The sequence below is a fragment of the Gymnoscopelus microlampas genome (assembly GCF_963454915.1).
Source record: "Gymnoscopelus microlampas genome assembly, chromosome: 18".
In the NCBI taxonomy this organism is placed as follows: Eukaryota; Metazoa; Chordata; class Actinopteri; order Myctophiformes; family Myctophidae; genus Gymnoscopelus; species Gymnoscopelus microlampas.
This window is the reverse complement of record NC_139955.1, coordinates 7485682-7628780: the sequence shown is the minus strand read 5'-3', so window position 1 is coordinate 7628780 and position 143099 is coordinate 7485682. Positions and strand designations below refer to the sequence as shown.

Sequence of the window (143099 nt, the reverse complement as noted above, 5' to 3'; positions counted from 1 at the left end):
CGGCTACACCGCCCAAAAAATAGCAGATCTACAAGCTCGTAGCGCGGCACTCGGTGCTACGAGCTTGTAGATCTGCTATTTTTTAATAGCCCAAATAAATCCAAAAATGACACAGATGCGTTCCCAGTCTTAAAGGGTTAATTATCATCATTAAAAGTCTTAGTGCTTTTTGAGGAACCACCTGCAACTGTCCTCACGGCCCACCAGTGGTCCCCCGACCCACGTGTTTGGAATCGCTTGCTCTAGTTTTCTCTCTCCAACGAGAAGCGGAAAAAGGCTGACATCATTGCAGTGTATACAGAAATCTATTAGATTACATGAAATTTGTTCTTATGCTTCCCCCATAGACAATAAGGTTTTAAAAAGCACATCCAATACAAAATAGACAAATATGATACAGAAGAACAAATCAAATGGCAGAGGCACAAACATAATTGTTTTTATATATTATTAACCCTTTAAGACCGGGAACGCATCTGCGTCATTTTAAGATTTCTTTGGCTATATAAAAATAGCAGATCTGCTATATAAAAACTTGCAGATCTGCTATTTTATTTGAAAAATCGTGAAAATGTGTGCAAATCTTTAGTTTGAATATATTATACTTTTTTAAAGCGAAAGTTTTTAACTCAAATCTTTGCTTCTGGGGATTTTACAAATGTCTTCTAAATCCTAAAGTACTTTTTTCCTAAAGTTTTTTTTAACTTATTTTTACTTATGTTGCTATATTATCAAAGGTTTTCAAACTTTTTTCACGTAAAGGACCCCCAAAATAATATGTATTTGACCGCGGACCCCCTCCCATCTAAAAATATTGTGTTCCATGGACCCCCAGAAGCAAAGATTTGAGTTAAAAATGTATGCACAAATTTTCAGGATTTTTCAAAAAATAGCAGATCTGCAAGCTCATAGCACGGCACTCGGTGCCGCGCTATGAGCTTGTAGATCTGCTATTTTTGAATAGCCAAAGAAATCTTAAATTGACACATGCGTTCCCTTCCCGGCCTTAAAGGGTTAAGAATAATAGTTGCGTATGTTTGCAAATGAGTGGCTTGTCCTTCCAAACTCGTAACGCTGATTTCAGCATCTATATGGAGTATAGAGGAGTTTTTTTTTGTTTTTCCTTTATAAATAATATAATATATTTTTTTCCTGTACAGGATGGACAAAGTAATGTAATGCCAAATTAAGCACATCATTTCAACACATCAGGTTTTTGTTCCATAACCCTCCATCTCCCACCCATTACTGGTATTTAGAAAAACTAAAAACAATCATTATTAACACATTGAGTGCCAGGGGTTTATTAAAATATTATACGTTCAGTGCCTGCATTTCTTCCATCCACTTACGTTGATACGTTTCGTGCTGTAGAAGCCCCGACGCGGAAGTGCGTGTAAACAAAGCGTGCGTGCGAGACGGCGGAGGGTCCCGACTAACGCCTGGAACAATAATATTTCCAACGCGATCCTCTATTGCAGCGTGGGCGCCGATCGAAAACGGCTCACTTCCACCACGTTAAAAAGAAATGGAGATATTAAGCTTTTAGTCAAGGAGATAACGTTGGAAACGCCGACCGGAAGGATTTTTGACATCCACATCCAGCCTCTCCTTCTCAGAAACTCCTTGGGTGATCCCAAAGTTTCGTTTTAGCGCCCCACATGGGCCCCTCGTATAAAAATAGAATTGGGTCAAACACGGTCCGGACCGTTTTCGGCACTCCTCGTTTGGATTCTCAAAAACGGTCCGGACCGTTTCTGGCACTCGATGTGTTAATAACAACGGTTGCACACATACTTCTATACGTAACCTTGTACCAAGTACCTACACATACCTATCCCCATACATCTACATAGACACAAATACACATGCTTACAAACACATACACACATACATACCCATATGTGTGCATACACCCACTCACATAGAGGGGTTGCCAGATCTGCTTATTATAATTTCCCCCGCAAGATTTTATTTGAAAATAGCCGATCTACAAGCTCACAACTCGTCGCATCGCGTGTCACTTTTTGCTTTGAGCTAAAAAGCATTATTTTACATTTTGGCTATTCAAAAATAGCAGATATACAAGCTCGTAGCGCGGCCCGAGTGCCGCGCTACGAGCTTGTAGAACTGCTATTTTTGAAAAATCAAGAACATTTGTGCAAATCATTGAATATGTATATTTTTAAGGCGAATATTTGTAACTCAAATCTTTGCTTTTGGGGGGTCCCTGGAGCAACATATTTTGAGATGGGGGTCCACGGCCAAATACATATTTTGTAGAATCGGAACCTCAGGCCTGAAAGGCACATTTCACTTTCAAAAACACTTTTGGTAATTTTTTGGTTAATCAGACACGCCCCCTTCCTATACAAACGCATTGTAACTTCAAACTCCATTTTAACCATGTTAGATTCATCAAAAACACCCGTCCTTGGTTCTGGTGACTCATACCACCCCCCTAATATGCGAGGGGGGCGTGTTTTTTCAATTACTTTTTTCATTTATTTTTAATATTATTTTTGGAAAATAAAAAAAATACAATACAATACAAAAATAAAATTAAAAAAATGATCGGAAAAACACGGCCCCCTCACGTATTAGGAGGGCAGAGTGAGTCACCAGAACCAAGGACGGGTGTTTTTGATGAATCTAACATGGTTAAAATGGAGTTTGAAGTTACAATGGGTTTGTATAGGAAGGGGGCGTGTCTGTTAAAATTAATATCAAATATGTCTCTCTCTCTCTCTCTCTCTCTCTCTCTCTCTCTCTCTCTCTCTCTCTCTCTCTCTCTCTCTCTCTCTCTCTCCCCCCCCCCCCCCCCCCCCCACATTTGGGAAGAAACTGTGAATTTAACATTGAGGTGCCCTCATGGTTTAGGACCTGTATCCGTTTTGATTTGATAATGTAGATTTCGAGCATAAAAGTTAACTAAAACTGTAACAATTGGCCTTTTACTTTGAAAGGATAACCATTAACTAAAGGAAAAACAACAGGATCAGCAGGTTTTTAACTGAATTACTTTATATAATCACAAAATCAATCATTGACAAATCACATGGTAAATAAATAATACACTCCAGGCTTTAAATAGACTTCTGTCTCTATCTCTTTCCCTAACAAACAAAATAAATAAACAAACAGATCAACAAATCAATATTTCTTTCACAAGCCCCTTCACACCCAAACAATTCCCGCGATGTGAAACTGGAGGACCACGTCTACGAAAACCTCGAGGACGAGGCCATGGAGGAAGGAGACGACTTGATGCTAGCTCCGCCGATGCCGTCAAGAAGGGAGGCCTGTTGTGGGGCCCTTTCTTCCGGACGGGGCCACACCACGACTGAGCGTACCGTCACTCGATGTACGAATTGAGGAGCCGATCGTCGCCTCAGCCCCGATCTATCTCTCCAACCAATATGCCCATATATAGGCATATATGTATGACATCAGGGATCTCCAAATATGGGCATGAAATTCCAGTGTTGCTTCCATGTGGATCTTCATCTGGCTAGTCTATGACGTCAGTCATCTACGACATATCGACGTTGTTGTATATATGGAGATAAACTGACATACCAAGCTCTGACATCATAGACCCCCTCCTGGAGCCCCATATATGGAGCTAACCGAAACATCCAAGCCTGACATCTTAGACCCTATCTTCGGGCATGACTGATATCGGGGGCTCCATATATGGATATGACTGACATCACCCTGATGACACTAGCACCGTACAGACAAGGGTATATAAGAACAACACAATCCATCAGTTCGTTCTAGTCCAACGGCGATACTCGAGACCTCAACCACTTCTTCAGAGAGAAGCAGTATCCAGATCCCAGGTATCCCTTCCACGGATTAGTTCTCCAGTGAATCTCCCTCCCCTATAGACTGCCAAGGAGCATCTGAATCTACTTCCTGCTTGGATCCCATCAGAGCGAGTCTTGAATCAGGTTTGATTACTAAATGTGGTCTTGTGTTTTATGTTTTATTCCATGAAGGTCAAAGGTTTAGTTCTGGCGCTGCTGTGATCAAAGTGTCCTTCTTATTTCAGATCTCTGCCGGCCTCTGTGCCACGATGGCTGACATAAGCCTCCAGTTCAAATGGTGGTGCCGTCCTTACATCATTCTGATCATTGCTCTCTGCAGTAAGACAAATTTCATAATGTTGTTTCTTTTTGCTAATTATTTTTAGGCTAATTCTTTTTTTAGATGCCATGTTTTGTATAGCCTAGCCTATACGTACTGTAGGTCTTATTATTTCTCTGATCCCTGTTCCAGTGTGTGCGGCGATGGCAGGTGTACCCACCCACCAGGAACCTGACTCACTGATTCTTGGAGGAACTCCAGCTAAACTTCCGTCTGCTGTCAGCATTCAACGAGACTCTGAACACATCTGCAGTGCGACTCTCGTGGACTATCAACATGTCTACCTTCCCAAACAATGCCTAAAGTAAGTTCATTCATATTATTACACCAGGGGCGATTCTCCCCTGAGAGATCGGGGGCTTAGGGTCCTCCCTGTGTTTGTGTCGTTAGCCTGTCATTCTGTGCACATGCACGATTTTTTGTGAGCGAGCGGCACAGAGAGAGAGGGGCGGAGAGAGAGAGGGATATAGGGAGAGGGAAGGGAGAGAGAGGGGGGGGGGGGAAACAACAATAAGACCAAGGAATATAGCATGACTAAATGGGATATTTCTCTCCTCCAGAAACATCGACCCAATGACCTTGAGAGTCCAGCTTGGACGGACCAACTTGGATGAGGCAGGAGGTGTGCAGAGAGGCGTTATTGATTTCAGGATCAACCAAAAGTGCTCTCCAGTGTAAGTGACTGACCAAGATCAACGTTGATTATTCTAGTGTTATTAATATGTTATTAATATTATGTTATTAATAACTAATATTGGATTATTCTGATCCTCCTATAGCGGACGGTGGGGTAACGACCAAGCTCTGCTGAAAATGGACTCACCCGTCGACTTCACCGAAGACATCCAACCTGCTTGCCTGGCAGACGACGGCAGTGTGTTTCCCACTGGTACGGACGCCATGGTCTATGGCTGGGGTCACGTCGGAGAAGGTAAGCACGGGACCCCCAAAATGACACCCTGGGGATCGATAACATGCCCAAAAAAGGAACACAGGGTTTAAGTTATTATCTTGCAGTCAGAACCTTATACTCACACTAATAATAATTCTGTTGTTTGTTTGTTTGTTTGTATCTATAGAACCACTACCATTCCCCAGAGCTCTGCAAGGAGTGAGCGTTAAGGTAACTGGCCATGACCGTTGTAACCGGATCTGGGGAGGAAGGGTAGATGACAACATGATCTGTGCAGAAAACGTGACAGGAGGCCAGGACGCATGCGTAGTAAGAATGCCATTCAAATCCCATTCAAATCTTAATGTAGACAGCTCAGGAACCTGCCTGCCAATGACATCATCGATGGGGATTCCAAGCTAACAGAAAATGACTATAGCCTTTGTCTCTTCCTGGAAATAAATTAGATGTAGAAAGATAAAATAAATTGTAAAGACTGTACATTGTAAATATTTGACAGCGTGCTTTAACAGAAACTGAGCGCTGGATAGTGAACAATGCTTACTTGTGTCTTATCAGGGAGACAGAGGAGGTTCCATCATGGTCAAAAAAGGCCGTGATTGGTTGATGGCGGGTTTCATGATTAGGAGTCCTGAAGTGTGTGGCGTTCCAGACACGCCCACCGTCTACTGGACATCCAGCAAGAAGTTCATCATCTCTGCCATTAAAGGTGTGTTCATGTTTTAATGTCCATTGAAGCATGCTGTGTGTGTGTGTGTGTGTGTGTGTGTGTGTGTGTGTGTGTGTGTGTGTGTGTGTGTGTGTGTGTGTGTGTGTGTGTGTGTGTGTGTGTGTGTGTGTGTGTGTGTGTGTGTGTGTGTGTCTCATTAAATGTAAGCTATTTAATTGTATGTATTTAGAGCTGTCCTGGTGTGTTTTATCATGTGTAGAGATGAGTCAGAGCGGGTGTGGGATTCGGCCTGCAGTTCTACCTTTAATCATCAACGGTGAAGAGGCTGTTCCACATTCCTGGCCCTGGATGGTGGCTATCTATGTAAATATACATTATACATATGCATTATAAATATATAATATACATATACATTATGCAACAGGTCAGCAGTGGCTCAGGAGGTACAGCGGTCGTCTTGGATTCAGAAGGTTCCCCGTTTAATACCCGGCCCCTCCTGGCTGAGTTTTGAGGTGTCCTTGAGCACGACACTGAACCCCTAATTGTTAGGGGTTCAGTGTCGTGCTCAAGGACACTAGGAAGTGACACATACTATAGTAACGCATTTGGCTGGGAACCCCCTGGAACCCCTTCAGGGACCCCTGGGGGTCCCCGGACCCCTCTTTGAGAACCACTGAGCTAATAGAACAAGGTCATATCTTGGAGAAGTGCTTCATTCATGCTCCATTGTACGACGGTGTCACACGGCAAAAAGAACTACAAGCTCACAATATGTCTGCCTTTGATTCACACTTTACCTTTTATCTTTCAGGGTGATGATGGGTGGTTGCTTGGTAATGGTGTACTGATTAATCAGTATTTTGTTGCGACCACCGGCTTAATGACATGGTAATACAAACATACATATCCATGACATATATATAAGTAAACACAGTTTATTATCACACTCTGTCTCTTCATCTCTTTCAACATTAAAGTGAAATAATCATTTGTTTCTGTTGTCTTCTCCAGGGATCGCTTTGACCATGTGGAGCTGGGACGTCACTGCATTGCCGACATTGAAAACCCACAGAAGATCTGGGTTGAAAAGGTACAGTATGAACATCAAACATGTGTCAGAACATATTACATAACTAACACTATGTTCACAGTAATCTCTCTAGACAGATTCACAGCTCCTTTGAAAATAGATCTACAATCTGAGCTTTTAAATGTTTTCTTTTATGGAAACAGGGCTTATGTGGTTAATCTAAACATGTGCCTGTCATTTCTCTGATAGGTCTTCAGGCACCCCAAAGCGACTGGATCCTATCCTCAGTATGCCATGGAGTTGGTCAAACTGAGGGAACCTGCGAAGATTAACAAGTATGTTAAACCTGTGTGTGTCCCTGAGGCTGGTGACTTCCCCCCTGTTGGCAAGACGTGCAAGTTCACTGGATGGATGGAGAGCGGTAAGGAAACAACATAAACACACATTCATACAGGTCAACAAGGAATTTGATTGGTCACATTATCAGCATGTACTGATAATGGGGCGGGACTTACGTTGTATGTACTTCCCCTGGAAGCGCTCTTTCATTGACCAATCACAGCACAGTATTCATTTCCTGGGATGTACACAGATCTGCACAGCATTAACGTAACTTCCTTGGGCTTTAGGGCGGGACTTCCTGTACTTCTGCCTAGAGTGTTCACTGGCAATTCATAATCTCAACATTATATTCAGAGTAGAAATAGATGATCTACAAGCTCACATCACAGCATGTTGTGAGCTTGTGGATCACTATTTTCGAAAATGTGTGAACAATAAATAAATATGTATTTTTTCCTATAACGACATGCCAAAAATAGGGGTTAAAAAGTGGTTAAATATGTATTTTGTAATGGATGACAATTTTCCACTGTATTAATAAATGACTGTGTACAAAGTCCTCAACTTTGAATCATGTGTGTTTTTCCCCAGATTACTCAAGGAGATACCTCAAGGAGACTTCTCTCACTATCATCAGCAATGATCAGTGCAGACTGAGCATTGCCGACGGATTTATCACCAGCACTACGTTCTGTACTGGACCCTCATGGGCCTTTCCCTACGTGAGTGACACAGAGATGAAAACATCACATGATATTTACACATAATTTTACACATAATTACACATAATAACACACATTGAAAAACACAACTGCTTCTTGTTTCAGAAGAACTATGGAGCACCCCTGATGTGTGAGAACGACGATGCCTCCTGGACGCTGTATGGTAACAACCTTGATGGTTTTTGGAGAGGTGTTGCTTACTACACCAACGTCAAGGCGATGGTTACCTGGATGGACGAGATCGTCACTGGAGTCTGCTTTAAGAGATTTTATGGTTAATAATTCCGTTTGCAGGACAGGTGCACCTCTGAGAAACATCTCACACCCGCAGATGAATTAACCTCTTCAACCCTGGTGCACCTGTTTTCATTTAATTAACCACTTCAACACATTAAAACCGGGAAAGAATCTGTGTCATTTTAAATTTAAGCGTTGGCTATTGAAAAATAGCAGATCTACAAGATCTACAAAAATCTACAATCTACAAAAAAATCGACAAAAAATCTACAAAAAAGGAGATCTACAGATCTACAAAAAATAGCAGATGTACAAGCTCACAGCGCGCTGCGATTTTGTACATCTGCTATTTCAGAAAAAAAGATGAAAAATCATGAAACACTTTTTTAACACAAACCCTCTCTTCTGGGGGGGTCCCTGGAACAGTTTGAGAACTACTGATTTAGAAGACATTTGTAGAAAACCCTGGTCTACCTGTTTTTATTTAATGAAAGGGGAGGGGGTCCCTGAGCGCTGTATGGGTGATGTCCCTGCACCGCGCCGGCGGGGACCGGGCTTCTGGCGGAGGGAGACCCGTTTTTTTTTTTCTGCCTAGCAACAGGTGCCAATAGTTGTTAGAAAAGGGGAAAAGGAGGACAAAAAGGAAATAAATGCATAAACAACCTCTCAGAAAGCCTTACCATGTCTACGTTTATCTTCATTTATTTTGTTTCTTATTATTCATGTAAAAAGTAGCCAGGGTTTGTTTTTGCTATGTTTTTGTTTCTTTTGTTCTAAAATCTGTCAGTATGTTGTTGTTTTTTTTTTCCAAATGTCATTTTTCAATGTCACTGACTTGAGGGTACTGTGGATATTATTGCCAAACATATCAGTACTATTACCACTCTGTGCCTACAGGTGGACAGACCTTGGGAAGATTAGGGAGGGGAAAAAAGGAAAAAAGCACCAAACAATGTGTAGGAAAAAAAATAACTTTACAGAAGGGAGGAATAAAAAAAAGGGGGGGACATGTATTTCCAAATTCCATTTACAATGTTTTTACTTTACTTTATTATGGATCCCCAAAAGCACTTGCCTAAGCATGGCTATTAATGTTCATGGTCTTTTTTCGATTGTTTTTTGCTTACTTAAAAAAAGTCTGCTCTCTGCTCATGTTGTACACTGTAATGCAAACATGGTGCTTAATAGACACAAGTAAAACCCAAAAAAAGGGAAGGATAACTGGAACACTGGGCCCCTGAGAACACTGGGCACCATTTTATTTTTAATATTTGTTTACAAATGTGGGGGAAAATACATATCATATATTTTTTCAAATACATTTAAGGCCCACTATTTCTACAAATGCTAGAAAACCTGTGATAGCCACTAGCTATGACCATTTTCCAAAGCATGCATTTATTCTTTATTTTATACATTTAAGGGAAAAAACTGCGAATTTAACGTTGTCCAGTGTACCAGTATCTGTCCTGAGTTTGAACTGAATGTCAATAAATCTCTCTCTCTCTCTGTATGTACTTTGTACTTGTGTCTTTTACTGTTAATGTACTTGATGTGGGATGAAGATGTTACCATGACTTAAAAAACTAAGAAAATAAAATGCAACTTTTTAAGTGTAACCTCTTAATTATGGGTTGGTATGCTATCTATGGAAATGATTCCTGTCAGAGAGTCCTTTATAGCAGAGGTTTATTTAGTAAATGAAATGAGTCCAGCATACAGGAGTTTCAGGGGGTGATAATAGGTGTTACTGTATACTGTATATGTGGTCTGAAATAAATAACACAAATAAAAGGTCTTTGACTTTAACATAAATCAAACATCTATGTGGCAGTTTAGCTATATCTGTTGTGTCACATGGGCACAGATCAAAGAACACATTGTCAACATGGAGAATAAACATGTCAAAGCCTTCTGCCCCTCAAAAAAATATCTGCCCCCGAGTCCACAGTGACCCACACTGCCCCAACTGATCCTACCATTTCCCCTTTGCCTCATTCCTGTCAATATGTTTTTAAACCTTTAAGACCTGAAGCCGATTCTACACGTCTCCTAAAATCAACAGTTTTCTGAAAAACGTATGTTTCTATATCGGTGGTTCTCAATCTTTTTCATGTCAAGGACCCCCAAAATTATATGTATTTGGCCGCAGACCCCCATCAAAATATTTTGTTCCAGGGACCCCCCAGAAGTAAAGATTTGAGTTAAAAATGTTCGCTTTAAAAATATATATATTCAAAGATTTGCACACATTTTCACGATTTTTCAAAAATAGCAGATCTACAAGCTCGTAGCGCGGCACTTGGTGCCGCGCTTTGATGGCCTTCCTGCCCTGCATGGCATTAGTCAAAATGACAAAGTTCCGGGGCGTCCGCTGGCCTAGCTGTCCAGGCGCATACCACATAAGCTGGTAATCCAGTTTGACAGCGTGTCGCGGGTTCGACTCCCGTTCCCGACGACCTTTGCTGTATGTCTCCCCCCCATCTCTCTCCCCATTTCCTGTCAGCCTAGTGTCCTGTCCAAATAAAGGCATAAAAGCCCCCAAAAATATCTTAAAAAAAAAAAAATGACAAAGTTCCAGGCCTGATAGGGACTCAGCGATGCATGTACTGAGTTTGAACTCAATCGGTCAGACGGTTCTCGAGATACGTGAAGGACAGATACACATGCACGCATGCATGTTTTGATTTTGTTCCACTTAGTTTAGCCTTGTAAAGCGACTTTGAGTACTAAATAAATCCCAGGTATTATTATTATTATTATTATGCACACACACACACACACACACACACACACACACACACACACACACACACACACACACACACACACACACAATCTGCATAATTTGTTAATAGACTATACTATTGTTGTTGTTATGTTATATAATTGAAAATGCCAATAAATATATTGTTTTAAAAAGAAAAATACTCTACCCGTAACGGTAGTTGCAGACAGATTCAGCTGCGGAGCTCTGAATCTGTCTTGCATACATGGGCAACTGGCGGCCCGGGGGCCACATGCGGCCCTCACCTTCACTTAATGCGGCCCGCAGGTTAATATCAGAACAGTGATATATTATTGACTTCCGCTGTTTACAATTCCTAACATGCAAACATGACCCGCTTTCATTACTTCAGTCTATATTAGTAGCTTAATGACTAGTACTAAAATTCTATTGTCTTTTTTTATGTCCAATATATTTGTATTTAAGTTCATAAACTTAAATGTTACTTTTCAGGATTCCAATTGAAAAATAGCAAACATTAATTCTGGATTCCAATTGTAAAATAGCAAAAATAGCAGATCTACAAGCTCAAAACGCTTTGTGTGACATAGAATGGCAATATGCAATGTGGCCCTCTGGAGTGAGTGTGGAAATATAGTGGCCCTCTCCGTCATCAAAGTTGCCCACCTATGGTCTTGAGAGATTATCAACACGACAACAGAAGTGTACAGACATGACATGATGCCATTATCAGGCCCGCTCTAGTTTACATACTGTATGTCATCTCTGTCGGGTGGAAAGCTCATAATGTCCACAACTGTTAATTTTCAGGATGCAAATTGAAAAATAGCCAAATGTAGCAGATCTACAAACTCACATTTTGTTTTGTGGATCTGCTTCTTTTGATGCCTTTGTGTGACGCTGTAGTATGATCAAGTAGGGCGTTCATTTAACCCATTAAGAAAAATCTGCTATTTTTGAAAAATCGTGAAAATGTGTGCAAATCTTCTGAATATATATATATATTTTTAAAGCGAACATTTTTAACTCAAATCTTTGCTTCTGGGGGTCCCTGGAACAAAATATTTTGATGGGGCTCCGCAGCCAAATACATATACTTTTGGGGGTCCTTGACATGAAAAAGATTGAGCACCACTGATATGGAAACATATGTTTTTCAGAATACTGAGATTTAGGAGACATGTAGAATCGGCTTCAGGTCTCAATGGGTTAAGGAAAAACACAAAACGTTAGAATATGGAGATAAGAGGTTTATGCCCCACAGTGACGATATGTCATAGATGACTGATGTCATAGACTAGCCACATGACGATCCACATGGAAGCAACGCTGTTATCATACCCCGTCTCCCCCCTCCTCCTTTACACCACGGCACAGAAGGGGTCTCAGGTGTCTAGAAGAGGGTGTTGTTGTGAATTTAAACTGTTTGGTGTGTTTGTAAATGTATGGGTTCATGCTATAAGTGTATGAGAACTTTCATTTCACTGCTAATTAACAACTAAATTGTCGGATGAAAGGCCGATCACCCCAAAAATAATGACCAAGCTCACATAATAATAATACAAGCTCAAAAAATAATAATACAAGCTAATATAAAATAATAATACAAGCTTGTAGATCGGCTATTTTCAAATAGCCTAGGTATAAAATAGGGCTAAAGGGGTTAATGTTTGTTTTATAATATAATCATTTATATATACAAAGTAACTAGTAACTAAAGTTTTCAAATAATTGTAGTGGAGTAAAAGTACAATATTTGCCTCTGAGATGTAGTGGAGTAGAAGTAAAAGTACTGAAAACTGGAAATACTCCAGTAAAGTAAAAGTACCTCAAAATGATGCTTACAGTACTTGAGTAAATGTACTTAGTCAGTTCTCACGTGAATTCACGCAGTCCGGATAATCCAACAGCCCTTTAATCAGAGATTACATTATTTTACAACACTGTTTTTTCAGTTTTCCTTTTTGACTATTCTAAGGGGCACGTGTCCACAGAGAACCCCCTTTGAGCCGAGGAGCACTTTGGATATCTCTGCTGTCGGACAGACACCAATACGTCCAAAATGTTAACTTTCTGGGAAATGAGAAAAAAGACAACATGAGTTTAGAACACAACACTGCCTCATCAAAGACGGTACTGTGACTTTATACATGGTCAGATACTTGCATGTGTCTATTATCACCATTATCATCACTTTACCCACATACTGTACAGCTCAAGTGGAGGTTTTTGACCATAAAGACCTGGAACGCATCTGTGTCACTTTTTGATTTGAGCTATAAAAGCATTATTTTCCACTTTGGCTATTCAAAAATAGCATATATACAAGCTCGTAGCGTGGCACCGAGTGCCGCGCTACGAGCTTGTAGATCTGCTATTTTTGAAAAATCGAGAAAATTTGTGCAAATCTTTGAATATATATTGTTTAAAGCTACCGTTTTTTCTTTGCTTGTGGGGGTCCCTGGCACAAAACATTTTCAAATGGGGGTCCGCGGCCAAATACATATCATTTTGGGGGTCCTTGACATGAAAAATGAGCACCACTGACATAGAAACATATGTTTTTTCAAAAAACTGTTAGGACTGTTAAGACATTTTGTAGAATCGGAACCCTAGGTCTTAACACTCTACCCGCCCGGCCCGTAGCCTACGGGACGATAAATCCAACTGTAAAGCGCCGATCCCGTAGTCTACGGGCCGTGGTGCTTTTTCCTTTAAAAAAAAAAAAAAACTTTATTCAATTTTCTACACAGACCATTTCATTGTAACACCACCGGAAAGCCCTTATTTGGGATTCCGGTTTTGCCGATGCCGTCAGCCCTCGTTGTAATGACGAAACTGAAACTTATTTTTCTCCTTGTTGTTTTCTTCTCCTCGGCGATCACTGTTTAACATAAACCGTTATAACTACAACATGGAGGCACCGTTTGACACGCGTTCTTCAGTGGTAGAAGCAGGCAGATGTCTGCGATGTTTACAAACAGTGCACAGCTCAATTTTAACAAGGTCTATGGCGACGTGAACAAAACAAAAAACAACAATAAAACGTTGGCACTGGTGAGTACATTATGAGATTAACCTCTGGCGGTCAATGTGTTAATGGGTTAATGTATGTGGAGATAGTTGTTTTGTCCACCATTGATTAGAATGACCAAGTCAGACAGAAAAATAACCCTGAGTTGGAGTTTAGGTGGTTTGACTGACAGTTTGAGGATCCAATGGAGTTAGGAGGTTTAGTCAGAAGCGCTTTTAAATACTTTTCATTGATTGGTTCAATATTTGTCAAACCCACACACAGATGTAAATGGTGTTCAATAGCACTGATTTATTAAAGAAAATAAAAAAAAATTGAAATACAGAGATAGGTTTGCGCCCGACAGCGACGATATCATCATCTCCATAGCGCTCACACACAGCGTGATGCCCACACTGTTCCAACCTATCAGCCATTGAAGTGCTCACTGCTCAAACATCCTGTCATCTGTGTTATTTAGCACAAATATCTTATCTGAAACAACGTAAATATGGACTTCTCATGTAGTTACTATTAAAGTCAGGTCGTAAATTACCGGGTTGTCAGACACAGCCTGGAGGATCAAAAAGAGAAGCGCTCCTCTCCAAAAGTTGAACGGGCGCTTTAAGCTGGATTGAGGTTTGATTCCAATTAAAAAATAGCAAAGATAGCAGATCTACAAGCTCAAAAGTGCGACGCGTTTTGAGCGGCTATTTTTTGTGTGACAAAGAATGGCGAAGTACGGCATTAAATACAAGTTAAAATACGGACATAAGAGGTGTCTGCCCGACAATGCAGTGTGGAAATATAGTGGCCTTTTAATCCGATCGGTGGCCATTTTCTCATAGAGTTATAATATATCAGAGTGCAGTACACCTCCCAACCGACAGGGTCGCGTAGTTGAAAGCATACGGAGCCATGGAAGCCTGTAACTCTTGAGAGTGTACAAATGGAACCAGTTATGTTGGTCGTTGAAATTAAAAAGTGTGAGAACCACTGGTCTTGTAATTGTATACATAGACGGATTAAAGTGGAAATGGGCCCTGTGCACAAAATCGCAACGGACCCCCCCCCCCCCCCCCCGCGCGCGCAGCGCGCGCGGATTTTTTTTCGGTTATTGCGGTTATATTGGCCGTTTTGGGGCGATTTTTGGTTACTTTATTTCGGTTTTAGGGTTAGGGTTAGGGTATATATATATATATTATATATATTATATATATTTTTTTAAAAGCCTATTAAATCCAAGGCCCCCCATTGGCTCAGGGCCCTGTGCATGTGCACACTTTGCCCAAGCCGTAATCCGTCCCTGATTGTATAGCTAGCCTGAAAGAGCGAGCCCTATCGATGGTCTTGAAGGGCGGATCCAAACCCAGGCGGTTGGATTCCAGCGCCGCTTCCTATTGCTTCACCAATCTATGTCCCCGCCTCCCCTCCCCTCGCCCCTCCCCCCCGGCCTGTGCACGGAACACGCTGACGTCACCAAATTTAGAGCGACGCCCCTCTGCACTCTGATTGGTTAGGAGATAACAAGGTTCACTCCCACTCCGAAACCACCGTTCCTGCAAGGTTCCCCCAGATACCTTTAGGTATAGAGCGGATCCTGCTCTATACCTGACTTTGTCCGTGTTCACCGTCAACGCTCTGATTGGTCACACACGTCAACCAAGTGATTGGTCAAGCTTCACGTGACACGTGGCTATAAACACATTATAAACACATATCGATGACAAAATGTATCAAAGGCGCCGCTACCTTCACACAGGGTGTGATTTTTTTCTTTTTAAACAAAAAAAAAAGGCATGAGTTTCCGAGGCTATTGTATAGCTGACGTGAAGTCCACATAACCAGCTCTGACAGTGTAGATAAAAAAAAAACGTTCCCGGAAACCAAAATGTGATGGAACCGATTCTGGTTCCTCAAATGTTGGTTCCTTCGGTTCCTTCAGGTTTCCGGATCCCAACTCTACTCACAACCCGTCCTTCTGACTTTTCTTCTTCTTCTTCTTCTGCTGGACGTTCAGTCTTTGCGCCCCCTTGTGGCACATGGTGGAGTCCACCAGCGCGGGGGGCTTGGTGGTCTTGTAGGCGGCGGACTTCCTGACGCGCTCCCCCTTCACGTTGACGATGTGGGGGAGTAGAGGTGGGGTCCTCAGGCCCAGGCTGGTCCCCTGGGGATGGTGGGCCCTGAGCAGCATCTGGTCCCCTTCCACCCCGGTCACTGCCACCCAGCCTGCAGGGACCGATCAGAAATCATCTTCATTGACACATCACAGGTTGACAGCAAGGGCCAAGGCTTGGATATTTACGATGAGACCAACACGGAAGCTTATGAATGGCCAGAGTGTGGCACTGTTTTACCCTGCGCCGACCTGCGGTGTCAGAAATAATTTATTTTAATGCAAGTGAATGGGTTTTTTGACAAACTTTAGACTAGATTTTCTTACCGTAGTAAAAATTGTCATAAATTCTATATGATTCCAGTCGCTAGTTTAAAGTCTCCTTTCAATCATCAGGATATGCGTTTTGCTAAACTATGGTCCCATTTATTCTAAAATTGACGATAAAGTATACATTAACAGTTCAGATCGTTTTCTGGGTGAAAGATTGCAGGGCTGCACAACATATCGTATGTTATTTTAAATCCTGGTATTAGTTTCCACAATAAATTCATATTCAATTTGCCAAATATTTGAAAGTTCAATTCATTTCCAGCAGCCTGGTGTGGTTATCAATGCACTTTCAGTGAGGCTAATCACTGCAGTTCTACCATGGGGACAATGTGAATAGAGCAAACTGCTGGTTTATACTAGCCTGGTAAACCCTCCCTCCGGAAATCTCATTTCAATTCGATTTCAGAAAGGAGTCTGGTCTGAAACGCCTTTCTGCAATAATCGCTGTGGGCTGGAGTTGGGCGGGAGTAATACCGTTGACTGACAACCCCTTCAACCAATGATCGTTTTTCCCCTTCAGCCAATGAGCAGTTCAATTTGACGAGCTCCAGACTATGTGACGCAACGGGACTTTTGGGACGGCCATGCCGAAAATAGGTTGCCTTATTGGGATACATGCGTGTCACTCCCCGCCCCTGCCGGTTCTCTAAATTTATATTTTTAAATAGGCTCTGTCATGATTAATTGACCACATATATGAAGTTAAACAACTAAATTCTATCCAAACGATATCTTATAAGTAAATTCCGTGCCTCAAAAAAGAAGTTTGAAAGCGTTATAAAACTGAAAGTAAGAAGTGAAGGCACTCCCCGAGCACTCGCACAAACAACAATGGCTGCCGTTCGTCTTTTTTCGGCGGCTCTCAGGCTGCACTCGGGTTCATTCGGGCTCACTCGAACTCGCCACCTGATTGGCCAACTGTCGCTGTCAATCACAGAACAATGAGCGACGACGCTGATAGGCTCGTCGGCTCGGCGAGCAGAGCGATTATTGGAGAAAGGCGTTTCAGACCAGACTCCTTTCTGAAATCGAATTGAAATGAGATTTCCGGAGGGAGGGTTTACCAGGCTAGGTTTATACCAATAATCTATACCAATAATTGAGTTCACAATCTGCAAATAATACTTTTTCCTAAAATATGCTTGTGGCCCCAAGCAATCCATTCACTCTTATTGTGCAGTCCTGAAAGACTGTTAAATGGAGAGTATGTTTGTGTGTGTTTTTTTTAATGAGCATCCTGCATTGGACTCACAGGTAACCATAATGTTTTATCATGTGCCTGATGTCTTTAGTGAAGTTGTGTAATAGTTTAGGAGGGAGATAAGCACTGAACGTACAGTATTACGTTTATGATATGATGATGATGTCCACATCAAGCCATGAAAATCACCATATAAGCACGGCTCAAAGCTGAACTCATCTCCTTTTTTAAATACTAGTGCCGTTCTCCGCTGCCTATCAACCTGTCTGTCCCATGTTTTGAGTGGCCTTCATGACATTATCCATCTACTGTCTCCTGTGTCAACTCTCCCCTCCTGGTTGTCCCGGACTGTCATCTTCTGTATCCCGACCTTCAAAACCTCACCACGTCTCCCTGATATTTTCAGATGTTCCTGATGAGGAAAGACATGAAGTCGGTCCAGGACAAGCTTTTGAAGGATATGGTGAGTTGATGTCGCGTCAGTGTCACACACCAAAATAGACGATTTACAAGCTCACAAGCTTGTATATCTGATATTGTTGGTGCGCAACACCACTCACAACCAAGTCAAATCAGGCATTAGGCCATCCTCATTTACTGAGAGCTAAAGAAAAGGCCCTACATAGAGTACAGTATTTAATAGAGTGTATGTATGGTCCTACGAGTTTATTGAATGTTCTCTTATGTGCCATTTTAGCATGAAGAGGAGCTCCAAAGTGTTAAAACTGTTCCTGCCTGGTAGAGCCATGTTCTGAGAAGAGCAAAAATAGTACCTTGAAAATCAGTATTTCACTGATGTGTCCATGTTTTCAAGTTCACCTGTTGTGGTCTTGAGAGACAGTGTTGCTTTTCAGTGCATTTGTGGGCTCGAGTTGTAGGGGGGTGGGGGGATTTTACAGGCTCCAGGATTGATTGTATGTTCTCATGTAAAGCCCTATACCAAATACACACTTTGTAAAGCTATTGTGGCTAACCTCAATCAATCCTATTGATGTTCAGGAGAAGATGGCCCTATAACCATATCTAAGCCTATAACTGTACAACAAATAGTATTAACATACATTCGATTTATATATTATTATAATATTTACCCTGAAATGCTCAAAATTCCCAAATTTGATGGAGTAGATTATATATGTTATATACTTGGGGCTATGTTAATTTATTTGTATTTGTTCCATATATTTGGGTGTTGACATCAATAATACCCTTTCCATGTTTTTAATTGTCTTGACTGTCTTTTTTACGTGAATGAATGATTTTTTTCTAGATGGATTTGATGGATTGGATGAAGTTATAAATAATAAAAGACAAGACATTAAGTTGTTTTGTTTTCTTAAGAAAAAAACATGTATTTTGAAGACAAGTAACCCAGCAAGCACAATGACGTCATGATGACGTTAGGGTGACGCCCGGTCATCACCCCGGTGACGTTCAGGACTAGGCCAGATCACAGCCCATATGGGGATGATCTTTACGTCATTTACAGGACGTCATCACCGGGACATCATATGGACATTTGGACAGCAATTTTGGGTGATGAGAATGTGTTTAGATGACGTCCTGGAAGTGACGTTTTTGTGGTCAGGATTAATTTTGGTTGAAATCAGGAGATTTTCTGGGCCAGATCTGACTTGTCTTGGTTTGACTTGATCTAGCCCCAATCGAGACGTCACTGATTGGTCCGGGTCCTGACTGTGCTTGCTGGGAAGTGCTTACAAAGGAATTTTTCTCTTTTCCGTTACACCATTGACTGTCCCATTCAGACTGACTCACTGTATATACAGTTAATATCAAATTCATCCCCAATTCATTGCCCTGTCCCCAGACTGCAATGGTCCCACAGAGTCCAAGTGACACATTATTCATCACATAAGAAAAGGTGAAAAGCTGGTCACATGCACAACTTCCTCCCACTATACAGATTCACGCTGCCTCATCAAAGGAGTCCATGAAATAATAATAATAGTAATAAAAAACAACAATGAATGAATTATGTCGTTTTCCCCCGCTCTCGTCCTGAGAGTCAGAGGTTTCCTCTATGGTATAATCCACAGGTGTGTTCAAGAAAGAGCAGAAAAGCTGCTAGACAGTACCGCCTATTGTCAGGCTGCTGAATATGTGCAATATGAATGTGAGACAAAACATAACGTTGTGTGTGAGTATAGAAGCACTAGGAAAATAATGAATAGGCCACGTATAGGCTTTTGTCATGGGATAATGTTAAATGCACTGTCAAAATGACTTTTCTATGGATTAGTCACCCCATGGAGACTTGAATTCATGGATATTACATCAAATTATTGGCTTAGGAATGTGACAAAAATTAAAAATATATCCATGAATTCAAGTCTCCATGGGGTGACTAATCCATAGGAAAAAAGTCATTTTGGGGGTGAACTATCCCTTTAAACACACAAAGTGAATATTACAGATTAACAGCTGTAGGTATATGATGTACACACTGCATCATATACCTCCGACTGTACAATACATAACATTTACAGTATACCAGTTTATATTGTTCTGTACTGTATATGTCACATTCATACCTACCCTTACAGTTAATTCTATATTATACCACCTTCAAGGTGTTTCAGACGAAGGACCACTTAGCTGAGAGAAATGATCAGAGACCCCCACTATATATTGTCTGAAATTGTGTTTCAGATTCAACCTTTTCACAGATTTCATAGATAGCTTCATAGATATGTTTGACAGCACTATATTGGATCCATGTTAATTTGTATTTTCAGACATTTAACCACTTAAACCGAAAACACAAAGTAAACTTGACCTTTCACTCTCTACTTGCGACGGAACCCAACCCGCCTCAACCCGCCCCGCGAACCCATATATAAATCTATGGCTCAACCCGCCCCGTACCTGCGATTTTTTTTTAATTCTGTAAAATCATGGTTAGAAAATAATCCCCAAGTGTATTCAAGCTGTTTTATTGTTATTATTCTTATTCTTATTAGGAATAAAGACAAAACAAGAGCATGTGATTTCTTTTTTTTTTTTGCGTGTGAGAGCGGCTGACCCGCTCACCCGCAGCCCACGTAATTTCCTCTGAAATTCTGACTCGACCCACCCGCGCCGCGGGTTGACCCGTGGGTCCCGCGGGTTACGGCTCAACCCGCGCATCACTACTATATACTGTATACACTTGACGCCCCCCTAAATATACTTTGGCTATTTGAAAATAGCCGATCTACAAGCCCACAACACGTGATGCAATGCAATAAAATTATTTATTTATTTTAAGCATTTCAATGGAGCCAGTGTACTTATCAGGTTATCAGGCAAGGCCAGGACAAGATCAGGGATTTTAACAGGCTGAATTTCATCAGACCTGGTCTGATCAGGGATGGCTATTTAGTGCTCTCTATTGGCTAAACTGGTGTACTGCTGCTATGGTATAAGATGCAGGCGTGTGTGTGTGCGTGTCAGGTGTCAGTCTACCAAACAGATTGGTGTCTTTGAGGACAATGGACATGGCCTGCTAGAGGAAATGACATCTACAATAGGCTCTATGCACAGCAGCCATATTATCACTTCCTTCACAGGTGTTACCAATGATACTAATGAAGGCTCTGTTCCATTTAGTGTAGCACAGTGGTTTCCACGACCCCCATAACTCTGAGTGTACAAATGGAACCAAATGGACCCGTAAGGGTCCATTTGGTTCCATTTGTACACTCTCAGAGTTACACACCTGTAAGGGGCCATTTGGAAGCCCATGAGGGTCCCCTGGACCCCAACTTTAGACCCACTGTACAGAGTGTTTCCAGTGAGCCAACATGCACACAATATCAGCACCCTGACTCTGTTTGACCAGAATGGAACAGACTCAGAGCCTTCATTAGTATCATTGGCAACACCTGTGAATGTCTTCACAATATGGCTGCTGTGAATAGAGCCTATCACAAGACTTCTGGAGTTGGAATTGGGTTTGTGGAATTTAACTTTAAATCTTTATCCAACTGACATACAGCACCTTGAAATAAATAGTAATGATAACGTTGTATTTTATTTGTGTTTTGCCAAATGTCTGTTATAGTTTTATCTGACTTTGCAATAATGCCATAGGTTTGTTTCCATTGTGGTCCTCAAATTGCATGATGGCAAAAACACATTTAACAGTAGCAACAATTCAACAGCAGTAATTGTACAGTTGTATTCATAACATGTGTCATACAGCTCATAATCGTCCTCTTGTTTCTCTCTTGACAGGACTGGCAGCAACCCTCAAATCAGACGGAACAAGATCTGGGGATGCCAGGAGCCTGGCATTGACATCTTCAGTTCTGGTGAGAAGCAGACTTAACCTTAACAACATGGACACTAGCGGCCCTATTCTGGAGGCCAACATTCAGCGATTTACAAGCTCACAACGCACCGTAATGCAACGTGTTGTGCGCTTGTAAATCCGCTATTTTAGGCTAAGAGATTTGATGTAGAGTGAATGCATGGAGGCTTATAGAGTAGTAAGTATAGAGCCCTGAGGGACCCCAGGTAAACAAAATATAGATGTACACAATTTATTCTCTGGACAAATGGGCCTTCTGTATTAGCTCAGCAGTTTATGACAGGTTTTCATAATGGCATTTCCTCCCCCCTCCCAATGCTAAAACACACGTGTGTGTGTGTGTGTGTGTGTGTGTGTGTGTGTGTGTGTGTGTGTGTGTGTGTGTGTGTGTGTGTGTGTGTGTGTGTGTGTGTGTGTGTGTGTGTGTGTGTGTGTGTGTGTGTGTGTGTGTGTGTGTGTGTGTGTGTGTGTGTGTGTTTCAGGCTTAGGCTTCATAGAGGACAATGAGATCTTGGACAATGCCTTGACAGGAGTTGCGATCCGTAAGGACAGCAATCCCACACTGCTGAGGAACGAGATCCACACCGGGCCAGATGCCACACTGTGGAACCCTTGCACGTTAGCAGATGAGCCAACTCAGTCCAACACATTGCAGACATGCGCTGTGAAGCGTCGGTTTCAACCCACAACCAAGAGGACTGAGGTGTCGTGCATTGACCGCACCTGGAAGAGATTGCGCTTGTAGTTTTCTTACACTACAATGCAAGTCAATCGAACTACATACTGGAAAACAAGCACTCTGCCAGCACTGACAGCACTGACTGTCGATTGCATAGGACATTTATTCAGTGCTTAATCCTGTCATTACAATGTCATGTAAATAGTTCATTCATACATATTCATATTAATTTGTTCATGGAAGTTTTGTATTCATTTATATTTTTTCATGTAAATAAACAAAACAAAAAGTTAAGAAATGTGTTTGGTAGATGATTTCTCTGTTGTAACATTGCTTCTTGGCAATAACTTATATACATTTGGAAAGCCTGTTTATTTCCCTTTTTAAAATGGTGGTAAGGAACATGCATTTGTGGGACTACTATGGAACGATGCAAGTCACTCACTCACAATGCAGATTTCACACATTTATTGTAAGATGAGCAGTTCTGATTAAGTGGGTTGCGCCTAGTGGTGGAAAGTAACTTAAGTACAATTTTGAGGTATATTTTTTACTTTACTGCATTATTTTCAATACGTATACTCCTTTACATCTCTGAGGCATATTTTGTACTTTTAATCCGCTACAATTATTTGAAAACGTGTTTTAGTTACTTTGTAGATATAGGCCTAGATTATTATTACACAACCTACATTCACCACTTTATATATATATAATTTATATATATATATATATATATATATATATATATATACACACATGCCCTAAATATACTTTGGCTATTTGAAAATAGCGATCTACAAGCCCACAACACGTGATGCATTGCGCTGTGAACTTGTAGACCTGCTATTTTCAAAAGATTTTAATACATGAAATGCATTTGAAAACGTGTGTGAAATGGGACATTCTGTATAATTAATACTTTTACTTCAGTATATTTGGACGCCAATAGGCTCTATGCACAGCAGCCATATTGGGAATGAATTGGGCCCCTTCCTTACTTCCTTCACAGGTGTTACCAATGATACTAATTAAGGCTCTGTTCCATTTAGTGTGGCATAGTGGTTGTCTTATTTTCAAGGACCCACATCACTCTGAGAGTGTACAAATGTACAATTGTACACTCTCAGAGTTACACACCCACCATAAGGGGCCATTTGGGAACCAAAATGGAGTGTTTCTAGTCTAGTGAGCCAACATGCACGATATCAGCACCCTGACCAGAATGGAACAGAGCCTTCATTAGTATCATTGGTAACACCTGTGAAGGAAGTAAGTAGAGGCCCAATTTCTTTCCAATATGGCTGCTGTGCATAGAGCCAATTGATTGATTGAATAGTTTATTAGTCCTAAATGTAAACAGCACATGGTACAGTCACTGCGGTGGTCTGGCCTTCTGGTCCCCCATGGCTGCTACCACAAGTGGGGGTGGACTTTGAAATAAGCTGAGAGGAGGAGGGTAGGGGGGAGACCCACCCGGAGGATTTGGTGTGGGAGAGGATGCAGGAGAACTGGGCAGACCACTTACAGGCAGTGGTGGAAAAAGTACTCACATTTTGTACTTAAGTAACAAGTATCAATACTGCAATGTAGAAGTACTGCGTTAAAAATGTACTTGAGTAAAAGTACAAAAGTTTTGGCATCAAAATGTACTTAAAGTACCAAAAGTAAAAGTACTAAAATGTTTGAAAATAGCAGATCTACAAGCTCACAACGCGTCGCATCGCGACGCGTTGTGAGCTTGTAGATCGGCTATTTTCAAATAGCCTAGGTATGAAATAGGGCTAAAGTGGTTAATGTGTGTTTTATGATGTAATAATTTATATCTGCAAAGTAACTAGTAAGTAAAGTTTTCAAATAATTGTAGTGGCGTAAAAGTATAATATTTGCCTCTGAGATGTAATGGAGTAGAAGTAAAAGTATTGGAAATTGGAAATACTCCAGTAAAGTACAAATACGGAGTGGGTTTCTTATGGGTTCCAGCCCATGTCGGCCGGGGTGGAGGGCAACAGGAGGAGATAGCCAGGAGGTGGCACAGTGAATGGGAGAGGGAAAAAGAGGGGACGGTTTTATTATATAACATACAAAATAGTGTTAGGGGAGGGAACGCCACTCACTGACAATGGACTGTGTGAATGTGGGACAGAAGAAACAGTACTGCATGTGATCATGAAGTGTTCCAAATACACAACAGCATCAACATCTCAGAGGCAAATATTGTACTTTTACTCCACTACAATTATTTGAAAACTTTAGTTACTAGTTACTTTTCAGAGATTATTACATTATGAAACATACATTAACCACTTTAGCCTTATCTTATACCTAGGCTATTTGAAAATACCCGATCTACAAGCTCACAACGCGTCGCATCGCGACGCGTTGTGAGCTTGTAGATCTGCTATTTTTCAAATATTTTAGTACTTTTACTTTTGGTACTTTGAGTACATTTTGATGCCAATACTTCTGTACTTTTACTCAAGTACATTTTGACTTTTACTTGTAACAGAGTATTTTTATATTGCAGTATTGGTACTTTTACTTAGGTAAAGAATTTGAGTACTTTTTCCACCACTGGATAATACATTGGTTCTCTGCAGTATTTGGCTTGATGCTGGCCTGTCTTGCATCTCATTGAGGATTGAGGAATTTGCTTAAACCTGAGGCACAGCAAAATGCAGTGGTGAGAGCTGTTGAGGATTTTCTTTTGGACACAGAGAGCAGACCTGCACCATAACAAGGTGTATTAACCCTTTAAGACCTGGAACGCATCTGTGTCACTTTAGATTTCTTTGGCTATTCAAAAATAGCAGATCTACAAGCTCATAGCGCGGCACCCGGTGCCGCGCTATGAGCTTGTAGATCTGCTACTATTACACCCTGCCAAAGACCTCGAACGCATCTGTGTCACTTTAGATTTCTTAGGCTATTCAATAATAGCAGATATACAAGCTCATAGCGCGGCACCGAGTGCCGCGCTATGAGCTTGTAGATCTGCTATTTTTGAAAAAATCTTGAACTTTTTTTTGGGTGCAGTACCTAACTTTAAACAGTGGGAGGCAGCAATACGCCGACGGGCGTCCAGACTGCCGGAACGCTAAAAGAAGAAGAAGAAGCGATGCACTCCTCAACATCCGGTTTAAAGTATTTGAAAGTCCTTAACAAAAGACAGCAGCGGTCTGCAGCTCAGTCAGACACTTTTTATTAATACTACTACTACTAATTCATTCATCTGGATCACACTACTCTGCCTGTGAGGTAAATGTATTGATTGTTTTTTCCATGTGAAAGATATGAAAGATTATACAAAGACACGATGACTGGCACTGAATATACGTTAATAACACTTTATGTATGGTAGCCTCTGCGGTAGCTCCGACGGAACCCCGTAACAGACGACGTCACACTGATAAGAACCAGTATGCGTGCAACCAGTATGCGCGCAATGAAACCCATTCTGTCAGGTCTCGCTAGGACGCGTCTCACTAGCCAACACACAAGAGGGGGTTGGGGTGTGCTGAAACCAGCGCACCCCGAAACAACAGGTTGAGAATTGATTGCGTGAAACAATCACCTGTGCATCCAGTCTCAATGGGCCTCATGCAGCAATAAGTTCCTAATGTTTCCTCTTACATTTCTTCCTACGTGAATTCCTAAGAGAAGTTGAGTCAGATTCATGAAACGTTCTTAAAAGGTAGAATTGTTCGTAACTATGTTCTTGATGATGATGAATCCCTATCCTCGTAACTTGAAGGGGTGTGCCAGTTCATCCTAATTACCATAGGGAGCCGCCCCACCGACCCCCATATAAGGCATGACTGTCTGCATGGCTCTGCCTGCAGTCACACCTGTGTGTGATTGCTGCACACAGAAATCACAGGAAATCACACACAGAAATAAAATTGAGAGAATGAAGTAAAGAATACCTAAACTATAAGTCTACAGATGGTGGAACACCAGACTCCAAACATAAAAATAAATGAATTAATAGTTCTGTGGAGGTATTTCTGAAGTGAACAGCAAATTATTTTATTTAATTAATTAATGTATTTTATTATTTCTCTCACATTAATCAACATATCACCACTAGACAATGTACATTTGCTGAAATTAGCTGTTAAAAATGTTATCCATATTTCATGTTCAGGAGTAGCGTTAGTAGTGGATATAAAACATTTTATTACTGAAAGCTGGTGGGTGGATATGGAGGGTCTTTAAGGTAGCAGCTGCTTGGTATGTAATGGGGTGGAAATAGGGCTGTGGTGGGTGATATGGTGGTGCATGGAGGGGTGTAGGGGGCTATGTGGGGGGTATGGGGATGGGTATGACGGGTGGGTATAAGGGGGCTTTCAGGTAGGAAGGGGACTGGAAAATGGGGGTGTGGCGAATGTCGGGGATATTGGGATGCATTTGGCTGCAGACCCCCACCTGAAAATATTTTCTGCCAGGGAAAATGTTTCAAGATTTATCAAAATGTCTCGAAAATAGCCGATCTACAAGCTCAAAATGGCCGGTAATGGGACGTGTTGTGAGCTTGTAGATCGGCTATTTTCAAACAAAGTATAAAATAGGGTTAAAGTGATTAAACTGTTCTTTGTTTGCTGTGGACCCCCTGAAACTCCTTGAAGGACCCCTGGGGGTCCCCAGACCACACTTTGAGAACCACTGCTCTAAAGATATGATACAAATATTATTGTAATTTAAATCCTATATTATACAACTGTAGAATTGAAGAAACTTCAAGAATTCATTATTTTTGCACAAATATGTCACACTTAAGAACTCAAAGGCCAGCCTAAGAGTGCTCATCAGTGTGTGTAGATTCTGTTCTTACCTGAGAACAGATCACAGCTAAGAAAACATTGGAGTATACCAAAATCTTCTTAAAAACCTCTTAAATGGGTCTAAGAAAAAAAATCCTCTTAAGAAAGTGTGCGTAGATTCTGTTCTTACCTAAGAACAGATCACAGCTAAGAAAACATTGGAGAATACCAAAATCTTCTTCAAAACTTCTTAAGTGAGTTTAAGAAGAAATTTCCTCTTAAGTACCGTTGCTGAATGAGGCCCAATGTTAGTAAACGATGAGGTTCCTCGTTTGTTTCTGCCGTTTGCGGTAGACATTGTCGCACATTTTCCACTTTACATGTTTCTTACCCCTTTCTGCACATCGTATCCAAAAAGTAAAGCATTTCCGCCATTCTCTCAGATGTTTGATCATTGCTGTAGACAGAGTTTGTTCAGTAACAGGGGACGTCTCCAGCACTTTAAACCCAGCATTAGGCCAGTCACCATTATTCCATAATCGCCTAATTATTATATATTATAATTATATTATTTTGCATAATTCATTTTGCATAATCGTTTCCATGTTGAAAAATGGTGGAAATAACAGATCTACAAGCTCACACTGTGTTGCAGAGCTGGTAGATTGGCTATAATATTATAGCCAGCCAATATAATATAATTGGCCATAATACGAGGCATTATTTATTTTTCATACATTGATTATTGGTACTATTGGTCATTGTCAGTCATTTCTTTGTGTATTTATTTATTTTTTTGGTCATATCTGGCCTAAAAGCCACACAAAAAAGTCATAATCGTGACATCCCTACCCAGCATGCATATTCTGGGAGGAACAGTAGCCAAAAAAAAACGCAGATCTACAAGCCAACATATTAGCTGTTTGTTTTGTGTAGACAAAAAAAAAAGCTTTCCAAGTACACTACAGAGCTAGCCTGGCTCCAGCCCCTGGAAGCAAAATTCAGGCTGAGTGTCAGGCTACTACAGAGCCAACTCAAGTCCAGCTTACTAAGTCTAGAGGATTTAAGTGGTTAATAAACAGAAAATACATTTTCAGGTGGGTTGCCAAACTTGCCAATTTAACCGAGAAGCCATTTATCTGCTTCAATTGTATATTTTCCCCGTTCCAATTGTATCTGCTCATTTTTTGTTTGTTTCATCGTCATCATCATCATCACTTGCAATTTCACATGTTTATCCTGTGTCACTATGATGTATAGCAGGGGTCTTCAACGTTTTCAGGCCAAGGACCCCCTAGTCGAAAGAGAGATGAAGCAGGGACCCCCTCAATATTGTATAGAATTGTGTTTCAGATTATACCTTTTTCGTTTTCTTGGTCTGCTCTTTTTTTCCCTCTACACCTATACCTCTTTGCCAAAAATAGCCGATCTACAAGCCCACAACGCCTTGTGAGCTTGTAGATCTGCTATTTTTGTCTAAAGTTCTCCTCAGAAAAGGGATGCTAGGGTTCAAAGTGGTTAAGGTAAAAAAAGAAAAATCCTATCACACAAAGATTTGGCGGCCCCCCTGAAGTAACCCTGAGGACCCCCTAGGGGTCCCGGACCCCCTGTTGAAGACCCCTGCCGCATAGTGATACTATACAGGAACTCAGGATGTAACTCATCCTATCCAGAGTTCATTCTCCTGATTGGATGAAATTGGTATCCCATACATACAGGCCTGAACATGTGTTTTGTGTTTTCTAAAGAGCTGGGGAGACCCCTGTTACTAAACAAACACGCGATACAGCGATGATTACTGTGGGGAATATAGAGCTATTTAAAGGACGACTTCACCACTTTTCAACCTATCTTCATATAATAGGTCCTCACTAATGCTCATGATAAAATGGTACAATTTTTTTCTAATCAGTCTGTGTCTCAGAGGAGGGCTGTAGACAGTTCAGAAACCCGTCTACCAGTGACATCATCGATGGGGAATCCAAGCTAATAGAAACTGCAGGCTTTGTATTCCTGGAAAGTTGCAATGCAATAATAGATCCCATTGTTCTCGCCTTAATAAAAATCTGAATAAAAAATTTGTAATCTTTTTGGGGAAAAAAATCCTGCCTAACGATGATGTCACTGGTAGACGAGTTTCTGGACTGTCCACAGCCCTCCTATGAGACACAGACCAAGTAGAAAAAAATGGTATCATTTCATCATGAGCATTAGTGAGGACCTATTATATGAAGATATGTTGAAAAGTGGTGAAGTCGTCCTTTAACACTTTAGCAAATACATATAATTTAATATCATATATCAACCCTTTAAAGTTGTAGGAAAGCAAAGGGACAAATGTGGAAGCAACGCGTCATGGGGACAGTGGATGCAGTGTCTCCTGTTGAACGTCAGCTGTCTGACAGTGAAGATGATAAGGAGAACCAACCCTCCAGAGAGACTCCATACAGAAGTCATGTCCTGATCGAGTCCAGCGATGAGGACTTTGACCTGTGTAAGTATTAAGTGTGTGGACGGCCTTTGGTCGAGGTCGAAAGTCCCGCTATTCCTGTCGCCCCGTCATTATGATTAATATGCGAACTGAATGTGTCACGTAGTAGTGGCCTGTAGGCCGTGTAGGAGAAGGAAACCTTAAAAATACACACACACACGCATATATACCGGTTTATATACAGTATATATATATATATATATACCGTATACACTCACACATAAATAACATCCTTAAAATGCCTATTCTTTTTATCCCTTTCTGTGAGTGTTCAGGGCTGGGTGAAATCAATGAATATCATGTGATGATAACCTAAAATATTATATCTACAAGCTCACAATACGTGCCGCCATATCATGATTCATGATATTACAATATCCAAAATCCCAGACGATATCTAGTCTCATATCACAATATCAATGTTACATTAATGTATTGCCCAGGCCTACACAGTATTATTATTATATTTTAATGGACAAAATGTGAATGAAGTTTGATTGATCGGTCCTCAGATCTGAAGGAGAAGGCTACACCCAAAGTCAAAGCCAGCTCACAGAAACCCTGCAGTGCTGTGAAGAAAGACCGGTAAGAAAAAGGTTACACGGTAAAACAAATCCCCAGTGTCAACGTGTAGCAGATCTACATGCTCGCAACGCGTCACAATGCGAGGCGTCGTGAGCTTGTAGATTACTATTAATAGTCGATTTGTAACCGAGTAATTGTTGCACCCTTAACTCTTTCACTGCCAGACTTATTTATGGCTGCGTGCATCCACTGCCAGCGATTTCTTTACCTTTTCACAGTATGTATCTCCAGTATGATCGATCCCCTGATGGTTGCTGCTAATCACGGAGGGTTTCACTGTGCTTCCGCAAAAAAAGAAAAAAATGTCATGGCGACCTCCCGTTCGCTTGTTATACGCCTTTGAAAATAGCATAGATTGTGCAGCATTTAACCCATTAAGACCTGGAACTGTGTCATTTTTAGATTTGAGCTAAAAAAGCATTATTTTACACTTTGGGCTATTCAAAAATAGCCCTATTTTTTGGAAAAAACTAGGGTTGTCCGATATTGGCTTTTTTACCGATAACCGATATACCGATATTGTCCAACTCTTAATTACCGATACCGATATCAACCGATACCGATATATGCGGGGATGATTGTGATTAGGGTAAGCTCAAATTTCATATCACACACACCATATACAGTAAGAACTCCTGTAACTTATTTATAAAGCAAAAAAAAAAGAAAAACATTTTTTTTTTTCAAAAACCGATACCGATATTTTCCCGATATCAATTTTTATGCTAATATCGGCCGATAATATCGGGAGGCCGATAATATCGGACATCCCTAGAAAAAACGTGAAAAGGTGTGCACATCTTTGAATATGTATATTTTTTAAGCGAACATTTTTAACTCAAATCTTTGCTTCTGGGGGGTCCCTGGAACTGAATATTTTGATGGTGGTCCGCGGCCAGATACATATAATTTTGGGGGTCCTTGACATGAAAAAGTTTGAGAACCACTGATATAGAAACATACGTTTTTCAGAATACCGTTGAGATTTAGGAGACATGTACAATCGGCTTCAGGTCTTCAAGGGTTAAGACCTGAAGTCGATTCTACAAATGTTTTCTAAATCCCAACAGTATTCTGAAAAAGCGTATGTTTCTATATCAGTGGTGCTCAAACCTTTTCATGTCAAGCACCCCCAAAATGATATTTATTTGGCCGCCGGCCCCCTATCTCAAAATATTTTGTTCCAGGGAATATACAATATATATTCCAAGATTTGCCCACATTTTCACGATTTCTCAAAAATAGCTGATCTACAAGCTCGTAGCTGTGAGCTTGTATATCTGCTATTTTTGAATAGCTAAAGTGTAAAATAATGCTTTTTTAGCTCAAATGAAAAAGTGACACAGATGCGTTCCAGGTCCATGTATAGTGTACAAATGTTACCAAATGAACCCACATCGGTCCATTTGGTTACATGAGGATCTTACAGAGTGAAATGAAAAGGTTGCTGTCCATTTAGTTTCAGATTTGTCACTGCAGTCGATCTTTCAATGTGGTCTAACTGCTAACCTGCTCTGTTCTCTCTGCAGTTCCCATGCAGTGTTCCTGAGCTCAGACAGTGATGGCGGCTTTGAGGCATGTGAGTACCCCAGATTTTGAAGCTTAATTTATACTTCGTCTTGTGACCCCTTTCGAGTGTCACTTGACAGAAATAATGTATTTTCTAGCGCGAACATTCTTCAGTTGAAAATGTGTCATTTTGTCAGGGGAAAGAGGTAGCGTGACAGTAGTATAAATCGGCCTTCAGAGTTTGTATCTTGCGTGTGCACTTCATTGGAAAACACGGATGGAAGTTCTCATCAATGGGTGAAAATGAAATGTGTTTTTTTTCTGTTATTGTCTGTCCTTGCATGTTGAAGTTGTGAACCGAATGAAAACGCCTAAATCCAAGCCAAGGAGAACACCTGAGAGCACCAGTGAAGACAGGTGGGGTTTGAAGTTTTGGTGATTGTATGATTTTTTTTATCATTTATTTTTGATTTTTGAAAAAAAGAATATTAAATGTTTGTGAGCTTGCCGATCAGCTATTTTTAAAATATCCTTTGAACTAGGTTTTCCAGCCATGTTGCCAGTATGTGCTTGAAACTGAACTTTGCACAATGTGTCATCATCATACTATAATTCTAGTAACCGTCTTGAGTAGGGGCGTAGGTGAAGCGTAGGTGAAGCTAGCCGGTTCTCCTCAGTGGCTGGACCAATTGCTCTGATTTTGCACACAGCCATTGACCATTACGAATGTCGCCATGGTTACGGGCTGCCCAGCTATGGGACGAGCTTCCTCCCGGGTTGCCAGATCATGTGCGCATATCCCCCCACGGATGTGTCGACCGGGTATGGTCTAGTGAGAATAATAACTGTAGCAAAAAGATTGACCAGACTTCATTCTCCAAAGTGATCAGATTAGATGTCGGGTGAGACAGCGATTTCACCGTCACATTCCAGTGGTCTATCTTAACTCTCTCAGTGCCAATGAAATAAAAACATGGACAATCTGTGTTGCTTTTGATTGGGTCCCTCAGCGATACAGAACGTCGACTGACTTCTTGGCATTGTGTACAGTGTTGCCAGATTCTGTGAGAGAAACAAGCAACCAGGTCTAGGAAAACCAGCCCAAAAGAAGCGACAATGGGTCACATGAGCACTTTAACATATACATCAGCTATTTGAAAATAGCAGATCTACAATCTACTTGTAGATCGGCTATTTTCAAATAAAATCTTGCGGGGAAATTATAATAAGCAGATCTGGCAACCCTGATTGTGTATTGATCATTAGTCCTACAGATGAAGCTACGGAGATAAGCTTGTAAAACAGCGGAGTCTTCCATAACTGCTCATCTGACACTGTCTGACATTAACATGTTTTGTGAAATACTGAGAAATACTTGGTTTCCCCACAGCCTAAAACACTTCATAGTGGACGACGTATCATCTGATGATGACTTTGTTCAGAAGAAGCCGTCTGCTCCGAGAGGTAACCCTGCATGACTGTATATGACCTGCAAGCCTAAACAGTGCTTTGCCGTATTATTCCATTGAAACGTCACACAGTACTATTCACACTAAAAGTCCTGTTATAGACTTGCTATAGATCTTACAGTGTACTTGTGCACATTTCCATGGACATTGTGGCATTCATAATGTTTTGGCTTATCCGCTTCTATTCTCCTTACGATCACTTTGTATCCCCTTTGTCCTCCCCCGCCCTCCCTGTTTTTTATCCCCCTTCCAATTTAGTATTGCCAATTCCTAATGTTTCACACACACGTGTGGCACTGACAACCCCTAGAATTGTTTGTTAATATGTGAGAGGTTGTTGATGACTTTGTGACTCGTCTGGTACACGTCAAGTCCCAAGCGAGCTTCTTTTCACCTGACAGTGAGGAGTAGTTTCACCGGGAGGATGTAACGCATGCAGAGGAACATGCTAACTGACCTAGTTCCTCAACCCACAGTGAACAGCCTCCAATAGAAATCGCTAGTGCGGTCACTGCGGTGACATAAATCACCCTCCCTGGCCGGCTTACACGGCTAATAGGCTCTATGCACAGCAGCCATATTGGGAATGAATTGGTCCCCTTCCTTACTTCCTTCACAGGTGTTACCAATGATACTAATTAAGGCTCTGTTCCATTTAGTGTGGCATAGTGGTTGTCTTATTGTTGCCAGACCCAGGGGGTCTGGCTTACATGAGGCTTTGTACCTGTTTTCTCCATACATGGGCATGCCCCCTTTGTCCTTAGGCCCCAGCCATAAAAGTCTATCCCCCTTTCGTCCATACATGGGCATAGACACAGGCTGACACGTCATGTGAAGTCTGGGTGTCTGGCATAACCAGGTCTCCTGGTCTTGTTTTCAAGGACCCGTAGGGTCCATTTGGTTCCATTTGTACACTCTCAGAGTTACACACCCACCATAAGGGGCCATTTGGGAACCAAAATGGAGTGTTTCTAGTGAGCCAACATGCACGATATCAGCACCCTGACCAGAATGGAACAGAGCCTTCATTAGTATCATTGGTAACACCTGTGAAGGAAGTAAGAAGAAGCCCAATTTCTTTCCAATAGGGCTGCTGTGCATAGAGCCTATTGTGTTTGTTGGAGCGCCCGCTGCCCGGCCAAACCAGAGGCACCACAGAGGATTCTAATCCCTAGTTTCCATGGGCAGAAAATTCACCCTGCAGGCCCAGCGTCATATCCTTGTTTTTTAACCCATCAAGACCGGAAAAGCCTATACGTTGTTTATACCTTTTAAAACCGGGAAAGCACTTGTGTCATTTTAGATGCAACAGGAATTGTTTTACATGTTTTGAATACAAAATAGATGATTTTCTGAAAGGGCATTTTTTTAATCGGCCTCTGCGGTCTAAATGGGTTAAAGGGTCTACACCATGAATTTAAAAAATAATAATAATATTTAATATCATATTGTTTATGTCCCTCAAACGTTTTTCAAAAGGTTTGAGCCTAAATCAAGCCTCAGATATACTCATTCCAACTAACTTCTCTCTGGCTTATAAAGCACTTTCACCTGCAATACCACATTGTCCTGTTTGGCACGGGGCGCTATTGAGCCAGTTTGTATGCATGTTATCTCCTGGTTTTGTGTGGAAAAAGTTAAAAAAATATAAATGTTTTTTTTTAAGGTTTTTTTGGTTGGAACTGAAAAACGGGAGGAATTGTTCCCTGACGTAGGCAGGGGGAACAAATCTGACGGACTGTTTTCAGACCAATTTACATAAAAACCACAGATAGCCTATGAAAGCCTGCATGCTCGAAGTCGGGTATTTGTTGGAACAGAAGAGGGGTGGGGGAGACCAAAAACACACACAAATGAAGAAAAAGTTAAAATTCATGGTGTAGACCCTTTAATAGGCTATTGTAGGCTAAAAATGTAAGATTTATTTTGTGATTGAGGCCCATTTAGTTTATATTCTGCTGTTTTATAGTGTCTAAGAAGACCACTCCTGCTGCACCCCTGCCTCCAGTGAGACGGCCGTTTTCTCAGTGGGATTCCCCTGTCTTTCTCAGTGATGACGACGACGACGACGAATGTGGTATCGTCATGAAAAGCACCTGGCGTACTCGTCACACCAAGCCCCAAAAACTATCCACCGCGGTCAGCAGTCCAGACTATGACGAAGATGACAGCCAACCCTCACTACCGTCATCTCCCTCCCTCTGCTTTACCTTCCCAACACATCCTTCATCTCACCCTCCTAAGAGCACCCACTCAACGCATACACCCACCAGTCCTTCATCTCACCCTCCCAAGAGCACCCACTCAGCTCCATCCAAGCTGGATGAGGCCAGCAGCTCTGATGAGGAGTTCCTGTCCTTACTGGAACGACTGAAGAGGAAGAATGTAAAGCAGAGCACAGCCTCACCTACGCATCATCACACAGGTAACACAAAAGTCCTACAGCCCTCAAGTTGTCCTCTTTTCTTTTTTTTTCTGCTAGCAACACTCACATTTTGGTAGGTTCCTACCGAAAACGTTTTGCAGCTTTTACAATGGCGAACACAAAACGTTTTGTTCCGTGCAGCATAGTCAAAATCGTCTGAAGCCAAACCATTGCACTGAGTGGAGAAGGCTATGTTATGCCGTTATTTAGTGTAAAAAATGGTTTGATGTAAGCAAGCATGTAGTATTTTTGTTTTGTTTTGCTTTGTTTTGGTTCAAATGACTATAAGCATTATTTTTTACTACTTTACACGTGTGTGTGTGTGTGTGTGCGCACACACAAATATTGATTGAATAATCGCATTATTTAATCGATTATGAAAGTTGCAGCCCTAGTCCCTCCATCATACAAGTGGCCAATATCTTCTGACTTGAATCCAGGATCGATCATGAAGCCTCCATCATCCATTCCACCTGGAAAGGGACAAAGACCCCTAAATGTGAAGACCCCAGGCCCGCCTGTAAAGGGACAGAAAGCTCCGGTTTCTCTGACACTGGGTCAAACACCCCTGAATGTGAAGAAGACCCCAGTCCCTACCGTAAAGGGACAGAGAGATCCGGGGTGTCGGTCGCTGGGGGAAACGCCGCTGAATGTGAAGACCCCAGGCCCGCCGGCCGTCTACAAACCCACAGTCAGCCAGACGGAGCCCAGAGGTGGCCCAGTGAGCAGGTGTGTGGTTTGAGCTACTTTTATGCAGAGAAATCAGCACGTCGTCTGTCAAGGTGTTCTAAAGACTGCCCTTCTACTATCTGCATTGGTGATTTTATAATTGTGTTTGCATTTAAAAGGTCATTCTTCTCCTTGATGGTACTTGGATGCCCAGTAAATGTCTCTCTCGCACTAAAGTGTTTCTTGCGTTAAATTTGTCGTTGACAGAGTGCCAGTCTGTAGAACTCCAGGCTGCTTCCTGCAGTCCCTGTCGGAGCCGGGTTCCAACTACGGACGCAACTTCAAACACAACAAGGAAGAACTGACCAGCAGACTCTACAGGCTGTACAACACCAGTGTGTTCGACAATAAGGTGAACATTAACTACATTAAAGGTAGGGTAAGTGATATTTTTTGGTTAAAACAAAAAGTATTTTGTTAAAAGGTTAAAATACTATATTCTGATAGTAATCATTGCTATAGAGTGTTTTTTCAGTAACAGGAGTTTCCCCGTCTCCAGCTCTTTAATAAACAGAAAATACATTTTTCGGTAGGTGTCAAAATCTCAGCCAATCAGGAGAAAGTACCCATTTTTAAGCTTAATTTGTATAGTGTTCCAGTTCCAATTTTGCCTGCTCATTTCTTAGTGTCATCACTTCCAATTTCACTTGTTTAATCTATATCCTGATTGAGTTCTCTGTACTGGTTGGATAAAATTGGAAATGAAACTGAAACTGAAACGAAAATGCATTTTCTGTTTTATAAAGAGCTGGAGAGACAAGGAGACTCCTTTTACTGAACAAACACTCTATAGCAATGAGTACTATCAGAATATAGAGCTATTTAACACTTATTTTAACCAAAGCAAATCACTTACCCTACCTTTAACTCTGGCATCCCTATTTTGGGAACATTTCAACAACAACAAAAAATCTGATTTTAGATGGCCGGTAACGCTAGATTGTTAGTAGATCGGTTATAGTCACTATTCGTCTGTATATAGGGCTGAAATAGTTGTAGCAGTGCGAGTATTCTATCAGTTGCAAAAACGAAACAAAACAGTCCTCAAGCAGTGAGGACGATTGTGCGGTCGTCTCACACAAAAATACAAAAATAAATATTGAGTCCATCCTGAGCTTGCGTAAAGAGCGAGGAGAGTTTCACCTGCTGATCAAGGAACTGCAGGATTATCCTGATTGTTTCAATGGTTATTTCATTGGCCCAGTTTGATGCATTGCTGCTATAGGCTACCAGAGCCACATTAAAAACCAGACCACCGCCCCCATCTGGCAGAGTCAGGTTAGGCAGTAGGGACACACACACACTTGGAGAGTTTAATTGGCATTCCAAATAGGCTCTATGCACAGCAGCCATATTGGGAATGAATTGGGCCCCTTCCTTACTTCCTTCACAGGTGTTACCAATGATACTAATTAAGGCTCTGTTCCATTTAGTGTGGCATAGTGGTTGTCTTATTTTCAAGGACCCCCATAACTCTGAGAGTGTGCAAATGGAACCAAATGGACCCGTAAGGGTCCATTTGGGAACCAAAATGGAGTGTTTCTAGTGAGCCAACATGCACAATATCAGCACCCTGACCAGAATGGAACAGAGCCTTCATTAGTATCATTGGTAAGTAAGTAAGAAGAGGCCCAATTTCTTTCCAATATGGCTGCTGTGCATAGAGCCTATTGTATCATCGCATCGGGAAAGTGCGTGCTAGGCAATGAGCCTTTCCTGAATCTACAGGCTTCATTCTTCAGGGTAGGCTACAGCCTAATTGTGTGTTCATAAATGAATTGTATTAATTGTTTTTGTTTGCCTGATGTGATGTCATGTTTTTTCTAGCTCCCTTCTGATATGTCAGTCACTTGGAATAAGAAGCTGAGGAAGACTGCAGGTTACTGTGTCAGTGGGCAGCACCGAGGCCCTGGAGGCAGCCGCTACGCCCGCATTGATCTGTCCGAGAAAGTGTGCGACTCTGCAGGTAAGATCTGTCTATCCCAGGACCCCAGGAAGACCAGAGGCTCATTCATGTGTCTCTAATGAGGATCCTTTAATAAACATAAACATATCCCAGTGGTTCTGAAACGTTTTAATTTCAAGGACCCCCAGTTTGTTATTGCATTAAGCCACAGACCCCCATAACTCTCAAGAGTTACAGACCTGTAAGGGTCCTTTTGGTTTCTAATTGTCTCCGCCAGGAGACATTGTTTTCACTTTCCACATGTCAAGCTAACATTGGTCAAGCCTCACGTGACAATACGGTGAAATAGTGTGATCTGATTGGCTAGTGACGTATAGCGGCCTATAAATACATGACACTTGTGTCATGTTACTATGACACAGTAACATGTTCTATTTTTTGTAAGAATTAGAACATAAGAAGTAGAACATTCCCAACATTCCCAACACAAGTCTGCTGGCGGAGACTTGTGCTCCGAGGAGCACTTTTTCATTATTATTATCATTCATTTCGCTGGGGACCCCGTGGAACGCCCTCAAGAACCAGTGGGTGTCCCAGACCCCACTTTGAGAACTAATGGTCTATCCTACTATGAAATGGACAGTTCATTTTTCTCCTCAGTGAGTTGACCATTCGATCTGACAGTGCATTGACCATTGGCATGTGCAGGGAGTTAGGGAGCAGATTTTTCACTTCTCATTCAGTTAAGACTTTGTCTGCCCTCATCCATTCACACACGTTTCTCCTTAGTGGGTTGACCAGTCGATGTGAAACTGCACATGAGCATTGACCATTGGCAATGGCATTATATAGCTACTGACCTTTCCCAAATTTAAGCTGTTTGTCAGCATTTTCGCCATGAGGATTGGTTGTCGCGGTCACAGCACCAAGTCTGCATGACGTAGTTGGGGTGCATGCAACCCCGCTTATGAACTAGTATCTAGTGTGTGTTGTTTCTGTTTTTCATATTAATTAGCTGTCGGTTGTCCTTATTTTGAAATACAATTTTGACAAGAGTTTCCCCATTTAATTCTTACTTCCTCGTAGATCGTCTGAGGGACACACTGGTTCATGAGATGTGCCACGCTGCCACCTGGATGATTCATGGCATACGGGACGGCCACGGCAGCATCTGGAAGATATACGCCAACAAGGCCACGCTGGCACACCCGGAGCTCCCCATGGTCACTCGCTGCCACACTTACGACATCAAGTACAAATTCCAGTACCAGTGTGTCCGCTGCAAGAACACGTACGTGCAAACTGTTGACGTCTCTGGCATCAATGTCATGTCCATGAACATTTCGTTGGTGTCGAGCAGAAACCGCCCATCTTCATATTCTAACCTTTTGTGTTTTTTCGTAAATCAATGCCCTACTTGATCATACTACTATCTGCTTTTGAATTTGAATCCTGAAAAGTAACAGTTTTGGAGGTTTCCACGCGACAGAGACGATTTATAACTAGATCTTCATTTGATCCTGGGGGAAAGTAAAGGTCTATCTGTCGAATGAATACAAATGTGCATGTTATCAGCTTCTTCTGACATTGACGATACTAACTAAAAACAAACTGAAACAAAAGGAAGGGAAAAACCTGGGCAGGAGACAAGAAGAACAGAACAGGTACAGAGTAGAGGGATTTAATAAAGAAAAAGTACATACGTTTAATTTAACACAATGGCTGCCAATGACGTATATATACGTCTTTTAATTATCAGCTGTTGTCCGCCAAAGACGTATATATACGTCATGGATTTTTTTTTGAATTTTTTTATAATTTCAACCCTTGTCGAATTACGAACAGATTAGGAGCTAAAAATGTTCGAAGATTTGCTGCTCCATTCACTTCAATGTTAAAATTCAAACGGACAAACAATTCACTTTGTTTTTTGGTTTAAAACTACTGGTTTTGAGCTATATTGAAACATCAAACAACACATGTCAACGAGGTCAAAATGACCTCGTTGACATTTGTGAAACCACACCTGAATCTCATCTGTGATTAGAAACCATCTGGGGATCAATCATACTGGAGGAAAAAAATCTGTGGCTACGCGAACAGGTACCAAAATCATGGCAAAACCCTGGCAGACAACAGCAAAAAATCTGAAAAAACTCTGGCAGGCAATGTGTTGTTAAGTAACAGCATTAAGTAACATAAGAACATATATAAAGAAAACTTAGAAAACTTGGTGTGCCAAAGACAAATTTCCATTTTATGTCAATTTAATGGACAATAAAGTTTTCAAAAACTTTATTGTCCAAAAAAGGGGCACGGTGGCGCAGTCGGTAGCGCTGTCGCCTCACAGCTAGAAGGTCCTGGGTTCGATTCCCGCCAGGGACGCTGTGGGCGCTGGGGGCGTGTTCTCTCCTCCACGTCATCGGCGCCCATACCCTAGGTGGGGTTGGCGAAAGGGCCTACTCTGTGTGGAGTTTGCACTTTGCATGTTCTCCCCGTGTCTCCTAGGGTAGTTAATACCCTCACAAAAACATGTAGTAATCCTGGTCACTATACTGCCTCCCCCTGGTCAGCCGGGGCGCCTGATGGAGGAGAAGGGAACTGGTTGGAATAACGTGTTCCTTCCACGCGCTACGTCCAACCAGGGAAACTCCCCCCTGTCGGGTGATAAGAAGCGGCGTGCTTGCTCCTCATGCATTGAAGGAGGCATGAGCTTCAGCTTGGGCTCTCCCTAGGCTGGCAGAGGGTAGGTAGTGCCCAGGATTACATAGGCAATTGGCACTGGGTGAAAAAATGTGGGTTACAAAATCGTGGGATAAAAATTATAAAAAAAAAATATATATAAAGTTTTCTTTATCTTTATAAGGTATATCTAATACTAAGGTCTGACCGAGTTATCGTAATAATTACTAATCAATAAACTAGAAGCTATAATATAAGTAGGCTATAATGTAGGTGTAAGTATAATGTACAAACATCCCCCATAATATGAACATACAGTACATCTTTTGTCAATGAATGAATATCGGAGAGTATTGACAGAGGATATGAGGCTGAAATGTATAGTTTGACCACCCTTCACAGAGTTTGTGTATGGATGATATATGTACTGTGTATTATGTATAATATACGTGTAGTCTATTAACACTGCAGTTTCCTTCTCCACAGAATCGGCCGTCACTCCAAGTCACTGGACACGGAGCGGTTCGTGTGTGCACACTGTAAGGGAAAGTTTGTCCTGCTCAACGCCAGTCAGCGGCCTGCCACGCCGTTCGCCGTCTTTGTCAAAGAGAACTTTGCGAGCATACGCCAGGAGCTGACGGGACAGAGCCACGGCGACGTCATGCGCAAACTCAGTGAAGAGTTCGCCGCCAAGGCTAAACTGAGTCAAAGCTGAGGTCTCTGTGATATTGTGTCTTATATGTTCTTCTCAGGTCGCGTAACAATACCTCAGTCATTAACCACATTAAACCTGGAGTCCTCTGTGTAGGGGGTGTCGTTTTAGGCCCGGCAATTCTCAAAAATAACGTAGGTCTATATACTTCATTTATACTTCATGATTATGTTGAAAGTTGGTGTTGCGCAGAGAAAATAGCCGATCCGTTCATGGCGCATGACGGCGTTGGGCTTTAGTGGCTGTTCTCTTCAGGGAATCGGTTGGACCAATCTACACTCATGTTGTAATACCTCAATACTCTCCACATAATTTGTATGTGGCTCCCATCTTCTGGTGAATCTGTTTAACAGCCCAAACCGAGGTGAACCTATGACATACATTTTGTCATTTGTATTTGTGTGGTACTGTGATATTTCATATGTGATGTTTTTAAATATTGGTTTATGAGATGAGGTGTGTGTGGTCTTGCATTTGTTGTCATGAATGAATTATTTGAATTATTTGCTTTTTAAAGGGAATTGTATGAATCATTTAAATAAAAGCTCTGTTTTCGTCCCTGTGGCTACATTTATTTATATTCTTTTGTTATCAAACAATAATTTCCTACAGTTTCCATATCAGATGGGATTGATTTTCTTCATTTATTTTCCAGGAAGGATTACACATTCCTGCTTGGCCAAAACTTGATATTGAATATATTTAGCTGTTTATGCAGAAGAATACATCAAATACTTGTTTTTGTCAAATCCAATGAAAATTGAAAGTTTGGGTGCGTGAAAATTCCACTGCAACACAATATGTATTTGAAAACGTTTGTGTTAATAGTGAGATTGATATTTTTCATATAAGGAAATAAAAGAAAAATGTGCTTTCCAGTTACATATAATCTTTGCACACAAAAGTGCCTGTAATAATCACCCATTATGAACTATCACCTGGAAATACAGGAGCATAAAACGTTCCCCTCTGCTGCCACCTCACAGGTGCTGCCACAAGGGACAGGAATCCAAACATGTGAACCGTCCTACACCTTCATGAAGATAGAGCTTTTGAGGGGTAAGTCATAGCTGCCCTTCATACTGAATTAAAGATATATTTTGGTTAAAACAAAACGTTTTTTTGTTAAAAGGTTAAAGCTCTATATTCTGATAGTAATCGTTGCTACAGCGTGTTTGTTCAGTAACAGTGGTCTCTCCAGCTCTTTAATAAACAGAAAATACATTTTCAGGGCCAATTTCAGCCAATCAGGAGAGAGTACCCATTTATCAGCTTCAATTTGATAGTGTTCCAGTTCTTTTGTCATTATTAAACTTGTTTAATCGGTATCCTGTGTGAGTTCCCTCTCCTTAGTCTCCTAATTGGATGAAATCTGTATATCAACCTGAAAATGCATTTTTTGTTTAATAAAGAGCTGGAGAGACATGGAGACTCCTGTTACTGAACAAACACTAGCAATGGGTACTATCGGAATATATGTACTAGTAGCAACAATCTACACAGTTATTTGCTAAATACAATATAAAACGAAACAAAAAACAAAAGGACAGGGAACCAAACAGACTAGTAGGATGGATTTGGTTTTCCCACGTTGCTCCTTTGCCTAACAAAATTAGGCAAATATTGACACTACACAATACAATACAATAGGCTCTATGCACAGCAGCCATATTATCACTTCCTTCACAGGTGTTACCAATGATGTTATGAGGTGTTATTCCATTTAGTCCAGCACAGTGGTTTCCACAACCCCCATAACTCTGAGAGTGTACAAATGGAACCAAATGGACCCGTAATTTGTACACTCAGAGAGTTACACACCTGTAAGGGGCCATTTGGAAGCCCATGAGGGTCCCTGGACCCCGACTGTAGACCCACTGGTGTAGCAGTGTTTCCAGTGAGCCAACATGCACAATATCAGCACCCTGACTCTGTTTGACCAGAATGGAACAGAGCCTTCATTAGTATCATTGGTAACGCCTGTGAATGTCTTCATAATATGGCTGCTGTGAATAGAGCCTATTCTCCAGAGACAAATGCATCTTGTACCTGACTACTGCTCATACACAAATGCAATCCCTGATAACACCATGCTTGCTGTTGACTCACCACTGACCACAACGATGTGCTTCAAAAGCCACACAGGTCTTCCTGGTTCAGCTTGTGGACACAAAGCTTCAGTAGAAATCGGCTTTCTGGACGAGAGGGATATGAGTTGAATATTTGCCAGGGTATTGGATGATCAAGAAGGCTTCACAACTGTGATACACATCTGATGGTGAGTACTCCACTACTGTTAATCTGGCTGACTTTTGAAATAAGGAAACTATTTGATTTTAAGAAAGCACACCAAGGAGACTTGTTTTGATCATTCTGTAACACTTGCTATGCATCCCATGTCTATAATGCATTGTAAGGTAGTGTAAATGTATTGTAATCTGCTTATAACACTGTATAATTATCGTTATAAGCATTCATAAGTACTCACAATGTAATCATAATACATTAAAAAGCTATTTATAATCACTTACTAGGTAAAGTATACATGTCAATTCATAATTGCTGGACAATCACTTTTTATTTTGTCCAGGATCATAGTGTATTATAATTCTCATCGTTGCAATACATTCTAATATTTATAATAAATCATTATAACCACTGCTATAATTCATTATAGTGTGATTATAAGTCACTTTAAGTGGTTTAAATCAAGAGACCAAACAAAACGTTTATGCCAACCCTTCAGGAATGTCATTACTTTACTTAAAGACCTGGAACGCATCTGTGTCACTTTAGATTTCTTTGGCTATTGAAAAATAGCAGATATACAAGCTCATAGCGCGGCACCGAGTGCCGCGCTATGAGCTTGTAAATCTGCTATTTTTTTAAAATCGTGAAACATTTTTTAAAAATTTTTTTTCAAAAAAATGTTAGGATTTAGAAAGCATTTTTAAGAATCGCCTCAGGTCTTAATGGGTTAAAGCACCCAATGACCACTTATGGTGACTTAGAATCCCACTGTAATGCATGATCATCGTTGTGTTATGAAGTCAGGTGAGGGGAGCAGCTGGATGTGATGGAGAGCCCCTGCAATGTGTCAGACCTCCTGTCCCAGACCCAGATTGATTCCAACGTCTTCTACCTGATCAAAGTGGTCAGCCACTGCGTGAGCTTCAGCCTCAACACCATGCTCAGCATCCCTCTGCTGATGGCCGTCACCCAGTCCCCATCGCTCCTCACACACACACGATTTCTCCTGCTCACGCACCTCCTCTGCTGCGACGACCTCCAGGTAAGTACTCGCCAAGGGGCAAGGCTTGGATATTTACGATGAGGCCAACACGGAAGCTTATGAATGGCCAGAGTGGCGCTGTTTTACCCTGCGCCGACCTGAAGTGTCAGAAAGAATTTATTTTAGCGCAAGTGAATGGGTTTTTGACAAACTTTAGACTAGATTTTCTTACCGTAATAAAAATTGTCATAAATTCTATATGCTTCCAGTCGCTAGTTTAAAGTCTCCTTTCAATCATCATGATATGCGTTTTGCTAAATTATGGTCCCATTTATTCTAAAATTGACAATAAAGCAGGCTATGCTCCAGAAGGGGCGGGATGATTTGATTGACAACCTACACAACCAATAGCATTCATTCCCCGCCCCCGCTCTTGATTGACAAGCTACCCAACCAATAGCATTTTTGGGGGTGTTTTCCGGTTCGCTGGTCACGTGTCTGGTCTCAACCAATAGCGTTTGAGTTCCGGACGTGGCCAACTGTATATATTAACGATGGAGGAATGCATGTTCCTGAACTATCGGCTTCATTTTCGTTCTGTAGAAAGCAGGGGAGTGGCTTTGTCCATTCTTTTTTACAGTCTATGGTACTCGCGCACGCACGCACGCGCACACACACACACACACACACACACACACACACACACACACACACACACACACACACACACACACACACACACACGCGTGCATTCCCGCATCATAACTATTATGGCTGCCACCATATAACACATCACACAATGATTAGAAATCATCATTAGAGTATACAAAATGTCATTAAGATTATGATCTGGAATGATAACACATAGTTTCTTTATATTATTACATTGATTTTTTATTTAGAATTTTCTTTTGATGACACATCTCCCAATACATTTTCTTCAGCTGTGAAAAAACAGAGGAACCGGGCACTCAATAATAAAAGGAGGAAAAGGCCTTTATTGTGTTATTTCATGTTTTATCCCGATTCCCGTTTGATCCAGGAGCACCTCTGATACTTTTAACTAGGCTACTTGTTCCTCTGTGAGCACCTGGTTGTGTTGTTTCTTCTCTGGTTCTTTCAGCTGTTGGTGTGGACAGTGGAGTCTGTGCTTCTGTTGTCCCAGCAGGGTCTTCCTGTAGTCCAGTGTATCGTCTTCTCTGCTGCTTCAGGAACCCTCAACCTGGTTTGTTAAAATGATGCAAAATCCTTTGCAAAATCTTATATAACATGATATCACATGTAATTATAATATGTCTCATTACAATCAATTTTACAGCCCTATCGATGCCAGGTTTGGGTCTGATGCCAATTCATATTTTGGAGAGTAATAGACCACCGATTACCGATGTTTTGACCGATATTTTGTCAAAAAGTGCAATATTTTCTATTCGAACGGAAAAACATTAACGTTTCTATTTCAGAACATCTAACTTAAAAGTGACGTTTAACATTTACTCCAGTTTTAGCATCACTACATTGGCTCCCGGTTGTTTTTAGGACTGATTTTAAAATTCTTCTACTTGTTTATAAAGCTCTCAATGGTCTGGCACCCTCCTACCTCTATGACCTCCTCCCTAAATACGTTCCAAACCGTCCCCTCAGGTCTTCTAGTGCAGGCCTACTTGAAGTGCCTGAAATGTCATAAAAAACACGGTGAAGCAGCATTCTGCTTCTACGGTCCGACGGCTTGGAATAAACTCCCATTACACATAAGACAGGCACCCTCTGTGGACAGTTTTAAAGCACAGCTCAAGACATATTTCTTCACTTCTCTTCTAAATCTCTGTGTTGTTATTCATGTCTTTACCGTTTTGCTCACTGCCTCACTGCCTGTTATGTATTGTTTTTGCCACTGTTTTATTGTGTATTTTATACATTTTATCTTTGTTTTGTTCTGTAAAGCACTTTGCGCTGCATTTATGTCATGAAAGGTGCTATATAAATGAAGTTTATTATTATTATTATTATTATTTAACTTTAATTTTGTTTTAGTTAAGAATGTCCTCATTATGAACACTGATTCATTAGGTCTTTAAAAGCCTGACATTTTCATTTCGTTTCACTCCATCATTCAGTCTGAAAGCCCTCTCAGTGCAGTCGTTTTCTGAGATGGGGGCGTGGCCAAAGTGGGACTCTTTGGCTCTATGCACAGCAGCCATATTATCACTTCCTTCACAGGTGTTACCAATGATACTAATGAAGGCTCTGTTCCATTTAGTGTAGCACAGTGGTTTCCACGACCCCCACAACTCTGAGAGTGTACAAATGGAACCAAATGGACCATTACGGGTCCATTTGGTTCCATTTGTACACTCTCAGAGTTACACACCTGTAAGGGGCCATTTGGAAGCCCATGAGGGTCCCTGGACCCCAACTGTAGACCCACTGGTGTAACTGGAGTGTTTCCAGTGAGCCAACATGCACAATATCAGCACCCCGACTCTGTTTGACCAGAATGGAACAGAACCTTCATTAGTATCATTGGTAACACCTGCGAATGTCTTCATAATATGGCTGCTGTGAATAGAGCCTATTGGTTCATACTGGATCATCCCCATCCCCCATTGGGCCGGTTAGATTTTCAACCGAGAAAACCCCGCCTCTCGACAGCGTCACCAGACCTAGGCCAGGCTAGCATTCATTCAGGGGCTGGAGCCAGGCCTTTAATACAGTGTATATGTATTTCTTGGTCTATAGATAGAGCTCCTGTTGAGCACGCTGCTGGCTGTGGATCGCTGCATGGCCATCAAGTGTCCACTGCGCTACGAGCTCCTCCCGTGCACCCGGTGGAAGGGAGCGGTACTGGCGGTGGTCTGGACCTTGTCCGCTCTGATCGGCAGCCTGGCGCTGTGCTTGGGCCTGAACGCGCTCCACGTCCACACCAACCTTCCTCGCTGCCGCACGCTCATCCTCGCACCCTGCCTGACGCCCGCCTCCCCCCTGCTCCTTTTCTGTCAGGTGGGCAAGTGTGGTGGAAAGTAACTAAGTGCATTTACTACAGTACTGTACTTAAAGCAGCACTATGTAACTTTCCTCTTCTACCCCGGATTTGAACCCGGTTTCCTGCGCAAGTGCAGATTTTTTTTTTTACCATTGAGCTAATAGAGCCGGCCTGCTTGCTCGGGGGATAAATTGAATCTTGACCATCAGGTAAACATTTGTGTCAGATCCTGTGTCTAGGTGAGACATGACCTTTGACACGATGTAAATGTCTCAATAGAAGAGCAGGGAGACAAAATGCAACCACCCCAATTGTATAAGTTAACATACTCTATCTACCATACAGATTGGACAAAATTACATTTTATTCATTAAAAAATAGTGAGGCTTTTAATTGCAATTTTGAGTCACCATTACTTTGCAGATTTAGATTATTGTTAGAAAGCATACGTTAACCACTTAAGCCCTATGTCTTACTTCGGCTGTTCGAAAATAGCGGATCTACAAGCTCACAATGCATCGCATCGTGATGCGTTTATGAGCTTATAGATCAGCAATTCTTTTTAAAGGTTTCTAAAAGTTTGAAAACAATTTGTGCTTTTACTTTTGGTATTGTAAGTATATTCTGATGCCAATATGTACTTTTACCCAAGTAAAATGTATACAATACAGGACTTTTAGTATTTTTATAGTGGTATTCGTCTGTCGGGCGGAATGTCCAAAACTGTAACTTTTCAGGATTCAAATTCAAAAACGACAAAATTAGCAACTTTTGATGCTTTTGTGTGACGCTCTAGTATGATCAAGTAGGGCATCCATTTACGAAAAAACACAAAAAGTTAAAATATGGAGATGAGAAGTTTCTGCCCGACAGCAACGTTATGTAAATAATCTGAGTGTACTTCTTCCACCACTGGCCAGGTGGGAACCGGAGTGTTACTCCCCACCTGTTACCTGACCATCCTGGGCTGTTTCTTCATGGTGTTTTGGGACACCAGGAGCGGCGCCGGCGGAGGCTCGCTCCGGACCAAGCGGGCAGGGGTCACTCTGACTCTCCAGGCCACTCAGATGGTCTTCTACTCGGTCCCTCTGGTCATGGAGAGCTACCTGATCCCCCGCTACATGCACTGCGACGCCCTGGACATCGTGGCCGTCGTCGCCTACAACCTGGGAATATCGCTCATCCCACTGGTGTACGGGTACCGCTCACGAGAGCTGCAGCAGAGGATATTACAGACAGCCAGCTGCATGAAGAGGAACCGTGCCGTACACAACAGGAGCTAGATATAGGCTCTATTCACAGCAGCCATATTATGAAGACATTCACAGGTGTTACCAATGATACTAATGAAGGCTCTGTTCCATTCTGGTCAAACAGAGTCAGGGTGCTGATATTGTGCATGTTGGCTCACTGGAAACACTCTGTTACGCCAGTGGGTCTACAGTTGGGGTCCAGGGACCCTCATGGACTTCCAAATGGCCCCTTACAGGTGTGTAACTCTGAGAGTGTACAAATGGAACCATTTGTACACTCTCAGAGTTATGGGGGTCGTGGAAACCACTGTGCTAGACTAAATGGAACGCCTTCATTAGTATCATTGGTAACACCTGTGAAGGAAGTGATAATATGGCTGCTGTGCATAGAGCCTATCACTACTATTCTATTTCTACCGACCCCACTTTGAGAACCAATGTTGATATACGACGCAGGGATTTGTATTTATGGGGCTGTTATTATATACTGTGCCTTGCCTTCGGAATGCAAAGCCCATGCTTGCATCCCCCCAGACAGCTGGAATACATACCTTTATTGCTTTAAGAATGACAATACTGTCTTTGTGTGTGGGAGCAGTCTGTCTGTCTGTCTGCACATGTTCAATGTTTTTCAAGGTTTATGTAGCTGAGTCAATGTGATGGCACAAAATCAATTTCAGCCACTGAGCAAATAATGTCTGATATCTACTTATATAATCGGCAAGTCACTTCCGCGTGCCGCTGACGCTATAGCCACAGCTCTGTAATCGAGTAAACACAACGCCGACACACCACATCTCGCCAACACAGTAGCCACGGCGGACGCGCTGAATTTACGGGTGGCGTAGGGCACCTCTCATTGCTCACGACACAGTTTCCACGTCGCAACATATTTAATTATACTCACCACATTTCGGACAAAACGGAAGGGGAAACAGCTTCGCACCGTTTACCGTGCGCACCACCGAGGCAAAACAACACGCCGCCGCCATTGGGATGCCAGGTTGGCATGCCAGGTTTTCTAAAAACAAGCGCCAGAAACAAGCAACCACCTTCATGAAAAAAAAAACACCACCGAAGGGGTCCGTCATCTTCCATGGGGGTCCCCGCGCGTCCCGACACTCCACAGGGGGTCCGCGGACCAGCAGGGGGTCCGCGGACCCCCAGGAACATAAAAAATATAATTTCTTCTAATTTTTTTTTATTTATTTTTTTACTTTTGCACATTTTAATCCGACGATTTGGGTACCCCAATATACACGCGCCCGCGCTGGGCCCCGTGCGCGGCTGGGGTCGAGGGGGGCGTAGCCCCCCGAGCCTCTAGTAACTGATAATGTAGCTTCAGGGTTATATGAGATTCTTACATAATAATAAAGATGATCACAATGACACACACAAAACTGCTTATTTGTTTGATTATTTAATTGTACTTTAAATATTCATGTATAATATATGTACTAATACGGTATATCTGCACGTGCAGTTACCACGTTTTGTACAAAACATTGAAGAATAGTGTGGAGAAAACATGCTACTGTAGATACACAAAGAAGGTACAAATATCCAATACAAACAGGTCAGAGACATTTGTCAGCCTCTCTGATTGTGACGCTCAAGGATCAATCCTTGAAGAGAATCAGGCACAAACACAAGAGCAGCACTGAGGTCACACACACACACACACACACACACACACACACACACACACACACACACACACACTTATGAGGATATCTAGCAGGCTAGCAACACCACAATTTAGCTAACAGCAGCAACCTTTTAAATGTCATCCTTTTTAAAAATGATGCAATATCTTGCAGACAAAATGCACAACAGTGGAGCTGTAAACATAAACCCTTTTAACATTACAGATGGAACACCAAAGGATAATTTATACTTCATTGTATGACCCTATCCACAAGAGTTTCTGGACAGAAGAGTCATGCAAAGGTGTATAATTTAGCCTTTACAATATGGCACAGAGATAAGCTCAATTCGACACCAGCATAAAGCAAAACATTGTTATTATTGTAGTGTAAATTGTTACCATATTCAGGCAGGCACTGTCTTAAATAAATGTACAACTTGACAACAAAGGGCACGAGAATACTCACTTTTTCCAAATATGGAATGTATTTTTTCTTTTTTAGATATGCAGCATTACTAAAATACAAGTAAACAGCTACCTTGCATTGCAGTGTGAAGGTGAGACTGCTTCACACTGCTGCGTTTCTGTAATACATTAATACACAAATGAGAAGAATTATTTGGCATTTGACCAGATCCAAGTCGTCCGTCAACTACTTCCTTCCTTTCACTGTGATGATTGACAGCAGTGCTTTGAACTGAGAAACGACTGATAAGGAAAGATAATGATTTAACCCTGGTGCCCCTATTTTGGGCATGTTTGGGTTGGAAAATTCTCCAAAATAGTCTGATATACTTAGTAATATGCTTAATAAAATACACGACGTACGCCAGTGTAGCACAGCGAAAATAGCCGATCTACAATAGATCGGCCATTTTCGCAGGACGTTCGTCCCAGAATGGGGGCATTAGGGCTCATGTGGTTCAGTGGTATAGGACCTGCAGAAGCTGACCCTCACATCACACTGTGTCTCAGTACAAACTGGTCTTCTTCATAATGCGCAGAAACTCCTGCTGACTCACTTCCCCGTCTCCGTCTCTGTCTGCTTCCTCGATCATTTCCTGTGAATGGACAGAATAAACAGGTGTTGTGAGGCAACTGAGAGGAGCAGGCAGCCAGCAAAAATGTGTATTTTGTTTCCGTCTCTCCATATTCTAACCTTTTGTAAGTTACTGCCCTACTTCATCAAACTACAGCATCACAAAAACCATCAAAAGTAGCAAATCCACAAACTCAAAATGCGTCACGAAGCGAGGCGTTTCGATCTTGTAGATCTGCTACTTTTGCAATTTTTGTAATTGAATCCTGAAAAGTAACAGTTTTGGACATATGAGGTTTCCACCCGACAGAGAAGATTTGACAATTTTAGCTTTATTTAGACCAGTGTTTGGGGGTATGTGAGAGAAAGGGTTAAATGGAAGAATTTATTTTACTTTTATGTTTATGATAAAACATTGACAAACTTTGTCTGAATCTGCTGAGCTGTAAAGTATTAAACCAAATTAAATCAAAAACTTGACTAGCACAACTGTTGTTGGATAGAAAGCAATACTTATTTGCACGTTATTTGAACATATTGACCAAAACATATTGATCAAAACAGGACTTAGTGAAATGCTATGGCCACCATTAACATATATCTGCTCAGGAAGCACTATTTGCAACTCTTTCACTCCATTTCTTATTTGCAATGTTTAATTCTTCAAAAGGTGGGTTGTCCTTCATTCATAGCATCATGTGCTAGCTGTGGTTTTCTCTTGTTGTTCTTTAAGTAAAATGTTGTAGTCCGTATTCAGAAATCAGGGAAAGGGGTACTTTTCCTGGGTTTGAGAACCACTGACTTAGAGCAGTGGTTCTCAAGCATTTTCATGTCAAGGACTCCAAATTGATACACGTTGTGTGTTTGTACGCACTTTTCACTTAAATTTATAGAATAGAACCTGTAACCATGTGACTATAATAGCCGAGGAGATAAATTATACCAAGCTAGAAAAGTGTGCTCCTCCGGGCGCAGGTCTCCGCCAGGACGGGTCAACAACACACTCCTAGCCTGTTTACAACCCGGGCAGCAAGCACTGATTTTAAACGTGTGTGCGTTCATTTGTACCTGCAGCTCCTCGTCTGTGAGGTTCTCTCCCAGCTCCTTGGCGACTCTCTTCAGGTTCCTGAAGGAGATCTTCCCAGTCTCGTCGTCGTCGAACAGGCGGAACGCTTTCAGGATCTCCTCTTTGGAGTCCTTCTCAGCCTGAATTGAGAGAGCACACTTTTTACATTCATTCACGTTCAGCAGATTCACATTCACCTGCTGTTAACGTTGCGAAAAATAGCAAGCACTGCCGAAAGGGAATGTGATGACTCCGCAACCACTGTTCAGATTATTAAAGTTATTCTCGTCAGCTCAGACATCAGTGTATGTCTGTGACTGTTATGGTTACAGGTAATGTGACAGCGGTCGCCTAAAGGTTGTGGCCGAAAGGTTCCCGGTACTTCCGTTTAAACACTCAACCAGCTAGGTCTTGCCCAGCGCGAGTGGGATGTAGCAGACTGAGTAGTACTACGGTTGGACTGGGATGTAACATTGTAGTACTGTGGTTATACTGGGATGTACTCTCTCAAGACAGATTCAGAGCTCCGCTGCTGAATCTGTCGGCAACTCCCATTACAACGTGTAGAGTTGTTGTTATTAGGAATGAAAACAAAGGAGCACCACCGGAAGAGGAGGGCTGAAGGAGCCGACATCCGACGGGCCGACATCCGGTCTCTACACAGGGAATATATATATATATATATATATATATATATATATATATATATTTATTTATTTTTTTGCAGATGGGTTCCGAGATTGACTCACTTGAAAAAGAGATAAAAAATCTCAAGGTGATTTACCCTGGTTAAATAAAAGGATAAAGGATTCAAAGAAAGAACAACCATCCATTAATGTACACCTACCATCTTCTGTGTCATGACAGTAAGGAAGTCAGCGAATGAGATCTTTCCTGTCCCGTCCTTATCCACTTCACTGATCATTTTCTTGATCTCTTCTTTCTTTGGTTCGAACCCCAGGGCTCGCATTGCAACCTGTACAGCACCAGACATGTACATTAGACCGACACAGATTGATCTGGTCTGCAGGAATACCTGTAGATCCATCCGGCCTCCATCTAACAGCAGATTGTGACCTAGAGTGTGGGTTTCTTTTACCTTGAGCTCCTTAACGTCGATGTGTCCGGAGCCGTCGGTGTCAAACAGCTCAAAGGCCTCCCTGATCTCCTGCTTCAGCTCCTCTGTCAGCTCTGGTTTGGGGCTGGTCTTCTTCCTAGGAGGCGGTACTGGGCCCTGCAAGGACGGCCTCTTTGCAATGGTCGCCTAGAGAGCACAGAAGAACAAGTGAAATAGCAGTGGTGGATTAAGACCTGAGGCGATTCGTAAAAAAAAATCTAAATCCTAACAGTTTTTTGAAAAACATATAAAAAATATTTTTTCACGATTTTTCAAAAATAGCAGATCTACAAGCTCGTAGCGCGGCACTCGGTGCCGCACTACCGCACTACGCAGTGGTGGTTGATCATTTTTTTTAGATATCTTTTTTTTTCTTCTTTTTTTATCGCTCGATTTTGTAACCCCTTTTTTCACCCGGTGCCAATTTGCTAAGTGATCCTGGGCACTACACTCCCCCCACCAGCCTAGGGAGGCCAGGGCCGAGCTCATGCCTCCTTCAATGCATGAGAGCCAACTGACCTTCTTGTCACCCGACGGGGGAGTTTCCCTGGTTGGACGTAGCGCGTGGAAGGAACACGTTATTCCAACCAGTTCCCTTCCCCTCCATCAGGCGCCCCGGCTGACCAGGGGGAGGCAGTATAGTGACCAGGATTACTACATGTTTTTGTGAGGGTATTAACTACACTAGGAGACACGGGGAGAACATGCAAACTCCACACAGAGTAGGCCCTTTCGCCAACCCCACCAAGGGTATGGGCGCTGATGACGCGGAGGAGAAGACACGCCCCCAGCGCCCACAGCGTCCCCGGCGGGAATCGAACCCAGGACCTGCTAGCTGTGAGGCGACAGCGCTACCGACTGCGCCACGTGCCCCCTTTTTTTAAAATATATATCTTATTGTACTTTTACTTTTGGTGCTGTAATACATTTTGATGCCAATATATCTGTACTTTTACTCAAGTACATTCTAGAATACAAGACTTTTACTTAGTAGTATTTCTACACAGTGGTATTGCTACTTTTACATAAGTAAGCAAGCACTTTACTTGTTAATAGAAGGGATGTGTGCACCACAGCTGCACTGGTGAAAGAGAACAGATGAGATGACATGAGCCACGTGATCTGAGCAGATGGGATGAGTAAGAGAGGCTGCAGCCATGGAATAAGACATTTACCTTGTCTGTACTAGTGTTTCTGTTTACCACAGCCAACTGGTTATTATACAGCGATCTGTCTGTATAGGCGTAATAACATGCTTATATGCACCTGGCCCTAAAGAAAGCAGGCCTATTAAACCTGTCATTCAAGTGATCATAAACAATTTCACTCACCATTATTTACGTAGCTAGATGTAAAGGGAGATGATGATATTGATGAAACGGTTTCTCCCTTTTTCATCGGTTGAACGCGTAAATATACAGATCAACAAAATAATGTCTTTTTCTTTTCTTCCCTGGAACCTCTTAAAACTGGCTCTCCAGCGACGCCTTTACAAATGCCACGAAATTAAACGTTTTGCAGCTCATAGCAAACTGGGACAGGTTCTTCTTATTGATCAAATCCACGCACCCGCCTACCCGCCGCTATGAGCTGTGGTGCTGGAGGTGCGTTCGCTTTGAGAATCCTTGACGCCCGGGCATAGACCTGATACATGATAGTCACGGATGGAACTGCAAACTAGTGTTTGCACACCTTCCCTTTTTGGTCCGTACATCTACATAAAAGTTCAAATTTAAAATATAAAGTGCTTACCCCATGGCCACGGATGTTAAAATGATGTACGGGTTCTCAAAGGTAGCCGTATATTCTGTATTTTCAATAAAGAGCATTTTAATCGGATTGGTGGCCATTTTCTCATAAAGTTATAATGTACTACAGTGCAATACACCTCCCACCCAATAGGGTTGCGAAAGCATTTGTCGAAAATACGAAGAGAAAATGGCCACCAATCGGATTAAAATGCTTTTTATTGAACAATACGGAAGATACGGGTATTTCTGAGGGTCCGTACATAATTTTAACATCCGTGCCCATGGGGTAAGCACTTTATACTTTACATTTGAACGTTAATGTAGATGTACGGGCCAAAAAGGAAGAAAATGCCTTGATAATGATACCATGAACATGAAAAAGGATATATATTTCAGTTTAATTTTCAAATATGCATTTTCAATTCAAATTAGTCACATATGCTTCCACATACAGGTACACGAGGCGGAGCAAATCAAAGCCACAAGAAAACGGGCACAAAAGTGATTGGTGGTGTGAAGTCACGGGATCACAGAGTGTTTTGAAGAACATTCACTCTGTGTGGTTTGGTTTGCAGATCCGGTCCAGAGAGGATACGGAAACGGTCTTGTTTGCGTGCATGTGTTGTCGTGGAAATGACCGGATATAGAAAGCGGGCTTTAAACCGGATATGAGTAGTGAACAGTAAATGTAAACCACAAAACCACCAGGCTTTCCCGATGTACTGGTGATGAGCAGTGTTGCCAGATTATGTGAGAGAAACAAGCAAGCAACCAGGTTTAGGAAAACCAGCCCAAAAGAAGCGACTATGGGCCACCACATGAGCACTTTAACATATACATTAGCTATTTGAAAATAGCAGATCTACAAGCTCACAACGCGTCGCATAGATCGGCTATTTGAAAATACAATATTGCGGGGAAATTATAATAAGCAGATCTGGCAACCCTGGTGACGAGGTTAAAAAAAGAACAGATCTATGAACTATCAACGTGTCGCGATGGGACGCGTTGTCAGTTTATAGATCTTCTTTCTTCTTCTTTTTGGCAAGCACCCCCTCACCTCCATGGTAGCTGTAGTATACAACCCTCGTAGACGTATTTATGATTCTGACGTTTTCAATCTATGAGAGTTGTAGGGTTCACGCCCCATGGACACAGGGACGTTCTGCACTATACCCCGTAGACACTCCAAACATGTAAAAATTGTAAATAAAGGTGCTTAACCTCAAGCCCCAAATGTTAACTGTCTCTACGTGGTAGTAGTTTAATATAATAATCCATATCTTTCAATAAAGAAGTGTTTTAATGCCGTCTGTGGCCGATTCTGTCGGAAGTTCCCAATGGGCGGTAGTGAAGGGGCGCATCCGGTGAAGCCCGGAATTACACTAAATGTAAAGAGGAAGTAAACGAGGGTGAAAAAATGGCGTTTGGCCACAGACGGCATTAAAACACTTCTTTATTGAAAAATATGGATTATTACATTAAACTACTACCGCGTAGAGACATTTAACATTTGGGACTTGGGGGTAAGCACCTTTATTTTCAATTTGTACACGTTTGGAGTGTCTACGGGGTATAGTGCAGGGAGTCCATGTCTCCATGAGGGGTGAACCCTACAGCTCTCGTAGATTGAAAACGTCAGAATCATAAATACGTCTACGATGGTCTACAGCTACCTCCATGGCATTCAAATACTGAGAAGAGCCCATGATTAATTTATAAACTCTAATTTTACGTAGGTAGACAGTTATAAAATATAAATGTATGTATTTAAAAACAAGAATAAGATAGTATAAATAATATTTACATTCATCTCAACGAAAACCATTGTTGCCCTGACAACCAGGCAGCCAATCACAGTGAGTGCGACGGACGCACCGTCCTTCGGGTGTATGGGATTTTCAATCCCGCAACAACACTAGGGGCGTGGTTACAACACAGTAAGGGGGTGGGGGAATGGCGAGCGTGACACCTCCGATTGGTCCGACTGGTGGCGTTCCATGACGTATGCCTCTCACGATTGGCTGCGCCCAAGTGGGCGGGCTGCAGCTCGTCCAATGGTAGAACGTCCTGCACTCAGCTGATACCCTGCTCATTGGACTGTGCGCGGGTTCGGTTTCATTACATGGTGTTGTGGTCTGGCAGCAGGTAAAATATTCATGTTTTACATTTACTATTGGGATTTTAAGCTAAAGTGTGGAATATTATTAATGTGAGCTTTGCACATTGTAATGAATGAGCACCATTTTAGCATTCAGTGCTACGTGTTGTTCAAAAATAAATGCAGTGGTGGGAAAAGTACTCGCATGTTTTACTTAAGTAATATAGTATCAATACTGCGATGCAGAGATACTCCGTTACAACTGTAAAAGTCCCGGAATTCAAAATTCCGGGACCAAAGTATTGGTATCAAAATGTAATTAAAGTACCAAAAGTAGAAAGTACTCATTATGCAGAATGTCACATTTCACAATTTTCAAATGTACAAAAATATTTTGGAAATTGCAGATTTATAAGCTACAGCTTGTAGATATGCTATTTTCAAATGGCTGACATGTATATAGGGCTGAAGTGGTTACTCTATGTTTTGTAACAATAACCACAATCTACAAAGTAACTAGTTACTAAAGTTTTCAAATAATTGTAGAGGAGTAAAAGTACAGTCTGAGATGTAGAGTAAAAGTAAAAATACGTACAGTACTTGAGTACATGTACTTAGTTACTTTACACCACTGCATCTTGTCAACTGACTGCAAGTTTGTCTCTCTCCAGTGCGACCATCAGTTCACGTGTTGACCACCTTTGACGTGTGAATCATCACCATGACCACGCGTGTTCGACCGGTGAGATATACAGCATTATTTATCTACTTGCGTCATCACGGTAATGTGTATGTAACAGTTTAACAAGCTACGGTGTTTAAAACCCTCTCCACATCTCTCTGGCTCGCACTCTGTGTGTGTGTGTGTGTGTGTGTGTGTGTGTGTGTGTGTGTGTGTGTGTCTGTCTGTCTGTCTGTCTGTCTGTCTGTCTGTCTGTCTGTCTGTCTGTCTTTGTGTCTCTGTGTGTGTGTGTGTGTGTGTGTGTGTGTGTGTGTGTGTCTGTCTGTCTGTCTGTCTGTCTGTCTCTCTCTCTTTGTGTCTGTCTGTCTGTCTCTCTCTCTATCTCTGTCTGTGTGTCTGTGTTGAATATTTAATGGACCGCATTTGGCGCGACGTCTACAAAACCTATTCAGTCAACCAATTCATCTCTCTCTCTCTCTCTCATACATAGGGTAGTAAAAGGTGTGCAGTCGTTGGTGGCTCAGGGTTCCTGGGCAGACACCTGGTGGAGAAGGTGTTGGAGCGCGGTTACTCCGTGTCCATCTTTGACATCCGACAAAGCTACGATCTGCCCGGTGTCACCTTCTACCGGGGGGACCTGTGTGACAAACAGGTGGGTCACCTCCCCTTTGTCTCCTGGTGAGCCACAAGGCCACTGGCAGTGAAACTTGAATGTGAACGCGTGTGTGTGTTAGGCCTGTGACAATTGTGACATAATTGCCTAATCGCAATTATTTGAGATAATCACAATCATTTTGCATGATCGTCATAATCGTTTCCACGTTGAAAGATGTTCATACATCCTCAAAGATATTGGAAATAGCAACGTGTCGCATTGTAGAACTGCTATTTCCACTATTAATGTTGTTTTAAAGGAGGAGTTCACCCAAAAAATGACTTATTTTCTATCAATTGCACACCCCATGAAGCCTTCAATTCAGGGATTTATTTTTGTTTTTGTGGCATTCCTAAGCCAATAATTTGATGACTGGGTGTATTTCGGTAGGAGACACAAATAATCTACTTTGTGTCTCCTACCGGATACATTAGCCGGTAGGAGACGGGAATCAAATTATTAGCTTAGGAATGCCACAAAAACAAAAAGAAATCCATGGATTCAAGGCTTCATGGGGTGTGCAATTGATAGACAATAAGTCATTTTTTGGGTGAACTACTCCTTTAAAGTATAAAGTTATTAAGTATGTCAGTAATTTCTTTGTATATTTAGGTCATTTGTCATATCTGCCATGTGTAACTTCAAAGCCTAAACGCCAAAACAGAAATGTAATTTTTACGTTAATCGCAATTATTTGTGTGACAATTAATCGTCATGTAAAATGTCATATACGTGACTGTGTGTGTGTGCGTGTGTGTCTCGCAGGCTCTGCTGCCAGCTCTAAAGGAGGTGTCTCTGGTGTTTCACTGTGCCTCCCCGGCTCCTGCCAGCGACGACCGGGCTCTGTTCCACCGGGTGAACATCCAGGGAACTCGCACTGTGATTGAGGCCTGCAGAGAGGCCGGAGTACAGGTGGGACCACATTGTTGCTGTCGGGCGTTTGTATGTCCAAAACTAGCCTGCTTGGCAGGCTGGGTCACTACAATAACAGATAAATATCGGCTATACTGCCGTCAGTGATTGAATGTCAACTTATTTGCTGATATGCTGATGGCAGTCAGCGAGGCAAATATCGACCGATACAGATATATGGGTGCATCCCTATCCGAAACTGTTACTTTTCAGGAAACGGAAAAAGAGCCTGTGTACCAATGGATCCAATGTACAGTAGTTATTATTCAGTCAACTGCTCTTGTTAACACCTTTCGTTGGTTCAATATTGTACAACCCACAGCCACGCGTAACCATTTTAACTTTCACTTTAACCCAATAAGACCTGAGGCGATTCTTTAAAAAAATCTAAATCTGAAGTTTAAAAAAAACAAAAAAAACAATTTAAAATCACGATTTTTCAAAAATAGCAAATCTACAAGCTCATAGCGCGGCACTCGGTGCCGCGCTATGAGCTTGTATATCTGCTATTTTTGAATAGCCAAAGAAATCTAAAGTGACAGATGCGTTCCAGGTCTTAATGGGTTAAAAACCTTGTATAAAATAGAAAAAAATAGCCGATCTGCAAGCTCACAACGCATCGCATCGCGACGCAATTGTGAGCTTGTAGATATGCCATTTTGGCTGCTTTTGCGTGGCACTCTTGTAGGACAAAGTCCAAAAAATTTAAATAATGCGATATGAGGTTTCTGTCAGGCAGCAAAGATATGCAAATTAGACATTTTTTACTGCTTCAGTCAAATTTCTGACAGTAGAGCCCTTTAGAAGATGATTAGGTCTGACTCTTGCAAACTTTGATTTCACAATCTCATTCCCTAGCTGGCCTGCCAACACCCCATGCTTTTTATCACCCTTTGACACCATTTATTTTCGTAAGCAGAAACAGTCATGTGCAGCAACAGCAGAGCAAGATGTTTCAAAACAGTTTAACAAAATCAGACTTAAAGGGCAGCTTTGGGGTTTTTTTTACAACAAGGGTTATTTTTATTAGTTTGTAATGATAATAATTAAAAGACGATTTTTGCAAAACATTTGTTTTGATTATTATAAGGCAACTGATAGGACTGATGCCTGAGACTTGTTTCAGCAGGTACCCAACAACACTGTTCAAACCCTCCCTAAACCACCGTGACCAAAGCTCCTCACATACACATGCTAGACTCTTCTCCCTCTTGGCTGCCAAGCTGGGGAACAAACTCCACATTACAGTCAGAACTACAGACTCACCTGAAGTCTCACATGTTCACACTCCACCTCACCCCCTAGCACTCAACTCTTCAGACTCCACCTCACCCCCTAGCACTCACCTCTTCAGACTCCACCTCACCCCCTAGCACTCACCTCTTCAGACTCCACCTCACCCCCTAGCACTCACCTCTTCAGACTCCAACTCACCCCCTAGCACTCACCTCTTCAGACTCCACCTCACCCCCTAGCACTCACCTCTTCAGACTCCAACTCACCCCCTAGCACTCACCTCTTCAGACTCCACCTCACCCCTTAGCACTCACCTCTTCAGACTCCACCTCACCCCCTAGCACTCACCTCTTCAGACTCCACCTCACCCCCTAGCACTCACCTCTTCAGACTCCAACTCACCCCCTAGCACTCACCTCTTCAGACTCCAACTCACCCCCTAGCACTCACCTCTTCAGACTCCACCTCACCCCCTAGCACTCACCTCTTCAGACTCCACCTCACCCCCTAGCACTCACCTCTTCAGACTCCACCTCACCCCCTAGCACTCACCTCTTCAGACTCCACCTCACCCCCTAGCACTCACCTCTTCAGACTCCACCTCACCCCCTAGCACTCACCTCTTCAGACTCCACCTCACCCCCTAGCACTCACCTCTTCAGACTCCACCTCACCCCCTAGCACTCACCTCTTCAGACTCCACCTCACCCCCTAGCACTCACCTCTTCAGACTCCACCTCACCCCCTAGCACTCACCTCTTCAGACTCCAACTCACCCCCTAGCACTCACCTCTTCAGACTCCACCTCACCCCCTAGCACTCACCTCTTCAGACTCCACCTCACCCCCTAGCACTCACCTCTTCAGACTCCACCTCACCCCCTAGCACTCACCTCTTCAGACTCTACCTCACCCCCTAGCACTCACCTCTTCAGACTCCACCTCACCCCCTAGCACTCACCTCTTCAGACTCCACCTCACCCCCTAGCACTCACCTCTTCAGACTCCACCTCACCCCCTAGCACTCCTTTCTCCTTTTACCCCTTCTTGTAACCTTTTGACAGATGCTAGTTTATCATGCAAATAGTTATGTGTTCACCTGTTTTTGTTATTTAAATTATTTTCTTGACCAAATTCTGTCTAATGTAATTGTAACATACAGTATATCTTTTTTTGTTGTTGCCAGAAACTGGTATTGACCAGTAGTGCCAGTGTGGTCTTTGAGGGGACAGACATTAAAAACGGGAGAGAGGACCTCCCCTATGCCAAGAAGCCCATCGACTACTACACAGAGACCAAGATTGAACAGGAGAAGGTAAGATTCTCCCGAGACTTGGATTTATGGTGAAATCCCACTTTATTGCACATTAGCTTACTGGCGTTCAACAGTTAATCAAAGCAATCGATTCAATCATTATAAAAAATAATTACGAGGTAACACCCTGTGAGCTTTGTAGATCGGCTAGTTTGGCGCAACACCACTGTACAATGAAATATAAGCTTAAGTGCGTGGTTAATCAGACTAATTAATTTTAAAAAACGATTAACATTACTTTTGCGCCGATTTGTTTCTCGATTATTTGATGAATTGATAAAGTAATCAATTGAATACTCGCTAAGAAAAGAAAGCGATAGTTGGAGCCCAACTTACTGTACTATAGTTCTTTATGCAGTGATAAATGATGTATTTCTGTTCTTGGGCGTTAGTTGGTTCTGGAGGCCTGTGACAAGGACCAGGGTCTCCTTACGGTGGCCATCCGACCTCATGGCATCTTTGGCCCCCGGGACCCCCAGCTGGTGCCTATTTTAGTGGACACGGCTCGCAGGGGCAAGATGAAGTTCATTATCGGGTGAGTCAGCAAGTCCAACATGTAGGAGAGAGATGGAGGTTTAATCAGACGGGACACAAAGTGGAAGATGAAAGGCAAAAGTCCACAATATGAAAAATGGAGAGGGAGGAAAGTCACTGTATAATGCAAAAAGCCCAACAACAATTATTTATCCAAGACTTCAAACGTGTGCCCTTTGCAATGTTTTCCAGGCTTTTATTATAATTCTCACGTATTTTTCCCTTTGTTGCTGTGTGAAGCACTCAGTGCTATACAAATAAAGTGTAGTATTATTTTTTGAAGGGTTTTAATAAATGTTTGCTGCTGATAGATCTAAAAAATATTGTAAACAATAATATTAAGGAACGTGGAACCAAATAGGAGCAACACGCAGACTGAGATTCAATCAAATTGGTTTATTCCAGAGGAAGCTTTCCGACAGTGGCCCAAGGGTCGTACGTATCTAAACCCTTCGAATTTAGGTAAGGCGTTACATCATCATTCTTGGACACGTCGACAAGAATCCAGATGACTGTACTTCATGATGTGACTAATGCTTGTTAGCTGGGAACAGAAAGTGGACAGTCCAAAAGATACAGATAGCAAGTTACAACATGACAAGAGGATGGGATGAGCAGTAACTGGCATACCTATCTGCCATGAGTCATTATTAACCCATTAAGACCTGAGGCGATTCTTAAAAATGTTTTCTAAATCCTAACAGTTTTTTGGAGAAAAAAAAAAAAACATTCTTCAAGATTTTTCAAAAATAGCAGATATACAAGCTCATAGCGCGGCGCCAAAGAAATCTAAAGTGACACAGATGCGTTCCAGGTCTCAATGGGTGAAACAGTATCTCCAGGATTTGAATATGTCAGCACACAAATGTCAGTAAAAGGGCAATTTGATTACAACATAACGGTATACAAAAAGGATAGTTAAAATACATTTTCATCCAGCAATTACGTGACAATTCTTTAATAACTCTTTAAATACAGTTGCATTACATACAGAGGCTTCTCTCTTCTAGTTTCTGCATTTTAGGTATTATTAGACACTGGTATAATTGCATTACAGTATTTATCAGATTCCGTGGTCATTGGTGTTCACTCTTTTATTTGTGTCTTTCTAGTGATGGGACCAACCTGGTGGATTTCACCTTCGTGGAGAACGTCGTTCATGGTCATATCTTGGCTGCTGAGCGCCTGAGGCCAGACTCGCCCATATGTGGCAAGGTGAGAGAGACTGGAATTAACCAGAGAGGCATCCATCCCTCTGCAGCTCCTGTGTGCATACCTGCCAAAACTCCTGCTACAACGGGAACTCTCCCCCTTTGTAATCGTGTTTCCGGCTGTGCTCACAATTTAAAATTTCTCCCATTAATCTCCCTATTTCGCGTGGTATGCACGTGCAAACATCCCTGCCTGACGTGCGTTGCTTGTCACTGCTCAATACAAAGCCACTCTGCTCAGTTTGCTGCTGAAAAGTGAATGTGGATGAAACAGTTCCCAAATAATATACTTCTACATTTCAGTTCACTGGATGCAAGAGCTTCCCCTTTCTAACTCTAAAATGTCATAAAAATATATATATATATATTTTAAAATGTTAAAATCTTTTCACAAAATAACCAATCTTCAAGTTTACAGTGGGTCGCATTGTGCCGAGTTGCTAGCTTGTAGATTGGCATTTTTTTAAAATAGCTGAAGTATAACATTAGTCTGTGGTGTAATTTTATAATTTTATATGGGGCCAGGGTTGTGCTGATACTAGTGATGCACGATATTGAAATATTGGCCGATGTCATCCGATTACAGATTAATTTCATGGTCAAATCGACTGATGCGACACAAGACATTGCAACACGAGTTTCCAGTACACCTGTTACACAGTAACTGATTCTGGGTGCAGTTGCAGACTTCTAAAAAAGTGCATTCTTATTATTAGATTTATTAGGCCTTATATTTATATTAGGCACATATTTATCTTTTTTAAATATTTTTATTTAGAGTAGCCAATTATTTTTTTGACCTTTTTCTCCCCAATTTAGTCGTTATGCCAATTCATTCCTCCCCAAACACATTTCTGTGTTGTCACTGCTGTTGTATCCTACTGACTCACCTGCCAGTGAGGAGCCCCCACCAGGAGGACATAGAGCCTTCGTCCTACTCCTCCCGCCCAACACTCCCCGCTGACAGGTGCCGCCCCCAGCCCGTAGGAGTACGCGCAATGACCAATATCACCCTCCTCCCCGCCCGGGCCTCCACATATTAGTTCAAACAACTTAAAGTTCTTCAACTTAAAAGTTCCCAGAAATGACTGCTTTGAATCTGCAGCCTTCATCATCACAAAAGGCCTTTTTAGCTTCACATTCAAACATAAATATTATAAGATAAAATACTGGCTAAAACCGCGACATTATTTTGATATCGGTTCGATACCGATATTGCCTTTTTAAGCCGATATGATGACCGATTAATCGTAGGATCCCTAGCTGATACCCCCCAGACAATCTCCCTCTTTTTCACCGTCTAATGTCGACAGGCTGACAACGTTGACCGGTTTTAGAAAAGCTCGGTCCAGGGAAAGGCCTCTTCACTGACTGCAGCGGTGTAAAGTAACTAAGTACATTTACTCAAGCACTGTACTGTACTGTATTTTTTACTTTACTGGAGTATTTCCAATTGTCTTTACTTTTACTATTAATTCCGGACTTTTACTTGTAACAGAGGACTTCTACATTGCAGTATCGATACTTTTATTTAAGTAAAACATTTGAGTACTTCTTCCACCACTGACTGACTGTCTCTTTGTCCCTGTCCGTGTCTCTCCACAGCCGTACCACATCACTAACGACGAGCCCGTACGGTTCTGGGACTTCATGTCCGAGATCCTGGTGGGTCTGGGGTACGCCGCGCCCCGCTATCACCTCCCCTACGCGCTGGTGTACGGACTGGCTCTCCTCCTGTGGCTGCTGGCCCTCACACTGCGCCCCCTGGTGGCGTTCAAACCCACCTTCACCCCGATGAGAGTGGCGCTGGCCGGCACGCACCACTACTACAGCTGTGCGCGCGCCAAGGAGGACATGGGCTACGCGCCCGTGGTCAGCCTGAAGGAAGGCATCGCCCGCACGGTGGACAGCTACCCTCATCTGCGACGGGGAGCTTGACGATGGGATCGGAGCGTGGAGGTGGAATAGGCTCTATGCACAGCAGTCATATTGGAAAGAAATTGGGCCTCATCTTACTTCCTTCACAGGTGTTACCAATGTTACTAATGAAGGCTCTGTTCCATTCTGGTCAGGGTGCTGATATCGTGCATGTTGGCTCACTAGAAACACTCCATTTTGGTTCCCAAATGGCCCCTTATGGTGGGTGTGTGACCCACCTTATGGGGGTCCTTGAAAATAAGACAACCACTATGCCACACTAAATGGAACAGAGCCTTAATTAGTATCAATTGGTAACACCTGTGAAGGAAGTATGGAAGGGGCCCAATTCATTCCCAATATGGCTGCTGTGCATAGAGCCTATTGTGGTTCTCATACGTTTTCATGTTAAGAGCCCCCCCATCTGAAAATATTTTGTGCCAGGGACCCCCGTAGGAGGAAATTATTTTTGTACATTTTTATTTTATTTTATTTTTTATAGCTTTATTTGGAGAGGGACAGTGAAAGTACGCTGACAGGAAACGGGGAGAGAGATGGGGGAAGACACGCAGCAAAGGTCGTCGGGAACGGGACGCGAACCCGCGACACGCTGTCAGTTAAGGGATTTCAACCGAGGGTGCCTGGACCGCGACGCCACGGCCCAGGCCATTTTTGTACATTTTCGAAGGTTTTCGTAAATAACAGATCTACCACGCGTTGCGCGCTTGTAGATATGCTATTTTCGGGTGTAAAAAAGGGTTAAAGTGGTTAACCCATCAAGACCTGAAGAAGCATCTGTGTCATTTTTAGATTTGAGCTTAAAAGCATCATTTTATACTCGGTGCCGCGCTATGAGCTTGTTGATCTGCTATTTTTGAAAAATCGTGAAAATGTGTGCAAATCTTTGAATATATATATATATTCTTTTAAAGCAAACATTAACTCAAATCTTTGCTTCTGGAGGTCCCTGGAACAAAATATTTTGAGATGGGGGTCCGCGGCCAAATTCATATAATGTTGGGGGTCCTTGACATGAAAAAGTTTGAAAACCACTGATATAGATACATACGTTTTTCAGAAAACCGTCATTTTGCAGAATCGGAACCTCAGGCATCAATGGGTTAAACTGATTTTGATGCTATATTAGCTGAAACCCCCATAAGGACCCCCCCCCGCCCCGGGGGTCCCCGGACCCCGCGTTGAAAACACCTGAAGTGGAAAATCAAACGATGAAGGGTCTTATCGAGTCATGTGCAAATTATGGACATTACTGTAATGGTTTGCCGGTGCGGAGGGAGGGCGTAATGGGCTGCAGTTCACGTTTCAGGGGGACGGCTCAAGTTGAAGCACCGCTGGCAGGTTCACAAACCTTCACCGCTGGTGACAGACGCTGATGGCTTTTAAAAGCTTTTTACATGGACCTGTGAAGTGAATGCGAGTCACCTCGTATTGCCCCACACTCCCACCTCTCACCAGCAGATGGCAGCAGACATTTCCCGGGTTTCAGTCAGTTGACTTGGAAAGCCTGGACATAAGGTTAAAAGGGAAAACAGCCAGACTTGTGTGAAGGTTCAAACAGAACTTACAACCAGATGGCATAAAGCAACCGATCTGTTCACCGCACTAACACATATCAGTAGATCGCTGTAATGTGCTGTACATTTAGATAGTGCTAGTAGGCCTCCTTTCAAACTGCATTAATACATTCCAGTGGAATATGTTCCTCTTGATACTGCTTTCATTAAAATATATACTATATTTCTGATGTGTGGCACCTACTGATTAATGAATATGGAAACCATATTTTATATTGCTCTAATATAGGCATTCCGCTGCTGTTGCGACATTGCAATGCACGCATCACTGAGAAGGCATGTGTCAGTTTATTTTCCTAGTGAAGCAGTTACAACACCGACCAACGTTTGGTTGGCAGTCAAACCACAATAATGGGATGGGCTGGGCAATCATAGTGCAATCACGTCTTCTCCACATTCCAGCTGACATATTGTTATAGTCATTGTTTTCTTTACATTTAACAATTACAAGTCAAAATAATCGTACCGACTGCAGTTGTCCAGGTTCAAAGAATGTGTGTGTGTGTGTGTGTTGGATGTTTCCGCCTGGGCTGGTTGATGCGTGCTTGTCATTCCGTGTGGTGGTGTGGTTTTGTGGGAAGGTGGGGGTTATGTTCAGATACCTTGCATTCCCTCCTCAACGTTAAGCCCAGCAGCACCCAAATGATTCACTGCTGGAGTCACAACCACTGGGCAAGGCCACCCGACTGGTTTGTGTGTGTGTGTGTGTGTGTGTGTGTGTGTGTGTGTGTGTGTGTGTGTGTGTGTGTGTGTGTGTGTGTGTGTGTGTGTGTGTGTGTGTGTGTGTGTGTGTGTACTATGTATTACTATACTTGTGAGGGCCAACTGGTGCCACAAGTATAGTGGAATTTGAGAAATAGCCATTGAGAGGACAGTTTTCCTGGTTGTCACAAAATAAATGGTTGTTTTATGTTTAAAACATTTTCTTTTACTTTACTTACTACAATTAGGGGTTAGTTGTTAGTCATGCCTGATTTATACTTAGGTAGCAGATCTACAAGCTCGAGCTTGTTTATGTCCTCACAAGTATAGTAATACACATCTCAGTGTGCGTGCGTGCGTGTGTGTGGTGGGAGGTGAAAGCAGACATGCCAACATGCAGAGTGAAACCTCTACTTGCCAGTTTCTTATTCCATCATCTCTCTGTCTCGGCCTGTGTCTCTCTCTCTCTCTCTCTCTCTCTCTCTCTCTCTCTAGCGTGCTATTTATCAGATTCTGTGTGGTCACTGGTATTAATCTCTGCCTCTACCTGTGTTTCTCCCTCTGTCGCTTTCTCCTCCGCGGCGCTGAGACAAATGAGCAGGTGTCACTGTGGGCTCAGAAGCGCGTTAATAATGAATGTTCTGGATTTGTTGCGACATCCATCCACACCTTTGTTCACATTTGAAAGGGCACTTGGCAAATGTAAGCACGACGGGTGTGAGATGATTTTTTTCCCCCTTTTCTTTTTGTTGAAAATGTGTATTAGGGTTGGTTCCACTCAGCTCAAACAGGGCATAATGTGTCCTATAGTGTGGAAAGATCTATTTACTGCTGTTTGGAATCCATTTTGGAGGAACGAGTGCAGGTTTACAGAGAAGACATTAATCTCTCGTTCATATAAACAGCTACAGTATCAACAGTCCCCCCCCCACCCACCACCCCCGCTTACATCTGCTTTTCAGCCCTTGAGCTTGTATTATGTGCCACACGGCCCACACGTGATCACATTTGCATACCGTGCTACAAAGAGTTCGGTGGCAGGTTTTGAAAGTAATTTATGACTGGCATTCAGCTAACCGACTAGCTGTAATCATCTTGGAAAGGCCACCATCACGACGCGACATGTCTTAATGACAGCAATTTACGGAGGATAGTTTATCCTTTCAAAAGAATGTGTAAACTGTTCACACAAAAACCGGTGCAATTAGTTTTTTGCCGCTGAGAGACACTATGGGGAAGTGGAAATGAATGTGATATTGCTTACACACCGGGTTTAGGTTGAAGTTAAATATATGAGCGTGTTATAGTTTGCTATGTGAGCACAGAAAAGGCTATTTGTCTTTGCTCTGTCTTGTTCAGTCATGAAGTTCACTGTTCGGTGAGTTCCTGCCCAGTGAGCATGAGAGCTGCTGCCCCACAGGACCTGTTGCCTGCTTGAGTCAGTGCATTTATGCATGTCGTGCACTGTGCCCATCCCCCGCTGTCTTCTGCCTCTCTCTCACCCTTTTCTCGTTACATGTCAGCCCTGTGACGGCTATGTGCAAACTCACTTCTGCCAAGACAAAGGTCTGGTTGGTATAGTAAACAAAATTCAGGGCTTAGCAACCTAAATTCCGTGCACACACAGACACACACACACACACACACACACACACACACACGTATGGCCAGAGAAACTCACTGCACCACACCACACCTTCCTGCTGGGCTTGTTAGTGCCCACGCCCGTACCTGTTCACAGCTTGAGGGAGGGAGACACCTGTCAAGACTTTCTCTCTGCTTACTCACTCACACCAGCCAGCAGTCTCAGTACACAACACACACACACACACACACACACACACACCGTGCTGCCTATCTGTGTCCAGCTCTAAACTCACCAGGGTGGATTTTTGTTCCTAGCATCTGGAGGCCATTTGGACATAACAAGCCTAGTGACTGGGGTAGGTACCAAAGACTGTGCCTGCATGTCCATTGAGATTCTGCACGGTTCTGTGAACAATTTTGGGGCACTTTGAGCTTAGCCTGTTAGCTTAACAGTCTCAGGGAACAATCAATCATCAATCTGATAGGCTACACTGCATTTTAGCAGGAGAATGTGGATGTTCAGGGGTGTTTGCTCACTCATTTTTCTGGGTGTTTCCTTGTCATGATTGTTTGTCAGGAGGGTTGCCTTAACTGGCTTGTTTTAGCAGTACGCTCACAATTAATCACTGATCATATGAGGACTGTGTAGTATATAATAACCCAGAATAAATAGGATTCTTGAGCCCTCAGCATATTTGTTTTGTCATTAGTATTCAGGCACAAGGTTCTCCTGAGATATTGAAAGCAACATGCTTTCAGAAGGCTTGAATCCACAGCCCGAGGAGTTTTTTTTCCTCTTTTTCTCTCCCCTCTTTCCTACAACTCGTATTTGCATTTTGAATTAAATTGGCAGCACTCCCCAGTAGGGATGAGAATGAGCTGGCACTCCATGGTTTTGCATAAGCTCTCCTCGGCTTGTAATTTCTGATAAGGAAAAAAAAAGAAGTCGCCAGTGTTTCATTAGTGTTCTCCTCTTTTTCTGCTCAACTCCCCTGAGCAGGATGTGTTCGCCTGCCAGCGGTCTATGTTTGGCTGTAAATAACACAAGGGTCAGCTAATAAGGATATGCAAACGAGGGACGCAATCATTGGCTTGGGGGGTAGGATCCAAAAACTCACGAAATCGATGTGTGCGTGCGTGTGTACATCAGTGGTGGAAAAAGTACTCAAATTCTTTACTTAAGTAAAAGTACCAATACTGCAATATAAAAATACTCTGTTACAAGTGAAAATCCCAAATTAAAAATTGACTTGAGTAAAAGTACAAAACTATTGGCATCAAAATGTACTTAAAGTGCCAAAAGTAAAAGTACTAAATATTTGAAAATAGCCTATCTACAAGCTCACAACGCGTTGTGAGCTTGTAGATCTGCTATTTTCAGATAGCCTATGTATAAAACAGGGCTTAAGTGGTTAATGTATGTTTCATTATATCATAGTTTATATCTGAAAAGTAACTAGTAACTAAAGTTTTCAAATAATTGTAGTGGACTAAAAGTACAATATTTGCCTCTGAGATGTAGTGGAGTAGAGTAAAAGTATTGGAAATTGGAAATACTCAAGTTAGGTACAAATACCTCAAAATTGTACTTAAGTACAGTACGTGAGTAAATGTACTTAGTTACTTTCCACCACTGTGTGTCCATCCATCTTTCAGGTAGCAGCAGCAGTATTCGCTAGAAAGTGGAAGGACAGGCTCTTCTGCATGTTTGTAGGGTGACACTGAAAGAATCCCATAAACAGACGGAACACATGGGAGCAGAGAGCGCAGTGTGGGAACTGGCCTCGGCTTTAGTTCCTTTCAATCTGATACCGTAACGTCACGATCAATTCCTATCCGCTCTCATAACTGTCTGTTCTCTTTTCTGCCCTCACGCAGGCAGCCTGTAAAAGGAAGCAGATTGGAGAGGAAACATCTAGACTCCAGCAGCCATGTCAAACGGTGAGATAACCTGCTTCCTCCCTGTGGTGGGGGAGGAGTTGATGGCGGCGTGGAACTTCATGTCTTCTCAAAACAGTGTCCCACTGAGCCAGTGTTTTGATCAATGACCATGCTCGACCGGCTGCATATAGGATGGCCTCTGATTCTCAGCCCTTTTCTGTTTCAAAGACCCCCGTTTTTATATGCATCAGCCCACACGGACCCCCATTTGATACAGTTTGCTATCTCCGGGACCCCGATCTATTCAAGCGGAAAAATCCCCAGCGCTCATTTAACTCTGAGAGAGTGCAAATGAATCCTTTACGGCTGCATTTGATTCCATTTGTACACTCAGATTTACAGACCCATAAGGTTCCATTTGGACACTCTCAGAGTTACAGATGAGAGACCAGTGGCTCAGGCTTCCATGCACTTTGGCACGTATTGATGCAACCTACACTACAGATATACATATACTGGTGTGTGTGTGTGTGTGTGTGTGTGTGTGTGTGTGTGTGTGTGTGTGTGTGTGTGTGTGTGTGTGTGTGTGTGTGTGTGTGTGTGTGTGTGTGTGTGTGTGTGTGTGTGTGTGTGTGTGTGTGTGTGTGTGTGTGTGACATTGTACATGTGTTTGTTTCTCAGAGGGGGACAGAGCAACTGTGTTTCGGACCACCAAGGTGCGGACCAAACTCATGGGAGACAACTCGTGGATGCAGCGCTCCAAGAATCCCGAACCTGAACCTCTTCAAGCCCAGGAACAAGAGAAACCATGGTATGTTTACCGCCATGATTTGTATTTATGAGTTTAAATATGAACGTATTCCTGTACATGCAAAATGGAGAGGTGACAATGCATTTAGTGATTTGCAGCGAGCGATGCGCGGCCGCACCACAAAGTATATGTTTGCCTTCTTGTACTACGATAGGCTCTATGCACAGCAGCCATATTATCACTTCCTTCACAGGTGTTACCAATGATACTAATGAAGGCTCTGTTCCATTTGTGTAGCACAGTGGTTTCCACGACCCCCATAACTCTGAGAGTGTACAAATGGAACCAAATGGACCCTTACGGGTCCATTTGGTTCCATTTGTACACTCTCAGAGTTACACACCTGCAAAGGGCCATTTGGAAGCCCATGACCCCAACTGTAGACCCACTGGTGTAACAGAGTGTTTCCAGTGAGCCAACATGCACAATATCAGCACCCTGACCTGACTCTGTTTGACCAGAATGGAACAGAGCCTTCATTAGTATCATTGGTAACACCTGTGAATGTCTTTATAATATGGCTGCTGTGAATAGAGCCTATTTAGGTGTTTGCTTGCAGAAAATAGCGAGATCTACAAGAGCTTGTAGATCTGCTGTTTTCAGCAACACTTTGTCTGTCTGCACAGGATGGCCGAGGTGAGAGCCGGTCGTTTGAATGGATCCCCCATTGAGACCAGCCCAGTGGCCTCCCCCACGGACCCCAACCCAGTTAAACCTGTCGCTGAAAGGTAAACACTGATACTCATCATGCCAGGACCACCGTAGTTTGAAATGATACGTGGTGGTGGACAGTAACGACATTCATAGGCTCTATGCACAGCAGCCATATTATCACTTCCTTCACAGGTGTTACCAATGATACTAATGAAGGCTCTGTTCCATTTAGTGCAGCACAGTGGTTTCCACGACTCCCACAACTCGGAGTGTACGAATGGAACCAAATGGACCCTTACGGGTCCATTTGGTTCCATTTGTACACTCCCAGAGTTACACACCTGTAAGGGGCCATTTGGAAGCCCATGAGGGTCCCAGGACCCCAACTGTAGACCCACTGGTGTAACAGAGTGTTTCCAGTGAGCCAACATGCACAATATCAGCACCCTGACTCTGCTTGACCAGAATGGAACAGAGCCTTCATTAGTATCATTGGTAACACCTGCGAATGTCTTCATAATATGGCTGCTGTGAATAGAGCCTATTGGGGCATTTCATAGACAAATATTGTACTCGTTTTGACTCGTTGAAAATGTAGATTATGAATTAACTACTTACTGTATGATACTTATAATAGGCGATATACAAGCTCACGTGTCGCAATGTGATTCATTGTGAACTTCTGCTCTTTTCACTATTATTGACATTCTTTGTACTTGGTAATTTGTACTTGTAGATCTGCTATTTTCCCTATTGATAGTTTTTCTACTTTGTAATTAGTGCTTTTTAAAGGCATGCACTTTTGAATACTCATGTATTTTTTAACAGCAAGCACTTCAGTACTTTAACTATTAAAATACTCATTTGTGAGCAACCTTTACTTGTAGTTGAGTAATACTCTAGTACTCATGATCTTACAAAGTTATTTCAAATGAACCCTGTGAGGATAAGAACACCGCTGATGATAATCATTTTATGTCTGTGTTATGAATTCAGAGCACCCCCCTCAGGCTACCTTATCAGGTAAGAATAACTTACGTACATGAAATCACTAAAACGTGCATTTCCCCGGAATGGTGTACATTAATTACCGTATACACCCTAAATGTATTTGAATATGTATTTTGCTGATGGGGTTTTTTGCAACCAGTACTGTAGCCTCTAACATGACTCAAAATGCAGGTCCATTTCAACAGTGTTTACTATCAATACTGTGACAAACAAAACCTTCACAGCGTTCAGAACAGTAAAAGTCACTATTCATCAACGCTGAAAGGCCAGACAAGCTGTTTCAGGCTTTTTGTCCATCAACACATCCCCTGAAATAATTGTACAACAGCACAACTGTGGGGGTTAATGGGCACCTGCGCCAGCACTACGCTACACCGCAATTTCATTCACTTAATTACGTAAACTGAATTGATTCCAATGAAATAACCCTCATTAACCAGTTTTTTTTTATTTTTACAGAGGTGTTTTCACTAAGACGGAGAGCAAACCAGCTCCATCCTCGACCACTAATGGCTTCAGGTCAGTGTTCATTTTGACGGCAAAGTTTGATTTAGTTTTTGTCATAGTCTTTTGAATAAAATTCCTTTAGTTATATATATTTTAGTTATCTGAAATGATGTCGTTTTAGTCTAGTTTTAGTTGACTAATATCATCACATTTTTGTTGACTAAATCTACAGTTGATTTAGTTGACACAAACTGTTGGTGGGCCGTGGTGCCGTCGTAATGCATGATTTGTACTTTGCTGTACGCCGAAAAAAATATACATATCTACAAGCTCACAACATTGTGAGATTGTAGATCGGCCATTTTCGGAATGTGACACCCAAGCGCAACCAAGCATAAAATGACTTGTCTTAGTTCTACTGGATCTCTTCTCCACTAGTCTCTCCCTAACATTTTCGTCTAGTTTTTATTTGTTGACGAAATTGTCAGTGGATTTAGTCATAGTTTTTGTCATCATAGCTTAGTTTTTAATGTATTTTTCGTCAGTGACATAGTCATAGTTTTAGTCGACGACGTGAACACTACTTCAGGTGATAAGTAGACATCATCAGCGATCGTAGAAAGACCTTTCGCCACTCTCAGCCTGGTGTTTTTCCCTATTTTGAGTATGTCATTATAGGCGAAACATAAAAAAAAATCCTAGCTATTTTTTAAGTAGGTCATAACTGGGTAAAAGACCTTTCTGGTTCCTTGATGGTTCAATCCCATTTTTGTTCCAAACTCATGAACGTCATGATCCGTTTCTATATTTACACTCTGAAATTTTCTTCCTGTTTCTTTGCAGTGGTAGATCAGGCAGCTTCACCAAGAGGCCATCCGACACTTACAAGAAAATGTGAGTGATCTCTGGGGACTCCTGAAGGAATCGCAGAGAATACAGAATTCTCAGTGAATATCGTCGCTGTCCAGCAGAAACCTTGGATCTCAAATATCCAGCAGAAACCTTGGATCTCAAATATCCAGCAGATCTTAGATATTTCAAATTGTTGTGTTTTTCTTTTGAAAGTTGATGCCCTACTTCGTCATACTACAGTCACACAAAAGTAGCAAAAATAGCCAAGCTCACGTCGCATCACGCTGTATTTTGCGCTTGTAGATCGGCTATTTTTTGACATTTTCTGAAAAGAAAACTGAAGTGAAAGTGTATAAAGTATAAATATTGAACCAATGAAAAGTATTAACAAGAGCTTGTGACTAAATAATTACTACTATTACAGACCCTTTTTTTTCTCTCTTTTTATTACGTTTTCTGAAAAATAGCAGTTTTTTGGACACCCCACAGTGACGATGCGTTTGTGTTCCCTTTTCAGAGCGCCGCACACCGTGCGGACCACTCCAGAGACCCAGGTGGAATCGGAAGGTCAGCTGAGCCCCGAGGAGCAGGAGAGACGGTGAGAGACAATTCTCTCTGCTTTCTGTTTCGTTTGCTCCGTTGATAACGATCGCGTTTTGAAACTCCGAGCCGCAGATGATGATGATGATAAGACATCGCATTAGCATTAACCCATTCATCTGTATCATTTTAGATTTGAGCTATATAACCATTATTTCATACTTTGGCTATTCAAAAATAGCAGATCCACAAGCTCATAGCCACGCTACGAGCTTGTAGATCTGATATTTTAGACATTTTTAACATTCGTGCAAAAATGTTAATGTTTGAATACAGATATTTTTTTGGAAACAACAGTTTTAACTCAAATATTTGCTTCTGGGGGGTCCCTGGAACAAAATATTGAGATGGGGGTCGGTGGCCAAATACATATAGTTATGGGGGTCCTTGACATGAAAAGGTGTGAGCGCCATTGATATACAGTAGCAGCAGTATACATTTTTCAGAAACCTGTTAGGATTTAGAAGACATTTGTAGATGCGTTCCTGGATTGAATGGATTAAAGACCTGAGGCGATTGTTAAAACATGTCTAAATCCTAACAGAAATCGGAAACATTTTTTTCCAAGATTTTTCAAAAACAGCAGATCTGCAAGCTCATAGCGCGGCACTCGGTGCCGCGCTATGAGCTTGTAGATCTGCTGTTTTTGAATAGCCAAAGAAATCTAAAGTGACACAGATGCGTTCCAGGTCTTAATGGGTTAAACTAAGTATGCTGTGTGCCTTGCAGGAGAGAGGCGGCCAGTAACGTTCTGAAGACGTCAGCGGTCAGAAAGCGCTCCTACGTTCTCTCCGCCGCCAAGAAATATGAGTATGTATGCATCTATTTCGCTGTCATCTGCTGCGTGTCTTGTGCTGAAACCGACTTCTATAGATGATGAAAATATCACGTTGACGTCACACCAGTGGTGGAAAAAGTACTCAAATTCTTTACTTAAGTACCAATACTGCAATATAAAAATACTCTGTTACGAGTAAAAGTCCAGAATTCAAAATGTACTTGAGTAAAAGTACAAAAGTGTTGGCATCAACATGTACTTAAAGTACCAAAAGTAAAAGTACAAAAATATTTGAAAATAGTAGCTACAACTCGTCGCAACGCGATGCGTTGTGAGCTTGTAGATCTGCTATTTTCAAATAGCCTAGGTATAAAATAGGGCTAAAGTGGTTAATGTATGTTTTATAATATCATGATTTATATCTGCAAAGTAACTAGTAACTAAAGTTTTCAAATCATTGTAGTGGAGTAAAATCACAATATTTGCCTCTGGGATGTAGTGGAGTAAAAGTATTGGAAATTGGAAATACTCAAGTAAAGTACAAACACCTCAAAATTGTACTTAAGTACAGTACTTAAGTAAATGTACTTAGTTACTTCCCACCACTGCGTCACACAAATGTTTTTTATTTGTAACTTTTTTTTCAATGTCTTAATTGTGCCCTTCCAAATACCCCTGCAGTTCCACGGAAAAGCCACCAGACACTCCAGAAGTCAACAGTAGTCCCTCTTTTGTGGCCAAAAGGTAAATAGTGTCTATCCCAACACCCCCTAACCCTCAGTTAAGGTTTATCTTCCCTTCTCTTTCTTTACTTTGTTTATTCGAGAGGGTCAATATATATGTATCAATGAACAATGCGTTCGCATACAGCACAATACAGTGCTGCCGAGACAGCGGTGTAAACATACAAGGAGATAGCCAGAAGGCCTACATGCAACACTAAAAACAGATACCACAGCACGTAAGACAATGCGAGGTAAAAAAACGAATACAAAACGAGCATAGTGTGAGATAAGTACATCTTATCTTAGCATTGCACCGACCCTGAAGCAAAAGAAGCCCTGGGAGTCCTGACCAGATGTGTGTTTGTGTGTGAACAGGGTGGAGATAACGGATGACGATGATGAACCCTCCGTCACCCCTCTGTCCTCCATTTCCCCTGCATCGCCCGTCTCCTCCCCTCCGGCCGCGCCTGAGCCCACAGCGCCGACCGCGTAAGACTCGCCGCTCCGCAAATACCTCGGGGCCACAGTCATAGTCGTCTTGACGTCTCTCGGATGTATAGCAATTAGTTTTTTGCTTTTTATTTGTATGATTTTTTGATTGCACTTTTCAGTGCCTTCTGCACAAAATGCAGCTATGGTATCAGGGTTGCCAGATCTGCTTGTTATAATTTCCCTGCAATATTTCATTTGAAGACAGGCGATCTACAAGCTCGCGACGCGTTGGGGGCTTGTAGATCTGCTATTTTCAAATAGCCGATGTATATGTTAAGGTGCTCGTGTGGCCCATAGTCGCTTCTTTTGGGCTGGTTTTCCTAGACCTGGTTGCTTGTTTCTCTCACAGAATCTGGCAACACTGTATGGTATCTCAAACCTGCCATGACCCTTTCATGCTCACATCAGGGTTGGGGGTATATATAGATGGATGGGCAGACAGACAGACAGACAGACAGACAGACATTGTAAGAGTAGATGGATGCTAATAAGTCTTATATAACATTACAATCTTTATCGATTTGCCCTGGGAACATTTCCACTTTTGCCTGCCTCGTCAGAGATTTATTATGTATGTATTTATTTTCTATCTCTTATGCCATATGGAGGTAATATAGATGACGGTCATTTTTTCATTACATTCATTTCCCTTGTCTGCCCTTTTTTGCTGATTTACAGAGTTGAAACCAAAGTCGAGACGGTTGAGGTTGAGCCGGTGGCTCCGGCGGCAGTAGATGTTGTCCCGGAGCCTGCGAAAGAAGAGGTTCCGCCTGTACTTTCGCTCACAGAAGCTCCAGCGGTGGCCCCGGCGGCGGCAGAAACCCCCTTTGCGCACATGAAGCCTGGCTGCGTCAAGGTGTTCATTCCCCTGCCTGAACTTCTACCCGAGTGTGTGCTGGTGGAGGAGGTCTGTAAAGACCCACCGCCTGTCGACTCAGACGATTCTGGACGAGAAGACACCCCTCCACTGTCCCCTGTCCAGGCGTCAACCATCCTAGAATCGTCTGTTCCAGAGGACGCTGTGAAGGCAGACCCCAGACCAGATGTGTCTCCTAAGCACAGGTCGGTCCTCTATAACACTCAACTTGAACTTCAACGCCACAAACCAGAAGAGTCTGACCGATGGCATATTAATTTGGTCCGATCCCGACCTTGGAGAGTCCTATACCACCGATTACTCAATCAATCAAACTTTATTAAGGACACATGGTCCATAAAAAAATAAAATAACATACAAATACAAAGGCGGACATAGTCCACATAAAATCATGAATTCATATACAGGCTTATACGCCTATGGTTCCACAGTTTAGAGACAAACCTGACCGAACTCAATACAGGGTTAGTCGGAATAAAAATGATGCTGTTGGCAGATTCTGCCGCATTTTGTCAATTTGAAAAACCTGATACGTACGATTTGATTAAAGTTAAATTCAACTTATACGTAAGCTCACAAGTTCTGATCTTGTAGATCTGCTATTTTTGAAACATTTTGTTGAAAATAAGGTCCTATAATGACACGCCAAGTCATGTCATCAAAAAAGTATGGCCGATATATATCGGCCAAACCGATATATCGGTCTGCCTCCGCGAATCAGTGCACTCCATGGTATGGCGATCATGTTCTGTGAGCTCGCTTATCTCCAATCAATAGGCTCTATGCACAGCAGCCATATTGGACAGAAATTGGGCCCCTTCCTCGCTTCCTTCACAGGTGTTACCAATGACACTAATGAAGGCTCTGTTCCATTTAGTGTAGCACAGTGGTTCTCAAACTTTTTAATTTCAAGGACCCCCATAACTCTGAGAGTGTACAAATGGAACCAAATGGACCCGGGAGGGTCCATTTGGTTCCATTTGTACACTCTCAGAGTTACACCCTCTCAAGGAACCATGAGGGTCCCTGGACCACACTTTGAGACCCACTAGTATTTCTAGTGAGCCAACATGCACAATATCAGCACCATGACTCTGTTTGACCAGAATGGAACAGAGCCTTCATTAGTATCATTGGTAACACCTGTGAAGGAAGTCAGAAGAGGACTATTTTTTCTCCAAAATGGCTGCTGTGCATAGAGCCTATGCTCACACGCGAGCCGAGCACCAGCCTCATGTTTGCCCAAAGATTCATTTCTGCCATGTTTGATTTTCACAGTCATTAAAAAAAACGAGAAGTAAACACGACTTGGTTTTCCAGCGGTTACGCCTTTCTGGGTTGCTTGCGATGGTTTGTTTGTTCTCATTCTTTGAACACGCATGACGGAATGCCATGTGTTTGCTCCCCTCATCTGTCTTTGCAGCGCCAACGCTGCTGAATCGCTTGACGCCTTGTCGGATACTCTCATTTTGTTTGACACGCGCTCAACAAGGTATATTTGACAGAAGAGAATAAGTATTAGCTGCAGTCAGTGCACACACACGGTGCAACTGTTTCATAGTTTACTGCCTTTGTGTTTTATGGCATTTGCTATTTATTTATTAATTAATCCATCTCTTTAATAGTCTGTTGGACACTCAGGATGAGAATGATCCATGTGCCTCTGTTATACCAGCCCCAGACAGGTATAGACATAGTTTCCATTAAAACACGGAAAACTATAATAACCTTCAATGTACTTGTTTTATTTACCCTGCCTCTCTCCACGGTCTAATGAAATATCTATTCTCTTGTGATGGACTGTCTATTTATACTTAATATTTATTAACCACTTGAGCCCCAGCATCCAAATTCTAGGGGGAACATTTGGCCAAAAATAGCAGATCTACAAGCTCAGAATGCGTTTGTAGATATGCTATTTTTGGCAAAGAAATTTGGTGTAGAGGGAAAAAGAGCACTAAGTTTAGATGCAACTCATGTCCAGTTTACTAACTATAGAAGGTTTAAGTGGTTAAAGGTAGGGTAAGTGATTTACTTTGGTTAAAATAAGTGTTAAATAGCTCTATATTCTGATAGTACTCATTGCTATAGAGTGTTTGTTCAGTAAAAGGAGTCTCCCATGTCTCTCCAGCTCTTTATTAAACAGAAAAGGCATTTTCAGTGCTCTCTCCTGATTGGCTTAAATTTTGTCACCAACCTGAAAATGTACTATATTCTGTTTACTAAAGAGCTGGAGAGACCCCTGTGACCGAACAAACACTCTGTAGCAATGATTACTATCAGAATATAGTACTTTAACCTTTTTAACAGAAAAAAAAGAATACAAAAAAATATCACTTACCCTACCTTTAATATAAGTATAAAATGTTAACTCATTCAGTGATCCAGTGCAGATGCCAAGTGCCAGAATCTTAAGTTTAACTATATGATCTTATTTAATTGAATTTAAATCTTTATTCTTATGTTGGTTTATCTTGTGTTGGTTCTTTTCTCTTAATCCTACCTCAGTCTCTCTTGTGTTTCATTACTGCTGTTGCTGCTATGACGCCTGCATTTTCCCACTGGGATAAAAAAACAAATATATATAAAAAAATATATATATATATTAAATGAAGTTAAATAAATGCTCATGTTTCCTTCAGCTTTAAGGATGCTGAGGCCGTTCTGGAAGACGACAAAACAGAGCAGGTGGACATGCCCTCAGATCACAGGTAGAAAACCACTCGATCGAATCGATTGATCTGTCAGTTATTTTGTTGATTATTTGATTAATCTATGTAATACATTTTGTGTGTGTGTGTGTGTGTGTTGATGATTCTTCCATCTGTCTCTGCAGTATTGATCATGAACCAGTGCCAGAAGTCAGTGACTGTATCGTAATGACGGATGACCTCCTGTCTCTCACTGATGGGTTGGTTAAACATTCTTTTCTAATCCTCACACAAATAAAACTACAAAACAAAATGGTATATCAAAACAACAATGACATTTATCATCTCCTCGTGAATGCTATCCACAGATAGGCCACAAGGGGACACTGTTGTTCTTCTAATGATAAAACGGGTCTCATCACAATCAGCTGTCCTCTTCACTTTCTGAAATTTTCTCTAAATCCCCCCCCGCCCCCCCTCCTCCTCCTCTCCTCCTCCTCTCCTCCCATTGCTCTCATCTCCTCCTTGATAGTCCAGAGGAGTCAGCAGAGCCGGTTCCCTCCAGCCCAGGACGCTGGAGTCACGAGCTGCTCAGCCCAACTGACAGGTACTCCCTCCTCACTGACACCACAAGTAACGGGGGAAGAAAAACTTCATCAGTAGAAAATCAATCGTCCACTTGTCACTATCTGGTCAAAGCGTTTCCTTGTCTATTGTCTCCTTTGTAAGGTATTGAATTAATGGTGTGTGTGTGTGTGTGTGTGTGTGTGTGTGTGTGTGTGTGTGTGTGTGTGTGTGTGTGTGTGTGTGTGTGTGTGTGTGTGTGTGTAGTGTCTCAGATCAAGGGAAGACGAGTAGCAGTCTGGATCTGCTGGCCGACGATGTCATCCCCTTCAACACCGAGACACACAGGTCAGACGGACACACACACACACACACACACACACACACACACACACACACACACACACACACACACACACACACAGACATGCTGGTGATGGCCTTATGTTCCCATCGTGTTCACTTGAAATGATCTTTTGGCAAATGACGCAGTTTTATGAATAATTGTAAATGATTCAAAGGGCGTAGCTCAGGTGTTCCCAAAGTTGTCCTGATGTCAAAAGACCCCCAAAAGGCCACAGACTGTCTACTGCCCCCTGTTGCAAAATGGCTAATAATATTATTATTTTCAAATAGCCTAGGTATAAGATAGGGCTTAAGTGGTTAATGTATGTTTCATAATATAATAATTCACTCTTGAAATAATTCATCTGAAAAGTAACTAGTAACTAAAGTTTTCAAATAATTGTAATGGAGTAAAAGTACAATATTTGCCTCTGAGATGAAGTGGAGTAAAAGTATTGGAAATTGGAAATACTCAAGTAAAGTACAAATACCTCAAAATTGTACTTAAGTACAGTACTTGAGTAAATGTACTTAGTTACTTTCCACCACTGGTCATACTGTATGTGTTTCTGGCTCAAAACTGCTGCTGAGCCAATCAAATGAAGCTATGGGGAAATGAACAGGAAACCGGTATGCCACCTTCAAACTACGGATAAGCCAGAGACTATTCACAACAAGTATATTTACTAAAGTACTGTACTTAAGTACAATTTCAAGGTACTTTTCAAATAGCCAAAGTATAAAATGGGGCTCAAGTGTCCAATAACATGATGTATATGATTATGAAATGGGCATTCTGCATAATGAGTATATTTTGATGTCAATGCTTTTGTTCTTTGACTTAAGCACCACTTGAACACTAGCATGCCTATTCTGGGGGAACATTCGGCGAAAATAGCCGATCTACAAGGCGAAAACACGCCGTTGTCAGCTTGTAGATCGGCTATTTTGGCAAAGAGATTTGGTGTCGACGGAAGAAAAGTGGTCTGTTTCACTAAGACTAGCATCCTGATTGTTGGGAAAACTTTTGCAGAAAACGCGGTGTGAGCTTGTCGATCGGCTGTTTTAAGCAGAAGCTTTCCCCACTAAAAGACCCTAGTATAGAGCCCTGAGTGACTCCGGTCAATCATATAGGGTTTAAATGGTTAAGTCTAGAATCTGTCAGAAGGAGAGCTCGGCTCTCCCCTCCCCTGAGTCTTAATTCAACAGCCTCTTGTCATCAGTCACAATCACAACAACAACATTTATGATGGGACTGAGCCAAGCGCTGCAGCTTACAATTATTTTCATAATTGATGAATCTGTTGATTATATTTTCAATTCTTTGACTAATCTGTTTAATTTAGACCACAAAATGATGGCAAAATAAGTTAATAAGGAACAAAATGATGATGAATGCTCCTCACACCCACAAGTTATCAGAACCCATCTTGAAACGGCTTAATGATTACCCAACAGTTGAAAAACAATAACCTCTCATTTTTATAATGTTATGTTATGTTTTGTTTTATTTATTTGATATGGACATCACAATTACACTGGACAAAACCAGATGCATTGTTTACAGTGTATATAGCACGAGTGCTAATTTTCAACACCTGTGCACAGGAAGCTTTTCTAAAATACAGTAATACCAATCTAAAACCCAATCAGGTACAAAAAAATAATATATATATATCTATCTATACATGTATATACATATATTCATACACATGCACATGCATATACACATACACATACATATACACATGCACACATACATACGTGCACTAATAATTAGCATCATCAATGTGGAACAATGACAAGCATTCGCAGTTTGTTGCAGGTAGTGCATGTACAAAATATTTATTGTGATAATGCACAGCGCTAAACCTGGAATTCTATTACATTGGAATTTTATTACATTTTCTCTCCATCGATTGATAGATTATTTGATTATTGATAGATTATTTGGATGTGACTAGAATGTCAACAGAGCGCTGTAAACTGATTAGTATTATGTCTACATCTCCTTCAGCTTGAGCACTGAGCAATCGTGCAATGATGATACAACATCAGACAACACAACACCGCGCACAGAGGACACAACACCGCGCACAGATGACACAACACCGTGCATGGATTACACAACGCTGCGCACGGATGCCGCAACACCATACACGGATGACACGGCCAAAGACGCACAGAGGTACAAGGAGATGAGATAGGAGGGTTCACTTAAAGCTATAGGCTCTATGCACAGCAGCCATATTTTCACTTCCTTCACAGGTGTTACCACCAGTGATACTAATGAAGGCTCTGTTCCATTTAGTGTAGCACAGTAGTTCTCAGATTTTTCAATTTCCACGACCCCCATAACTCTGAGTGTACAAATGGAACCAAATGGACCCTTACGGGTCCATTTGGTTCCATTTGTACACTCTCAGAGTTACACACCTGTAAAGGGCCATTTGGGAGTGTTTCCAGTGAGCCAACATGCACAATATCAGCACCCTGACTCTGTTTGACCAGAATGGAACAGAGCCTTCATTAGTATCATTAGTAACACCTGTGAATGTCTTCATCATATGGCTGCTGTGAATAGAGCCTATTGCATATCTGTGATGATGACCTGATCCGTCAACAAATCCCGAGTTCAGAAGTAGAATGGATTATATTATTTTATGAATATTAAGTATGACGGTTTTTACTTCCTTAAACTCTACCACGCACACAGGCGCGCGCACACACACACACACACACACACACACACACACACACACACACACACACACACACACACACACACAGAGGATGGATGGAACCTTCCTCTCTGGTGTCTCAGTGTGTTTCAGGCTTTGTTAATGGACTGGAATAGTAAATGATGTTTTAGAGACAGCAGTCTGACCTCCTCTCCTCCCATCACTCCATCTTTACATTCCTTCTCTCCAGGCACATCTCGCTCTCTCCTTTCTCTCTCCTCTCTCTTTCTCTACTTCTCTCTCTCTCTCTCTCTCTCTCTCTCTCTCTCTCTCTCTCTCCCCCCTCCTCTCTTATCTCTGTCTCTCTCTCTCTAACTCACACACACAGCCAGCAGCTCAGAGCTTGAAAAGAAAACCCCCAAAAAAAACATTCCCATGAGAAAACTCCCACAGTCCCCGAACCAGACATGCGACAGAGCTCACAATGAATCGTAGATGCGCTGCGGTGTAGAGGGAAAAAAAGTAGCGGGCCAGGTTTAGAGCCCTGGGGAACCCCGATCAACGAAGTATCTAGGCTTAAAGTGGCTAAACGGAGAACAGCACACACTTGCAAGGATGGAAGGCTTACGTGCTGTAATGAGTATTGATTGTAATGTGTATTGATTAGGACCAGCGATCGCCTGGGGTGAAGCAAAGAAAATAAACAACGCATTAAAACGGTGTTTTGCCGTACAGCCATTTGCCAGAGACACTCTTTGGGAGTTTGGCCCTCCGCTCCCCTCCGTGTTTGTATTTACCATTCAGAGCACATTAAATCTTTTCCATCGTCGGAGTCAATGTGATCACATAACAATTCCTCTGACACATGACGAGGGCGTGCTAACAATAGAGAGTGAAATAAGTGTGAAATTGTTTTTCAGCTTGGCTGATCCATTTGATCCATACCCGATAGGGAGCACATCCCCCACATCCCCCAACAGGTAATCATATTGGATTGGAAGCTGTGACTGTTTTGCAGCCAGGCTGATCGTATCTCTGGGCATGCATAATGCAGCATATTCTGATTGTGAGACACTTTGCCTCTATCACAGGTCCTGTGACCTGCTTGCAGTTTCTCTCTCAGTTATTATTATTATACGGTACCCTCTGCCTTTGCCACTGATGCCTAGCCCTTTAAGACCTGGAAGGCATCTGTGTCACTTCTTGGTTTGAGCTAAAAAGCATTACTTTACACTTTGGCTATTCAAAAATAGCAGATCTACAAGCTCATAGCGCGGCACCGAGTGCCGCGCCTATATATGAGCTTGTAGATCTGCTATTTTTGGAAAAATCAGATTTTTTTTGCAAATCTTGAGATTTGAGTTACAAAAGCGAACATTTGTAACTCAAATCTTTGCTTCTGGGGGATTCAACAGTTTTTTGAAAAAACGTATGTCGCCATAATATCAGTGGTTCTTTTTTTCCATGTCAAGGACCCCCAAAATGACATGTATTTGGCCGCGGACCCCCATCTAAAAATATATGTTCCAGGGACCCCCGGAAGCAAAGATTCGAGTTAAACAATTTCGCTTTAAAACAATATATATTAAAAGATTTGCACCTATTTTCAAGATTTTTCAAAAATAGCAGATCTACAAGCTCATAGCGCGGCACTCGGTGCCGCGCTATGAGCTTGTATATCTGCTATTTTTGAATTTATAGCCCAAAGTATAAAATAATGCTTTTTAGCTCAAATCTAAAAAATGACACAGATGCTTCAGGTCTTAAAGGGCTAGTATGGCACTACCTAATGTGACAGTTGCATCAGTTTTCTCAGCCCATTACCAGCCACACTAAATTATGATCGGTAATAACTTGCTGCATGATATGTGCCAACCATCAACACGCGAAGATATGCATTATTGTTACGCAAACCTTGACTCTGCTCTCTGCAGCTCCGCAGCTCTCACCTCGCGTACCCGCGACGAAGAGGACCATCCAAGCCCACAAACGAGGTGAGGTTTTAGTTAAGTAAATAACGTCTCTGGCAACTGAGCTCATATTGCCTTGAGTGGCGCTATTATAATCCGCGGAGGGAATAATAGCCATGACTCACAAAAACAATGGCACGGAATGCTGCAAACAAAATGTGTTTTAATGTTTTATGTATGTGCTTCACATAGCATGAGTGGCGACGCGTTGGACACCCTCGCCGAGGACGTCACCCCCATCGACACCGACACCGAACGGTATTACAGCCCAGTCGCGGGTGCATAATGGTGTTGTGGGTGGCTGACTGACTGACTGACTGACTGGCAGAGTGGAAAAACGGCGCGCGGGCCAAGCCGTGGTCTCCAACTTCACTTAATTGCTGTTTTTTTTTTGTTCCGCCTGGTCTGTCATAAAGTTCTGCATCACCGACCGACTCCACTTAGACCTGCCACACAATTACTACATCATCGCGTGATGGCAATTCATTTGAGACAGATCTAAATTATTTTGCATAATCTTTTCCATGTTGAAAAATGAATCGTACATTTATATATAGCAAATAGCAGATCTCGGTGCGAGCATGTAGATCAGCCATTTCCACTATAAATAAAAAGTATTATTACATATGGCCAGTTTTCACCTTAGTATATTATTTATTTTGATTATTGGTACCAGTCATTTTAAGTTATTTGTCAATTATCTGTCCTGTGCAATTTTGTGTTTAGCAAAGCTTAAGATTAAAAAAAAATATGTATTTTTTATTTATACAGTATGTTCCAATGTTCAATGTCAAACACAATTAAATACTTTAACCCATTGATACCTGGAACGCATCTGTGTCACTTTAGATGTCTTTGGCTATTCAAAAATAGCAGATATACAAGCTCATAGCGCGGCACCGAGTGCCGCGCTACGAGCTTGTAGATCTGCTATTTTTGAATAATCTCGAAAAAAAAAAAAATTAAGATTTTTTTCCAAAAACTGTTATGATTTTGATTTTTTTAAAGAATCGCCTCAGGTCTTAATGGGTTAATGGCAATTATTTGTATAACAACCAAAATGTCCTGATGGTGACAACCCTATCTCCACTGTGCGTCTCTCTCCAGTCTCGGTAGCGAGCGCTCCTGGTCTCGTGCGTGGGAGACGGGGGTCCCAGAACACGCCACCGCAGAGGAGAGGTGATGATGACACACTTGGGTTTACCCGCTGCACTTTACACAAAGACACACACAGACACACTATACGGACCACACACAAAGACGCACACAGACACACTATACGGTCCACTTCTTCATCCATCTGCCGCCCATCCTCCCATATGTCTTTACTGCACTAAAAGCCTTTTACTGTACGTTCCCTTCTCAGCCCGGCACGTGCACCTGCGGGCCATGTGGAAGAACAACGCACACTGGTCACGTTTGAGAGAAAGTAAGTCGCCTCTTTATTTAAACGCAGTGGTGGAAGAAGTACTCAATTTAATACTCTGGTACGGGTAAAAGTCCGGTATTCAAAATGTACTTTAAGTACCAAAAGTGAAAGTACTCATTGTACGGAATATTCCATTTCATACGTTTAAAAAATGTATAAAAACCTCTTGGAAATAGCCTGTGTGTGTATGTGTGTGTATGTGTGTGTATATGTGTATGTGTATGTGTGTGTGTGTGTGTGTGTGTGTGTGTATATATATATATATATATATATATATATATATATATATATATATATATATATATATATATATATATATATATATATATATATATATATATATATATATATAGGGCTGAAGTTAACACATTTAGACCTGAGGCTGATTCTAAAATCCTGTTTTCTGAAAAACTTCAGATTTCTATTCAAATAAAACAAATCATATCACTATATCTTGTATATACCAACAACTACACACCGAGGTGTTCTGGTGGCTTGAAAGGTATAATAACGTGTTCCAGGTAATAATAATAAAAAAAATATACAAAGTAACAAAAGTTTTAAAATAATTGCATTGGAGTAGAAGTACACCATTTGCCTGTGAGATGTCGAAGGAGTAGAAGTAAAAGTATTGGAAATACTAAAGTAAAGTTACCTCCAAAATTGTACTTGAGTACATGTACTGTAGTTACTTTCCACCACTGTTGAAAAGCCCCCAGGTTCGTATGGGCTCCATTCGTATGCCCACAAACCCCTGGCCCCCCTTTTCACTACGACAAGGGCACCAGGCTTTCTCAGCGTGAACACTCAACTCGCTGAGCCAGAAGAAATTGTGCACTGACTGGTGCTGCTGCTGCAAAGAAAAAAAACACAATACAAAATGGGTCATCTGCAGCGCATATCCGTTACCACTTTCCCTTTTACAAGCTCGGTAAACAAATGTGCTCGCGGCAATTCACAATGTACAGGCCGTTTGTTTTCTAATCCTACAGTGATGAAGATCTCATGTTTGTTTTGTCGTCTGCAGACGCACGGAGAACGATTCCCCGTGGAACAGTTTTTTGAAAAAACGTATGTCGCCATAATATCAGTGGTTCTTTTTTTCCATGTCAAGGACCCCCAAAATGACATGTATTTGGCCGCGGACCCCCATCTAAAAATATATGTTCCAGGGACCCCCGGAAGCAAAGATTCGAGTTAAACAATTTCGCTTTAAAACAATATATATTAAAAGGTTTGCACATATTTTCGAGATATTTCAAAAATAGCAGATCTACGAGCTCATAGCGCGGCACTCGGTGCCGCGCTATGAGCTTGTAGATCTGCTATTTTTGAATAGCCAAAGTATAAAATAAATGTGCTGCTCGCGGCAATTCACAATGTACAGGCCGTTCTAATCCTACAGTGATGGACGTCTCATGTTTGTTTTGTCGTCTGCAGATGCACGGAGAACGATTCCCCGTGGGACAGGTGGACGTCGCCTACCGCGTACGCCGATGCTCCTTCAACCCAGGAGGAAGAGGAGAGTGATGAAGATGAGCAGGATGCGGAGGGGGAGGATAGGTATGTTTGCCGCAGTATCCGTGCTCATTAAGTGGAGATTAAAGCACATTATTATGTCTTTGCTGTCGGGCAGAAACCTCTTATCTTCATGTTGTAACTTTTTCTGTTTGTTTTTTTTCGTAAATGAACGCCCTACTTGATCGTACTACAGCGTCGCACAAAAGCATCAAACGCAGCAGATCCACGAGCTCGAAATGTGGCGCGAAGCGGCGCGTTTTGAGCGTGTAGATCTGCAACTTTTACTATTTTTTTGGGGGAATTTGAATCCTGAAAAGTAACTGTTTTGGACATCTGAGGTTTCCGCCCCGACAGAGACGATATACATTACGATGAACTCTGTGACAAAACGCATCGAGTTAACCCATTGAGACCTGGAACGCATCTGTGTCACTTTTTGATTTGAGCTGAAAAGCATTATTTTACGCTTTGGCTATTCAAAAATAGCAGATCTACAAGCTCATAGCGCGGCACCGAGTGCCGCGCTACGAGCTTGTAGATCTGCTATTTTTGAAAAATCTTGAAAATGTGTGCAAATCTTTGAATATATATTGTTTAAAGCGAACATTTTTTAACTCTATTCTTTGCTTCTGGGGGTCCCTGGAAGAAAATATTTTGAGATGGGGGTCGGCGGCCAAATACATATCATTGTGGGGGTCCTTGACACGAAAAGGGCTTGAGCACCACTGATAAAGAAACATACGTTTTTCAGAATATTGTTGGGATTTAGGAGACATGTAGAATCGGCTTCAGGTCTCAAAAGGTTGTTAATAACGCAACTCAAAGGAACCGAAATCCACCTCGAAATCTACCTGCACCTACCTGGCGGCTCAGCCTGAAGGATAAATTGGGCCGGCAGTTGAAGTTGATGCTCATTATATAGTATAGTGACTTTCCACAGTTGTATCGGCACCGACATAATGATGCTGTAATGTTTGGTCTCTCTGACAGCGCCGCGGATGCAACGACGCCAGTCGTCCCGACAATTAGCGCCATCAGGTGAGGACAAACTTCACATCAACAGTTTAATTGAGATACTTGTCACAGCTTCCGAACAGCTGAGGTAAGACGGGTGGGGTGGGTGGGGTGGGTGGGGGGGGTGCTGGAGGTAGAGAGAGCTGGAGGGAGAGAGGTGGAGGTTGGGAGAGAGAGGGAGCTGAGCAGTGGTGGAAAGTAACTAAGTACATTTACTTAAGTACTGTACTTATTTTGAGGTATTTGTACTTTACTTGAGTATCTCCAATTTCCAATACTTTTATTTCTACTCCACTACATCTCGGAGGCAAATATTGTACTTTTACCCCACTACAATTATTTTAAAACTTTAGTTACTTTTCAGATATAAATTATGATATAATGAAACATACATTAACCACTTTAGCCCTATTTTGTACCTGGGCTATTTGAAAATAGCCGATCTACAAGGTCACAACGCGTCGCATCGCGACGTGTTGTGAGCTTGTAGATCGGCTATTTTCAAATATTTAGTACTTTTACTTTTGGTACTTCAAGTACATTTTGATGCCAATACTTTTGTACTTTTACTCAAGTAAATTTTTAATTCTGGACTTTTACTTGTAACAGAGTATTTTTTATATTGCAGTATTGGTACTTTTACTTAAGTAAAGAATTTGAGTACTTTTTCCACCACTGGAGCTGAGAGACGCAGGGAGGTAGATGGAGGGAGGGGGAGAGAAAGGGAGCTGGAGGGAGGGATCAGATGAGGTCATGTTTACCATTAGAAGGCATTGGAATACACAGTAAAATCCTCAGCGGTAATGCATCCGTCTGTAACTCTATGAGGGTGTACAAGCGGACCCTAAGGGTCCATTTGGTTCCATTTGTGTACACCCTCACAGAGTTGAATGAACACAGACGATTTTCCGGCGTTTTTCCGGGAGGAGGGTTTAGGTGAGTGAGAGAGGAAAGCCTGAGGTGCAAGAGGTAAACAAACCACACCCTGGTTCGATTAAAAACTGGAAAGACAGAATGACTAGTCTCTGCTACGGAGAGCGGAGCCCTCTGGTACATTGATTGAGTCCAGGTTATTGACCGGGGCAGGCTCTTTGTAAAAGTGGAATAAAAGTTTATTTTCCTTCCCAGGGAGACGCACAGCGACCCGCAGCCAGTTATGGATCGGTGAGTTTGTGATCTTGTTAACCTTTAACACAGCATGTTTTTTAAACCCATTAAGACCTGGAACTGTCTCATTTTTAGATTTGAGCTAAAAAGCATTATGTTACACTTTGGGCTATTCAAAAATAGCAGATCTACAAGCTCGTAGCGCGGCACCGAGTGCCGCGCTACGAGCTTGTAGATCTGCTATTTTTGAAAAATCGTGAAAATGTGTGCAAATCTTTGAATATACATATTTTAAGCAAACATTTTTAACTCAAATATTTGCTTCTGGGGGGTCCCTGGAACAAAATATTTCGATGGGGGTCCGCAGCCAAATACATATCATTTTGGGGGTTCTTTACATGAAAAAGATTGAGCACCACTCATATAGAAACATACGTTTTTCAGAAAACTGTTGAGATTTAGGAGACACGTAGAATCGGCTTCAGGTCTCAATGGGTTAAAACAGCCACTGTGTCAATCATATTTGACTGTTGACTTCTGCTGAGTCTTTTGAAGTTTGTCAAGGATGTATCCTGTATGTTATACAGTATGGGTTTTAAAATGAAAGATAATAGTTATAATGCATAAAACAAAGAAATACATTCACTATATTACTCTTTTGTTGCTCTTCTTCACTCAAGTGTGCTAATATCAATTCAGCAAATCTTTCAACACATCAATAATCTTCCGGATTCTTGATGAATGTATTATGAATGATTTGCTGAATTGCTAAACGGCCACACGTGAAATGAATCCGCTGCAGTGGTTCTCAGCTGGTTCTGCATTAGGAATTTGGGATCAAACATTTTGCGCAGACCGTGAAATCAGAACCCTATATATATATATATAGGAAATATTACTGTATTCCTACTTTCAAGTGTCCAAGATTCTTTCAAGATTTGTCATTGTTACATCTTTTATACAAGTACACAGGAGTGCAATTCTTTGGTTTTGGTTCCTCAACATCGTAGCAGCAGTAACATCAACAACAAATAAAGAATAGCAAACAATGGTAAATAGAAGGCAAAGAAAAGTATACATTAGTCATAACGCACACAGAGGTGCTTGCAGGTGCTGTGCTGCATGGCTCTACTTATAAATATTATCCCCTGTGTATTTGCGCACAATCTATGTACATATATGTGTGTGTGTATGTATATTTTGTGTGCATATAAGACCCAGGTGTGTGTGTGTGTGTGTGTGTGTGTGTGTGTGTGTGTGTGTGTGTGTGTGTTATAGTATAGGCCATTGGTTCTCAAAGTGGGGTCCAAATGGAACCAAATGGACCCTAACGGGTCCATTTGGTTCCATTTGTACACTCTCAGAGTTAAATTGACATAGATTTTACAATATAAATTGCGGTCCAAGTGATAGAAATGCCATTAAATGGGGGTCCGTAGCCCTAATGCATGTCAAACTGGGGGTCCTTGAAATTAAAATGGTTGAGAATCACTGCTAGAGCCGTAAAAAATCTTCTCTTATGGGGGTCCCTGGTATATATTTTGAAATGGGGGTCCGCGGGCTAATAAGTGTCAATTTGGGGGTCCTTGACACGAAAGAGTTTGAGAACCACTGGTATAGGCCACCTGAACTGGTCTAACCCTTTCCCTTCAGAATGTGTTAATGCTGGTTTGTCTTTGTGGTTCATAATAAGAGGCGTCTTAGGTGTCGGCCCGGTACAGTGAGATATTTAGGCCAAAGCCCTGTGGGAACAACAGCTGCATGTGCTTCCCACTGGCGGTGTTGGATCTAAGGTTACCGGCACCTGTTGTCCACTGGCCTGTATCGACCTCCCAATCAACCGTGTTACTGATCTCGGCAGCGATGAGCTCTTCCCTCCCATTATCTTTCAATTTGCCCTCATTTCCTTCCTTTCTTCTAATCACCAGCTCATTCCAGTCCCCTGATATCAAACTAATGATGTGTGTTAGAGTTGTCCTTTTGATGTCAAATCACAGCCTGTTAAGAAGCACCCTGTTAGCGATTGACGGGTGGGGGTGGGAGGGGGGGTGATTAACTCCAGCCCACGTTTGACTGAAGTGGAGGTCCTTTTCTTCCGACATGTGCTTAAAGTGTCAGGCTGATGTCAGTGGTTGACAGATGACATTACGATGCACTGCTCTCTCTCTCTCTCTCTCTCCGTTCCTCCAGGTATCAGACCTATTCCAGGACCCCAGACGCCGAGGAAGCCCGTCGCGTTGAAACGCCAGAACCCGAGTCCAAAAAGTGAGTTCGAAGGCTGACAGCAATCATCTGGCTTTAAGCTGAAGATGAATTTCAACATATCATAACCAGTATGTTTGTCCATCTAAGAGCTATTAATCCATGGTGCTTGTCTCTCTTCTAGGGGATGTGTGTTTGTTAAAGAGTATGTCAACGCCAGTGAGCTGTCCCTACATAACCCCAGAGACCAGGATGGAGGGTAAACCAGATTTACGCATTCAAATCACAACAACAACATCAACAATAATAACACCGTTGATTACTACTTCAGCGTAATCTTCACTACGGGAGTTTCTATCATCACAAACCAATCACTGGTTGTTCTTTTTGTCTGTAGCGGATCTGAATATCTGACATCGAGCTCCTCCTCCTACAGCAGACCTTCCAACTACTCCAGGTAGTAAACCACCTCCCTATCTCCCCCCCCTAAATCGATCAATCAACCAATAATGGTGACATCTAAATTCAATATGGGGCAAAAATGTGTTGTTTTTTTTACCAGTCCTACACTACAAAGCGCTTTACAATGAGCATTATAGTCACACATTCACACGCACATTGTGGCGGAAACCATGCAAGGCATTCAATCTGCTCATCGGGAGCAATTAGGGGTTCAGTGTCTTGCTCAACAACACTCCGGCCGACACTAACCCAGGGGAAGGCGGGGATCAAACCGGGAACCTAGCCTTTCCCAAGCGGCCGCGCTACCCTCCTGAGCCCCTGCCGCCCCAATACATTGCATTTAGATTTCCCCTGACGCATCGGTAGGAGTCCTCCGATCGTCTGTCTGGCTACGCGAGACTATAGCTCGTCTGTGGTGTTTGTGGAGCTCTTGGGAAACTGGATGTGTGTAAGCGAGAAGACACAAACTCCACTTCGTGAGCTCATTAGGAAGCTAAGCGAAGACATCAAAGGATTGTTTACTCTTCTTAAGTTCCCTCGCATGAACCGGCAGCGAGTCAGCGACCACACAGGGCCACAGCAGGTTATCTCCACACAGAGCTGCAGTTGCATGTGAATGACTCTCGGGTCAATATGGCCCCCATCCACTGGCGGATAATAAATGAAGTACTTTTACTTGAGTACTGTACTTGAGTCGATTTTTGGAGTATTACAGGAAAAGTATTGTAATTTTGACTCCACATTTCTAGGAAGGGGAAAAAGCACATTATGAATTAGCCATTTAAGCCCTATTTCAAATATAGTGAAAATAGCAGATCTACAAGTTTGTAGGTGTGCTATTTACACTACTATTCATATTTTTTGAAAATGTCTTGAAAATCTTACTTTTTTCTTTTTTTGGACTTTATTTACAAGCTTGCTTGTACATCTGCTATTTTTTATTTGTCAAGGAGTATCTATACTTAGACTCAAGTACTGAGGGTTGATTATTTGTCCATCACTGTCAATAACGCGCCATTGTCTCCATCTCTCCCAGGGTCTCAGAGTCGTCCCCCTGCACGTACTGTGGAGAACTGGTGGGCAACGACGCCAAGATCACCATCGATCACCTCAATATTAGCTGTCACCCTGCCTGCTTCCAGGTATACTTATCTTCATAATAATGATAATAATAATAACAACAACAGTTCTAAGCACCTTTCAAGTAACGAAAGCACAACGACCACATTACAGTTAAATTGATTCATAAAATCAAACGACCAAACCCGGTAACAAGTGATCCTGAAATGCACTGTTAAACGCACACTATCAGAATAATCAATTCGTACACCATAAAAACGAGACGGAACTCGTAAAAACACACAAGAGTGAATGCAGAAATTCCGTGATTAGGGGAAGCACAGCTAGAATAGGTGAGTTTTTTTTTTTTTTAAAGCATTACGGGGACATCCATGCTCAGTGGCCTGGAGGCAGGGTGTTCCAGTGTATTGTTTGCATCGCTAAAAGCGCCATAGCCTGGAGGGACGTACAATGAAGCTCAGGGGAGAAGTCTCCCCTCAAGGGTTTGGCCACGCTTTCTCAGGGGCCGCCCCCCTTTTCTAGCTGAAAGCCCTCAGGGGAGACTTCACCCTTCTGCTACAATGAATAGATGCTGTCGGTGTAGGACGGTGGAGGGTTTGAGGAAGCTAGCGATAATCCGGAACGGACTCAAAACGTACCTTATTAACAAAGCGTTTTTTTAATCTTACTGTGATCTTTGTCCTTTTGTCAGTGCCCTAGTTGTAGTTTGTTTTAGACCCATTTTTTAGTCTAGAAATGTCTCTTGTACTTGTTTTTTCATTATTATTATTATCACCTTCTCTTTGATTGTTTTTTTTCCACTATGCCTTGATTTTAATTCTGTAGCACTTTGAGATTTGAAAAAATGTAAAGTGCCTTATAAATAAAATGCATTATTATTATTATTATCCATGACTATAAACGTACCCATAACCACTTTAACCCTAGCGTCCCTCCCGGCTCAGGGCATGTCATAATGGGCGAAGAACATTCAGCGAAAATAGCTAGGAGTGTGTTTATAATGTTCATCTCAACACTATGCGTCATTGCCACTACACTTCTGTGTAATTGTAATTCTTTTGCTGGTGTCATTTCAGTGTGGTGTGTGTAGCAGACCTATGGGAGACCTGCTGTACAACATGTTTCTGCACGGGGGTAAAGTCCACTGCGAGAGCTGCTACGCCAAAGTCGACTGAGTATCCATGCTTCCAACAGACCCCCCCATCCCTCCTCTCAGCCACAGGGGTAAAACACTGTTTTTCAATGTCGGGTCCGGAGCACACCAGGGGTCCAAAATGGACCCTTATGGGTCTGTAACTCAGAGAGTGTGGGCATTTGTACACTTTCCCCTGGACCCGACGTTGAGAAACAGTGGGGCAAAGTCCACTGCGAGAGCTGCTACTCCAAAGTGTGAGATTTTTCTGCCGTACGATGGTGTCGCGCGGCGAAAACAGCTGACCTGCTGTACAATAAATATCGCAACGCGTCGCATGCACGACGCGGTGAGAGTTTGTAGGTCGGCTGTTTTCGCGGCGCGGCGCCGTTGTACGACCAAGAATAAATCGGTTCCCCATCTCCCTTACGCTCATTTACATGCTGAAAGCAGAACCCTGGCCTTAGACAGTTATTGGAATGTATTGTGCTCAAACTTGGGCATTACTCATCGTTTAAGGGTTATCAGACTGATTGCTATAATGAACAATAATGATTAGACAATTCACATTAATCAGTTTGAACGTCCAATTTTTCTTTCTTTTTCTTCCTCCAAAGTATGCATTTACAAGTTTTTATTTTTCGTTATCTGACATGGTGAACTATGAAGGAATTGTCTGTAGAACGTTATACATTTTAAGTAACTGAACAGACTCATGTTGGTTGTTGGGTACGTTAACATTCTGCTAGTTAAGTTGTATTTAAGGATTGTCTGTGAGAAACTCAATGGTTACTGGTTTGGTTTTCTCCCAAGATTTTATTGTTTAGGGCTTTTCCTTTTTACAAAATACCATGTTTGCTTTCTGTGATGCATTGTTTACAAAATAAAACGATTTATATAAAGATGGTATATAAATATATAATATAGAAAATACTAGCGTGGTACAAGATTGTCCTCAAAATGATGCATGTACAAGTTATGCTTTAAATCTACATGTCACCTTTTTTCCAACATCTCCATATATGGATCTCCTCACTATGGGGCGATACCATTTCTGTCTACTGCCTCAGAGGTGGACTGAGTGAGTGGTTAACAATGTTGCTACCGATGACTTGCTACTCTTTAGTGCAGTGGTTCTCAACCTTTTCAGGCCGTGACCCCCCAAAACAATCATATTTGAACTGGGGACCCCCATTTTGTTTGACTTCGTTCCACAGGTAAATATTGTGAAAATAGTCGGCTATTTTCACAATTTTGGCCTCTTTCTTATACTATATAGATATTATGTATTTATAGTATAGTTTATGGATTACTTTTGATGCAGTATTTGGTCTTAAAAGTCCTTCAATTGTCACTTCACTATCATCTGGGGACCCCCCCAAAATCGACCCACAGGTTGAGATTGAGAACCACTGCTTTAGTGGCCATTTCAAAATGTTTTTCTTTTTTATTGATGCAACAACAGTGGCTTCTAATTCAGTATGCTACTACATAAGAGAGAGGCTGTACTGTAGTTTCCAGAATCTCCACCAGTGATGTCATTGGTAGGCACATTTTGGAACCATCTACAGCCCACCTCTTAGACGCAGAGCAAGTATACGGAAATGGTACCATCTTATGAGCGTTAGTGCGGACCAATTATGTGAAGATAAGGCTGAAAATAGGTGTAGTGTTTCTTTCATTTATAGTCGGTTGCTTGCCGCTGGTGTCGGGTTCTGAAAACAGCCAATCGCGCCGCGGTGTGAGCTTGTAGATCGGCTGTTTTCGGCATGCGACAGTAGCGTGCATCTTTTTACAAAACCCAAAGCTCAACAAGGAAGACTGAGAGCTTAGTATTGCACAGATGGGAGATTTGTGGTCCCGGGTGCGAGTTAAAGCCCCGAACAGCATGCAGTATGTGCCACAGACGAGGGTACAAAATGAAGTAAAGGGATCTCCCGCTGGGCTGGTGTGCTTAGCTCGGTAAATATTACATTCATCATCTTCTCCGTTTCCTGGTTAAACAATGTTTTCCGTTGCAGAAACATCACTGTCTAAGTGGTAGCGTTGTAGAACGATCTAAAAAACCCACCCTGCAGGCGGCCCCCTGCTGTGTAGCAGTAATGAAGGTAATACTGTGGTGGGTCCTGATGGTCTTTTAACACACACACGCGCGCACACACACACACAGTAAAACCCTCTGTTAAAGCTGCAATCCATAACTTTTCCTGTGAATAAACCATTATTTTTGACAAATAGTATGTATACAGTATATCACTAACAACTGCGGTGGTTGTAGTTGGTCTACCTGCTCTTGTATTAAAATCCTGTTGTTTGATACGACCACTACTGGAAGACAAGTGGTACTGCGTGAGGGTCAAATGCAATATATCCTCTGTCCAAACAGGCTCTCTGTGTCAGCTCAGCAGTAGAATTTGGCGCTTCCCAAGTAGCGCATTAAAGTTAATGGATTGCACCTTTAATTTAACTCTGAGTGTACAAATGGATAAATTAACACAGGATTTTACTGTGCAGTTAGACGAACTCTTGGCTTTATTAGAAAGTCCAGGTGTTTAGAGGCCAATAGAAGTCTGGAAGAACTGCTCTGGTGCAGAATTGACATCAGGGGGAATGATGGCAAATTATGCAAATTGAACACCTGGAAAACATTAAGATTCTTTTTTCTTAAGGAAAAAAGTCATCCGATAAACCAAATGCCCATTACGTAGCTCTATAGCATGGAGGGGAATCGTTTTTTAGCAAGCCTATATACCATGGAAAAAAGACCTAAAAAAAACAGGGTACGCAGCACACTGCAATCGGGAACTTAACGCTATTTTAACTAGTATATCTGCAGTGGTTGGAGGTGTTCTCCCTACTCTTCTATTGAGACATTTAGACCCTGGGTAGGACGCCTACTGGTTGACAAGTAGTACGGCCTGAGGCTCATAAGCACAACATCTCCACTTGCCAAGCAGGGATTCGCTCTTGGAATAGTGGTAGAAGTGTGCTCATGCTTAAATCCTGGGTTGGACATGAAACGTATGGATTGCAGCTTTAACCACTTGAACCCCATACTTGGTTGACCGGAGTCCCTCAGGGCTCAATACTAGTGTTTTCCCTGTTTTCTCTGTACATAAAATATAAAATGTGAGCTTCTAGATCTGCTATTTTATGACGTTTTCCCCAGGATACGGATGCTGGAGTTTAAGTGGTTAAACAGTTACTGCTATTGTTCAGCAGTATGTTATACTGTAACTTGTGTTAAAACAAAAGTAATTAAAGTGACGTCGCCTCATGTCAATGGAGGAGACACATTTGAGGCAAACATTAAAATAGGACTGGCATAATCAAACGGGACAACCCCCCCCAGTAATTCTGGACGGAAGCCGCGTTCCATTTGTCTTTTTTTGGGCCTGGCGTCAGTGTGTTCCTCTGGCTCTCCTCACAGCGATGTCCTGCATGTGTCTCCACAGCAGCGAAGGGTCCGACTCATTATGTCTTATCAGGGACTCCAAACCCTCTGCCTGCTCCAAGCTCTGCCAGTAATCCTGAGGCCAAATTTGCAGCCATCTGTGAACAGATATACAAATAGATTAGGCTCATCACATCAGGGGCTATCCTAACGAGAAAGCCAATTAATCAGAGCTGTGGGGGCGGGGGACTGTGTCCCGAGGGGAGAGAAATCAAAGTACAGACTACAGAGCAATTAGTTCTTGCCTCCACACTTTGCATACTTAATGGAATAAGACAAATTTACCCGTCGTCCTGGGGCAGGTCCTGCACATCTCCGTAGCCCGGGCTGGGCAGTGGGCACCCCATGTGCGAGTTATTGGCCATCTTGGGTTGAGGAGGCGGACTTTGCTTAGGAGCTTTCCGGTGGGCCCGCTCGGCCGCCAGCCGAGCGTTCTCCCGGTCGCACACGTAACACTCGAACCCGTTGAGGTAGTTGGGTTTGCTCATGTCGTTGACCCCCCACTCGCGCGTCTCCAGCCGTCGCAGCAGGCGTGCGTTGGTGATGTGGCGGGGGCTCTTGAAGTCCGAATAGCGCGCGTACGCTTCGTCATTTTCGTCGAGGGATCGGAGGAAGCTGGCGAGGTCCCTCGGCGAGGGGAAGTGGTCTATGACGACGGCCGAATGGTCGTTGGGCATCCAGTCTGCCACGACGGAGGAACCTCGGTACACGGGAACGCAGCCCTGGTGCAGGGGGCGCCACAGCTTCTCCGTCATGTAGTCTGGGCACAGGCCATTTTCCAGTGCCAGGTGGAACTTGTACCGCGCCACAAAGTTCATGAACTGCGGATCCTCGCCAGTCGCGGTGGCTGTGTCCTCCAGGTGCTGGGGCAGAGGTTTATTGTTCAAGCACTTCCCAAAGGAGTCCACCTGCAACAAGAAACGGGACAGCAGAAAAAGTGACAACATAGTTTGAATGTATATAAGAGGCAGACCCCAGTTGTTAGGATATTTGGCACTATATATTTGCACATACAGTAAGTGAAATTTGTCCTCTGCATTTACCCATCCTATTAGGATTAGTGGGCGCAATTAATACAGAGCCCAGGGAGCAGTTAGGGGTTACGTGTCTTGCTCAGGGACACTTTGACCCAGACTGGGCGGGTTGAAGGGCAAACCAGCAACCATCCCATTCCCAGATGGACTCTACACATTCAGCTATGGCTGCCCTCAGTGTGTTTGAGGAAGACATTAGTAAAATGCAGAATCACTATAGCCTGGGACCAGACGAATCTGCGAGTGAAAAAAAAAATTGCACTCTGCGATTTGGGTCTGGCATCGCTCCATAGAGAATCCATTTCCTGCTCCAGAAGACGTGTGTGACCAATCGGGGCCCAGTATTCGAATATGGGAGACTGTAATTGGTAGTTGGTTGTAGGTCTAACCAATTGCGTCGAGGGCCATTGTTTTGATCCCGCCCCCTTGGGAAAAAAAACGTCCTCATGGAAGCACCAGACTCATATCCACACAGTGATATAGTCTGTCTACGCCAGGCTAGAATCACTATTCCTCGATGGAAAGAGAATAAAGAGTCATTTTAACAGCTATTTCACATATAATTCTCCAATGAAAACGGTGGGACATCATGGCAGCAGGACCTCGTCATTGTCCTTTTTACAGAAGTCAAATTGGGGTCCCTTGGGGGGGTTCCAAGCTAAATGAGTAAATAAAGCATCAACGTAATTTTAAATACCTTAACCCTATATACATTGGTATTTTGAAAATAGCGGATGAGCTTGTAGATCTGCTATTTTCAGGGGGGGGCACAAAAGCTTTTCAGATGGGGGACAGTGGGAAAATAAATATTAACCCATTGAGACCTGGAACACATCTGTGTCACTTTTTGATTTGAGATAAAAAGCATTATTTTACACTTTGCCTCGACATGCAACAGTTTGAGAACCACAGCTTTAGTTTACGGTTACCTCAATGTACTTCATGAGCTCCTGCACGTAGCGGTCTCTGTTGGACGGGACGTCGCAGTGGGACTGCATGTAGAGCACGGGGGCCAGGCCCTCCTTCCTCCAGCGGTTCTTCTCCGCCAGGGACACGGCCGCCGGCCGCAGCAGGTACTCCAGAGAGGGAAGCCACTGCAGGGTGAGCGGGTAGTCGGACTCCCGGCGGAACGTGGCGGTGTAGTTGAACAGGCGGACGCCCGGCCCGTGGGACAGGAGGTAGTTGTTCATGGGCGACTCCTCGTGGAACAGCGCCCACGTCTGGTGGCGGAGGCGAGGGAGGGGCGCCTCGTACGCCCGGAAGTCCGTCCCGTAGAAGATGATGGACGCGGTCCGTTTGTACAGCTGGACCTGTTTTGTTTTTTTGTTTTTTTGGAGGGACACACACACACACACCAAAAGTTCAGTTTTACTCGTGGAGTAGTCTCTGAAGCCAGACAGCTATTCCACAATCTTCAAACGCTAAATGGAGTGTAACTTGTGTGCACAAAAATAGCTTTTAAAATAGCTTTAAAATATATTGTTTGATTTATATTTCTGCTAAGCAGCAAGCTATAAGCTTCGACTAATTTACGTGACTGCAGCGGCTAAACAGAAGTGTGTGTGTGTGTAGGGGGGACATTCTCTGCAGATTCTTTGCATATTCGGAGCTTCCGTTGCGTATTGTATTGCGGAAGCACTTGAACAAGTCTCGAGAGACTAATCGTGCAGTGACCTGAGAGGGAAATAATCGATTCAATCATTCAAACTATGGACGTACCTTCCGGTTGCTGGTGACCATGCAGGAGGACGTGGCGCAGTCGATCCGTTCCGTGTCGCCGGGGAAGTGGGGGAAGAGCCCCGCGCTCCACCAGAGGAGGATGGGCAGGTCCCTGTTACTGCGCTGGTCGCTGTTCCCGGGGCCCCGGTACGTGCCGATGGAGGTGAACTCCATGGCGGCGGAGAGGGCGCTCTGGGGCAGGAAGGCGGCCTGGTCGCCGACATCCATCAGGGGCTGGTGGTGGTGCTCCTCCAGGGGGAGGTGAGCGTGGGAGTAGAACAGCAGACACAGCAGTCCCAGTAGGGCCAGACACACGCAGGGCACGAGCCTGCCCTTCACCACCATCTGGAGCCGGAAGAGAGGACCTTTCATTATTCAGACACAATTAGGTTAGCGTTTAAGACCGCAGGGGTAAAGCCATAATAGTACCACGGTCCAACGTTAAAAAGCTGCATTCCGGGAGTTATTTTAATGAATGAAATTGTATTTTCACCATTCTGTATTGCAGTCTTAGGGCACGGTCCCACCGCACTTTTATTTTACCTAATGGGGCGGAATCTGCCAATGCTTTGTCAATGCAAATGCGTGGATTCATGGTCTTGTGCATCTTTCTTGCGAATCCACACATTTGTATTCGCCCCATAGGTAAAATAAAAGTGCGGTCACTGCAGTGTGACCGCGTGCCCTTAGCGTGTTAATACAATATAGCTAGAGTACATCTGTATGGTAGAGGACACATGTTAATACAATGCAACTAGTACATCTGCAGTGGTTGGAGGTGGTCTCCCTACTCTTCCATTCAGACATTTAGTCGGGTCGGACACCTACTGGGTGACAAGTAGTACTGCCTGAAGCTTATGAGCGCAATATCTGCCCTGCAAAATGGGTATTATTGTGTATTTTTTTAGCTTAGATGTTTGGCCTCCCACCCATGCATGGGACCACGGTTCAAATCTCGGTTTATAACAATATAACACTTACGGATTGCATCTTTAACTAAAACACTTTTTTTTGTATCTCCCTCACGGATCATTGTACCCCGTAATTTGGGAGTTTCAAATAGATGGTCTTGGGTGAAAGCATTCCTCAATAACGCAGTGGTGTAAAGTAACTAGGTACATTTACTCAAGTACTGTACTTAAGTACAATTTTGAGGTATTGTTACTTTATTGGAGTATTTCACATTGTCAGTACTTTTACTTCTACTCCACTACATCTCAGAGGCAAATATTGTGCTTTTAATTCTACTCCACTACAATTATTTGAAAACTTTAGTTACCAGTTAGTTACTTTGTAGATATACATCATTACATTATAAAACATACATTAACCACTTTAGCCCTATTTTATACCTAGGCTATTTGAAAATAGCTGATCGTTGTGAGCGTGTAGGTTATTTTCAAACATTTTAGTAAACAAGGGAACCAGGAGACCTGGTACTGCCAGATCCCTAGTGGTTAAAATCTGAATGGCCGGGCTTCGCATGACATGTGTCCCTTCTATGCCCATGTATGGACAGACTTTTTTTTGGGACAGACTTTTTTTTGGCTGGGGCCGGAGGACAAAGTGACCATGCCCATGTATGGACGAAACGGGTACAAAGCCTCATGTAAGCCCGACCCCTTGGGTCTGGCAAATATCTGAGCAGTACTTCCACCACTGAAAGTGACTAGCATCCATTCTAGTATAAACTTCACCACGATCTGTGTGTTTGAACAGCCTCCAGAAAAACTAACAAACAACAACATAAATAGTGTCTCTAACATTCCTAACCATGGACTGTGTGTGAGGATCATTGAGGTTCTTATTCCTTACCCTGGACTGTGTGTGAGGATCATTAAGGTTCTTATTCCTTACCCTGGACTGTGTGTGAGGATCATTAAGGTTCTTATTCCTTACCCTGGACTGTGTGTGAGGATCATTGAGGTTCTAATTCCTTACCCTGGACTTTGTGTGAGGATCATTAAGGTTCTTATTCCTTACCCTGGACTGTGTGTGAGGATCATTAAGGTTCTTATTCCTTACCCTGGACTGTGTGTGAGGATCATTAAGGTTCTAATTCCTTACCCTGGACTGTGTGTGAGAATCATTAAGGTTCTTATTCCTTACCCTGGACTGTGTGTGAGGATCATTAAGATTCTTATACCTTACCCTGGACTGTGTGTGAGGATCATTAAGATTCTTAGACCTTACCCTGGACTGTGTGTGAGGATCATTAAGGTTCTTATACCTTACCCTGGACTGTGTGTGAGGATCATTAAGGTTCTTATTCCTTACCCTGGACTGTGTGAGGATTAGCTGTAGAATACAACTCTCGTAGACGTATTTATGATTCTGACGTTTTCAATCTACAAGAGTTGTAGGGTTCACCCCCCATGGACACAGGGACTTTCAGCACTATGCCCCGTAGACACTCCAAACATGTACAAATTTAAAATAAATGTGCTTACCCCCACGCCCTAAATGTTAACTCTCGCTACGCGGTAGTAGTTTAATGTAATGATCAATATCTTTCAATAAAGAAGTATTTTAATGCCGTTTGTGGCCGATTCTGTCGGAAGTTCCCAATGGGCGGTAGTGACGCGCCCATCTGGTGAAACCCGGAATTACACTCAATGTAAAGAGGAAGTAAACGAGGGTGAAAAAATGGCGTTCGGCCACAGACAGCATTAAAACACTTCTTTATTGAAAGATATGTTTTTTTTTTACATTAAACTACTACCCCGTAGCGAGAGTTAACATTTAGGGCGTGGGGGTAAGCACCTTTAGTTAACATTTAGGGCGTGGGGGTAAGCACCTTTATTTTCAATTTGTACATGTTTGGAGTGTCTGCGGGGTATAGTGCAGAAAGTCCCTGTGTCCATGGGGGGTGAACCCTACAACTCTCGTAGATTGAAAACGTCAGAATCATAAATTCGTCTACGAGAGTTGTATTCTACAGCTATGTGAGGATCATTAAGGTTCTTATTCCTTACCCTGGACTGTGTGTGAGGATCATTAAGGTTCTTATTCCTTACCCTGGACTGTGTGTGAGGATCATTAAGGTTCTTATATCTTATTCCTTACCCTGATGGACTGTGTGTGAGGATCATTAAGGTTCGTTCCTCACTTGCAGCGATGAAAAGACACCATTCTCCAGCGGACTATGATTGTAAATAAAGGATGAATCATCTAACGTTAGTGGAATACCGTTAGATGGAGTAAATCACACACACGCACACACACACACACACACACACACACACACACACACACACGATAACATAACAACAACGACGAGGAACAAAAAACAGCTGGAGTCGGTGTTGCCAGGTCTTGCGAGACAAACTAGCAACTAGGTCTATGAAAACGAGCCCAAAAGAAGCAACTTAGGCACATATAAGCACGTTTAAACGAACCTATGCATTGTTGGCTATTTGAAAATAGCAGATCTACAAGCTTGTAGATCTGCTAAAAGCTAAAACATGTGAAACAAGCTCAAATAAGCAAATACACTTTAGAAACAAGCCCCACAAACCGCAACCCGCCGCAACTACCAATATTTTTACAAGCAACTTTACAGAAAAGCAAGCCAAAAGTCGCTTATAATAAGCGGACATGGCAACACTGTCTCTGCTCTTTCGACTTCTGCTCCCCCAAACAAACCCCCGTCTGTTTTACCTCCATCTACTGGACTGGAGTGGAACCATTATTTTATTCTATCTTATGCTGTGGTGGAAAAAGTACTCACATCTTTTACTTAAGTAAAAGTATCAATACTGCAATGTAGACATAGTTACAAGTAAATATTACGGAATTCAAAATCTACTTGAACTCTAAGTACATTTTGATGCCAATACCTTTGTACTTTTACTTTAAGTCTTAAAGTACCAAAAGTAGAAGTACTCTTTATGCAGAATGTCCTATTTCACAAGTGTTCAAAATGTACAAAAATCTTTTGAAAATAGCAGATCTACGAGCTCACAACGCCCACTGTGAGCTTGTAGATCTTCAGATAGCTGAAAATGTTTTATTATTTTGTTTTGCCTCTGGGATGTAGGAGAGTGGAGTATTGAAAATTGGAAACACTCCAGTAAAGTAAAAGTACCTCAACATTGTACTTAAGTTTAAGTACAGGAGTAGGCTACTTGAGCACATGTTCACTTTACACCACTATAGATAGACATAGATTGATAGTCAGATAGTATTAACTCCAGCCTCACATAACCGTAAACAACACTCTACTGCATAAAGAAGTAAAAAAAAAAAAAAAAAACGATACCAAGTTTATTAAAGGTAGGGTACGTGATTTTCTTTGGTTAAAATAAGTGTTAAATAGCTCTATATTCTGATAGTACTCATTGCTATAGAGTGTTTGTTCAGTAAAATGAGTCTCCTTGTCTCTCCAGCTCTTTATTAAACACAAAATACATTTTCGTTTCAGTTTCAGTTTCATTTAGATTAAACAAGTGAAATTGGAAGTGATGACACTAAGAAATGAGCAGGCAAAATTGGAACTGGAACACTATAAAAATGAAGCTTAAAATGGGTACTTTCTCCTGAATGGCTGAGATTTTGACACCTACCGAAAAATATATTTTCTGTTTATTAAAGAGCTGGAGAGACGGGGAGACTCCTGTTACTGAACAAACACTCTATAGCAATGATTAGTATCAGAATATAGTGATTTAACCTTTTAACAAAATACTTTTTGTTTTAACCAAAAAATATCACTTACCCTACCTTTAACTAACTAGCCCATGGGTTTTCAACTGATTATGAACCAGGGACCACCACCCTGACTGAGAATCAACCTGGGGACCACTGTTGTGTTGGGAGGGGGGCCCCCTCCCAACACAACAGTGGTCCCCAGGTTGATTCTCAGGAGACCCAACACAACAGTGGTCCAGGTTGATTCTCAGGAGACCACTGTTGTGTTGGGAGGGGGGCCCCCTCCCAACACAGTCAGGGTGGTGGTCCCTGGTTCATAATCAGGGGGGTCGGGATATGGGCGTGGTGTGGGGGGGGGAAAGCTTGAAATTAAATAATGACTGTTAAGGCCTTAATTTAATGTGTTAATTCGAGGTGAATTAAATCAAGCCCTTAACAGTCATTATTTAACTGAGATATGCTGTTCTGTTCTCTCAACCTTCCATATTAAACTAATGTTGACTGATTCATTGCAACATAACATATATATATATATATATATTTTTTTTTTATATGTTTATTTGACAGGGACAATACAAAAAACAATGAATCAGTTATAAAAACATGAAACCGTTGCAATTGTACAAGGGGTTTATAGCCAAGGCTAATTTGCGACCCCAGTCCCTGGTTAGACCTTTCTATACAAATATAAATATCTACCTAAAAAAATCTGTTACAAAAAGGACATGCATGAAGCTCTAATCTAAACAAGTACAATAACAATAACATTCCCAAATTACATTCATGAAAGCAGTGACATTTACGTTTAAAAACGTGCCTAACATTAGTGTTCACAGCTTTGGTTTGATTTCAGCCAGTATTTAACCTTTTCATTAAATATTTTGAGATCAGTTAGTTTTTTTATTTCAGTTGGTAGGGCATTCCACAAGTGTATCCCTTTCACTCAATGGGATATGTATGAGCAAGCACATGCGATTGATATGGGCACATCTCCTACTAAGGATGACTCAACCAGGTAAACCGGTACAGTTTCCCTTGAAATTCTAACTCCCATTTCTGTGGAAGTTCTTGACATCCGCCTTCCAAGTAACCGACAACATCGATGCGTCATCATACATCATACTGTTTCTCAACTAGGGGTTGATATTATAAAATATAATACAAATCTTCACTTTCCAACATTACTAAACGCATAGGCTCTATGCACAGCAGTCATATTAGAAAGAAATTGGGCCTCTTCTTACTTCCTTCACAGGTGTTACCAATGATACTAATGAAGGCTCTGTTTCATTCTGGCCAGGGTGCTGATATCGTGCATGTTGGCTCACTATAAACACTCCATTTTGGTTACCAAATGGCCCCTTATGGTGGGTGTGTAACTCTGAGAGTGTACAAATGGAACCAAATGGACCCTTACGGGTCCATTTGGTTCCATTTGTACACTCAGAGTTATGGGGGTCCTTGAAAATAAGACAACCACTATGCCACACTAAATGGAACAGAGCCTTAATTAGTATTATTGGTAACACCTGTGAAGGTAGTAAGGAAGGGGCCCAATTCATTCCCAATATGGCTGCTGTGCATAGAGCCTATACCTTCACGGACCACCAGTGGTCCACGGACCACCAGTTGAAAACCCATGAACTATAGCCAATGTAACCCCGCGTCACCAGGCTTTCCGCAGTACCTGATATAACCCCCTTTTCATGTTTAACCAGTACCATCCGGTTTAAAGCCCGCCTACTCCCCAAAACGTATCCGGTCCATTTCAAATTAAGCATACACGCCAAACACGCTTGATTGTTTCCGTATCCGCTCTAGACCGGATCCGCTACCGGCAAAAGCTAATTATGCACCCAGTCTAAGCCAATCACAGGACAGACCATCCCTCCCCGCCATGGGATTATGTAGACCTCACCCAGTCTAAACCAATCACAGGATGACCATCCCTCCCCGCCATGGGATTATGTAGACCTCTAGACTCGGTGTGAACCAGTCAGTCATCTGAGATGCAGGGAAACTGAACGAGAAGCCACGCAACAACAACAACCAATTTATTGGTAAAAACACTACATTGTTAGAAATACAAAATGAACGCTTTGCTCGGGTTTGAATGTTTGACTTGCTCTTTGTTGTTGAGTTATAACCGCTTATTCTGTAAACTGGTGACGCTAGCACATGATGCTAGCTGGCTGCAGCAGAGATGTCAACAGTTTAACCCAATACACAACCAGGGTTGCCAGATCTGCTTATTATAATTTCCCTGTAAGATTTTATTTGAAAATAGCCGATCTACAAGGTCACAACGCGTCGCATCGCGACGCGTTGTGAGCTTGTAGATCTGCTATTTTCAAATAGCTGATGTATATGTTAAGGTGCTCGTGTGGCCCATAGTCGCTTCTTTTGGGCTGGTTTTCCTCGACCTAGTTGCTTGTTTCTCTCACAGAATCTGGCAACACTGTACACAACTCGACTCGCAGCTTGTTTGCCATTATGTGCTATAATGAAATAGCATTGCTGATTCACGTAGCTAGAAAATTAAAAATAAATACAATTCAAATAAACATGGGGGGGAAAAATGAAGATTAAGCATTTTTTTAATTCCGAATTCCTCGCTATAGTTGGTTGTGCGTTTTGTCAATAATTATATATACATTTTAATAATAACAAAGCAGGTTTATTGTTATGGTCACAACAAGCAAGTACACGTTTGAGTTGGGCGCATGCGCAGTGGGGTGTGTGCCTCCTATAAAGTGAGCTGGTGGTGGTCCTCCATCCTTGTTTGTTGGACCTTGAATCTGATCGCACTGTTTGAAGGATTGTTAGTATTATACACTGACTGACAAAAGGGTTGATATATATCAACAAATATATATATATCAATTTGGGGATCTTCGGCACAAAAAAGTTTGAGAACCACTGGTCTAGATCAGAGGTCTTCAACAGGGGATCCGGGACCCCTAGGGGGTCCTCAGAGTTGCTACAGGGGGTTCGCCAAATCTCTGTGTGATAAGATCCTTGTTTTTTACATTAACCACTTGAACCCTAGCATCCCTATTCTAAGGACAACTTTAGCTGAAAATAGCAGATCTACAAGCTCACAACGCCTCAGCGTGAGGCGTTGTGAGCTTGTAGATCTGCTATTTTCGGCAAAGAGGGGAAAAAAGAGCAGACCAAGTACAGAGGGAAAGTTTACTAAGTATTGGCGGTTTAAGTCGTTAAATGTCTGAAAGTAACATGAATCCAACATCTATGAAACGCTTTAATCTGCAACACAATTTTATGTAATATATAGTGGGGGTCCCTGCTTCATCTCTCTCTCAGTTAGGGGGCCCTTGGCCTGAAAACGTTGAAGACCCCTGGTCTAAATGATCATAGTGATACAGCATTACTGGTCTAATAGCAGTAGAGAGCAGTCAACCACAAGGGAACTATCACCTACTTATTTTGCCCAATCCACAGCTAGCCAGCCAATGAGCAAGGGTCCTGGTTGTTCCATATCAGCAGAATGTCCCTGAATCTAGTGAAGCATTACCAGCACAAGTCAAGGCTGGTTTGTTATTGAAGACGGGTATTACTTAAAGAATAGCCCCCTACACCCTCGCCTACACAATCAAAAGGTAGTGCAACAGAAAAGGGACAACTTCAGATATTTACAACTAGTCCATATCTCGACAAGACGACAACAATATCATATTTTATGATTACATTGTTGTACAATGTTATTTTGTCCAAACTGTATGTATGGTGTTAATACAATAATACACAATTGGGGTGGTTGTATTTGGTCTCCCTGCTCGAGACATTTAGATCATGTTTCTGGTTTGATATGACTGGTTGACAACTGGTACTTGCCAGAAGGTCAAAATTCAATGTCTCCCTTGAGCATGCAGGCAGGCTGTATTCGCTCAGTGGTGAAAATGTCAGTACTTGTGCAAGAGGCCTGGGTTCGAATCCGGGGTAAAACAGGAACGTTACAGAGGGTAGCTTAAAAATGAGAAGTTCTGAAAAGTTGATTGTACAGGTAGCAGAATGGAACGGCAAAGTAATGACATCACAAGAGTACATAACATTACTGACTACTTCATATTGGCATTCTACATATATTTGCAGTGCTCTATCTGGAAGCTGAAATATGGGGGCAGGTTTATCAAACACAGATTTCCAAAATGTATACCGGTACTTACTAGTGTTTTTTATGCTTTGTTTTTTTAACCTTATTTGAATTTCCTGCATTTAAAAATGATCTTGTCTTTAAAAGACAAAAACAAAATTGAGCCCATACAAAGGTTTTGAACTTGTGTTTCTGTGTTTATTTCTCTTCAAAATTCAAGTCCGCACAAGTGTGGCTTAAAGGCTCCCAGTCGACTAAAACTTAAGTCGACTAAACAGTCTTTTTCAGAATTCCGAAGAAGACTGTCAAAACTTTCCTGTAAAGTCCTGCACCTACCCTTCAGTGAATGGTGCATATTTCTCTAAGTCAGCCTGTGCATTTCTTAAATTCTCTCTCCTTTCTGTCTCCCGTTTGTCTCCCTCCAGGTTGAATTGACCCTGGTTGGTCAACCCGCTTGGGGGGGGTGTGGGGGGGGCGTGGTCCCAGCGGTCGGTAAACCCAGCGGGCGGTGCGGTGGAGTGAGACGGGTTGGCAGCAGTGATGAGCGGCAAGAGCCTCCTGCTGAAGGTCATTCTGCTGGGCGACGGCGGCGTCGGGAAGTCGTCCCTGATGAACCGCTACGTCACCGACCGCTTCGACTCGCAGTCCTTCCACACCATCGGCGTGGAGTTCCTCAACCGCGACCTGGAGGTAGGCGGACGTAGAACCTGTCACAATTGTTACATAATCGACAGCTGATCGCAATTATTTTTAATTGCAGTTACTTTTGCTTAATAGGCTCTATGCACAGCAGCCATATTGGACAGCAATTGGGCCCCTTCCTTGCTTCCTTCACAGGTGTTACCAATGACACTAATGAAGGCTCTGTTCCATTTAGTGTAGCACAGTGGTTCTCAAACTTTTTAATTTCAAGGACCCCCATAACTCTGAGAGTGTACAAATGGAACCAAATGGACCCGGGAGGGTCCATTTGGTTCCATTTGTACACTCTCAGAGTTACACCCTCTCAAGGAACCATGAGGATCCCTGCACCACACTTTGAGACCCACTAGTGTCTCTAGTGAGCCAACATGCACAATATCAGCACCCTGACTCTGTTTGACCAGAATGGAACAGAGCCTTCATTAGTATCATTGGTAACACCTGTGAAGGAAGTCAGAAGAGGCCCATTTTTTCTCCAAAATGGCTGCTGTGCATAGAGCCTATTGTCATGCATGTGTAGTGGCTATTTTGTTTGTTTGTTTTTTTTTACGTCTGGAGACCCCTGTCCAGGACAGGCTTCAGACGCGCCTCCTCAGGACACTTAGCTCAGATCTGAACCCGTTTGATGTGGCGTTAGGGACCCGTTGCGACCGCATGCCCTCGCCGACGTCGACCCCAGGCAGGGTTCGAACCGACGACCATCCGCGCGAAATGCGCGTGCTCTAACCGCTACCGGCTATTTTGAATTGAAAATATTAAATGATTAAATATGGCCTATTTTTGCCATAGTACATTATTTATTTTGATTATTGGTACCGGTCATTGTCAGTAATGTTTTGTATAAAATGTAAGTTATTTGTCATATCTGCCCTGTTTTTTATTCCTATGTTCAATGTCAAAAACACGATTAAATCGTTAATCGCAATTTGGGGACAGTTCATGCAGTTTATGGAAGGTAACCCTTTAGGACCTGTGTAAATAGATAGTTCTGCTACTTCGTATTGTGGGAGGAAAATTCATGACTATATCTTATTATTTTTGTTTGTTTGTTGGTTGTTTTATGTCTTTGTAACGTTTTGTTTAATTTTTGTTTTTGGATGCCAGATGTTATGTATATGTATGATTGCTATGTGATGTCTTTTGGCTCTGTTTTTGTTTGTTGATTTCTTATAGACATTTACTACAATGCTATATTGTTGTGTTATATACCTGAAAATGCCAATAAATATATTGTTTAAAAAAAAAAATCGTTAATCGCAATTATTTGTATGACAAATTAATTGCCAACTAAAATGTCCTGATGTTGACAACCCTAGGTGGACGGGCGGCTGGTCACGCTGCAGATCTGGGACACGGCCGGCCAGGAGCGCTTCAAGTCGCTGCGCACGCCGTTCTACCGTGGCGCCGACTGCTGCCTGCTCACCTTCGCTGTGGACGACCTGCAGAGCTTCCAGAACCTGGGCTGCTGGAAGAAGGAGTTCATGTTCTACTCGGACGTCAAGGACCCCGAGCGCTTCCCCTTCGTGGTGCTGGGCAACAAGGTGGACATGGAGGAGGAGCGCGAGGTGGGCGCCGACGAGGCGCGCGCCTGGTGCGAGGAGAACGGCTGCTGTCCCTACTTTGAGACCAGCGCCAAGGACGACACTAACGTGACGGCAGCCTTCGAGGCGGCTGTCAGGGAGGTCCTGGCCGCCGAGGACCAGATCGACCACGCGCTGCTGAGCAGCACCATCGATCTCCACGGCAACCGCAAACCCTCCCGCTCGTCTTGCTGCTGATCGGTCCCGGCGGGTGGGGGTGGGGGGGGGGTTCCGGTTTAATTTCTCCAATGCCGAGCTGTGGCGGCTTCGGTGTCTTCTTCGGTACGAGCTGCTGAGAACGGAATCCCTGAACTGAACGATGTTGTGGATTTCAAAGGGTTGTTGTCACACGGTCTGCCGGTGATGAGATGGTTGGATTATGGATACGGTTATGGTATGGTACGGTATGCCGCACGGAACAGGAACAGGCACTCACTCGGTTTCACTTCTTTATCTGCTTCCAGCAGTGTTGCACAAGAAAATGTTCACTCTTCTTTGCCAGCTTAAGCTTCGTCCGTCTGTATGTGTATGTGAGGGGGCGGGAGTGTTATTAAATGTCCTCAAGTAATTTTAATGTCCCATTTAACCCTGTGGACCAGAGAATATTGTCCACGGTGCCCAATCATCTCTCTTAAGAGCACAGTACACTTGTAGCACAGAACCCTAGTCCTCGTACTGTTTAACTGCCGAGCTGCCTGATTCTTGTAGCGTTTCAGCGGTACTCTAAGCACGCCATTAATTTATCTCATAGTGAATCTGTCAGCCATGGCCGCAGGGCTAATGGAATCCAATACAGGCCCACAAACACTGCCCGTAAGTGACGCGCAAGTTCCTGTTCCCATCAGGCGTTCGTCCTTAAGAGCTGACTGCATCAGTGTAATGGCGAACACGCATCGAGGAGGTACTGTCGAGGCGATAAACAATTTGTGGTACGTGAAAGGAAAGATGGCGGTGGTGTGTTTTTGCCTGTTTAAAAGGGAAAGGAATTGTGAGCTGTCGCGATGGTGCGGCGGGTACAAGCTGTTGTGGTGGTCCTCTTATTCGTTTGCTCATTACGTGTTTATTGCCACCCAGCTGCTCCACAGAACGAGTTTCACCAGAAGAGTTAGTGCTCACATGAGACCTGCAGTGTTAGGTCATTGTTGTTTCACTCAACCTACCTAGGTACTTACAAGAGGGGGCCTGTTTACTGGTTCAGAATCAATTAACCACTTGGAGCTCTGTTTTATATTTTGTTGGTACGACGGCGGCGTGTAAAAACAGGAGATCTTCAAGCTGCCAACGCGTCACATTGCAACACGCTTGTAGATCAGCTATTTGCGCAATTTAAAAAAATGTTTGCATATGACATGCCCAAAACAGAGAGGCCAGGTTGAGAGGGGTTAAAATAAATCAATAATAATATGTTGAGGCCTGTTGTTGCTTGTGAGGCATATCGCCTGTCTTCTACAATGTATCCGTATTCCTACAGGTGGCTTTTATTGTCTGCCATTGTTTGAGGTCAGACGTTTACTTTGCTTTTTCAGCATCTGATAAGGCAAGTCTGTTCTTTTTTAAGTGTTATTAATAAGGGGAGGTGATTTTCTTTTGATGATGATCTTCATGGCACATTCATATTCCTGTCAGTCTGTCCTTCCAACTGATGTCTCCGTTCCAGTTCTCAAGCTTTGCCCGTTTTCTGCCAGTTGTCTCTGCTTTAATATTACGGTTACATAATATATGCTGTGTGCGATCCGCTGCCTAGCTCATTCAGTCTCATTTCTATGGAAATGGCCTGAGTCCTAATACAATTATACCTTAACATGTGGATTGTTTGTTCCATTTCCTCCGTGTTCATGCGGTTCTGGTCAGTAAAACAAGCCAGTGAGTTACATTACTATAATAAAATGCCTTGTTCTGTATGCTTGGGTGCATTCAGGTCAATGACTGGTACTATTTATCTTTATCATACAGATTTACATAGGAGCGAACTTGCCACAGAAACTCTTGACTTTTGTCCCTTGGTTTTACTGCTGTAGGTCACTGCTGTAAAGATTCTGAAGGCTTCAGGGTTCTAACATGGCTGATGTGTGACACCTCAGACGGGTATTAACCACTTAAACCCTCTAGTCTATACTTGAGTTGCAACTGTACTTGGACCTCTTTTTCCCCCCTATGCGAAAAATAGCCGATCTACAAGCTCACAACTTATAGGTCTGTTTTTGGCAAATGTTCCCCCCAGTATAGGGATGTTGGGGTTCAAGTGCTTAACATTGTCAGTTAACCACTTGAGCCCTATGATAACGAAAATAGACCAACTACAAGCTTGTTGTTTGGCTATTTTTGAATATTTTGGAAGTTTTGACAATTTTCACCTATAATTTAACATGGTCCAAAAATAGGTACGCAAGGGATTAAGTGGTTAATTGTTTCCAGTATTTTCATAGTATTTTGGTAATGTGTCTACCAAAAAAAGCCAGTTCAGTGTTCTATTAACAGGACAATTAAATGACATGTGTTCATACTATGTTTTTAGTCTTATATTATGATCTCTAAGAGTCTGAGGTCAGATTATCTGCCTTTTGAAATGTAATTGTATTCAGAAGGGCTTCACTGTGAAAGTGGAAGCAACCGCTGTCAGTTGTATTCTGGTTCTTATAATTATTCTTCTGGTTAGTCGAGGTCATGTTAGAGTGGCCTTGTGTCCATAGTATTCCCATGAATGGTTTTATAAAGTGTTGAGGTCAAGGTACCCACATTATAAGCATCTGATAACTGTGAACTCAGCTGGGCATTTGAACAGGAAATAGCTGTGTTGGCCGGCATTCATCTGGAGGGAAAATGAGGGCTGGACGTTGATTTTATTTGTTAATTGTGTTAACATGTCATACAGACTACTATTTGTTTTGTTTCCTTGCTGTCGAAGATGATGTAGCTTACCACAGCATTCGTTTTTGTCATGTTTTAACGATACTTGCGAATAATCTGTAAAATAAGCTATTTGTATTTTCGATAACCTCTGTTGCTCTCTAATCTGACTTTTAACCAGATCAAATGTCAGATGATTTGTTTTAGACAAAATGTATGTCTCACTAATTTCAAAGAATGTAAGAAAAAAACCCTGCATACTTTGGCCTAATCACTCTAATGGCTTATATACATTTACAAAGGGCATTTAGTTTGTTAATGCTGTAAAAACTGACACTGAACCTAACTCACCCCAGTGTTTTCCCCCTGATCATTGTGCTTTAAGTGGTACGAGAGGAAAGCTGCATCCCTTTATTATCTGTTATTGATCCGATATGGATCTCTCCTTTTTCCTCATTTTGCACTACGGAGGATAAGACTTGGTTGTGTTTACAGACCGGCGTAGTTCTGAATACTATCAATACTGTACGACAAATAAAACATGCAACGTACCAAATAGAGAAACCGTCTGATTGTGGGTTTTGTGCTTGTGTTTCTGACACACTTACAACAGCATGACTTCATAGTTAGACTTTTGCTAACACTGTCTTTATTAGACAAATCGGGCCTATAGGCAGAGAAAAAAAAAGTTGACTCACAGAATGGTAATGACAAAGGTTTCTTTGCGGATATTGTACAACATCAGTCTGAGTCCTCTGATATGGTTTGACATATTGAGTAAACACTAGCTAACAATGGAGGAAAGTAAATTCTCTGGAAACATCTCAAATACAGCACAGTATTTGGGAAGCAAGCTCTAATAATATTCATGGGCTTAATTAAAAAACAAAAAAAAACACAAAAAAAACAACAGGAGACAAAAGTTCCTAACTGCCTTGGCATAATCCTACAACTTCACATCAGAAGACAAAATTCTTCAAAATGGTCAACGGGAACATGAAATTAATTGGTGCACAACAAAAATATACTACACATACCACCGTTTCTCAACATCAGGTTTGGGAACCACTAGAGGTCCAGATCAGGACCTTTGTGGGTCTGTAACTCTGAGTGTGCACAAATGGACACTTACGCTTACACCCAATACGAACATTACAGTGTAGATTGGTGTCCCGGAGATTACCCATTGCACCCGTAAGGGTCCACTTGGACTGCTGGTGGTCCCTAGAGCCGACATTGAGAACCGGTGTACTATACTGTGCTCAAAAAGCAATAATACTCTGGCCACATTTGAATGGCTCAACTCAGTCCTGTTTGTCATTAGACTCCAGACTTAAGACGGAGGGTGACACGGGTTCAGAGGGTGTCAGAGCTTCGGAGGAGGGTGTCAGGTCGAGGGGCACAGGGTAGGCAGGGTAGGGAGAGCTGAGGGTCCCTCCTCGGTCTCTCCACAGGGTTCCGTACAGGTCCCAGACCTTCCTGTGCTCCTTCGCCGCCCTCTGCCTTAGTTCCTTCAGGTGCAAATGGCCGGCTGCCAGCTGAAGGCAACTGTGCACCTGTGGACAAGAAAAGAAAGGAGAGACTACACAACACCAGTGGTGAAAAATAACCACGTACATTTACTCAAGTACTGTACCATTTTGAGGTACTTTTACTTTACATTTTTCAATACTTTCTTCTACTCCACTGGGGGTAAAATTGAGTTAGTGTATTCAAAAATAGCTGTAGCATGTAGAAGAAAAAGTTTGAACAATTTGAAACATTTGAGTACTTTTCCTTTTCCTTTTATATTTTGATGCCAATACATTTGTACTTTTACTATAGGCCCTTTACTATAATGTTGAATACAGGCCTTTTACTTTTTATAATGTAGTATTGCTACTTAAGTAAAACAAATATGAGTACTTCTTCCACCACTGCAGTCCCAAAAACATGGCTCTGAGCCAGAGATGGTGTTTATGTTTAACACCGTGCCAATACACAGGCACCCACGCTGGCACAAAAGACAGACACAAACAAAAGGAGGGAAAAAAAGACTATAGATGTCTGGAGGCACAGCATATATACCAACAAAGATCAATCTTTTTAGTATCAACGATTTATCAAACGCATTTAAAAATGCTTAACACGCGGCCAACCGGCAATTCACAGAAACCAACCCTCACGGCAGGGTAAAGTTTACCAAATTGAATAATCTACTTAGTATGTCGCAAAAGCTTTTGTTAGTAACACTGAAATGTGTAAAATCGTTAGTACATTTTTAATCTACATAAAGTTTTTTTTTTAAAGTGTTATACAATAACTACAAAATAAAGTCCTAGAGAATTGTCTCTATGCACAGCAGCCATATTGGAAAGAAATTGGGCCTCTTCTTACTTCCTTCACAGGTGTTACCAATGATACTAATGAAGGCTCTGTTCCATTCTGGTCAGGGTGCTGATATCGTGCATGTTGGCTCACTAGAAACACTCCATTTTGGTTCCCAAATGGCCCCTTATGGTGAGTGTGTAACTCTGAGAGTGTACAAATGGAACCAAATGAACCCGTAAGGGTCCATTTGGTTCCATTTGTACACTCTCAGAGTTATGGGGGCCCTTGAAAATAAGACAACCACTATGCCACACTAAATGGAACAGAGCCTTAATTAGTATCATTGGTAACACCTGTGAAGGAAGTAAGGAAGGGGGCCCAATTCATTCCCAATATGGCTGCTGTGCATAGAACCTATTAGACAAAACAGAGCAGCCCTATCTCTCTCACCGAAGCGCAGCCATGCATGCAACAGCAGGGGCAGTCACATTGCACTTGTGGCTTTTAGGTCAATTAACACGAGGCTGCTGGATAAGGAAGCACCGTAAGCACTTTTGCCATCTCTGAATTATGAGATAACCAATTTCAGACCATTCTAGATCAATATAAACTAATTAAACAAGGAAGTCCCTTTTGTCAGAAAGAAACCATTTAGAACAAATCTAAAAAAAAAAAAATCAACCCTCTCAATACAAGGGTCACTCTTTTCCTTTAACCACTTATAAGCCCTATGTACTGAGTTATACAACGAATACCAAAAATACCCGATCTAGAAGCTCAACACGCGTCGATGCGATGCGTTATGGGCTTGTAGATCTTGTGTTTATCAGATTTTCGCATATAATGACATGCCCAAAATAGGGATGCCAAGTTGCAAGTGGTTTAGTCGTCATGAAGCAGTTTTGTTTTTGTTTGTTGTTTATTTGGGGGGAGGGCTGCTGTCACAAGGTTTGTATTGAACCTTTTGAGGAGTCGTACCCTCTTTGTCCAGCGGACCTCCTCCCTTGACATGCGATATGACCCCTGGGACTAGCCCCCCAGTGCAGGTACCCCCCCCAATTGGCCGGCTTTCAAAGCGGGCCTGACTCCATTGTCGAGGCTTTTCTCATGCCCGTGAGAAAGAGTCCTGAGGTCAGAGTGACACTGCAAAAGCACGCTTGTCTGCCACCATGGCAACCAGATGTGAGGGATGGTAGCCATGGTGACGATAATCCCAACCATAACCCCCCGCACCCACCCCCAAATGCCTCGAGCTGCGCACGCATTTCAAAATAAAATTGGTTGTTTTAACGCCTCACCTATGTTATTTTGTTAGGAGACTGTTATGTTTGTTTGGACTGATAGAAAGCTCAAATATATACTAACCTCCTTATATTTACACACATTTGGATGATGAGAAAAATAAAAAAAGCCAAAGGCCCAAAAGCAGCAGACCATAAAAATAGTGTGAAAAAAAAAATCAAAAACAAAAGAAAATGTGGTAATTTTGGTATTTCAACATCATTCCACAAAAAACAAAAAACAAACTGTGCTAAGAAAATAGAAAGTTAAAGGGCAATCTTGTGGGGAAAAGGGAGAGCTTGGTAATAATAAAAGTCAACAACACAGGCAAGACAGTGAACAGGAAGTGGTATGAAAGTGGTGGTGGTGGTATTGTCCCTTTAGGTCCCTGTGTGTTTGATGTGCAGTAGTGACGGACGGAGTGAACAGGAGGCTGGTGAGCCTAACACCGTGCCCCTATGCCCTTTCTGCCCAGATATCGCAGCACTGCAAAGTTATAGGTGGTCGACACGATATAGGTCAGCTATGGATAGAGAGAGAGAGAGAGAGAGAGAGAGAGAGATGCAGAAAACAAGACAGTAAATAGACAATTCATCCACTAATATCAATTCAGTCATCAGATTCTTTCCATTCAACGACTTTTGTAATGGAGCATGAAGTCTAATGGCCACAACATTCGCCTGGCTGGAGAACCAGCCAGGCGAAACTCAAAGCATTCTTTGAGTGCAGGAGACCTTTGGATATCATGTCCAGATCACTTCTTACCAAGCACATGGAGCAGTTATTGACGCCCGCAATGTTTGAACCTATCAACCGCTGTGCTCGAATGTCATGTCATCTGCGTTATTATTAGCACAAAATAAACTAGCTAAAATTCTCGGAAACACTGACTTCTCATGGTTTTTTTGGTAAGGATTCAAAGTCAGGTCCTAAATGACCGGGTTGACAGACACGGCCAGGAGGACCAAACGTGACCACGATGCTTGCCGCTGGGAAGAGTTGTGTTCCTGTGTATCTTAACACATTGAGTGCCAATCACGTAGATCTACGCGAACCTAAATAATTGCGTATCGTGCCAGTCGTGTAGATCTACGCAAAGTGGTCTTTTTTTTTTGTTTTTTACTCGCAGGTTCACATTTCATTGTAGGCCTCGTTCGCCACGACACATTTCATCAGATGTTTGTTCCCATCCGCCTCCACTCTAAAGCGGAAACTAAATCTCCATTTTCTCGGTTGTTGTTTTTCTCATCGCTGATCGCTGTTTAACATAAACCGCTGTAGCTTCAAGATGGCAGATCGCAGATCGAAACGGTCTTCGCTGGGCGTCTCACACGGGAGGCATGCGTTAATCCGACAGACCTTTTCTCCGACTATGTGGCATCCGCGTGCGGTTAGGGTTAGGGTGCGGGTTTGGTTCGGGTTTACTGTTTAATGTCGGAGCACTGCGCTGTCGGAGGAATGCGCTGTCGGACTAACGTATTGCACCCGTCTCACACAGCTACCCTGTGTGTTTACAAACAGTTGAACGCGATTTTATTTAGCGAGGTCTGTGGCGACATGAAAAAAACAAAAAAACAACAATAAAGCGCTAGCACAGAACATTTTTTTACCATAAAAACGCATGATAGAAAGGCACTGGCAGCTCAAAAGATGTTCTGTGGACACGGCCCCTTAAGCTGTTTGCATCAGCTGAGACAAGGAACAGAGAGCGATGGTGCAGAACTCATCAGCAATGGAGGCCTGAGATGCCTCTCCGCCCACACGTTGAGCGTCACACGGGCCACAACACCATTGTGCTGCTGAGCCAGTGGCCATACTGGCCCCGGTCCAAAAGCCAGAATCACTCACCAGTGCCAACAAAGTGACGCCCGCGCCGGCGAATGCAGCAACATACAGGTCGTAGGTCATTCGGTACTGGAGGGGAAGAAAATCAAGAGTCAGTGACGGCAAAGACGACCGCTTGGCTTTACGTCGAGTTAGATTGATGTCCGAACCTGCTCACTCACCTCTCTGGTCTTGCAGATGGTGGACAGGGTCATTCCACAAGCTTTCCCTGGCACCGCGTTCCAAGGCAGTAGTCCTGCAAAAGAAGTGTCACCACTTATAATCTCCATCTCTTTAACGCCATGTTGGCATGTTGTTATAGGGGAAATTCCCCAAAATATCCCACCTGCTAAATTCACTACACGTTATACGCTGGCGTTGCGCACACAGAATAGCTGATCTACAAGCTCAAAACATGTCGCATCGTGACATGTTCTTTTGTGCATCATTTTCCATGTACAACGGTGTCAGGATTAAGTGGTTGATTGCAGACAAGCCGAACTGAATACATTACGTCTGATTCACATGAAGGCGGCACTCTTAGCGTGGAGGAGGAATCCCTTCCCGCTAACGAGTTTGCTTCTTCATGTGATGATCCTGAACCCTTTCATTTCCTTCAAGAGTGCCTGCGCTTTTGATATGACAAAGACCAGCTAGTACCTTAAATCTCATCTCATTTTCCATTCATGTAGGAAGAAGGATGCCCTTTGATTCACGGATGTGAAAAAAAAAACAAGAGTTTATCCTTTACCGTATTGCCTGGCATCGACGCAGAGCTGGTTGATGCTGGCTGGCGTCTCAGTCAGATCATCAACGGTGTGGCAGGTGGCGTCCATGTTGTAGAAGAAGTACACGGGCAGGGCAGCGAAGGCGAACACCAGCAGCCACAGTACGGCCAGTATGTACGTCACCACGATGAACTGTACACAGAGGAATCGCAATGAACGCCAGGGCATCACATCTGCTCTGACTCACATAGTAGGAGCCTTTATTCAGTCCATCACGTTCGCCCACACTCACACCACAATGACATTCTTTGCCCTAATCTCTTCTTGATGATAATTGTGCTTCAACATCTCACCAACGATCAAACTCAACCTTAATTTCTCCCATCTTTCCCTCGTGAGAGCAAGAGCCAGCTGTCCAAAATATAATCTGCATTCTTTTATCTTCTTATCTTATCTAACTTATCTAAATGCTTCCTAGTGTTGCCGCTCGGCACCGGCCACAGTGACGCGACACATAAGACACAGAGCCTTCTCCCACGTTCTTACCGAGGAGCTGAGACAGCGGCCGCACGCCGTGCTCCTGAACTCTCCGAAGGTGTGCCTGGTGGCGCTGGTGGTGTAGAAGCCCTCGGCCAACAACATGATGCAGTAGAGGAAGAAGAAGGACGCCAGGCCATAGATGACATACTGGAAGTACTGGATGCTGGCGAGTTGGTGGAAGAAGAAGAAACGTGATCAAATATATAATAATGTCAATTAACATGGATTTGAGATTTGTCTTACAGCCTCTCCCTCCTGCTCATATGTAGAGTTTACTACAGCTATGTTTTACACATCAGAGGTCGGATGACAACGCAGCACCCCCTGGGGCATTTTTGGGGCTTCGGTGCCTTTCTCAAGGGCACTTTGGCAGAGTTGGAGGGCACTGTAGATGTAGCACCAGCCACCCTCCACTGACTAGTTAACAACTGGAATACACCCTCCTGTCGGTGCCGGGGACTGAACCGGAGACCTTTGGGTTCTCACTTTGTAATAGGCTCTATTCACAGCAGCCATATTGTGAAGACATTCACAGGTGTTACCAATGATGCTAATGACGGCTCTGTTCCATTTAGTCTAGCACAGTGGTTTCCACGACCCCCATAACTCTGAGAGTGTACAAATGGAACCAAATGGACCCTTACGGGTCCATTTGGTTCCATTTGTACACTCTCAGAGTTACACACCTGTAAGGGGCCATTTGGAAGCCCATGAGGGTTGGCCCACTGGTGTTTCCAGTGGGCCAACATGCACAATATTAGCACCCTGACTCTGTTTGACCAGAACGGAACAGAGCCTTCATTAGTATCATTGGTAACACTTGTGAATGTCTTCACAATATGGCTGCTGTGAATAGAGCCTATACAGAGCGGGTTGCAAAGAATCTAAACTGAAGCCACCTGAAGTAGGAGTAGGACTTTTCCTTCTCAGTGATGACCACTTACATGTAGGCGAGTGTGATGTAGTCCTGCAGGTTGCGGGCGAAGTAGGTCTCGATGAGTCTCTCCGTCTCGGTGAGAGCCTGGTGCCCGCAGCCGCAGAAGAGGGCGATGCCGGAGAAACACAGCAGGGTGGCGACCAGGGAGCAGTAGGGCACCCCACCCAAGCAGCGCATGCAGCAGTCATAGCAACCTGCGCGAACAACCGCCACACCACCGTTAACACATGGAATGTCACGCATATACACTGGTGCATTTTCATACTACATGTACTGTATATACGGTACATGGATAATGCATAGCTCTGCCTCGGCCTGTTCCCTATACAGTGCTTAAAATAGATTTCTTTTAAAGAGATTTCTGCTTCGGGTTAGAGCCCCATGCGTTGAAATCAGTTTCACGCATAGAGGTGGGTTGGTTCCTATACTGAGCAACAGAGATTCAACAGAAGGATAATGCTCTAATACACTACGATACTCCTTACGGCATGGGTTTATTGTAGATGGTGTGCGAATAAGTAAAGCTATAATTGCATTTTGACCTTTATATATTTTTTTCCACACCTCTCCCCCCCCCCCCCCCCCACATCTTATTCTCTTTCTTGTAAAATGCCTTATCATGCCTTTCTATGCATTATGTACTGTAACACACTTGGAATTGCCTTTATAGAAATAAACTTGACTTTGCTTAGATGGCAGCCAGAAGAGAACAGACAGGGATGAGATGACACTGCAAGGATATTTCAAGTATATAATGGTACATCCACCATAACGCTACAGCCTGTAGTCGACATCAGTGGTTCTCAAACACTTTCACGCTGAGGTCTCGTAAATTGATACGCTTTAGGCCGCGGACCCGACCATTTGAATAGATTATGTTCCAGGGACCGCTATAAGAAAGGATTTTTGTTGTTAAATTAGATTTTGTACAGAATTCTAAAACATCATGTATACACTGACTAGGAGGTAACGATGGAGAGAGCGAACCCTATGATATGAATATCAATTCTTATACATTCAATGGGCTAACTTCTAGAAATATTAGCCCATTGAATGAGCATCCCTATTCTGGGCGGAACGTTTGCCGAAAATAGACAATCTATTTATATCTGACATATCTATCTAACGCGTTTAGAGCTTGTAGTTCAGCTCTTTTTCAGCAAAGAGATTTGGTGTAGAGTGGAAAAAAAGAGGGCACCAAGTACAGAGCCAACTCAGGTCCGTTTGAGTCAGTGGTTCTCAAAGTAGGGTCCTTGAGGGGGTTTCCTGGGGGTCCCCAGTCAAGTCAGCGTAACCGCTTTAACCCTATATACACATCAGCTATTTGAAAATGGCAGATCTGCAAGCTCACAACGTATTGCAATGCGACCCGTTGTGAGCTTGTGGATCTGCTACTTGCATCGGAATATTTTTTAATCATTGTAACAACAGATATCTTGTATGGGGGTCCCTGGCACAAAATGTTTTCAGATGGGGGGGGGGGGGGGGGGGCAAATACATTTGGACGGTCCCTGACATTGACAAAAGTTTGAGAACCACTGGTTTAAGTATTGTGTGTCAGCCAGCGCATGGCTGCCTTGTTTGCTTGGTGCTCTCTGATGGTGTGGCTGTTCATTCCCCCCTCCCCCGGTCATGTGCTGTTTGAATGGATGCCAAGAGCCAAGGGCATGGGGATGTGCCTGTTCTGACCCCGACTCTCACCCTGACTCCATTCACTGGCCGCCCAGCATGCAGAGTGTGAGAAAAGGGGGAAGGTCACGGAGGAGAGACACAGTAAAAAAAAAAAAAAAGGAGAGAGAAAGAGAGAGGCTGCTTTTGTGACTGCGGAGACAACGGTCTTTGTCTGAAGGCTTCATGGGGATACAAGGGCCACCAATGTCACACACACAAAGACCAGAGGCACCTCAATGCTGTTTAACGCACGCGCGCACACACACACACACACACACGCGCGCGCGCTTTCCTCTGGCGAGCAACAGGAGAAGTGACATTAAGAGAGCATAATTCTATGGTGAGGAGGGGAAACAATGTAAACAAGCAACGTGATTGTGTCCCATCGACATGCATGTGCACCACACGCACACAGCCTACATACAGTAGTGGAAGCAGACTGGCGGTGGCTGGTACCATTACAGCTGGCCCACAGATTGGGTACATAATACCTACATGATGGTATGGCAGTGTGTGCGTGTGCGTGTGAGAGAGAGAAAGAAAGAAAGAAAGAGACTTGGAGAGAGCGAGAGAGAGGGGGGGGGGAGGACTGATAGATAACAAATGTATGACCAGGCTGTCATCCAGATTACATAATCATATTACACGATGGGAATCGCTTTTGCCAACTGAGGTGGTGTAAAAAAAAAAAAATGCTGGCCCACGACTTCCATTTCATATTAATGTAGCTGTACGAAAATGCGACAAAACAAGCTATAGTGAATCATGCCAATTATGCACAAAAAAACTGTTCTGAGTCTGACTGTCCATGCCCTTGAGATACAGCCAATCTAGTACCAATGAACTCAACTTAATGACCCCATAAGCCCCGGGAAGCAGCAGAAGAACTCCAGTTTTCAAAGCGGCCTCATCTTTATCTCTCCGGCACCAGTGGTGGAAAATGTACTCTTTTTTCCTTTTACGCAAGTAAAAGTATCAATACTGCAATGTAGAAATACTCCCGTTACAAATAAGAGTCCAGTAATCAAAGTGTACTTGTGTAAAAGTACAAAAGTATTGGCATCGCCATGCGAGGCATTGTGAGCTTGTAGATCTGCTATTTTCAAATGGCCGAAATGTATACAGGGCTGAAGTGGCTAATGCAGGGGTCTTCAACGTTTTCAGGCCAGGGACCCCCTAGCTGAGAGAGAGATGAAGCAGGGACCCCCCCCTCTAAATTGTATAAAATTGTGTTGCAGATTCAACTTTTTTTGTTTACTTGGTCTGCTCTTTTTTCCCTCTACACCAAACACCTCTTAGCCAAAAATAGCAGATCTACAAGCTCACAACGCTTGTAGATCTGCGATTTTTGGCTAAAGTTCTCCACAGATAAGGGATAAGGTTAGAGTTAAAGGTTCAAGTAGTTACGGTAAAAAATAAATCATATCACACAAAGGTCCCGGACCCCCTGTTGAAGACCCCTGGGCTAATGTATGTTTTGTAGTAATAATCAAAATCTACAAAGTAACTAGTAACTAACATTTTCAAATAACTGCAGTGGAGTAAAAGGATAATATTTGCCTCTGGAGATGTAGGGGAGTAGAAGTATACAAGTAGGTCTACTGAAAATTGGAAATACTCCAGTAAAGTAGAAATACCTCAAAATTGGACTCAAGTACAGTACTTGAGTAAATGTACTTGGTTACTACGCCACTGTCTGGCACAAATACAAATGTAGGCCATGGTTAGTTTTCCCAACACAAATGCATAGGAGAGTAGTGCCCTTTGGAATTGAGAGAGATTGCGACTGAAAGCAAAGGCGACAGGGCTCCTCTGAAAGTGGCCCTTGCTATCTCAAGCATGGAATAAATCTCATCATAATGTGGGCTGGAGGAGCATCAGTACAACAAGCGCATAGCAGCCGATCTCCAAAGCAAAAAAATACATAACTTTTGATTCAGCTGGCACATTCATATCTCTGTGTCATCAGAGAGAAACGTTACACAGAGCAGCCTATTATAGTGGGCGATCAAGTTCAACAAAAAAAGCCAATTAAAGGCAGTGGTGTAAAGCAGGGGTCTTCAACAGGGGGTCCGGGACCCCTAGGGGGTCCTCAGAGCTACTATAGGGGGTCCGCCAAATCTTTGTGTGATAGGATTTTGTTTTTTTTACATTAACCACTTGAACCCTAAAATTCCTTTTCTGAGGGGAACATTAGCCGAAAATAGCAGATCTACAAGCTCTCTTGCGAGGCGTTGAGAGCTCGTAGATCTGCTATTTTTGGCAAAGAGGCTATAGGTGTAGAGGGAAAAAAATAGCAGACTAAGTAAAAAAAAAAACTTTAATCTGAAACACAATTTTATACAATATAGAGTAGGGGGTCCCTGCTTCATCTCTCTCTCTCCATTGAAAATAGCCGATCTACAAGCTCACAGTAGATCTGCTATTTTCAAAAGATGTGTATACATTTTAGACATTTTGAATACTTTTACTCAAGTAAATTTTGAATTCCGGACTTTTACTTGTAACAAAGTATTTCCAACATTGCAGCATTGATACTTTTACTTATAGTAAAACATTTGAGAACTTTTTTTCCCCACCACTGATCAAGTTCTGTTCAACAGAAACTAAAGCCAATTAAAAGGTAGATTTACTCACCCATGTCTGGATAGGATGCGATCAGGGTCTTGTGTTCGAACTGCTGCGTCCAACTGCAGCTGCTCCACACTGATGTTGATGATGATGATATGCACAACTTGTCTTCGGCCCCCGTATATCAATCTGAACCCAGTCTCTGTTCCCCCAACAAACAATGGACAGACTCTGCTGATGACTGCGAGTCCGATCTTAAAGAAACAATGTTGCTTTTCAATGAACTGCGGGCTCGGGTTCAAGGCAAGACAATAATGAAGAGGTCAAGGTTTCTTGGGCGTGCTGAAATTTACTTTAAGTCAATTGTGTGTGGGTAGGCATCAGCATCAGTCATGTGCGCAAGACTGCAGTCACTATGGCAGTGTCTTCTTCTTCTGGTTGGTCACTCATTTATCCGAATAAAACGATGATTCTGGTGTTCCTTTGGGTTTAGATTTGCTGTAGTATACAGCTCTCGTAGACGTATTTATGATTCTGACGTTTTCAATCTACGAGAGTTGTAGGGTTCACCCCCCATGGACACAGGGACTTTCAGCACTATACCCCGTAGACACTCCAAACATGTACAAATTGAAAATAAAGGTGCTAACCCCCACGCCCCAAATGTTAACTCTCGCTACGGGGTAGTAGTTTAATGTTATAATCCATATCTTTCAATAAAGAAGTGTTTTAATGCCGTCTGTGGCCGAACGCCATTTTTTAACCCTCGTTTACTTCCTGTTTACATTGAGTGTAATTCCGGGTTTCACCAGATGGGCGCGTCACTACCGCCCATTGGGAACTTCCGACAGAATCGGCCACAGACGGCATTAAAACACTTCTTTATTGAAAGATATGGATTATTACATTAAACTAGAGAGAGTTAACATTTTGGGGCGTGGGGTAAGCACCTTTATTTTCAATTTGTACATGTTTGGAGTGTCTACGGGGTATAGTGCTGAAAGTCCCTGTGTCCATGGGGGGTGAACTCTACAACTCTCGTAGATTGAAAACGTCAGAATCATAAATATGTCTACGAGAGTTGTACTCTAGGCTACAGCTAGGTTTAGATGGCTTCCCGGAGTGGCAACATTTTCGGCGTCATAATGTGTAGCCTAGTATGTGGGATACATTGATCTGATATTATGAACAATACAGAACACTGATGGCTCGTAGAGAGCTGGTTGAGCAGGAACAAAGGAAGGAGAAAGACCTGTTGCAGGGTTGATTGATGGGTGATGCCCTCACAGGGCGACATGCGTGTTTCAGCATACCCTGTTAGAATGAAATGTTAGTGAGCACAATAATGTTTTTGTAAAAAAAAAAAGATATAGTAAAATAAGCAGGAATGTGATAGAGAATAATAGGCTATATTAAGTCTGATGAGACTTGGTGGATATTAAAGTAGGGATTCGTTTCATAAAGAAAGAAAACAATAACCCTGAGATTGCATTAGGTCTACTCTACTCTGATGATTTTACATGGGCTATAGTCTACACTGACTACACATGGCATATATTATGCACACAATAATATAAGGTGCTTATACCCGGTTGCCCCAAATGTTAACTCGCCCTTCGGAGTCTTTGTGCAATGTATTGGTCCGTATCTTTCAATAGATATGTGTTTTAATCCCGTCTGTGCCTGAACGCCATTCCCCCCTGGTTTACTTCCTGGTCACATTGAGTGTAATACCGGCTTTCACCGGATGCGCTCCGAAGGCCCCGTCACTACCGCTCATTGAGGAGGGAACTTCCGACAGAAACCATCATAGACGGGATTAAAACATATATCCATTGAAACATATGGACTAATACATCGCACAAAGACTCCGAATCGTGAGTTAACATTTGGGGCAAACGGGTAAGCACCTTATATATGTTTTTTTGTACATCTACGGAGAACTACGGGCTTTACTGGTGAAAGTGCAGGACGCACTGGGGGGTGCTAGCCAAGACTATCGTAGATACGAATAAATAAAATGTAGTCTTTTGATCCAAGGCTGAGGAAGCTATGCCATCATTCAAGATTATCTTGGGCGATCAGAGCTACATCAGAGCTACATAAATTAGATTCATATGTCGGAAAAAGTATTGCGTTTTGACAGACTGCAAAACTGTCCCCGTTGAGATGTAGGCATTGCTTGCGGAATCAGTTTAATAGGCTATGTACAGCAGCCATATTGGGAATGAATTGGGCCCCTTCCTTACTTCCTTCACAGTTGTTAAATTATACTAAGGCTCCGTTCCATTTAGTGTGGCATAGTGGTTGTCTTATTTTCAGGGACCCCCATAACTCTGAGTGTACAAATGGAACCAAATGGACCCTTACGGGCCCATTTGGTTCCATTTGTACACTCTCAGAGTTGCACCCACCATAAGGGGCCATTTGGGAACCAAAATGTAGTGTTTCTAGTAAGCCAACATGCACGTTATTAACTTCGCATCACCAGTCTTTCCACCTCGGAAGCACGTTATTAGCACCCTGACCAGAATGGAACAGAGCCTTCATTAGTATCATTGGTAACACCTGTGAAGGAAGTAAGAGGCCCAATTTCTTTCCAATATGGCTGCTGTGCATAGAGCCTATTCTTTTGAGGCCCAAACAAAAACATGCCCCCCCCCAACAAACACAGTAGCAGAAGTTTATAAAGTGGACATGGATCGAAACGCAAACAGCAGCCAGATGAGATGAATCTACAACGGAGTGTGTCAGTGTCATATCGTCAGGCAAATTCAGTGGGAAATTCTCCTGTGGCTTTTTCTGGAATTGCTCGCAGGTAAACCGTCAAATTATGTATGTCACAAAACACTCATTTGGTTTTCCTCAATAATCAAGGCTATTATCCCTTTAAGCCAGTGGTGGAAGAAGTACTCCAGTTTTACTTGAGTAAAAGTATCAATTACTGCAATGTAAAAAATACTCTGTTACAAGTAAAAACCCGGAATTCTAAATTTACTTGAGTGAAAGTACAAAAGTAATGTATTGGTATCAAAATGTACTTAAAATACCAAAAGTAGAAAGTACTCATTATGCAGAATTTCACAAGTTTTCAAATGTATAAAAATCTTTTGAAAATAGCAGATCTGCAAGCTCACAATGCGCATCGTGAGCTTGTAGATTGGCTATTTTCAAATGGCTGAAATGTATGGCTGAAGTGGGTTATGTATGTTTATTTTACTTTGTAGATGTTTTCAAAATCTACAAAGTAACTAGTAACTAAAGTTTTCAAATAATTGTAGTGGAGTAAAAGTAAAAGTACTGAAAATATACAGTACTAAAAATACAGTACTTGAGTAAATGTACTGCACAAGAACCAAGTGCAAATACTGCTGCTGTCTGCTGATGTTCAGAGTATTCTGCAGAGGTTTTGTGGAGATGGTTCTGTTTAAAGATTGAATGAGGACCAGACTTGTTACAGTCTCCAATGATAAGAGAAATCGTGGATATTGCTTTAGGCTTTACCTTGTATTGCCTGTCACAAACGCAATTGTTGAAGCTGTTTTCTGTCTTTTAATAGCTACTAACCTGATCAAAGACTTTGCTGCACAGACATCATGACAGCAAAAGGTAGGAACCCTACTGTTCTGCTATGTGCTGCCCGTTATGGTGTGGATTTGATTCTGCTCTCTAGTCTGGATCCCTGCACAGGCATGCTGGGCCCTGGCCCAGGGGCCAAAAGGTCAGGGGGCCAAAGGAGACCCCCCTTAGGGCAAACTTGAAACTAAAATCAGTCAGGAAAATGTAATTACAGTGGCCCTCATATGTTTTAGGGTTATATATATATATATATATATATATATATATATATATATATATATATATATATATATATATATATATATATATATATATATACAAATAAAGTTAGTGAAGGAACATAAATCAGTCTATCAAATAAATACAAACTAGAGTATATAGGGCCCCAGTATGATATTCTATGTTTTGCAAACCTTACAGTATTGTACTGCAGAGGCTTTTATAGTTGAAAAAAAAAACACAGCTCATCCGCCAGTAGACTAAGGAGAGGTGCAGGAGCCAAAGGGAACCAAATGAAAGAAAAAAAAGCTGCCTCCGCACATTCAGCGCTCGCTGTGCAAAAATCACCCTACGGGACGAAGTGGAGGACAAAAAGATATAAAAGAGAGAATACTGTACTGAACGGGTGGGAGGTACAGGTACAGGGTTCCATGGACTTAGGAGCTGAACCCTGCAGGCTCTATTGCTGTTGCATTGTGACCTCAAGGCTAATTAATCATGTTCATTGACTGTTTTGGCTATTGAATGGAGGCAGACTGACATCTGAATCGATGTATTTCGTGTTGTGTGGCAGCTGATTAGGCTTTCGGATGTGACAGGATGGCTGTTGAATTGGATTGGATTGATCGGGGTGGTCAGTATTGCTCTCATTTCCCCGTTTCTCTCACCATCTCTCAAAATAGGTCCTGTCATGTTCCATGATGATTTGCTATTTTCTATGTAAATGTTGCTGACATTCTGGATGTTTTTAAGCATAATTCGCAGCGTGTGACAGCTATCTGGAAATGGTGGGGGCGGGTGGGCGGTGTTTAGCTCGGGGGTCCATGGCATCTCGAATATGACCACGGGGAACGGTAGTGCATGAACTTATTCCCAGATAGCCATCTTAAAAAGTATAGTTCTGTCCATTAATGGTAGTGCATGTGGCTTCCCTCCGTGAGCATCAATAACGTGGAATTATCTTTAATAGTATATAAGCCTAATTGTGTAGAATTATAACTTTGCATATTTTCTATCATTCATAATCTGAAACCACCCATGCTCATCTATTAGCTGCAGTATTTGGGTCAGGGCCAATTTCATTTTGTCCATATCAATTAATGTAAACTCAATACCCCAAAACATTGCCAGTTCTCGAGCTGCATAATGTGATAAAGTGACGTGTTGTGAATGCACATTAAGTTGAACAGAGCAGCGTGCTCAAACACTACCCAGTAGAAACATCACTGGTTGCAGGCAAACCGACAGGCTCTCTGCCCTGACCAGTGAACCCTCACAGATTTTAATTAACGTCACCTGCGTGTTCAGCGTACAGGCCAATGCGTGAGTGCAAGAGAGGTGCAATAGGGCGTTGCATGGTTCTCAACGCGGGGTCCACCAGGGGTCCAAAAACAATGGAGCCTTGTGGTGTCTGTAACTCACACTGAGAGTGTACAATTGGAATCGATTTGTACACTCTTAGAGTTGAATTAAGACTGAGGATAGGGGGTTGTAGATGGGGGTTCCGGTATAGTTTAGTTGAGTGATTCTCAACCTTTTTAAATTTCAAGGACCCCGTGTTTGATATGTATTAGGCCACGGACCCCCATTTGACTCATTTACACTGTAAAATCCTCTGTGTCAATTTAACTCTCCTGAGCTACAGACCCGTAAGAGTCCATTTGGACCCCTGTCGGACCCCCGAACCTGCCGCTGAGAACCAGCGCTCTAAATGTGATAAATATGAGGAATGGGGCGGCACTTTCTGACATCACATCACCATGACAACGACAGTTGCCGCTATCGACCATGGAGATAGTGAGGTGAGGCTCATCTTTCAGCGCATACCTAATTTAATTAACTGGAGCGTTTGATGTTTGCTCCATGTTTATCAACAGAATAGTAGTAGGCTAATGTTGTTGGATCAAATCAGATGAAAACATATTTAGAAATTGCCCAGCATGCCATCATAGTAGAAACTGGGCTACACACAGTCAGTGGTGACAGTATTTACTCAAGTACTTTACTTAAGTACAGTTTTGAGGTACATTTACTTTACTTGCTCTTCCATTGAGACTTGTAGATCCTGGGTCTGATTTGACACGGCTGGTAGACAAGTGGTACTGCCTGCAGGTAGCACACTTACGCAAGAGACCCCTATCTGGGGGTAGAACCGGAACGTTTCAGAAGCTAGCTTTACTTCTTCCACCACTGCACACAGGCAGGGGCTGCCATTATGAATCACATGAATGTGTTTATACCTGCACGTAAAAGTAGTTTTGCCTGCTCCTTTCCTTTTTGTTTTGTTTTTTCTTTTATTGCTTCCGGGCTTCAGCTGTCACCCGGCGGTTTTTAAAACATCACAGCGCTATGAAGTGTGGACTATTTGCCTCGAGCAAAGTCTGTATGCAGACTTACAAAGTCTGCGAGAGGAACCCTCATGCGTTTGTCTCGCATGCATGGGATATGAAAGGCCTGTCAGTCCCACAATTTTATAGTGGGACAGCACTGAACCAAGGACCGGGCGATATGACTTCAAATCAATATAATAAATACTGTGTTTTATATATATATATATATATATATATATATATATATATATATATATATATATATACACATACACATACACATACACATACACACACACACACACGCTATACAGTATAAACCTGCCTCTCGATTATTCGATTAACCTACATGAGAAAGATTAGTTATTGGTTCTAAATGTCAGTTGTTGTTTTTTTCCGGTTATGAAAAAAACATAGGATCCGGGCACTCAATAGTAAAAGGAGAAAAAAGGCATAATGAATAAAAAAGCCTTTATTAAAACATGGCTAACGCCGACATGTTTCGACCACAACAGGTCTTCATCAGGGCAAAAAAATCAATAGAGGCTGTCAGCCGTACCTGAACCCTTGCGGATTTAACCGGAATGCGCATCAACATCTGCAAGTGTGTGGTGTGGACTCTGGGCCCATCCAGGGACCCATCCAGGGACCCATCTAGGGACCCCTCCTGACTGGGTTGCCAGATCAGCTTATTATAATTTCCCCACAAGATTTTATTTAAAAATAGCCGATCTACAAGCTCACAGATCTGCTATTTTCAAATAGCTGATGTATATGTTAAAGTGCTCACTCATGTGGCCCATAGTCGCTTCTTTTGGGCTGGTTTTCCTAGACCTGGTTGCTTGTTTCTCTCACAGAATCTGGCAACACTGCCTCCTGATTCCTCTGGCTAAACGCCACAAGAGTTCCAATTAGTTCTCTATGTGGCCAGTAGATGGCAGGCGTTCCCCTGCCTATGCAAGCAAGGTACCAGTCAGGTTTTCTCCTCAAATAGAAAGTCTCAGTAAACCATTAGGTTGTTCATTTTGTTGTAATTGTTCACCAGGGGTTGAATGCAGTTACCGGCATGCTGCACATGGCGTTTCATAACCTTGCACTGGGATATTTTAGAAGTTAAATTACTTTACTTTATAGAAGCAGGGTGGATCCGAGGGAAGGTAGTGAGCGGTGTAGAGAAAACCTAGAGGCCTCTCTCCCTGAAAAGTGTTGCTGCTGTTTGTCTCGGCTGCATTTTGATAACCAAGAGGATTCATCTGGAGTCTTAAAACGCAGCATGAAGCAGTTAACCAGTTATTATCCTGTTCGCCAGCGAATCACTATCAAAGAACTTTAGTGCGAGAAGCGCTCTTTTGTAGTTCCTTTGAACACAGCGTGATATCGTTTCAAAACTCGGCCATCTAAGAAAAAAAGAAAGAAAGGAAAAAAGCACGTCGTCAGTTGAAGTAGCTTTGGGTGCGAGCCAGCACAGGTGTGGCGGGGCGAGAAGAGGTGCTATCGGATGACAGGAGCGATGCTGGAGGGGACTTGAGATGGTGATGGTGGACTGGTGTGTGTGTGTTTGTGCCTCCCGGGCCTGCTCAATAGCCCTCTCCAAGCGGCTCCATGAGAGACTTTCACCACCTCCCCACCAGTGGAACATTAAACCCTTTTGTGCTTCTAAATACCTGAGAGTCCACATCTCTAAAAGTGGGAAATCTGAGAAATTCCTGATCAACTTGGTAGACTATTACCTCAGCCTCCCTCAGTGTCACAACTTCTCTGCTCGCTGCTGGGGTCATGGGTAGTAGCTAATCCCCAGATAGAATGACTAAGTTACCGCTCTTATGGCAACTTTTTGGGCTTCAATATATTCTACAGAATGATGTATGACAGATGTGCTATTGCCACAAGAGTTACTTATGTAAAAATCCACTTTTATTCCGTCCTTCTGCAGTCTTAGCTTGTGCTTGTATTTTGTTTATTTATTTTATAGTTGACTTTAAAATCTCACATGTGCACACACATTTAAACGCTAATGTGACTCATCACAGGATCATTTGTCAGATTACCTCCTGTTGCTTGTTTTGGCACAGATGTGGTATGCGCCATGTGTCAACGCAGATATTTGTTTTTCTGACTACTGAGCTTGTTTACTTAGTCTACAGCTTAATCAAGTCTCTCTCCCCCCCCCCCCCCCCCCCTTTTCGTAAAGCTATGATTACCTTTCCGTTCAGAATAATTAACAGCATTTAGTCATGAAAACAGGAATTGTCACAACAAAAATATTTGAAAATTGATTTAATTCTTAGGTTTATCACGTCCTTAACATTGTACAACGATTTCAAATGCAGTATGTATGTGTAGGAATATGCATATATACACAAACACCGCTTGCTTTCCCCCCCTATAACTCATCAGAGCAGTATTTCTCTTCCAGCCTGAGTGGAATGTCATTATGTCCCCTCCTGCTCCACTGTGCACGCCTTCGCCTCTGTCTCAGGTAGAAAACAGCTGTCACCACACACAGACAGATGGATGCTACCATCATGCCCGACCCGACTAGCAGCATCAGCTGCGCCTGTTTGGCGGTCCCCTCCTCCAGCTCACAGATGGGTGCCTCGGAGGGGGTCTGAGCCAGCCTGTACGGCAGGGAGCGGGGAACGCTGTCCAGGTGGCATGGTCCTATGGACTCATTGACCAGTAAATTGACCCAAACAGTGGTGTGGAGTGGGGACGGCTTCCCCCTGTCGCTGACCACAACGAACAGGTGATGCATCCCCAGGTCCTTCCCTATCAGACGCTGGGCCAGGGTGATGTTTCCAGATCTGGAGTCCAGCCTGAAGGGGCTGCTGTGGTGGGCGGGCTGCCGCGCCGCGATGGTGTACGTGATGTCCGAGTTCAGTCCCGAGTCCTCGTCGACGGCGTAGATCTTGGCGACCATGGCGCCCGTCCTCGTCGAAGGAGAGACGGTCAGACAGGACAGGTTGCTGTTGGGAAGGATGACTTTTGGCTGGTTGTCATTGATGTCCTCCACAAAGACCGTTACCCTGGCAACCGAGGTCAAAGGGGAGGGTTGGCCGTTATCGGTGGCCAGGAGGTACAGCTCGTAGTGGTCCTCCGTCTCTCTGTCCATGCTGGCGGTGCACCGCAGCGTGCCTTGCGCGTTGTCCACGACGAAGGCGCTGCTGCCGTTTACGACGCGCACCTCGGCCTTGCCGTTCTCCCCTTCGTCCGGGTCCGTCACCCCCACCTTCCCCACCTGGGCGAGTGGCGGTATGTTCTCGGGAACGAAAAAGATGAAGTGCGGGGTGAGGAACGCGGGTGCATTGTCATTCTGGTCCAGAACACGAATGCACACCGTTGCCACTGACTCCAGCGGAGGAGATCCTCCGTCTCTCGCCAACACGGTGAGCGTGTGCTCGTCCTGCTGTTCCCTGTCCAGTGGGACCGACACAGACAGCCGACCCGTCATGCGGTCCATTTTAAATATGGCAGCCGCGTGCTTGCCCAGCCTGTAAGTCACCCTGCCGCTGTGGCCGCTGTCTGCGTCCGAAGCTCTGACCTTGAGCAGCGACGCCCCGGGCTGGTTGTTCTCCTCCACCTCCAGCTGGTAGTGAGACCGCAGGAAGTGAGGAGCGTTGTCATTGACATCGACCACCAGGACCCTTATCACTCGCCTGGAATATGGAGTCACCACACCTTCAGCTTGGGGCCTTAACGCCACCACCGAAATATCATATTCCCTTTTCACCTCATAATCTAAGGGGTTTGCTGTTGACAGGAGATACTTGCCATTCTGCAGGCTTAAAGAGAAGGGCACCTCTCCTTCGATGGACAGAGACGTGCCTTTTAAGTGGCCGTCCCCCCCGAGCTCCAAGAGAGCTAAGACGGTGGGGGGCTGGTTCTCGGGTAACATTATAGTCTGGTTTTGATGCTCGGCTATGAACCCGATCTTTATTGCCGGCACTTGGCCTGCCACGGGGAGCACGGATACAGTTACCTGAGTGTCTGTTGGGGGGCAGTGATAGCCATTGGCTAACACTTTCAACACCAGCTCCTCTGAGCTGTCACTCTGCAGGTCCTGTGCAAGTGTGACGTGCCCCGTGTGACTGTCCAAGCTGAACAGCTTCCTGGCCCGCTCGGAGACCTTGGGACTGAAAGAGTAGCTGATGGCGGCATTGGGGCCAACGTCCTGGTCTGTGGCAATGACCCGAGCCACCTCTGTGCCCCTGGGGGCGTCCCCTGGGATGCTGACACTGCTGTGTCCGTCGGAGGTGAAGCTCGGACAGTTGTCATTAACATCAGTCACTCTGACAGTCAGACTCACTGTGGCACTTAGAGGAGGGAAGCCACAGTCGGAGGCCACCAGGGTCATCTGATGCTCGGCCCGGGTCTCTCTGTCTATGGGTTTTTCCACTACTAGCATAATGATGTGGCCTTCTTCCACCGTTAAGCTGAAAAGTCCGTCAGAACCTTCTAGGTGGTAGTAAACTTCTCCGTTAGGCCCAGCGTCTCTGTCCTGGGCCTGTTCGTCCAAAAGATAACTGGTCCCCACCGCGACGTCCTCGGACACGCTCAGGTGGATCTCGGCGTTTTCAAAATGAGGCGCGTTGTCGTTTATGTCTTCCAACACCACGAGAAACTGTATAAGGTCTCTGGCGGGCCCCACGACGGCATTGTGTGGGAGGACGCATTCCTTAGCTTGCGTCTCCTCAGGGCAGAGCGCCTCGCGGTCCATCTTTTGCTCGGTGGTGTAGATTTCCCCCGTGTTCTCAGCCATCCATAGGTACTCCTGGGTCAGGAGCTGGTATGGAGGGGGGAAGTCTTTACCGATGGTCCCGACTCGAATACCGGCCTCCCTCTCCTCTGGAATGGAAAACCGGACAGAACCACATAAAATCTGCCTGAGATGCAGAATGGCCAGCACACTCTAATGGAGAAAATAAACAGTCAACATTAACATGCAGGAAAGTACACCAGCACAATGAAAATGATAGACAGATTACAATATATGCAGTATTTAACATTGTACATTTATGTATATGTGTATATATATATGTGTGTGTGTCACACACATACACATACATTATTTAACATTGTACATTTATGTGTGTATATATATATATATATATATATATATATATATATATATATATATATATATATATATATATATATATATATATACATACATACATACATACATACATACATACATACATACATACACACACACACACACACACACACACACACACACACACACACACACACTCTCTATGTATGAATATTTCTCCAGATAATGATATGGTGGCATTTATGCCTCAGTGAGCCCTTTTAAAAGCAGGAACTGTTGAAGGTAATGTGATATCCCTCAGCCCCCGCGAGCCAATTACTCGAACCCGCAGGACTTATCAAATGACTAATCACATCTTGGCTGTTACAAATGAATATTCACGTTCGGACATTGTATAGCTTCTATATATGTTCTTTAAATATTCTAATTAGCCTTTTGCTCATTAAGTACAGAGGTACTCGAAGGGTATCACTTTTCACACACTCATGAGAGCGACCATGTAACGCAGCCACTCAAGGACAACCAAGACATACGATAGATGGCATCTTTTTTTAGCAGTTGCGTCAAATCAAAAGGCATTCAAGCGCGTGTCAAAAATGTGGTTGGTTCTTCTTATTTTTTTCACGAGTATTGTTTGGATGAACTAACCTGCAGTAGTCCAGCCCGGTTCATATTATCTGGAGACCCAGCATGGCCCATAGCCCTCATTCATGGTAACGGAGTTCTTTGCCAGAGAGTGTGTGAGTGCTGAGAACAGCCAGGTAGGATCCTGTACCTGGCTTCACTCACTGAAGGAGGCCCCTCCTACAACAGCTTACATGGAGAATGGGCTAAGGCTGATTTATACTTCGTCCTATGATGGTGTCGCGTGCCAAAAAACACCCGATCTACAAGGTCACAACGCGTCGCGACCTTGTAGATCGGGTGTTTTTTGGCACGTGAGTGACGCGACACTGCCGTGCGACGAAGCATGAATTAGGCAGTAGTAGAATGTTGAACCAAAGTCTACAGCAGGTTCCTCAGGTTCTTTTTTCTTATTACAGGAAAGAGTAAACTGAGATGCTGTGATTGTGTAAACTGTCTGTGTGCAATTATTCATTAGGATTAGTGATAAGGGCAAGGAATCCATGTGAACCACTTGAGCCCTATGTCACAAATGGCAGATCTACAAGCTCACAATGCTTTGCGATGCAACATGTTGTGAGCTTGCTATTTGTTTTGCTATCTTAGAAATGTTGTGATTTTTGAAAATGTATTTTATTTTTTGATTTCTGCCTATAATAACATGTCCAAAATAGGGATGACCGGTTCTAATTAGTTATGACATACAGCAGGATTATGCTATAGTATATCTCTGCTGTCCGGCCAGAACCAGCTAACTCCAAAATGGTAATTGTTCAGGAAATGAAAAACAAAATATACATTTTTCAGAAAATGAAGAAAACCTTATATTTTTAAAACAAAGCAATACTGCCTCATCAAACTTGGTATTGTGACTTTATATATTATCAGATACTTGCATGTGTCATTATATTATCACCACTTTACCCAAATCCAGCTCAAGTGGAGTCAGGAGGTTTTGTCCATCATTGAGTGGAGTTAGGAGGTTTTGTCCATCATTGATAAGAACAGCTGCCAATGAATCTCAGAGCTCACAACACATCACAACGCATTGTGAGCTTGGAGATCAGCTATTTATGGTGTGCGCCATCCTCATATACTAAGTATAGATCAAGCTGAATGCTGTACTTAAACAACTTTTATTTTAACATGCATTGGAAACATCCATGGATCTATCTGTTACCACTGTTCTTCTACAGTTGAGTACAACAAACAATTCTGCCTCAATACTCAATACTAAATGTATTTAACAAAAGCAATCATGGCACACCAACAATAAATAAATGGCATATCAATAAAAAATACATTCATGAATAATAGAATCTGTAGCCTATCAAATCTGTAGCCTACTGCACTAACAATAACAACCACAGTTGCATTTACCTATCCATCAACATTTTATTATTACACTGTTGTGTGTTGCCTAAACCTTCCAGTCACTGGGTTGCTGAAAACACCCCGCAAAACGGTGACCAGAGCCGAGAGCAACTGACTGTTCACTTAAAGTCTCTGCTAAAGGTGGAGGGTAAAGCATGAAAGCAGTTTGACATGAGTGATATTCAGTCACATCCTGCATATTGGTTTAACGCTGAAATTACCCAGTGAAAACTGTCCAAATTTATATCTGACAATTGGTCAAAAAAAAGTCTGAATTACTGTACGTTTTTTTTAATCTGTAGTATTTATATTTGACAATTGGCAAAAACCCTGTATATATAGTATGCAGCAGTGGAGAGCATGAGAGGAGGAGGGAGTTGTTTGTTTTTGACGG

General features: G+C 42.7%; 9 protein-coding genes across 17 annotated transcripts; 5 read left to right on the top strand and 4 right to left on the bottom strand.

Annotated features, from left to right (window-relative positions):
* The first annotated feature begins 25629 nt into the window (after positions 1-25629).
* On the top strand, positions 25630-42298 carry gcna (germ cell nuclear acidic peptidase). The gene is made up of 12 exons (XM_084085979.1): positions 25630-25727; positions 29548-29726; positions 30236-30308; positions 31838-31887; positions 32168-32234; positions 33208-33281; positions 35256-35711; positions 36152-36440; positions 36648-36792; positions 38268-38406; positions 39433-39637; positions 41515-42298. The coding sequence occupies exons 2-12, from the start codon at positions 29570-29572 to the stop codon at positions 41741-41743; spliced, it is 1884 nt and encodes a 627-aa protein (XP_083942105.1). The 5' UTR covers positions 25630-25727; positions 29548-29569; the 3' UTR covers positions 41744-42298.
* Positions 42299-43882: 1584 nt separating this feature from the next.
* On the top strand, positions 43883-50437 carry LOC311065429 (uncharacterized protein). Its single transcript, XM_084085781.1, has 6 exons — positions 43883-44018; positions 44791-45032; positions 46096-46197; positions 47712-47972; positions 48876-49285; positions 49460-50437. Exons 2-5 carry the CDS (start codon positions 44817-44819, stop codon positions 49236-49238), a joined length of 942 nt encoding a protein of 313 aa, XP_083941907.1. The 5' UTR covers positions 43883-44018; positions 44791-44816; the 3' UTR covers positions 49239-49285; positions 49460-50437.
* A 486-nt stretch (positions 50438-50923) lies between these two features.
* Positions 50924-57720, bottom strand: cetn2 (centrin, EF-hand protein, 2). 2 transcript variants are annotated; one of them, XM_084041562.1, is made up of 5 exons: positions 57637-57720; positions 54061-54225; positions 53809-53937; positions 52964-53101; positions 50924-51917 (listed from the first exon to the last, which is right to left on the bottom strand). In XM_084041562.1, the coding sequence occupies exons 1-5, from the start codon at positions 57655-57657 to the stop codon at positions 51828-51830; spliced, it is 543 nt and encodes a 180-aa protein (XP_083897688.1). In that variant the 5' UTR covers positions 57658-57720; the 3' UTR covers positions 50924-51827. The 2 variants fall into 2 exon arrangements, with proteins under 2 accessions (XP_083897688.1, XP_083897689.1); XM_084041563.1 differs by lacking the exon at positions 57637-57720 and adding an exon at positions 55410-55649.
* Positions 57721-57922: 202 nt separating this feature from the next.
* nsdhl (NAD(P) dependent 3-beta-hydroxysteroid dehydrogenase NSDHL) lies at positions 57923-68121 on the top strand. Of its 2 annotated transcripts, XM_084086058.1 has the most exons (9): positions 57923-57977; positions 58602-58672; positions 59103-59264; positions 60033-60179; positions 62601-62729; positions 63122-63264; positions 64376-64478; positions 66080-66433; positions 66772-68121. In XM_084086058.1, exons 2-8 carry the CDS (start codon positions 58652-58654, stop codon positions 66410-66412), a joined length of 1038 nt encoding a protein of 345 aa, XP_083942184.1. In that variant the 5' UTR covers positions 57923-57977; positions 58602-58651; the 3' UTR covers positions 66413-66433; positions 66772-68121. The 2 variants fall into 2 exon arrangements, with proteins under 2 accessions (XP_083942184.1, XP_083942183.1); XM_084086057.1 differs by having other exon boundaries at positions 66080-68121.
* A 2314-nt stretch (positions 68122-70435) lies between these two features.
* znf185 (zinc finger protein 185 with LIM domain) lies at positions 70436-97625 on the top strand. Of its 6 annotated transcripts, none has more exons than XM_084085970.1 (32): positions 70437-70631; positions 72154-72216; positions 72838-72967; positions 73594-73695; positions 74618-74644; positions 75092-75151; positions 75923-75973; positions 76449-76529; positions 77261-77341; positions 77991-78053; positions 78410-78523; positions 79205-79588; positions 80827-80895; positions 81029-81088; positions 82046-82114; positions 82240-82314; positions 82587-82661; positions 82886-82966; positions 84981-85151; positions 86565-86624; positions 87579-87638; positions 87807-87872; positions 88722-88793; positions 88981-89043; positions 90484-90606; positions 91555-91602; positions 92707-92742; positions 94876-94950; positions 95072-95146; positions 95285-95344; positions 96386-96491; positions 97506-97625. In XM_084085970.1, exons 2-32 carry the CDS (start codon positions 72207-72209, stop codon positions 97602-97604), a joined length of 2646 nt encoding a protein of 881 aa, XP_083942096.1. In that variant the 5' UTR covers positions 70437-70631; positions 72154-72206; the 3' UTR covers positions 97605-97625. The 6 variants fall into 6 exon arrangements, with proteins under 6 accessions (XP_083942099.1, XP_083942096.1, XP_083942097.1 ...); XM_084085971.1 differs by having other exon boundaries at positions 70437-70635; positions 72158-72216; XM_084085973.1 differs by lacking the exon at positions 87807-87872 and having other exon boundaries at positions 70436-70631.
* Positions 97626-97917: 292 nt separating this feature from the next.
* Positions 97918-106980, bottom strand: pofut4 (protein O-fucosyltransferase 4). Of its 2 annotated transcripts, none has more exons than XM_084085980.1 (5): positions 106835-106980; positions 103769-104113; positions 102979-103359; positions 101301-101923; positions 97918-101113 (listed from the first exon to the last, which is right to left on the bottom strand). In XM_084085980.1, exons 2-5 carry the CDS (start codon positions 104111-104113, stop codon positions 100963-100965), a joined length of 1500 nt encoding a protein of 499 aa, XP_083942106.1. In that variant the 5' UTR covers positions 106835-106980; the 3' UTR covers positions 97918-100962. The 2 variants fall into 2 exon arrangements, with proteins under 2 accessions (XP_083942106.1, XP_083942107.1); XM_084085981.1 differs by lacking the exon at positions 106835-106980 and adding an exon at positions 105584-105608.
* A 3432-nt stretch (positions 106981-110412) lies between these two features.
* rab9b (RAB9B, member RAS oncogene family) lies at positions 110413-118210 on the top strand. The gene is made up of 3 exons (XM_084085713.1): positions 110413-110478; positions 112958-113222; positions 114551-118210. Exons 2-3 carry the CDS (start codon positions 113073-113075, stop codon positions 115010-115012), a joined length of 612 nt encoding a protein of 203 aa, XP_083941839.1. The 5' UTR covers positions 110413-110478; positions 112958-113072; the 3' UTR covers positions 115013-118210.
* Positions 118211-121291: 3081 nt separating this feature from the next.
* plp1a (proteolipid protein 1a) lies at positions 121292-129646 on the bottom strand. The gene is made up of 7 exons (XM_084041115.1): positions 129590-129646; positions 125289-125475; positions 124351-124507; positions 123828-123996; positions 123259-123332; positions 123101-123166; positions 121292-121775 (listed from the first exon to the last, which is right to left on the bottom strand). The coding sequence occupies exons 1-7, from the start codon at positions 129591-129593 to the stop codon at positions 121695-121697; spliced, it is 738 nt and encodes a 245-aa protein (XP_083897241.1). The 5' UTR covers positions 129594-129646; the 3' UTR covers positions 121292-121694.
* Positions 129647-137971: 8325 nt separating this feature from the next.
* Positions 137972-141438, bottom strand: pcdh20l (protocadherin 20-like). Its single transcript, XM_084086067.1, has 2 exons — positions 141356-141438; positions 137972-140560 (listed from the first exon to the last, which is right to left on the bottom strand). The coding sequence occupies exons 1-2, from the start codon at positions 141413-141415 to the stop codon at positions 138035-138037; spliced, it is 2586 nt and encodes an 861-aa protein (XP_083942193.1). The 5' UTR covers positions 141416-141438; the 3' UTR covers positions 137972-138034.
* Positions 141439-143099: the final 1661 nt, after the last annotated feature.

Bases quoted from the DNA above. Each gene is read 5' to 3' on its own strand.
- gcna (XM_084085979.1), top strand. From the start codon at position 29,570: ATGTGGAAGCAACGCGTCATGGGGACAGTGGATGCAGTGTCTCCTGTT. The intron at 33,282-35,255 runs GTAACCCTGCAT...GCTGTTTTATAG, and splicing joins GAAGCCGTCTGCTCCGAGAG to TGTCTAAGAAGACCACTCCT. The intron at 36,793-38,267 runs GTGAACATTAAC...TGTTTTTTCTAG, and splicing joins CCAGTGTGTTCGACAATAAG to CTCCCTTCTGATATGTCAGT.
- LOC311065429 (XM_084085781.1), top strand. From the start codon at position 44,817: ATGGAGAGCCCCTGCAATGTGTCAGACCTCCTGTCCCAGACCCAGATT. The intron at 46,198-47,711 runs GTTTGTTAAAAT...CTTGGTCTATAG, and splicing joins CTTCAGGAACCCTCAACCTG to ATAGAGCTCCTGTTGAGCAC. The intron at 47,973-48,875 runs GTGGGCAAGTGT...ACCACTGGCCAG, and splicing joins CCCTGCTCCTTTTCTGTCAG to GTGGGAACCGGAGTGTTACT.
- cetn2 (XM_084041562.1), bottom strand. From the start codon at position 57,657: ATGGTTTTCGTTGAGATGAAT. The intron at 53,938-54,060 runs GTAAAAGAAACC...GGTGCTGTACAG, and splicing joins TCGACGTTAAGGAGCTCAAG to GTTGCAATGCGAGCCCTGGG. The intron at 53,102-53,808 runs GTAGGTGTACAT...CTCTCAATTCAG, and splicing joins CTGTCATGACACAGAAGATG to GCTGAGAAGGACTCCAAAGA.
- nsdhl (XM_084086058.1), top strand. From the start codon at position 58,652: ATGACCACGCGTGTTCGACCG. The intron at 59,265-60,032 runs GTGGGTCACCTC...TGTGTCTCGCAG, and splicing joins GGGACCTGTGTGACAAACAG to GCTCTGCTGCCAGCTCTAAA. The intron at 60,180-62,600 runs GTGGGACCACAT...TGTTGTTGCCAG, and splicing joins GCAGAGAGGCCGGAGTACAG to AAACTGGTATTGACCAGTAG.
- znf185 (XM_084085970.1), top strand. The intron at 78,054-78,409 runs GTAAATAGTGTC...GTGTGTGAACAG, and splicing joins CCCTCTTTTGTGGCCAAAAG to GGTGGAGATAACGGATGACG. The intron at 91,603-92,706 runs GTGAGGACAAAC...TTTCCTTCCCAG, and splicing joins CCGACAATTAGCGCCATCAG to GGAGACGCACAGCGACCCGC.
- pofut4 (XM_084085980.1), bottom strand. From the start codon at position 104,113: ATGGTGGTGAAGGGCAGGCTCGTGCCCTGCGTGTGTCTGGCCCTACTG. The intron at 103,360-103,768 runs GTACGTCCATAG...AAAACAAAACAG, and splicing joins TGGTCACCAGCAACCGGAAG to GTCCAGCTGTACAAACGGAC. The intron at 101,924-102,978 runs GTAACCGTAAAC...TTCTTGTTGCAG, and splicing joins AGCTCATGAAGTACATTGAG to GTGGACTCCTTTGGGAAGTG.
- rab9b (XM_084085713.1), top strand. From the start codon at position 113,073: ATGAGCGGCAAGAGCCTCCTGCTGAAGGTCATTCTGCTGGGCGACGGC. The intron at 113,223-114,550 runs GTAGGCGGACGT...TGACAACCCTAG, and splicing joins TCCTCAACCGCGACCTGGAG to GTGGACGGGCGGCTGGTCAC.
- plp1a (XM_084041115.1), bottom strand. The intron at 123,333-123,827 runs GTAAAGGATAAA...CTTCTTTTGCAG, and splicing joins CGTCGATGCCAGGCAATACG to GACTACTGCCTTGGAACGCG. The intron at 123,167-123,258 runs GTGAGTGAGCAG...CTTCCCCTCCAG, and splicing joins CCATCTGCAAGACCAGAGAG to TACCGAATGACCTACGACCT.
- pcdh20l (XM_084086067.1), bottom strand. From the start codon at position 141,415: ATGAGGGCTATGGGCCATGCTGGGTCTCCAGATAATATGAACCGGGCT. The intron at 140,561-141,355 runs GTTAGTTCATCC...TTTCTCCATTAG, and splicing joins ACCGGGCTGGACTACTGCAG to AGTGTGCTGGCCATTCTGCA.